At 41.8% G+C, this 144,179-nt stretch overlaps 1 protein-coding gene across 1 annotated transcript; it reads right to left on the reverse strand.

Moving 5' to 3' along the window:
• Nucleotides 1-5,608: 5,608 nt before the first annotated feature.
• Nucleotides 5,609-81,255, reverse strand: LOC106604189 (protocadherin Fat 2). Its single transcript, XM_014198621.2, has 27 exons — nt 81,054-81,255; nt 68,341-71,649; nt 67,403-67,714; nt 60,535-60,593; nt 60,175-60,285; nt 56,280-56,489; nt 55,757-55,964; nt 47,407-47,546; nt 47,041-47,316; nt 46,617-46,827; nt 46,165-46,351; nt 42,527-46,010; nt 41,981-42,365; nt 40,328-40,524; nt 38,635-38,788; nt 36,271-36,504; nt 33,886-34,275; nt 27,492-27,703; nt 26,938-27,075; nt 26,609-26,752; nt 17,631-17,828; nt 16,617-17,457; nt 15,726-15,880; nt 7,840-8,338; nt 7,111-7,263; nt 6,563-6,662; nt 5,609-5,799 (listed from the first exon to the last, which is right to left on the reverse strand). The coding sequence occupies exons 2-25, from the start codon at nt 71,630-71,632 to the stop codon at nt 7,127-7,129; spliced, it is 12,174 nt and encodes a 4,057-aa protein (XP_014054096.2). The 5' UTR covers nt 71,633-71,649; nt 81,054-81,255; the 3' UTR covers nt 5,609-5,799; nt 6,563-6,662; nt 7,111-7,126.
• Between the last annotated feature and the right edge of the window lie 62,924 nt (nt 81,256-144,179).

The following is a 144,179-nucleotide window of genomic DNA, read 5'->3' on the forward strand; positions in this document are numbered from 1 at the left end:
CTCTCGCTGTAATCACTATGGACAGACTGGACAGTAGATATACCTCTCGCTGTAATCACTATGGACAGACTGGACAGTAGAGATACCTCTCGCTGTAATCACTATGGACAGACTGGACAGTAGAGATACCTCTCGCTGTAATCACTATGGACAGACTGGACAGTAGAGATACCTCTCGCTGTAATCACTATGGACAGACTGGACAGTAGAGAGACCTCTCGCTGTAATCACTATGGACAGACTGGACAGTAGATAGACCTCTCGCTGTAATCACTATGGACAGACTGGACAGTAGATAGACCTCTCGCTGTAATCACTATGGACAGACTGGACAGTAGAGAGACCTCTCGCTGTAATCACTATGGACAGACTGGACAGTAGAGAGACCTCTCGCTGTAATCACTATGGACAGACTGGACAGTAGAGAGACCTCTCGCTGTAATCACTATGGACAGACTGGACAGTAGATAGACCTCTCGCTGTAATCACTATGGACAGACTGGACAGTAGATAGACCTCTCGCTGTAATCACTATGGACAGACTGGACAGTAGATAGACCTCTCGCTGTAATCACTATGGACAGACTGGACAGTAGATAGACCTCTCGCTGTAATCACTATGGACAGACTGGACAGTAGATAGACCTCTCGCTGTAATCACTATGGACAGACTGGACAGTAGATAGACCTCTCGCTGTAATCACTATGGACAGACTGGACAGTAGATAGACCTCTCGCTGTAATCACTATGGACAGACTGGACAGTAGATAGACCTCTCGCTGTAATCACTATGGACAGACTGGACAGTAGATAGACCTCTCGCTGTAATCACTATGGACAGACTGGACAGTAGATAGACCTCTCGCTGTAATCACTATGGACAGACTGGACAGTAGATAGACCTCTCGCTGTAATCACTATGGACAGACTGGACAGTAGATAGACCTCTCGCTGTAATCACTATGGACAGACTGGACAGTAGATAGACCTCTCGCTGTAATCACTATGGACAGACTGGACAGTAGATAGACCTCTCGCTGTAATCACTATGGACAGACTGGACAGTAGATAGACCTCTCGCTGTAATCACTATGGACAGACTGGACAGTAGATAGACCTCTCGCTGTAATCACTATGGACAGACTGGACAGTAGATAGACCTCTCGCTGTAATCACTATGGACAGACTGGACAGTAGATAGACCTCTCGCTGTAATCACTATGGACAGACTGGACAGTAGATAGACCTCTCGCTGTAATCACTATGGACAGACTGGACAGTAGATAGACCTCTCGCTGTAATCACTATGGACAGACTGGACAGTAGAGATACCTCTCGCTGTAATCACTATGGACAGACTGGACAGTAGAGAGACCTCTCGCTGTAATCACTATGGACAGACTGGACAGTAGATAGACCTCTCGCTGTAATCACTATGGACAGACTGGACAGTAGATAGACCTCTCGCTGTAATCACTATGGACAGACTGGACAGTAGGTAATAAGGATTATTCAGACTTACATGTGTGTGTGAGAATGAGGGCCGGGGGTTATTTATTTCTGTATGCGCATCCTAGACTCAGGGGTAGACTTAACATAGTAAATGTCAAACCTGGACACTCCATTTTTGTTTTAACTAGGCAAGTCAGTTAAGAACAAATTCTTATTTACAATGACAGCCTAGGAACAGTGGGTTAACTGCCTTGTTCAGGGGCAGAACAACAGATTTTTACCTTGTCAGCTCGGGGATTCGCTCTAGCAACCTTTCGGTTACTGGCCCAACGCTCTAACCACTAGGCTACCTGCCGCCCAGATTTAATATGATATGTTTCATATGGTATGTTTTCATTTGTGGATGTCCATCATCCATTTCGTATGATATGTTACTAATTACAATTTGTACGATATGTTACGAATTTGCTAAACATATTATATGTTATGAATTCCAATTTGTTGTAGCTAACATTAGCTAGGGTTAGGGTTAGGAGTTTAGGTTAAAGGGTTAAGGGAATGGTTAGCTAACATGCTAAGTAGTAAGTAGTTGCAAAATGGATAATTAGCTAACATGCTCAAGTTGTCCGTGATAAGATTCAAACACGTAACCTTTGGGTTGCTAGACATTTACGTTATATATGCCCACCCCTTTCCAACCACCCTACTTTCATTTTTTTACCTTAAGTAACCTGTTTTGATGTAACCATACCAAATGTGACATATCATACTCATTTGGTTGTTACTTTACTATGTTACGTCTAGTTCTTGAGACCAGGCTGGTATGCGTTGTTTTATTCTGTAATGCCTAATGAACATGCCGTCTGAAACACAGGCTACGCAGCCTCAGTGTTTCAGTCAGAGTTTCAGCTGCAGTAGAGACAAGGTGAAGTGGAGTGATGTCTTGGTTCTGAATGACCTAGCCTTAATCATGGGGACACCCTTGTCTGTGCATGCTCACTTAAGGAAATCCTACAGCCCTTAGGTAGGAAATGAATACTCCTCATCAGAGTGCCATAAGAGCATTCATCTGACAGGTTGGTGCAACTGACAAGGCTGGAGATGAGATGGATCTTCTGCTGCTTCAGTTGTAGCTGACTCACAACTCATTCACTGCCCGGGTAGTACACATCTCCCTCTCTCTGCCCCCCGCGCCGCCTCCTCACCTCTGCCTCCTGACCCTTTTCCTCGTTATGTACATCCATTAGTTTAATAGCCAGGATCCACAGACTTATGAGGCCCCCGTCCCTTGTACAGAACATGGAGACGTCTCAATCCTCAGTCAACTATCTAAATGATGTCATGCATTTTCCTAGAGAGTGACATTACCATGGAGCTGTTACTCTGAGTAGGCTTAATGTTGGTAAACCTCTGCTCTTCACAAAGGGAAATAGTTTTGTAAATTTATACATGTGTGAATGAGAAGGGAGTTTTATTCTACGAATATGATAATTGTAGAATTTTACGTTGGTAATAAGGGAAGTTGATGAAACATCACATTGTGTCTCCTTGTGGTCACTGCTGGTATTGCATGTACATGTTATAGCCATTTATATATGTCAATCCAACAGCATCAGCACATACAAGTGTTCAAATAAATACTGACAACATACTTTTAATAATAGATCATATTTTATTCATGGCATCTTTACAGTGTTGAAAACAAATTGCCAATACTACGACTTAAAATCTCTCACAGAGAAACAACTTCAAAACATGGGGTTCATACAGCCCACATTGATACAAAAATAATACACACAAAAACACATTCATGTGAACTCATGGGACTAGCACACACATACACAGCACATATAAACACTTTGGGATATCATGATAACTTTGAATTCAGTAATTTTCCCATAATTCCCTGGTTTTCCAGATTAGATACCACATTGACGTGTTCGGACTCAAAATACTTATTACAAAAGAATTACAACTCCGATATTTTTTTTTGGGGGGGGGTATCAAACTCAAAGAATACTTTCACACTATGCACTATTTACACAATTGGCAATATCAGTGATAAAACTTATATTGAAAAGACAATCTGTTTTATGACAAACACGTAATATTTATGATCCATTTATTCATGAATTATGGATTTCTTCTTGCTGTTAGGATCCAGTCCCCTTCATTATTTTGTCACTTATGACTACGTCTCAAATCGTACCCTATTCCCTATGTAGTGCCCTCCTTTTGACCAGGGCCTATAGGGAACAGGGTGCCATTTGAGACGCAATCCATATGACTACAAACATACTGTACTGAATGGTGAGGTCATACATATTACTGTATGCAATATCTTTTTGGTTATATGGTTATTATTGTATGAAATGTAGCTATTTTCTGCATGACACGTAGACATATTCATTCTTTCTAGGAATTGGGTTTTATACAAAGCCAGTCTCTCTCCCTCAGAGAGTGGTCTAGATGAGTGGGCGTTTGATATTGCTGCAGCGTTTTAGTACAGCACATCTTTGTTTGCGAGACCTTGTTGTAATAGTTTCAGATAAACATCCTGTAATAATGCTTAACCCTGAGGAAGAAAATGTGAGGGACTCTTTCATTTACTCTACCGAATGTCAAGCCCACTTAGAATCACATTCTATGGAGACATTCTAAGAATTGACTGGAGAGAATGTAATTAATTCACATCATAGAATGTTCAAGACTCAAATCTTTCATAGAACATTGCAGTCTCTCCCTTAGAGAACTCTGTTAGGGAGCACTGTATCTGCAACTCTCAGTTTCACTGGGTTCTAGACTAGAACACTAAAACATTCTAGAACATGACCTCCTCACAGCTTCCATAGTCGCTCCCCACCATGTCAGAGCCGTTGTAGCAGCGAGAGTTCCGTCCTGCATGCCCAGCCTGTTGTGGTGCAGGGGGAGGAGGAGGAGAGTTACACTCAGCATAGGACGGCATGGCAACGCTGAGGCGCATGCTGAGGCGCCGGTAGCCTGGCGACACATTGTCCATGCTGTGTGCATGTTGCGTCGGATAGTAACTGATGGCAGTGTACTCGTTGGGGCACTGAGAGCTGGGTAAGGGAAGACCGTCAGGCCCCAGGAAGTCATCCAGGTTCTGGTTACTGTAACAGGGGGGTAAGGGAGCGCGGCGGTCACAACGCTCCAGGGGAAACGGGAATCCGCTGAAGCGAGAGTTTCTACGTGAGTCTATTGATGCGGTCACAGAGCCGTAGGTATCCTCCACAATGTCGAACTGGGGAAACTCCTGGACCTGGGGGTACTCTTGGACCGAAGGGTTGGGTCGACCGTAATAGTCAGGATCAGCAGGGTAGACTGAACGGCAGGGAGAAGAGAGTAATACATTATCATTCACTATAGTCCTTCAGTATAAACGCCATTGTTTTCAGATGGATTTTCACACCAATGTTAAAAGTGTCCTTTCGTTATAAAAGTCCTTAACCTCGTTAAACAGTAGGTAAAGTATTCTAACCTCTGAGTGATGGAAAAACCTATTCAAAATCGACACCTTAGTAACTTATCCTCTGCAGGAATTGCCTGCCTGACCAGACTATCGCTCACAGCCACACGCTCTGTATGTATCACAACTGATAATGATTACATTCATGTATGGATGAGTAACCTGCATTGTTTTGATCTAAAGGACAAAGTGAGAAGGAGTATAATATGAATAATGTTTTGTTATATCCTCCAGATCATTCCCCTTCAGACACTTGTCCTTTTAGGTGTCTCATCTGTCAAGTCAATTAAATGCTGTCACTTATTTTTGGATAAAGTGAAGACCGCCACGGCATGTCGGGTAAACTACTACCACAGTCATCAATAAATGTAAAAACTCAGACAGCTATCATCTACTCCAATTATTCAATGAACTCACCTTCATAGTCCTGATCCCAGTGGTGTTTCCTGATGGACTCATTGTCAGAGATGGATGAAGGTGTAGGAGGGAGGTTGGGGGCCACACTGCACACCACAGGCCCCTGTGGCTTCTGCTTCCCGGCCCTTAGGCTTACCTGGGACCCCAGCCCCAGGTCCATCTGGCTGCGAGGCTTCAGAGATCTGAAGGGACTGTTATCCAGGTCATTACCAGAACCCATCAGCGTGCTCATCTCCATTGGGCTGACCTCTGGAGTGTTGGCCATCATGGATTTGGCCAGACTGGGTTGGAAGTAACCGTTGGAGTTCTGAACACAGACAGGCTTCTTCTTCTGTTGGACATAGCGTTTGCGGACGCAGACGAAAACACCGACCAGGAAGAAAACCCCTGTCAAGCTGGCGCAGATCTCCACGATCTCGATGTAGCCCAGCCCGGCGGACAGCTGTATTGATGGAAAGATGGGACACCATTTGGTTAGATTTAGTTAAGGCCGGGCCAGCCCGATATCTGAGTGACTAACAAAATCAATTGGGCCCCCCTGGAGGTCAGGGCCACTGGGCACGTGCCCTGTTGGTATTATGACTACAAGTAACTGGCTAGACTAACTTACCAATCTAAAAATTGTTAGCTGACATGGCTAGTTGAGACTGTCAGTGATTGACATAACAAGAGAAAAACTGCTGATGCACAACCAAATTTGTGTCGTACTATTCTAACTCTCAACAAAAAGTTTGAGACCCGACTTTATATATGTGTTGTAGGCCCCCTAATGACCCTGGGGCCCTAAGCGTCCACTTCCGTTGTTTATGCCTGGAGCCGGCCCTGGCTTTACTAAAACACTCCAGGGCTGAAGTTTCCTCTAGGTACAGATCTAGGATCAGCTCCCGCTCCCCGGATTCTAACCTTACCATTACTGGTAAAATGCCGAACTGACCCAAAATCAGCGTCTAGGGCTCAGGTGTCAAACTCATTCCATGGAAGGGCCCGAGTGTCTGTGTTTTTGCTCCTCCCTTGCACTTGGTTGATGAATTAAGGTCACTAATTAGTAAGGAACTCCCTGCACCTGGTTAGCTTAGTCTTAATTGAAAGGAAAAACCTGCAGAGTTTGACACCCCTGTTCTACGGGCAACTTCACCCTACACCTACTAAAACCAGATATGTTACACAGAGAATTATGGGTACTGTAGTTTAGCATGGTACAATACCTGGGGCAGAGCGTTGCAGTGGATGGAGCCCCCAGAGAAGGTACAGTCATACCCTCCTTGACACGGGTTGGGAGAGCATCTGTCAATTAGGCTCTGACACCTAAAGAAGATGAATACTTTATTGTCCATTATCTTGCAGAGAACGAAAATTAGGCATTTCACTTTTAGTTCCATTTCCAAGGAAGGAAAGAGGACAAACAGAATTCGGCTTAATCATCCCCTGAGCCAATAAGACTAGGAGCATACCGTGGGTAACATTTTCCATGACTAATCAAAAAGAACCAGAACAACTGTACTACTTGGTAGGTGGAGAGGTCTTAAAGATGAGAGAAACGTGAACACTATTTGTCATTTAATAAAAATGTGGTATTAGAAGCATAATAGTGTACGGGTCTTTTTGTCCTAGACATGTGAACACTAATTCCATTGTAAATGAAGTTGATTTCTTGACGTCATCGGAGCAAAGTGTGGGGGGAAAACTAACAATGTGTTTATACCGAGGCTGCCGGGATGGGAGGGAGGGACAGCTATGTGAGAGATAGACATACCTGCTTCCAGCCATATTCAGTTGGCAGTTGCAGATGTAACCTTGACTCTTTGGCACACACACCCCACCGTGGGCACAGGGCTGGGAGGCACAGGGATTGCTGTCCAGCTCACAGCGGGGGCCATGGAAGGACTCTGGACAGCTGCAGGGAACCCTGGAGGGTAAACCAACATATAAACAGGAAGAGAGATCAGCCTATGTTCTAGAACACCATGACAGTTCTCTTACTCTCTCAGTAACAGCAGAGGGATGGTAATGAAGGATAGGATACAAACTATTTCAAAAAGTGGAATATAGGGTAGAGAGTTTTGTAAAGACAGTTTGGTTCCATCCAGTTTTTCTGAGGTCTGGTTATTCAGTTTGCACCTCACTACACTAGTTTCAACTTCCTTGTAGAACAATTATGATAATATTTTATAGACTAGATGACTCCTCCAATCTGTTTCAACACTAGTTTGTTCAACATTCTATTTTCATATTGGTTATTGAATGTCCACCCTCGTAGATGGAAAAATCAGATGTTGTTGAAGGGATACTAGACAATATGCCATAAGTATAGTTACATCTCTGAACTTATATCCATAAACAGCAGTGAGGTTTTCTCTAAACCTGTAGGCTTTGTTGCTACCTTGAATGTTGTGGGTAGAGGCTTACAGTATGCTATTTGTGTTGTTTGTAGAGGTTGACACTATTGGGGAGTGATACAGTATGCCAAGGTTAAGAAACTGACCTCCATTTGATTCCTGCTCACAGATTCCTCCATTCAGACAGGGGTTACTGTCACAGCTGTTCGTCCTGATCTGGTTGACACAGCACTGGTAGACCCCAAACACCCTCCTCCTCCCAGGCCCATTCCACTCCTTATTCTCTTCTGTCCTGATGGGCTCCCCATTCAGCTCCATAGCCTCCAGGCAGCCCACCAAGCCATGTGCCTGGGTCTGGGCCCTGGTCTGGGTCTCTGTAGAGGTGGTGGTGGTGGGAGAAGAACCAGGACCAGGGGGGCCAGCGAGAATCAGAGCCCCATGGGGCTGCATCAGATGGCAGGGTTTAGAGAGGACGAGCTGAGCTGAGTGACTGTGGTCCAGGGTGAGTCTGAGGATGGTACCGTTGACCTCCAGAAGAACGTGGTGCCACCGCCCGTCTGATACTACTGGGGCTGCGTGGACATGCAGGGAACCCGGGAGTGTGTTGCCACAGAGGTACATGAACCTCAACTCTCCACCCATCAGCTGTGGAAGACAACAGAAGAGAAAACATAAGCACAAACGTACAGAACACTGCTCATCCTAACACTGTGGACACACCTAAGACAGTATATATTTTACATGAACATCAACTTTTGTGTGAACCCCAGCAAGAGTTGCTGCTGCTTTTGGAACAGCGAATGAAGATCCTTATAAAATACAAAATATCAAAATTCCTGCCCATCAGCTGTGGAAGATTGTAGAACTCTGCTTATATACACACTGATAAAACTGTCCATCAGCTGTGAAAGATAATATAACAGTGTTCATTGTTGGTAAACTTTTATTCCTCAGAGTCCCCACCAGTCTGAAATAGAGACAGTGGTAGAGAACAAAACACATCAATCAAATCAAACCAAATCAATTTATATTCGTCACATACACGTGTTTAGCAGATGTTAATGCAAGTGTAGCGAAATGCTTGTGCTTCTAGTTCCGAGTAATATCTAACAAGTAATCTAACAATTTCACAACAACTACCTTATACACACAAGTGTAAAGGAATGAATAAGAATATGTACATATAAATATATGGATGAGCGATGGCCGTGTGGCATAGGTAAGATGCAGTAGATGATATAGAGTACAGTATATATACACTGCTCAAAAAAATAAAGGGAAGACTAAAATAACACATCCTAGATCTGAATGAATGAAATAATCTTAAATACTTTTTTCTTTACATAGTTGAATGTGCTGACAAAATCACACACAAAAAAAATCAATGGAAATCCAATTTATCAACCCATGGAGGTCTGGATTTGGAGTCACACTCAAAATTAAAGTGGAAAACCACACTACAGGCTGATCCAACTTTGATGTAATGTCCTTAAAACAAGTCAAAATGAGGCTCAGTATGTGTGTGTGTGTGGCCTCCACGTGCCTATATGACCTCCCTACAACGTCTGGGCATGCTCCTGATGAGGTGGCGGATGGTCTCCTGAGGGATCTCCTCCCAGACCTGGACTAAAGCATCCGCCAACTCCTGGACAGTCTGTGGTGCAACGTGGCGTTGGTGGATGGAGCGAGACATGATGTCCCAGATGTGCTCAATTGGATTCAGGTCTGGGGAACGGGCGGGCCAGTCCATAGCATCAATGCTTTCCTCTTGCAGGAACTGCTGACACACTCCAGCCACATGAGGTCTAGCATTGTCTTGCATTAGGAGGAACCCAGGGCCAACCGCACCAGCATATGGTCTCACAAGGGGTCTGAGGATCTCATCTCGGTACCTAATGGCAGTCAGGCTACCTCTGGCGAGCACATGGAGGGCTGTGCGGCTCACCAAAGAAATGCCACCCCACACCATGACTGACCCATCGCCAAACCGGTCATGCTGGAGGATGTTGCAGGCAGCAGAACGTTCTCCACGGCGTCTCCAGACTCTGTCACGTGCTCAGTGTGAACCTGCTTTCATCTGTGAAGAGCACAGGGCGCCAGTGGCGAATTTGCCAATCTTGGTGTTCTCTGGCAAATGCCAAACGTCCTGCACGGTTGGGCTGTAAGCACAACCCCCACCTGTGGACGTCGGGCCTCATACCACCCTCATGGACTCTGTTTCTGACCGTTTGAGCAGACACATGCACATTTGTGGCCTGCTGGAGATCATTTTGCAGGGCTCTGGCAGTGATCCTCCTGCTCCTCTTTGCACAAAGGCGGAGGTAGCGGTCCTGCTGCTGGGTTGTTGCCCTCCTACGGCCTCCTCCACGTCTCCTGATGTACTGGCCTGTCTCCTGGTAGCGCCTCCATGCTCTGGACACTACGCTGACAGACACAGCAAACCTTCTTGCCACAGCTCGCATTGATGTGCCATCCTGGATGAGCTGCACTACCTGAGCCACTTGTGTGGGTTGTAGACTCCGTCTCATGCTACCACTAGAGTGAAAGCACCGCCAGCATTCAAAAGTGACCAAAACATCAGCCAGGAAGCATAGGAACTGAGAAGTGGTCTGTGGTCACCACCTGCAGAACCACTCCTTTATTGGGGGTGTCTTGCTAATTGCCTATAATTTCCACCTGTTGTCTATTCCATTTGCACAACAGCATGTGAAATGTATTGTCAATCAGTGTTGCTTCCTAAGTGAACAGTTTGATTTCACAGAAGTGTGATTGACTTGGAGTTACATTGTGTTGTTTAAGTGTTCCCTTTATATTTTTTTGAGCAATATATATATATATATGAGAAATGTAGGGTATGTAAACATTATAAAATGGCATTGCATAAAGTGACTAGTGATACATTTATTACATCCAATTTTTAATTGTAGTTTGATACATTTGGCAGATCATTAGTATAAACTGGCAATAGAGGACCAAGACTCGATCCCTGTGGAACACCACATTTGATTTTAGTGGTTGCATTTTTTATTGACCTGTAGTTTAAGACAGGCAGCTCGTTAGGTCATTTCAAACATCAAGACCATCCACGGCATCATCCAACCCGACATTATCCCCATCTCAGCCGTTCCAACCCGACATTATCACCATCTCAGCTTATTCCAACATGACATTATCACCATCTCAGCTGTTCCAACCCAACATTATCTCCAACAGTTCCGGTTGCATGCATTGTCATTTTTTAAATCAATATATAACATTATCTCCAAGAGTTCTGGTGGCAAGCATTGTCAAAAAAACATTGTCAATATATATCACATTAAGGTGTGGGAAGATCACTGTATTACAAGGAACAATAGCAGGTCTATTTCACTCCAGAGAAGTAGCTCATTGTTCCCTCGTTGGCACAGATGCTAGCCTAGCTTCTAGCTAGCTATCAAGCTAGCCAGGTTTCCTTAGCAACTTCTACACAGCCCAGAGCCCTTGAGGCTAGTACCACAGATTGTCTCTTGAGTGTGACTTTGAATCCCTGCTGTTTGTTGCTGTTTCTGTCTGGCCTGCGACCTGCCCTGTCTGGAACTGCGAGGAGTAACAGCATAGCCTACGTTGCTACCATAACAAAGACGGTGGGAATACCATTGAGGACAGTGGTGTTCTATCACAGATAAAGGATCTTTCAAACTAACAAAAAGAGTTCTACAAACAGTTGTTACAACAAGAAAATAGCTTCAAGTGTTGTGTCCAAATACTGGTGGATTCAACTAATAAATGGACAGTCTGACCAGAGAGGTCCAGGACCTGAAGAACAGTTCGCAGTTCTCCCAGGGTCAGCTCGATGAGTTTAAACAGGAGAACAGCAAGATGAGAGCAATCTGTAAGTCATTGAGAGAGGACATCAGTTCTGTAAGATAGCTGTTCTGGAAAGAGACAAGAATTTGAGAGGAACGTACATCTTAGTTAAAGAGGACTATCCTGAAGCTGTGCGCCAGAAGAGGAAAGAACTTATCCCAGCTGTCACGTGTGTCGTTGGGTAGAGATGACCAAAACGCAGCAGGAATGTGGATGCTCATCTTGAATATTTATTAAACACAGAGAGCATGGAAAAAAATAACAAAACGAAGAACGACAAAGGACAGTTTAACAGGCTATGCTCACAACAGCAGTGCTAAAGACAACTACCCACAAAATCGGCAGGTGAAAACAAGCATCTAATATATGACTCCCAATCAGGAACAACGACGTACAGCTGTTCCTGATCGGGAGCAACACAAACCACACAGAAATAGACAGACTAGAAAACCATAGAAAACCAACACTAGAACATATACTCAAACCCCAGACTACATAAACCAAACACCCCTTTAATAATACACACAACCCCAACCATATGAAACAAATACCCCTCTGCCACGTCCTGACCAAATATATAATACAAATACTCCCTCTACTGGTCAGGACGTGACACCAGCAATGAAATGTCCTCTACTTGAGCAAGTGGATTGTACGGTAGTGTCAAACACCATCAAATGTCACACCCCGCTGATGCTGCTACAGTATTGAGTGACTCACCACGCTAATGTAACCCTGTACCAAGCAGGCCTGTCCTGAGTCAAATACATAAGCTATGTCAAACAGTTATACTGTACCTATATTAGAGAGTATTTGAGAAGTGCTTGATTTAGCTCAGAGTTAGCTTTGCTTTTGTGACTTTTCCATTGGTTCAGTTGTTGGCCTACCGGGGAAAAAAAATCGCAGCAAAGTATTTGAAAGTCATTTCACATATGTATTTTACCCAACTCTGGTACCAACCCAAAGCCACACAGGACAGATCTTAATGTGAAATATACCTCTCACTATCTGGTCTAAGAATGTGTTCTTAACTGACTTGCTTAGTTAAATAAAGATTAAATAATATATATATTTAAATAAACACACTACAGTTTACGCTAAACGATACAAATTAAACTACTTGTTTACCATGATGTAAATCTACACGGCATGAAAGTTAAACATCGTACCTGCCGTTAGTGAATAAATTGATTCAGCTGATGCTTCAGTATGGAGCTAACGTGGGAATAAAAGGATCCACTTCCCTCTGTTTTGTTTTGGTGAGAGGAGGTACGATACTTCCAACAGCTCAGACTGCCTGACGTACAGACTCTACCAGACGGACCTGACGTACAGACTCTCCCAGACGGACCTGACGTACAGACTCTACCAGACGGACCTGACGTACAGACTCTACCAGACGGACCTGACGTGAATCAACTCCAGTTAATGAAAAATCGAATTACTGTGTTCAGTGTGTATACCACCTGCGTCCCAAATGGAACCCTATTTCCTATTTAGTGCACTACTTTTTACCAGGACCCTATGGGGTAGTACACTACCTTTTACCAGGGCCCTATGGGGTAGTGCACTACTTTTGACCGGAGCCCTATGGGGTAGTACACTACCTTTTACCAGGTCCCTATGGGGTAGTGCACTACTTTTTACCAGGGCCCTATGGGGTAGTGCACTACTTTTTACCAGGGCCCTATGGGGTAGTGCACTACTTTTTACCAGGGCCCTATGGGGTAGTGCACTACTTTTTACCGGAGCCCTATGGGCCCTGGAGGTGGGCTAGCTCCCCGCGGGAGATGTTTATGATCAGAAGGTGTCCTGTACAGCCACTGTGACTAGTAGGATTAAAGACTATCTGCTTCTTTACAGTGTCTTTCTAGCATGCTTCTCCTTGATAATAATAGAGCTAAGCTGTTAAAGGCTACAGTGGTTTTAACCGACAAGTCACCTTTTCTTCTTTCTCCACAGGCTTGTCACGGAGCGCTTTTGTTCAAATGGGCTAAATCATTTCTACTTCAAAAGGTCATTTAGTTAAAAGATGAGGAATACATGAAAAACATTTAGCTGGTGATCAGTGAGTAGGTCCTAAACTGAATTTCCATTCCAGAAGTTTCTAAAGGATGGATGTGACTGCTTCTCCCGTTTTTCTTTTGGGTCAGAATACTGATGAGATTTGGGAATTGATAAGAATTTGTTGCGGCGAAGCCTAACTCTCAAAGGAAACACATCAATGGTGTAATATCTTCTGACGAAGCCGCTGTGAAGTAAAGGGGGAGGAGAGAAACTAAAAAGAAAAGTCAACTCTTGGATGTTTTCAATTCCATTTGAAGCAATTTTCTTACAATAAAAGGGACTCATGTGCCGAATTTAAAACCCAGAGGTAGGACTAAGAATGGAAAAAGTGAATACTACTTTTTATGTTTCAAGCGTGAACAAATTGAATATTCAATCTATTACGTGTATTCAATGTCACACAAATGGAGAGAAATCCATTGGGAGATGTGTTGCATGCGTGTATTTCCAGTGCAGGTCAAGAAGTTTCATCTGAGGACTCTTTATCTATCTCATCAAAATATACAATCATTTAATATTCCCTTTAAACTTTATGTGGTTAACCTACGTCAGCACTAAGCCCAATCTAGCTCAACATTCCAAACCCAGCAACAATTATCCTACGTACCAAATCTGTTTTTGGGATTTCTTGTCAACTCATAAACCAAGGATCCGCCCCTTTAAAAAATGTTTTGTCTAAAATGACATACCTAAATCTAACTGCCTGTAGCTCAGGACCTGAAGCAGGAAACACTGTGGAGTTTGTGGAAATTTGAAACGAATGTGGGAGAATATAACACATGTCACGTCCTGACCATAGTAAGATGTTATTTTCTATGGTAGAGTAGGTCAGGGTGTGACAGGGGGTGTTTTTCTATGTTTTCTATTTCTATGTTCATGTTCTAGTTTTGTATTTCTATGTTGGTTTTGTTTGGGATGATCTCCCAAAATCAGTGTATGTTTGAGTCAGTGTATGTTTCACCTCTGCGTCACAGTTTGTTGTTTTTGTCATTCAGTTTATTTATGTATTGCATAGTTTCACAGTGCAAATAAAATGTGGAACGACAGACACGCTGCACTTTGGTCCGCTTCTCCATTCGACAACCGTGACAACACATTAGATCAGGTAAAAGATAATACAAAGAAAAAATTGTGTTTTTTGGTATATTTTTTTGTACCATCATCTTTGAAATGCAAGAGAAAGGCCATAGTGTATTAGTCTAGCCCAGGCGCAATTTAGATTTTGTCCACTAGATGGCAGCAGTGTATGTGCAATGTTTTAGACTGATCCAATGAACGATTTTGGTTCAAAATTTTGTATCGAGACAGCCCAAATATGCCTAATTGGTTTATTAATACATTTTCAAGTTCATAACTGTGCACTCTTCTCAAACAATAGCATGGTGTTCTTTCACTGTAATAGCTACTGTAAATTGGACAGTGCGGTTAGATTAACAAGAATTTAAGCTTTCTGACAATATCAGATATGTCTGTCCTGGGAAATGTTCTTGTTACTTCCAACCTCATGCTAATCGCATTAGCCTACATTAGCTCAACTGTCCCGCGGGTGAAGGGGACACAGATCCCGTAGAGGTTAAGTCTTGAACTACATTTCAATTCCACAAGTGTCTGGTCCTTTTTTTATTTAAACGCAGGGTATTGAGTTTGTCAAGGCAGCACACAGATCTGGGACCAGGCTATGAAAGAACTGATGGAAACGGGGACATGAAGATGGAGACAGTCCTCACCACAACGTGGTTGAATCAGTTAAAAGTCCCATTGATCAACCGACACAGACAAAGCCAGCAGAGGGAATAATATGATAAGAGACTACTATGATTGAGCCTGGAATCCACACTGAAATGTTCTCTTCCGTATAAACACAGCCCTCTGATATGCAATCAGGCATTTAGAATGTCTGCTACAGTACAGGGGGGACTGCCAAGGGAAAGGAATGTGTTGATTTTATGATCTCTGATAATAATGTAGTGCAATACATGATACCGTAAAGCACTGATGTACAATGGGCTGTAAATCAAAGTGAACTGATTGAATGAGCTACGAGAGACTGCAAAAGCAAATAAGGACGTGTGTTTTTTTCATCTCTGATAGTACTGAATGCATGTGAGCTTTACAATACCTTCAAACTCCCCCAGTTAGTTGCATTGGTATCCATGATAACGCCTTGTTGCTGGAAGGTCTTGATGCGAAGAGAGAGGCAGAAGTTCTGATTCTCCTCCTCCTCCAGATACAGGTATTTCAGATAGCCCTTCCCGTCAAAACTCACAGCAGACTCTGAAGTTGGAAAAACAGTGGGAAATGTTAAATGCAATTTGTATGAGTTCATCAAGAACACGTCTAATTAACATGTAGGACTAATATTTAAAAACACACATTTTGGATGACTATCTGTCCGTCAAATTAGGAATAGTCACTCAAATGTGTTCTCATAATGAAATATGCTTGATCAAACAGACTTTCATGTAGGAATCGTTCAAAGTTCATACAAATAAAAATACAAATATTTGTTTAAATCCCCTCATGTATTTTGTTTCAGCCTCAGATCTTCCACATCGCTTTCCTAGCGATATTTGGTTTGTTGAGGCTTTGGGTTTAGCCAAAACAGGCTAACTAAAGAGGTGATAACCTCAACGGAATACCTCCACTAAATATGTCTGCCAGGCGGACAACAGTAACTAAGAAGACCCACAACAAGCAGATAATCACTATCCTGAAGGCCCCTAGCTCTCAGCTGCACCCAGCTAATCCCCATAGGAATGTGAAGTGAGTTAGATCATGAAGGGGGTGACTTCAGGCTCCTACTGTGATCATAGAGAGGTAGGAGACTATTTGACTGATAGGGTTCAATCCCAGGTCTACTGTGTGCTCAAAGTACGCGTTAGCCAAGTAATCCAAAGCCTAGGCATTGACTTAGCGAGCTAATTCTGCAATTCTTCACGTCTCAGGCACGTCTCATACAAGCTTGATAAGTAACCTTGTCTAGCTACCAAACCACCTCAGTTACACCTACCGTTGCAGGGGCAGACACTTTCCCAGGTGTGTTGTGGGGTGATGAAGCCGGCCCTGGCTGTGGCGTAATGGCTCAGCCTCTCCCCTCTCATCTGGACTGAGTTCCTGCATCCTCTAGGAGGGCATTCAGCCCCTACACACCCATTATGATGCACCTTGAGAACACTCAGTCCCAATGAGTCTTCTATGTCAGCGATGATCCCTGCCAGCCGGTTGGTTGGTAACGGTTCTACAGTTCCACCATGCGGCCTCCATAGCAGCAGAACCTCCAGGACCAGGGAGTTGGGTTGCTGCTGTAGGCTCACCAGGTGGAGGTCTTGCCTGGTTATATCCAGGGCTGTGCTGAGGCTCCTCTGGAGGCCTCTCCAGTGGTCCCCCAGGAACTCCTCCGGGGAAAGCCCAGCCAGCTGCAGAGTGAGCCCAGCGTCCAGTGCCTGCTGGGTGGGTTTCCACACATGGACCTTCACCCCAGCCCACACGCTGAACTTCCCATCGGAGACGCTGACATTGAGGGAGTAGAGACCAGGTTTCAGGTCTTCATCGGCCCAGATCTTCCCATCCACCAGATCCACAGAGAACCTGGAGAGGCCTCCAGAGGGGCCTGAGCTCGGCCCTGGGTCTCCCCCATCAGGAGACTCCGAGACCAGCTTGTAGTTTAGGATGTCGTGCAGGTCCTGGTCGGAGGCATGGAGCTTGCCTATGACTCGGTTGGAGAAAGTGTCTCCTGTGGTGGTGATGAAGACTTCCAGGGGCATCACAGAAGGAGGGTACTTGCTCTGCTCAGTGACGTTGATCTTCACCACGCAGATGGAGGAGAGAGGAGGGTGTCCACTGTCTGTCACCTGAGGTAAGGGCATGAATCAGTATCTGCTAGTACTATGTAGGTATAAAGTTATACTCCATTTCCACATCCCAAATAACCAGTGGGCACGTATAGACGTCAGACAAACAGATTACAACCAGGTAAATATGTTTTGCATGCAGGGATCCGTTTTATTACAGGAAGATTCGTTACCTGTATTTTCAGTAGGTGCTGTGGCTTGATCTTCTTCTTCAGAGGGGCAGAGATGGACAACAGACCTCCCTGGTCCACGTGGAAGTGGCGGTCCTCGTTCCCAGACACGATGTGGAAAGTGAAGGGAGGTCCATTCTGAGGGGTGTCTCTGTCTGTGACCACCAGCTGGAGGATGCTGCTACCGATGGGCTCGCCCTCCTGACAAGGAAAATACGGTACCATCGTTAGTTGTGTAGTCATGCTATCATACAAACTAGGTCAAGCCGTCCATGACGCCTCGTTCCACAAAGGGCCTAAAACAAGACAGCCCCTAATGATTTTACTACATTGCAAAAACTTGCTGATCGTGATCTTATCTTGAAAAATGTCAAAAGTTTCCAGTGAGTGCAGGAAGTTTCCACCTGGAATGAATGCTACAGTGCTTGACTGAGTGCTGGTATGAGCTCGTCTACACCTGTTGTATTCGGCACATGAACGCAGATGAGCTCACATCAATGTGTTACAATTTGGTAATGTGTTACAATTTGGCAGAACAAGCACAGGTTTCAGGAAGCCTAGCCTTCTAGGTAGCCTAGGGGTTAGAGCGTTGGGCCAGTAACCAAAAGATTGCTGGATCGAATCCCCAAGCTGACAAGGTAAAAATCGGTCGTTCTGCCCCTGAGCAAGGCAGTTAACCCACTGGGCACCGAAGACGTGGATGTTGATTATGGCAGCCCCCCCACACCTGTCTGATTCAGAGGGGTTGGGTTAAATGCGGAAGACATATTTCAGTTGAATGTATTCAGTTATGCAACTGACTAGGTATCCCCCTTTCTCCTCAGGTCATTCCATTTCAGCTGGGACTGCTGGAACAGGTCACTGACACAGAGAGCCCTGTTGGCAGAGATAGGTGACGTGTTGATTCAATATGGCATTGTCTGGATGGATGGATGTACATTTCCATCTCACTCCGTTGCAGTCTCTGGGATGAGATGTTCCCACGGAAGTCCTGGGGTCACTGACAACATTAAATGTGAATTCAATTGTCGTATTTTGAATTGTTTCAAGAGTTCATAAATAGCTATGAATTTTGATATGTTTCATTGTACTGTAAGTGCTATGGATTTATTATTACAGAGAAACGGTGTTATTCTGTTCGTCGGACGGCGGGTAGTTCGAAGAGGAGCGACACAGAGGTGGGCTTCTCTTATTTAAATTGAGTTGATTAGAATCTGGATGTGTTCTTCCTGTCTGTTGTTTTTACTAGCAAAGTGCTACGGAATGTTAATTCAGGTTGGGGGTGACTTCCTGCTTGAATTTGGTTAAAAGGACAGTGAATTTGCTCATATTTTGAGAAGTTGTTAGCGGGTTCCTGTGTGTATCAGATGATGTGTAACCACGTTAAGTCTTATTTAGTCGAGAGTCATTTACTCAGTGTATTCTGTAATGTGTCATGTGTTTCATGTCATTGTTTGAGTGTTTCATTCTTTCATAACGAATAAATCCTATTAGTTTAATTGGGTAAATGCATTCCTCGTTTCACACAGTAAGTCTTTGAATGACTATAGGCTCATAATTTAGCAGGTCTATTGGTAGTTGTTTTATACACTATACACACTGCATATGTCTGGGTTCCACCTTGACATCCCTTTTCTACTTGCCTCAATACATTAATGCTAGAACATTGGCCGCCAGGGTTAGCTATTTGTATCTCAACTCAAATGTTATCTGTCACATGTGCCGAATACAACAGGTTTACACTTGCCCGTGAAATGCTTAGTTACGAGCCCTTTAATCAACAATGCAGAGTTAAAAAGTAAGAACAATCGAGTCCCTTAATAATTGGTACAAGATAGACCCATGTTCATTATAGCCACACTACTAAGTGGTGATGGAAGGAAGGCCTTGACTAGAGTCTCTAGATCCACAGGGCCTGTTGCGTTTAGTCACATAATAATGGAGTCAGATTGATGAATGTAGTTTATTATATTCAGCATCATTTTTACACAATAGTACATAGTAGTTTATGTGTCGGGGGGCTAGGATCAGTCTGTTATATCTGGAGTATTTCTCCTGTCTCAGCCTCCAGTATTTATGGTGCAGTAGTTTATGTGTCGGGGGGCTAGGATCAGTCTGTTATATCTGGAGTATTTCTCCTGTCTTATCCGGTGTCCTGTGTGAATTTAAGTATGCTCTCTCTGATTATCTCTCTCTCTCTCTCTCTCTCTCTCTCTCTCTCTCTCTCTCTCTCTCTCTCTCTCTCTCTCTCTCTCTCTCTCTCTCTCTCTCTCAGAGGAACTGAGCCCTAGGACCATGCCTCAGGACTACCTGGCCTGATGACTCCTTGCTGTCCCCAGTCCACCTGGTCGTGCTGCTGCTCCAGTTTCAACTGTTCTGCCTGCGGCTATGGAACCCTGACCTGTTCACCAGACGTGCTGCCTGTCCCAGACCTGCTGTTTTCAACTCTCTAGCGACAGCAGGAGCGGTAGAGATACTCTGAATGATCGGCTATGAAAAGCCAACTGACATTTACTCCTGAGGTGCTGACCTGTTGCACCCTCTACAACCACTGTGATTATTATTATTTGACCCTGCTGGTCATCTATGAACATTTGAACATCTTGGCCATGTTCTGTTATAATCTCCACCCGGCACAGAGGACTGGCCACCCCTCATAGCCTGGTTCCTCTCTAGGTTTCTTCCTAGGTTCTGGCCTTTCAAGGAAGTTTTTCCTAGCCACCGTGCTTCTACATCTGCATTGCTTGCTGTTTGGGGTTTTAGACTGGGTTTCTGTACAGCACTTTGTGACATCGGGTGATGTAAGAAGGGCTTTATAAATACATTTGATTGGTTGTGAATTTTCACCAAATAAAAGTTCAAATACTATTAAAAATCTTAAATACATTGAACTTTGCTCTAGTCTGTCTGAAGTGCCAGATGGGTGGGGTTTCCAGTTTAGTCCAGTAAACCAGGTAAACTCAATCAAGCCCATATGAAATATTAGAAATTATGCTGAATAGTATTTGAACCCTGGTCTGAAAGAGGATGGACACAAAGAGTGGAGGTAAATGGTGTGTAAAAAACAAAATGTCAGCCGACTTGGACCTTTAATTCGATTTGGGATAAGTCAGGCTGATAGCTACAGGGGTGTACACACACACACACACACACACACACACACACACACACACACACACACACACACACACACACACACACACACACACACACACACACACACACACACACACAGTTTGAGGTGAGGTGCCTGGGAAACAGACATCCCCTAAAGTACCACATTCCAATATTTACAGTTCTGTTATTGACAGCGCCCTACTTACAGTAGCTATGGTTACAAGCCATCACAAGACCAATAAACTGCTCTCCCTTTCTCCTTTTACGACTCTGAATGGCCCTGAGAAGTTCAGGAGTAGGGTTGAATGGCCCTGAGAAGTTCAGGAGTAGGGTTGAATGGCCCTGAGAAGGTCAGGAGTAGGGTTGAATGGCCCTGAGAAGTTCAGGAGTAGGGTTGAATGGCCCTGAGAAGGTCAGGAGTAGGGTTGAATGGCCCTGAGAAGGTCAGGAGTAAGTTTGAATATCCCTGAGAAGGTCAGGAGTAGGGTTGAATGGTCCTGAGAAGGTCAGGCTTCAGGTTGAATGGCCCTGAGAAGGTCAGGAGTAGGGTTGAATGGCCCTGAGAAGGTCAGGAGTAAGGTTGAATGGTCCTGAGAAGGTCAGGAGTAAGGTTGAATGGCCCTGAGAAGGTCAGCAGTATGGTTGAATGGTACTGAGAAGGTCAGGCTTCAGGTTGAATGGCCCTGAGAAGGTCAGGAGTAAGGTTGAATGGTCCTGAGAAGGTCAGGAGTAGGGTTGAATATCCCTGAGAAGGTCAGGAGTAGGGTTGAATGGCCCTGAGAAGGTCAGGAGTAAGGTTGAATGGTCCTGAGAAGGTCAGGAGTAAGGTTGAATGGCCCTGAGAAGGTCAGCAGTATGGTTGAATGGTACTGAGAAGGTCAGGCTTCAGGTTGAATGGCCCTGAGAAGGTCAGGAGTAAGGTTGAATGGTCCTGAGAAAGTCAGGAGTAGGGTTGAATATCCCTGAGAAGGTCAGGAGTAGGGTTGAATGGCCCTGAGAAGGTCTGGAGTAAGGTTGAATGGTCCTGAGAAGGTCAGGAGTAAGGTTGAATAGCCCTGAGAAGGTCAGGACTAAGGTTGAATAGCCCTTAGAAGGTCAGGACTAAGGTTGAATAGCCCTTAGAAGGTCAGCAGTAGGGGTGAATGGCCCTGAGAAGGTCAGGACTAAGGTTGAATAGCCCTGAGAAGGTCAAGAGTAAGGTTGAATAGCCCTTAGAAGGTCAGGACTAGGCTTGAATGGCGGGGACCCAGATACCAAGATTTACCGGGATTTACTGCCCAAAACCACTCCCTTTTCCCGGTGATAAATAGCTGTGAGAAACCGGTAAATTATGATAAAAGATTTATATAAACAGCATGAAATGGAACTGTTAAATTATAGGCTGTCTAAATCTGGCTTCTCTACGGCCTCTGCATGATGAATCAACGCTCAGGGTGGAGACAGACAGCCCATCTCAGGGTGGGGACAGACAGCCCATCTCAGGGTGGGGACAGACAGCCCATCTCAGGGTGGGGACAGACAGCCCATCTCAGGGTGGGGACAGACAGCCCATCTCAGGGTGGGGACAGACAGCCCATCTCAGGGTGGGGACAGACAGCCCATCTCAGGGCTGGGGACAGACCGCCCATGGGGACAGACCGCCCATCTCAGGGTGGGGACAGACAGCCCATCTCAGGGTGGGGACAGACAGCCCATCTCAGGGTGGGGACAGACCACCCTCCCGTGGGGACAGACCACCCTCCCGTGGGGACAGACCGCCCATCTCAGGGTGGGGACAGACAGCCCATCTCAGGGTGGGGACAGACAGCCCATCACAGGGTGGGGACAGACCGCCCATCTCAGGGTGGGGACAGACCTGCCCATCTCAGGGTGGGGACAGACCGCCCATCTCAGGGTGGGGACAGACAGCCCATCTCAGGCTGGGGACAGACTGCCCATCTCAGGGTGGGGACAGACAGCCCATCTCAGGGTGGGGACAGACCGCCCATCTCAGGGTGGGGACAGACAGCCCATCTCAGGGTGGGGACAGACAGCCCATCTCAGGGTGGGGACAGACAGCCCATCTCAGGATGGGGACAGACAGCCCATCTCAGGATGGGGACAGACAGCCCATCTCAGGGTGGGGACAGACAGCCCATCTCAGGGTGGGGACTCCCCGCCCATCTCAGGGTGGGGACAGACAGCCCATCTCAGGGTGGGGACAGACAGCCCATCTCAGGGTGGGGACAGACCGCCCATCTCAGGGTGGGGACAGACCGCCCATCTTAGGGTGGGGACAGACAGCTCATCTCAGGGTGGGGACTCCCCGCCCATCTCAGGGTGGGGACAGCCCGCCCATCTCAGGGTGGGGACAGCCCGCCCATCTCAGGGTGGGGACAGCCCGCCCATCTCAGGGTGGGGACTCCCCGCCCATCTCAGGGTGGGGACAGACAGCCCATCTCAGGATGGGGACAGACAGCCCATCTCAGGGTGGGGACAGACAGCCCATCTCGGTATGGAGCAGCACTTCACAATGCATGTAGATGAATTATCTCATCATGGTAACTTGTGACAGGTAGGCCTACACTTGCTGCAGCATAGTCTATGCTACAGTAATATAAAGACTGAATGTGCATCTAATTTACCCATCTCAATCTGGCTTTCAGGGGTCACCTTGTTTTTTTAATTGTAACGATTATATAATTTTTTTATCCAGCTGCAGAGTTTTAAAACAGCCTGTCACTCGAATATCGTTCCTTTAAATCAGTGCACAAGTGAGCACTCTCTCTCTGTCTCGCTCAGTCTCGCTCAGTCTCGCTCAGTCTCTCTCTGTCTCTCTCTGTCTCTCTCTCTCAGTCTCTCTCTCTCTCTCTCTCTCTCTCTCTCTCTCTGTCTCGCTCAGTCTCGCTCAGTCTCTCTCAGTCTCGCTCAGTCTCGCTCAGTCTCTCTCAGTCTCGCTCAGTCTCGCTCAGTCTCTCTCTCTCTCTCTCTCTGTCTCGCTCAGTCTCTCTCTGTCTCTCTGTCTCTCTCTGTCTCTCTCTGTCTCTCTCTCAGTTTCTCTGTCTCTCAGTCTCTCTGTCTCTCTGTCTCTCAGTCTCTCTGTCTCTCAGTCTCTCTGTCAGTCTTTCTCTCAGTCTCTCTGTCAGTCTCTCTGTCAGTCTCTCTGTCAGTCTCTCTCTCTCAGTCTCTCTCTCTCAGTCTCTCTCTGTCAGTCTCTCTCTCAGTCTCTCTCTCAGTCTCTCTCGCAGTCTCTCTCGCAGTCTCTCTCTCTGTCTCTCTCTCTGTCTCTCTCTGTCTCTCTCTGTCTCTCTCTGTCTTTCTCTGTCTTTCTCTCTCCATCAACTCCATTCAAATTGCATCCCAAAAAGATAATCCTGTTCTAGATTGATATACAGTACAGACCATATATAGATGTCCTAGCCTACCTTTTACAGGGAATCAATTCAATGCAGTATTAGCCTTATATTTAGCTAATTAATATAGGGTTATGCATAATAAGCCCCAAACTCATAGCCTCTGTCTCTTGCGCGATACATAAGCGCCTGTGCTCCGCTGGCCTCTTCAAAAAAAACGCCCCTTAGCTCTTGGAGCCGTGCGGGAAAAGCTGGACGTTTATTTATTTTTATTTATTTTTGTAGCATTTCTTATACCAATAAACTATTCGAAGAGGTAGGCAAGCACTTTCTTGCTGAATGTTAAATACACCAGCCCAATAGAAGTCATGGGAATGGACAGACTTCTGCGTCTAATTCTAGTCCTATATCGTTCAAGAATGTCATCAGAATGATGAAGATGAGGACAACAAAATGTATTTCATTTAACGGTTGAAAGCGATGGAAGAAATGAAGCAACAATAGAGAGAGAAAGAAAGAGGAGGTAGGCTAATAACGTTACAGGAAATATTATGAAAGGTATATATGCGTCAGCCTACTAATTATACACAAATAGGCCCTATTATATTTCAATATTAAAATCCAATTCACTAGCCTATATATTTAACTTTATAATCCGCATGTGCTGCACCAGAATCACATGTTCTCTTCTGCTTTATCATGGTTTAAACGATGTAATATAATACAGCATTATACAATACAGTACAGTAATACAGTTCACACTCAAAAAGATTTGCTTACTGGAGCTTCATTTATTTACCCAATATAGCATACAGCTAGCCACATCTATGGGTTTTTATGTTTTTCTGTCGTGCGTAATGTGCAGTTGCCTATATCATCTAGTATGTATTGTATTTGGTCTTTTTGGGGCTTGGGCTGTAGTTAATATATGGCTAATCAGGCTTAGGTAGCATCAGGTTGGAATTTTCATGCTGATCAAAGCTCTAATCAAATCAAATCCAGACATATTTATATGCTTTATAATGTTTTATAATGTTTTTTTTAATGATGACACTTCCGGTCATCAGGAGAAAAGGGATTTATTCTCGTGATGGACATTTGTAAAACACCGGGAAAATATTTCAACCTTAGTCAGGAGACGCCTTCGGCAAGTCAGCAGACTGTCTTATGATCTGCATGTGTTACTGGGGAAACAACCAGCCAAGCTTTTGAGAAACAACAGATTTCTATTTCAAGGGAGAAGAGTCAGGAATTCTACTCTTTGTGACAAAGGAAAGCAGTGCAAGAACATTTAAACACATTTTCCTAACAATATATCAAACTGAAAGACTCATGACAAGTTGATATAACTTGAAACATGAGACAGACAGACAGACAGACAGACCAGACAGACCAGACAGACCAGACAGACCAGACAGACCAGACAGACAGACAGACAGACAGACAGACAGACAGACAGACAGACAGACAGACAGACAGACAGACAGACAGACAGACAGACAGACAGACAGACAGACAGACAGACAGACAGACAGAGCGAGAGGGGGGTAGGAGGGAGTATGAGAGAGAGAGACAAAGAGAGAGAGCAGGAGGGAGAGAGTCCTTCGACCGTGAAGTACTCCTATCCACTGCCCTGAGATAACTGATAGACTAGCCCATTGTCTATTCCTGGTTGGTGAAGCTCTCTATAGTTTCACGGTTGTGAAAGCCTATGTGGATGATGTAGCCCTCTCATATTTTCTCTTTCAATTGATGAGACCATCTCATCCTCAAAGGTCTTGAGAACATAATATTGGACTTGCCTGAGTTGAGTATGGAAGTTAATTTATATTGACCTGTGGAGTCTCAATAACTGTATTGTATCTGCTAATGACCTCATTATTTAGTCTACTGAATAAAACCTTGAATTCATTATTTATGGCATTGAGTTCATTGGGTTCTTGAAGTTCCAGAACTTGATGAGGTTCCAGAACTTGACGAGGTTCCAGAACTTGACAACGTTTCAGAATGAAAACATAGTAAATTGACTGCTGATTAAGACTATTGTTGATATAGAATGAATGGAATAACAGTTCATGTTAACTCCTGATAGAGTTCATTCAAGGGTCTGTCTATGTCAAAACCCTTAATGGTGCCCCTATTAGATTCATTTGGATAGGATAACCAAATCAAATAAATTAGATACATTCATTATTCAAGTAATTCATCAGTAAATGATCTTGAATATGAATTAGCCAAAAGTCACAGCACACGCCTGATTGGTTCTTCAGCTCTCGATCATTCCACTCATGGAGTGTAGAGGCAGCTGAGGACAGCCAGCTGTTAGGATGCTGGTCATGTAGAGGGAGAGAGGGAAACAGTGTGTGTGTGTGTGTGTGTGTGTGTGTGTGTGTGTGTGTGTGTGTGTGTGTGTGTGTGTGTGTGTGTGCGTGCGTGCGTGCGTGCGTGCGTGCGTGCGTGCGTGCGTGCGTGCGTGCGTGCGTGTGTGTGTGCGTGTGTGTGTGTGTAAGGGGAAGTGGCCTGTGCTGGTACCTGAAGGACCAGGTTGTGTTTAATCTGGGAGAAGACAGGTGGGTTGTCGTTGACATCGGACACGGTCAAGGTCACTTGGACCGCGGTAGACAGAGGAGGGTCTCCCTCATCAGCTGCTTGGACCGTCAGAGCGTAGTGAGTGATCTGGGACAGGGAGAGAGACCAGTTAGATACAGGATATCAGGGTTCTCCTACTTCCTTCTCTTAGCTCCTAGCAGAGCAAAGGGCTTCAACAGTGCATCTCCAGGGAACCCTGTTCTGAGCAGTTTTTCAACTTTATTCCAGGTGTTTCCTTCCCCATATAAAAGCCCAAACTAAACCCCCCTCACCTCCTCTCTGTCCAGTGTAGCCATGACTATGACCTCTCCACTGCGAGGGTCGATGCTGAACTGCCCCTGAGGGTCTCCACTGGAGATGGAGTACTGGACAAGGTTGTTCAATGGCCCATCCAGGTCGATGGCTGTCACCTTGGAGTGGGGGAAGGAGGGGAAAGGGGAAGAAGCAGGAGAAGCGGGAGAGAGATAAGAGAGAAGAGATGAGGGAAGAGATAAGTGGGGAGAGAAGAGATAAGGGGGAGAGAAGAGGAAAGAGACAAGAGGGAAGAGATAAGGGGGGAGAGAAGAGGGGGTTGAGAGGAGAAAGAGAGGAGGAAACAGTAAGCCTCATTGAACTGAGCTGCTTGGATGAATATCAGTCTGATTATTATTAGCTCAACCAAACTGCCATTTTCTCTAAGTACTTAGATGTGTGTCTGTCCAAATGCCAAATGCAAAACAACTTGATTAGTCCCCTCAGGGAAATGACTTGTCATTGAACACATTGAATGGTGTATTACAATAACTGGTTTCTAAAGTGACAGTTGACAGTTGAGAGTGACAGCTACCTGCATCACCACATGGCCAGGCGACAGGTCCTCTGAGATGTCAGCTCTGTAGTCTCCCTGTCCGAACACGGGCGTGTTGTCATTGACATCTGTGATGTTGATAATCACCATGGTGATGTCGCTCAGAGTCGACTTGCCTCTCGTCCCCTCCAATGACAGGTAGTATTCACGACACAGCTCAAAGTCTAAAGAGCCATTCACAGCCAGAACACCTGAAAAACACACAACACAAACTGGATTCATTTCACTGACGGCTGTGTTAACTTGGTCTTGTACACACTAACACAGCCCTGGGTTGACAGCTGTGTTAATTTGGTGTTTTACACACTAACACAGCCCTGGGTTGACAGCTGTGTTAACTTGGTCTTGTACACACTAACACAGCCCTGGGTTGACAGCTGTGTTAATTTGGTGTTTTACACACTAACACATTCCTGGGTTGACAGCTGTGTTAACTTGGTCTTTTACACACTAACACAGCCCTGGGTTGACAGCTGTGTTAACTTGGTATTTTACACTAACACAGTCCTGGGTTGACAGCTGTGTTAACTTGGTCTTTTACACACTAACACAGCCCTGGGTTGACAGCTGTGTTAACTTGGTATTTTACACTAACACAGTCCTCGGTTGACAGCTGTGTTAACTTGGTCTTTTACACTAACACAGTCCTGGGTTGACAGCTGTGTTAACTTGGTATTTTACACTAACACAGTCCTGGGTTGACAGCTGTGTGAACTTGGTGTTTTACACTAACACAGCCCTGGGTTGACAGCTGTGTTAACTTGGTCTTCTTGTACACACTAACACAGTCCTGGGTTGACAGCTGTGTTAACTTGGTCTTTTACACACTAACACAGTCTTGGGTTGACAGCTGTGTTAACTTGGTGTTTTACACACTAACACAGTCCTGGGTTGACAGCTGTGTTAACTTGGTCTTGTACACACTAACACAGTCCTGGGTTGACAGCTGTGTTAACTTGGTCTTTTACACACTAACACAGTCCTGGGTTGACAGCTGTGTTAACTTGGTCTTGTACACACTAACACAGTCCTGGGTTGACAGCTGTGTTAACTTGGTCTTGTACACACTAACACAGTCCTGGGTTGACAGCTGTGTTAACTTGGTCTTGTACACACTAACACAGTCCTGGGTTGACAGCTGTGTTAACTTGGTCTTTTACACACTAACACAGTCCTGGGTTGACAGCTGTGTTAACTTGGTCTTTTACACACTAACACAGTCCTGGGTTGACAGCTGTGTTAACTTGGTCTTGTACACACTAACACAGTCCTGGGTTGACAGCTGTGTTAACTTGGTCTTGTACACACTAACACAGTCCTGGGTTGACAGCTGTGTTAACTTGGTCTTGTACACACTAACACAGTCCTGGGTTGACAGCTGTGTTAACTTGGTCTTGTACACACTAACACAGTCCTGGGTTGACAGCTGTGTTAACTTGGTCTTGTACACACTAACACAGTCCTGGGTTGACAGCTGTGTTAACTTGGTGTTTTACACACTAACACAGCCCTGGGTTGACAGCTGTGTTAACTTGGTCTTGTACACACTAACACAGTCCTGGGTTGACAGCTGTGTTAACTTGGTCTTGTACACACTAACACAGTCCTGGGTTGACAGCTGTGTTAACTTGGTCTTGTACACACTAACACAGTCCTGGGTTGACAGCTGTGTTAACTTGGTCTTGTACACACTAACACATTCCTGGGTTGACAGCTGTGTTAACTTGGTGTTTTACACACTAACACAGCCCTGGGTTGACAGCTGTGTTAACTTGGTCTTGTACACACTAACACAGTCCTGGGTTGACAGCTGTGTTAACTTGGTATTTTACACACTAACACAGTCCTGGGTTGACAGCTGTGTTAACTTGGTATTTTACACACTAACACAGTCCTGGGTTGACAGCTGTGTTAATTTGGTGTTTTACACACTAACACAGCCCTGGGTTGACAGCTGTGTTAATTTGGTGTTTTACACACTAACACAGCCCTGGGTTGACAGATGTGGGTTTTGAGTATATGTTCTCAGCCTTCATAAAAATTAAAACTACAGCATTTTCCTAAGATGACCACAGTAAAACATGTTCAGCTCCATCTTGCGGTGCTCTTTTATTAAAAACAAAACTCTGATATGTTTTTGTCAGCGCTATCTGATTGTCTTTCTTCTGTTTCCCAAAAACAAACATGTAGTCAAACAGGTGTTGGGTTCTACCTGCTAATAGTACCAGGATGTAGAGAAATGAGGACTGTAAAATATACATCTGTTCCAGCCTAAGATAACTACAGTACCAGGATGTAGAAATAAGGACTGATATGAAAATTACTGATATGAAACAGACTTGAAAACAAACACCAGAGAATTTTCTGCCGTTAATAATTGAATAATTGTTATCTCTGTCAAACTCCCTCCTACCCCTCCTCTCTCTCTCTCTCTCTCTCTCTCTCTCTCTCTCTCTCTTGTTCTCTAACTCTTTCTCTCTCTCATACTCCCTCCCACCCCCTCTCACTCTCTCACTCTCTCACTATTTCTCTCTCTCTCACCCCCCCTCTCTCTCTCTCTCTCTCTCTCTCTGTCTCCCGCCTCTCCTTCTTATCCCCCTCTCTTTGTCTCTCACTTCCTCCATCTCTCTATCTCTCAGCTGCAGAAACAGACACCTGTAAATGGGGGAGAGAGAGCGTTCCTGGATTCCTGGGTCATCTGCCAGTCTGGTTTACACACTTCATTAACATAAGACAAGATAACAACATATCAACAGTCATAACCGCCACCTGCATTCCTTTAAAATACCCACCAGGTTTCAACATGTGCAATAATATCACACAGGTACAATTCTCTGTTTGTAGAGGTAGATGAAGACTTCTAGACCCTCACCTTGTCTGTTTGTTGAGGTAGTTAAGGTTAGGAAAAGGGTTAAGGGTTAACTAACATGCAACAAAAATTGACTTTGACATCAATTTGACAAAATGGCCTATTTATTGCCTTACCTCCCCCAGCTGACAAGGTACAAATCTGTCGCTCTGTCCCTGAACAAGGCAGTTAACCCACTGTTCCTAGGCCGTCATAAGAATGAGTTCTTAACTGACTTGCCCAGTTAAATAAAGGTAAAATAAAAAAATACAAATTTACACACACTGTATATAGAATTTTTCTACTGTATTATTGACTGTATGTTTTGTTTATTCCATGTGTAACTCTGTGTTGTTGTTTGTGTCGAACTGCTTTGTTTTATCTTGGCCAGGTCGCAATTGTAATTGAGAACTTGTTCTCAACTAGCCTACCTGGTTAAATAAAAAAAATACAAAATAAAAAGCTGGAACCCATCTAGACATGACCATCTGCAAGGGTTTGGGTCAATTCGAATCAAAGTCAGTTATTTCAGCAAGTGATTTGAATTTAATATCCAAAAATAGCTTCCCTTTTACAGTTTATTGAGAAGTCATTGAGAATAATTGAATTGGAATTTCAGTTTACTTCCTGAATTGTTTGATTTCAACCCTGAACTCATGTTGGAACTGAGCTAGTACATTTTTGTAACCGATGTGAAATGGCTAGTTAGTTAGCGGTGGTGCGCGCTAATAGCGTTTCAATCGGTGACGTCACTCGCGCTGAGACTTGAAGTAGGGTTTCCCCTTGCGTTGCAAGGGCCGTGGCTTTTGTGGCACGATGGGTAACGATGCTTCGTGGGGTGTCAGTTGTTGATGTGTGCAAGGGTCCCTGGTTCGAGCCCAGGTTGGGGCGAAGAGAGGGACGGAACCTACACTGTTACATATGCAATTGGAAGTGCCACCTGATTTTCGCTGATGTTCCAATGAGAAAAGAGAAAAATAACTGAAGTTAGACTAGCTAAAGAAAACAACCCAATGTACTGCGTTATACTGCAGGGCTCTGCTCCATTGATAAAACATATAATACATAACATTAAGCTTCCACATCTGTCTCCATTGATAAAACATATAATACATAACATTAAGCTTCCACGTCTGTCTCCGTTGATAAAACATATAATACATAACATTAAGCTTCCACGTCTGTCTCCATTGATAAAACATATAATACATAACATTAAGCTTCCACGTCTGTCTCCATTGATAAAACATATAATACATAACATTAAGCTTCCACGTCTGTCTCCATTGATAAAACATATAATACATAACATTAAACTTCCAAGTCTGTCTCCATTGATAAAACATATAATACATAACATTAAGCTTCCACCTCTGTCTCCATTGATAAAACATATAATACATAACATTAAGCTTCCAAGTCTGTCTCCATTGATAAAACATATAATACATAACATTAAGCTTCCACGTCTGTCTCCATTGATAAAACATATAATACATAACATTAAGCTTCCACGTCTGTCTCCATTGATAAAACATATAATACATAACATTAAACTTCCAAGTCTGTCTCCATTGATAAAACATATAATACATAACATTAAGCTTCCACCTCTGTCTCCATTGATAAAACATATAATACATAACATTAAGCTTCCAAGTCTGTCTCCATTGATAAAACATATAATACATAACATTAAGCTTCCACGTCTGTCTCCATTGATAAAACCTATAATACATAACATTAAGCTTCCAAGTCTGTCTCCGTTGATAAAACATATAATACATAACAAAAAAAAACGACTTCCTTACTTTGACACAATGGTAACTAAACAGCTGTGTGGTGGGATGATTACTCCTGGGATGGAACTACACACAAGTGGATTAAGTTGCTGACAAGCCCGGCTATTGAATGGTTTGACAACTGATACAGACATTGGTTAGGCTCAGTCCAACCAACCTCTATTAGACTCCTGCCCTGCTACAGTATATCAAAGAAAGGAGGATTTGTAATGAAGGGACATCAACAGAAATCAGGGAGAAAAGAAACTCTCTGCGTTTGTGGTGGTGTCACGAGGTACAGTATATAAGACTAGGTGGTATAATACAGTACTGACTAATTTATACTTATCCAGAGTGGCTGATTGCTGTACAGCTTACACTACCAGTCAAACTTTTTAAAACACCTACTCATTCTAGGGTTTTTCTTTATTTTTACTATTTTCTCACAAAGACACGGCGGTTGAAACCAAAAATCTACAATTTGGACTCCAGACCAAAGGACAGATTTCCCCAGGTTTAATGTCCATTGCTTGTGTTTCTTGGCCCAAGCAAGTCTTCTTATTATTGGTGTGCTTTAGTAGTGGTTTCTTTGAAGCAATTCTACCATGAAGCCCTGATTCACACAGTCTCTTCTGAACAGTTGATGTTGATGTGTCTGTTACTTGAACTCTGTGAAGCATTTATTTGGGCTGCAATTTCTGAGGCTGGTAACTCTAATGAACTTATCCTCTGCAGCAGAGGTAACTCTGGGTCTTCCTTTCCTGTGGCGGTCCTCATGAGAGCCAGTTTCATCATAGTGCTTGATGGTTTGTGCGACTGCACTTGAAGACACATTCAAAGTTCTTGAAATGTTCCATATTGACTGACCTTCATGTCTTAAAGTAACGATGGACTGTTGTTTCTCTTTGCTTAATTGAGCTGTTCTTGCCATAATATGGACTTGGTCTTTTACCAAATAGGGCTATCTTCTGTATACCCCCCTACCTTGTCACAACACAATTGATTGGCTCAAACGCATTAAGAAGGAAAGAAATTCCACAAATGAACTGTTAAGAAGGCACACCTGTGAATTGAAATGCATTCCAGGTGACTACCTCATGAAGCTGGTTGAGAGAATGCCAAGAGTGTGCAAGGTTGACATCAAGGCAAAGGATGGCTAGTTTGAAGAATCTCAAAATATAAAATATATTTGGATTTGTTTAACACTTTTTTTGGTTACTACATGATTCCATTTGTGTTATTTCATAGTTGTGATGTCTTCACTATAGTAAAAATAAAGAAAACCCCTGGAATGACTAGGTGTTATAAAACTTTTGACCGGTAGTGTATATCAACAGGACCTTTACAAAGTCTATCAAAAGTGCACCAGCAGTGACAATGTACTTTCAATCATTTCTCTGCCTCACTGTGCAATACTGCTCCGATGTCTTACTTCTGAGTATCAAATAGAAAGCAGACTTTCTAACTCTGCCAAAACTGGCACTATAATGCAGTCAGCAACATAACCAGGTGAACAGGTATTTGCTGTACCCTTTAGCTTTCCATCAACCTTATAAGTGGGCTTCTCTGCCTTCTGTCAGATTTTTCTTACTGATGTGGGGTTCAAAATGATTGTGCTTCATAAATATATTCATTTGCCCAAATAAACTCAAATAAACTTTATGGAACATTATGGAATCTTATGGAATCTCACAGAACCTTACTAACCCATGGAACTCCTGGAAGTGACGGAACAGAACCTTACCAGTTGCCGGGTGCAGGTAGAACCTTCCCTCCTCGTTGCCGGAGACGATGGAGTAGACGATGGATTCCGTCTCGGTCCCGTCTCTAGTGAGGGCAGAGACGCTGATGACCTCTGACCCTACCAGGGTGCATTCTGGGATGTGGGCGGAGTACTCCTGGCTTAAGAATACCGGCTTGTAGTCGCTCAGGTCAACAACATGCACCGTAACTGTGGCAATGGAGTACAGTTGTTGGGGAATTCCCCTGTCGGTGGCTTTGACCTTGAGTTCAAAGGTCGACCGAGTGTTTTCTGCCAGCGACCTCTCCAGGCGCAGGATACCAGAGAACTCTTCTAATGAGAAGTGGCCGCTGTTGTCCTCGAGTAGAGAATACTTCACCTCAGAGTTTATACCTGTAGAAGGAGAGGAGAGAATAGGAGTCAGCCTGGTTGGTTTAGCACCACGAGTTTAGGTTTCTTCCAAAGTATGCTAATCCCAACCGTAGGTAGTAACTTAATATACAGCTAGGAGTTAATGGCCTTATCAAAGCTGTATCAAAACAATATGCAAGGTGCAATTATGAAGAAAACTCAACTAATAAACAGTCATAACAAAAACACCAAACAGCCAGAATAAACAGCCTCAGGATAATGCATGATTAGATATGAGTTTCTGCACCTACAGGAGTTCACCTACAGGAATTCCTCAGTAATATTCTCTCCCTCTCTCTCTCTCTCTCTCTCTCTCTCTCTCTCTCTCTCTCTCTCTCTCTCTCTCTCTCTCTCTCTCTCTCTCTCTCTCTCTCTCTCTCTCTCTCTCTCTCTCTCTCTCGTAGGAAGGGTTCTCCAGGTTCACCCATCCCTGATTTCAGGTCTGGTAACTTAAACGTCTGAAGGTGAACAATGAGGTAAGGTATGGTGGAAGTTTATGCAAGAGGGCTTTTTAGACAAAAAAAGAGCGCAATGCATTGCTCTACGAGACTTCAGAGAGGGCCAGTTTCTGATACAGAATGCATGTCCTGAGCCTGATACCCATAACCAATCCTAGTGCACTGTGTGGTAAACTACATCCAATGACTTCAGTGTATTGGCTGCTGCATTCATATAGACATTCATATTGCCATAGTCTAAAGCCATCAGAAATGTTGACTGAATGATTTGTTTTCTGCTATTTAACAAAAGACAGGACCTGTTCTTATAGAATAAGACTATTTGAATTCTTAGTTTCTTAATCAACTTGTCAACATGTTTTTTGAAAGATAGCTTTTCGTCAATCCAGATGCCTAGATCTTTATTTGGCACCATCCAAATGAAATATGCATAAATTAGTAATGCGCTTGTTGACTCATAACCTGCAGTCCCGTTGGTTTTATCCACAGAGAGGGCGAGGTTTAGGGTCATTAAATATTTTGTGGAGGTGGGTGGCAGTCAGGAAGTATATAGGAGAATAGTCTCTCTGTTATCACCTGGGGATAGGAGAATAGTCTCTCTGTTATCACCTGGGAATAGGAGAATAGTCTCTCTGTTATCACCTGGGGAATAGGAGAATAGTCTCTCTGTTATCACCTGGGAATAGGAGAAGAGTCTCTCAGTTATCACCTGGGGAATAGGAGAATAGTCTCCATGTTATCACCTGGGAATAGGAGAATAGTCTCCATGTTATCACCTGGGAATAGGAGAATAGTCTCCATGTTATCACCTGGGAATAGGAGAATAGTCTCTCTGTTATCACCTGGGAATAGGAGAATAGTCTCTCTGTTATCACCTGGGGAATAGGAGAACAGTCTCTATGTTATGACCTGGGAATAGGAGAACAGTCTCTATGTTATCACCTGGGAATAGGAGAATAGTCTCTATGTTATCACCTGGGAATAGGAGAACAGTCTCTATGTTATGACCTGGGAATAGGAGAACAGTCTCTATGTTATCACCTGGGAATAGGAGAATAGTCTCTATGTTATGACCTGGGAACAGGAGAATAGTCTCTATGTTATGACCTGGGAATAGGAGAACAGTCTCTCTGTTATCACCTGGGGAATAGGAGAACAGTCTCTATGTTATGACCTGGGAACAGGAGAACAGTCTCTATGTTATGACCTGGGAATAGGAGAACAGTCTCTATGTTATGACCTGGGAATAGGAGAACAGTCTCTATGTTATGACCTGGGGACATATATAGGAGTAGAGCCTCTGCTACATGAAGGGGATATTTAGATTCTACCATAGAAATAGAATTACTAGATCAGACACAGACCCTCAAACCATACCTCAGAACGCAAATGTCCATTCTAGTCATTCTGATTCTATAGATTTTAGCATATGAAATATAATAACTAGATCAGCAAAGCCCCTTCAGACTCTCCCTCAGAATGTTTACTCTTTTCATTTTATATCAATAATATAACTTACCAGTGTCAGGGTCTTTGGCGTAGATGACAGCGATGGGAGTCCTGACGGTGGTGTTGTCGAACACGGTGACTTCATAGTGGTTGTTGGAGAACTTGGGAGGGTTGTCATTCATGTCCTGGATCATGAGTAAGATGTCTGCCTGGCAGGAGCGACCTCCGCCGTCCGTGGCTTTAACTACCAGATCATACTCCGTCACCTTCTCCCGGTCCAACTGGGCCAGGGTGAACAACTCCCCTGTCACAGATAAGAAGAACAGATAATTAGATAAATGTATTAGAGATAACTTATTCCTTCTATGTCCATCTCCTAGTGGAGCAGAGGGTCTCACATACAGTAAGTATATAGATGGATAGATTTAGTCTAAGTATAGATGAAAACTGACTGTTGGTGATGGTAAAAAATCACTGAGATGTACAGTACCAATCAAAAGTTAGGACACACATACTTATACTCAAGGGTTTTTCTTTATTTATAATATGTTCTACATTGTACAATAATAGTGAAGACATCAAAACTATGAAATAACACATATGGAATCATGTAGTAACCAAAAAAGTGTTAAACAAATCAAAATATATTTTCTATTGAAGATTCTTCAAAGTTCATTAGAGTTAATTGCACCTCTGATTGCAGCACAAATAAATGCTTCACAGAGTTCCAGTAACAGACATATGTCAACATCAACTGTTCAGAGGAGACTCTGTGAATCAGGCCTTCATGGTCGAATTGCTGCAATGAAACCACTACCAAGAAACACGAGCAATGGACATTAGACCGGGGGAAATCTGTCCTTAAGTCTGATGAGTCCAAATGTTAGATTTTTGGTTCAAACTGCCTTGTCTGTGTGAGACGCAGAGTAGGTGAACGGATGATCTCCGCATGTGTGAATCCCACCATGAAGCATGGAGGAGGAGGTGTGATGGTGTGGGGGTGCTTTGCTGGTGACACTGTCAGTGATTTATTTGGAATTCAAGGCACACTTAACCAGCATGGCTACCACAGCATTCTGCAGCAATACGCCAGCCCGTCTGGTTTGTGCTTAGTGGGACTATCATTTGTTTTTCAACAGGACAATGACCCAACACACCTCCAGGCTGTGTAAGGGATATTTTACCAAGAAGGAGAGTGATGGTATGCTGCATCAGATGACCTGGCCTCCACAATCACCTGACCTCACGCCAATTGAGATGGTTTGGGATGAGTCGGACCTCAGAGTGAACGAAAAGCAGTTAACAAGGGCTCAGCATATGTGGGAACCCCTTCAAGAAAAGCATTCCAGGTGAAGTTGGATGAGAGAATGCCAAGAGTGTGCAAAGCTGTCATCAAGGCAAAGGGTGGCTACTTTGAAGAATCTAAAATATAAAATAGATTTTGATTTGTTTAACACTTTTTTGGTTACTGCATGATGTGATGTGTACATGATGTGTTTTTTCATAGTTTTGATGTCTTCACTATTATTATACAATGTAGAAAACAGTAAAATAAAGAAAAACCCTTGAATGAGTAGGTGTATCCAAACTTTTGATTGGTACTCTATATCACAATGGTGGGAAAAAACCCTGAGATGTACATGTATATCAAAATGGTGGGGGAAAACACTTGCCACCATGGCCTATTTATTGCCTTACCTCTCTTATCCTACCTAATTTGCACATGCTGTATATAGATTTTTCTACTGTATTATTGATTGTATGTTTGCTTATTCCATGTGTAACTCTGTGTTGTTGTATGTGTCGAACTGCTTTGCTTCATCTTGGCCAGGTCGCAGTTATAAACGAGAACTTGTTCTCAACTAGCCTATCTGGTTAAATAAAGATGAAATAAAAAAAATTAAAAACCCTGAGATGTATATCAAAATGGTGGGGAAAAGGACCAGACAGTAGGCCTATACATTCTTTAAAAACATTTGACAAAATATTTACTGAAATCTATCAAGAACGAAACCGTGAGAAGTACATATAAATCACAAAATGTTTACATTTCTGGTAGTCATTCACCGTGTTACCAGTGTCATAACATTACTTTGGATTGAAGGCCATATCAAAGCGTCTCCTAGCATATATGTAATGTGATAGCACACATTCTTAAGATTATGAGCTCTGTTTGACATACAATAATGAAGAGAGATTGGTGATAGGCTAGTGCTATGACAAACAGGGAGTATGGTTGATGAGAAGCCAAAGCACCAAATATAGAAAAAACACCAAACCTTTGTGTTGGTCTGACGGTACACCATCTTGTCTTCTTGAAGACCTCAGATTAAGTATTTTGTAAGAAACGAGATGCTATCTCTCAACTCAAACAAAAACAGATTTCAATTAGGGCCTCTTTTTGCTTAGACCCCAAATAAAAGATGTCTCTAACCTGTCTTTTGATCAAGATGGAACTTGTCTGCGTTGGGGCCATGGAGGGTGTAGGACACTTGTCCGTTGGTGCCGATGTCTGGGTCGGACGCTGAAACCTTCACGATGAACATGCGTGACGGGGAATTCTCCATGACAACCTCTGTGTACAGCAACTGAAACATTGATAGTTAGCAACATCTTAGGTCAAATTGCAGTTGTTGACACAGGCATTTAATTCATGCTTAGGTAGACTACCGCTGATGGATGTGTTATGTAGAGTGCCTATGGAAAGTATTCAGACCCCTTGACTTTTTCCGCATTTAGTTTTGTTAAAGCCTTTTTCTAAAATTGATTACATTGATTTTTCCCCTCATCAATCAACACACAATACCCCATAATGTCAAAGCAAAAACAGGTTTTTAGACATTTTTGCAAATGTATTTAAAAAATAATAATAATGGAAATATCACAAATATCAATATCACATACATAAGTATTCAGACCCTTTACTCAGTACTTTGTTAAAGCACCTTTGGCAGGGATTACAGCCTCAAGTCTTCTTGGGTATGACGCTACAAGCTTGGCACACCTGTATTTGGGGAGTTTCTCCCATTCTTTGGTTTTCATCAAGAATCTCTCTGTACTTTGCTCCGTTCATCTTTGCCTCGATACTGACTAGTCTCCCAGTTCCTGCCGCTGAAAAATAACCCCACAGCATGATGCTGCCACCACCATGCTTCACCGTAGGGATGGTCTCAGGTTTCCTCCAGACATGAAGCTTGGCATTCAGGCCAAAGAGTTCAATCTTTTGGCAAACTCCAAGTGGGCTGTCATGTGCCTTTTAATGAGGAGTGGCCATAAAAGCCTGATTGGTGGAGTGCTGCAGAGATGGTTGTCCTTCTGGAAGGTTCTCCCATCTCCACAGATGAACTCTGGAGCTCTGTCAGAGTGACCATCGGGTTCTTGGTCACGTCCCTGACCAAGGCCCTTCTCCACCGATTGCTCAATTTGGCCGGGCGGCCCGCTCTAGGAAGAGTCTTGGTGGTTCCAAACTTCTTCTATTTAAGAATGATGGAGGCCACTGTGTTCTTAGGGACCTTCAATGCTGTATAATTATTTTTGGTACCCTTCCCCAGATCTGTGCCTCGACACAATCCTGCCTCGGAGCTCTACGGACAATTCCTTCCATTTCATGGCTTGGTTTTCGCTCTGACATGCACTGTCAACTGTTGGACCTTTTATAGACAATTGTGTGCCTTTACAAATCATGTCAATCAATTGGATTTACCAGAGTTGGACTCCAATCAAGTTGAAGAAACATTTCAAGGATGATCAATGGAAACAGGATGCACCTGAGCTCAATTTCGAGTCTCATACCAAAGGGTTTGAATACTTATGTAAATAAGGTATTTATTTATTTATTATACATTTTCAAAAATTTCCCTAAACTTTTCACTTAATCATTATGGGGTATTGTGTGTAGATTGCTGAATATATATATATATTTTTTAATCCATTTTAGAATAAAGATGTAACGTAACATAATTTGGAAAAAGTAGAAGGGTCTGAAAACTCTCTGAAGGAACTGTATGTACGAACTGTTATAAAGTCCTTATGTCGGTACAACATGTTTAAGATGTTGCATAAGACGTGTAGTATATCATCTATTGGAATCTAAATATATACTGTCGTGTCATGGCTGAGTGACGTACCTGCACACACAGAGGACTGTTATCGTTGATGTCTAGGACATGGACCTCTACAGTGGCAGGGGCCTCGAATCTCCCGTCTGTAGCTGTTATCTTCAGGGAGTACTTATCTTTAGCTTCACGGTCAAGAAACTCTTTGAGGACCAGCCCCCATTCCTCTCCCTCTTGCGCAATGGAGAACTGGCCCAATGGGTCTCCGTCTAAGGAAAAACATTTGAATGTAATACATGAATTTCAATGCTACCCGGAGGCCTACATGAGTTTGTTCATCACCACCACATTTCTTCCTGTCAATGTAGTCACTTTTACACTAAGAATGAACCATTACAGTAGATATATTTCTCTAATATAATAAGCCATTATAGAAGATATGTTGCTTTGTTATAATGAGCCATTATTATAGTAGATATATATTGCTCTGTTATAATAAGCCATTATAGAAGACATATTGCTCTGTTATAATAAGCCATTATAGTAGATATATTGCTCTGTTATAATAAGCCATTATAGTAGATATATTGCTCTGTTATAATAAGCCAGTATAGAAGATATATTGCTCTGTTATAATAAGCCAGTATAGAATATATATTGCTCTGTTATAATAAGCCAGTATAGAAGATATATTGCTCTGTTATAATAAGCCAGTATAGAAGATATATTGCTCTGTTATAATAAGCCAGTATAGTAGATATATTGCTCTGTTATAATAAGCCAGTATAGAAGATATATTGCTCTGTTATAATAAGCCAGTATAGAAGATATATTGCTCTGTTATAATAAGCCAGTATAGAAGATATATTGCTCTGTTATAATAAGCCAGTATAGAAGATATATTGCTCTGTTATAATAACCCATGACTATAGTATATATATATTGCTCTGTTATAATAAGCCAGTATAGTATATATATTGCTCTGTTATAATAAGCCAGTATAGAAGATATATTGCTCTGTTATAATAACCCATGACTATAGTATATATTTATTGCTCTGTTATAATAAGCCATTATTGTCATGTTCGTCGTATGGAGTGGACCAAAACGCAGCGGGAATGTAAGTGCTCATCTTCTTCTTTATTTATAAAGAAACGTGATACAAAACACTTAAACAAAACAACGACGAAAAAACTATCTCGTAAGGACAAAATGACTATACAGAGAAACAACTACCCACAAAACCCATGACAAAAACACCTCTATTAAATAGGACCTTCAATTAGAGGCAACGAGGAACAGCTGCCTCCAATTGAAAGTCAACCCAATAAACTACGCATAGAAATAGAACAAATAGAACGAACATAGACATACACTAACAAGAACATAAACCAAAACACCCCGAAACACCCTAAACAAACACCCCCTGCCACGCCCTGACCAAACTATAATAACAAACAACCCCTTTTACTGGTCAGGACGTGACAATTATAGAAGATATATTGCTCTGTTATAATGAGCCATTATAGTAGATATATTGCTCTGTTATAATGAGCCATTATTTTAGTAGATATATTGCTCTGGAGAAGTACTGTGCCCATCTGTTTCTTATTTAAATATTGTTCATAATGCTGATAGGGCTGAGAAAACGACTAATCAACTACTTCAAAAAAAGTGTGTGATCAATCATTCAATCAATCAAATGAATCAATCAACAAGACTCACCTGTGATGTAACACGTGATCTGCCTGTTCTCTTTAGTCACATCCATATCAACGGTCGTCAGGCTCATGATAACCTCCCCAGGCCTAGCGTTCTCCATGACAGACCCATGGTACACGTCCTCCGTGAACCGAGCAGGGTTGTCGTTCTCGTCAGTCACCGTCACCTCCACTAGAACTGAGGACGAGAGCTTAACCTCCCCCCCGTGGTCAGTAGCCACCACTGTGAAGCTGTAGTGCTGAGTCATCTCACAGTCCGTTTCTCTCAGAGTAGTTATCCAACCGCTCTCACTGTCGATGGAGAAGACATCAGCGACGTCATCGGGTTCGGCTTCCAAGGTGTAGGTCACCTGTCCATTGGTGTCCTGGTCAGGGTCGTTGGCAGTCACCTGGATGGATGAATGGATGAATTGATAAATGAATTAAAACTAAACTGCCCCAAAAGGGAATTTGATTTGCACATCTTGAACACAGAAATCATAAAGAATTGCATACAACATTCAAGTACAAAAATATAATATCAATGAAAAAAAGATCTGAAAAAACATACCTGGATGACGGTGGTTCCTGGTGGCATGTTCTCAGCCACGAAGGCCTTGTAAGGGTTGGCCTCGAACACCGGCACATTGTCATTCACATCCTGGACCTGGATGCTGACCGACACCAGCGAGGCTACGTCGGTCCCGTTGTGGTTGCCTTGAGCAATAACATCTATCTGATACCACTTGGTCTTCTCGTGGTCAATGCTCTTCTGGACGAGTAGAGTACCACTCTCTTTATCCAGAGCAAACACTCTGTCTCTGTTACTCTCCACAGTGTTGCCGTTGACCAGTCTGTAGATGACTGGCATGTCAGAGTCAGCCTTGATCGTCCCGATCTCTGTTCCGATGGAGATGTCCTCGGCTGCGGAGAAGGTGTACAGTGGCTCGGAGAACTTCGGAAGAGGGACCTCAGGTGGTACTACTTTCACCTGCACCGGAACCGTGGAGTTGTAGAACGGTAATCCGCCGTCCCGAGCCTTGACTTTGAAGTTTAATATCTTGTTCTCTTGACCTATCAGGCTCTCTTTGACGCTGACTATGCCAGTGAAGGGGTTGATCTCGATGATGTCCTGGGTCACTTCCTCTGCTTCGTCCACGGTGTAGGTGACGTCAGCATTTTTACCGTCGTCTGCATCGTATGCCATTATCTGAATCACGGGAGAACCTTTGTTTACAGTAGACTGGATTGAGACCTGATACTCTGATGCTTTGAACTGAGGGGCATTATCATTTTCATCTGTCAGGATAATCTTCACAGTGCAGAACGCTACTTTCCCTCCTCCATCTTTAGCCATCACCTTGATGGCGATCACTCTTTGAGATGGGTTCTCTCGATCTAAAGGTTGAGATGTTACGATCTGTCCATTCTTGTCTATGGAGAATTTGTCATCTGCCAGTTTGTTGATGATGGTGTAGTCCACACTGCCGTAAGGTCCATCGTCAGGATCTATGGCGGCCAGGCGAATCACGCGTGTTCCAGCCTCAGCGTTCTCAGCTAGTTCCGCCTCGTAAATGTTTTTGTTAAAATAGGGACTGTGTTTATTAGTGTTCATCATATCAATGTTCACAGGGGCTGTGTTCTGGAAAACTCCATCTGACACAGCCACGGTGAGGTTGTAGAATGGGTCCACATTTCTCTTGCAGACGTTAGAAAAGGAGATCATCCCGGAGGATTCGTTGATGGCGAAGTATCGTCCCTCATTACCTGAGAGGATCTTATACTGTAGATTGTTCAAGTCTCTGGTGTCGGGGTCCGAAGCTTGGATTTTTATGACGATGTGGCCACATTTGGCCAATTCATCCAGTGTTGCCTGATAGTGGGTCTTGGAGAAGTTTGGAGGGTTATCGTTGACATCGGTTACGTTAACAATGACATAGGCATCGCTGCTCAACGGGTTCGTGCCATTATCTATGGCTTTGATCTTTAACTGGAAGTGTTTTGTCTTCTCATAGTCCAACACCTGTCTTGTAACAATTAGACCACTCTGTGGGTCTATTTTAAAGAAGTCTGTTTCATTTTCCCCCGTCCCCAAAATATGGAAGGTTAAGTCTTTATTTCTGCCTGAGTCTCTATCTGTGGCTGATATCTGTAATACAGACGTTCCTATGGGTAATCCTTCAGGTATATCCACTGTGTCAGTCAGCTTGGAGAAGACTGGAGCGTTATCGTTAACATCTTCAACTTCTATTTCGACAACGGCCTCTGAAAAGGAGCCTGTCACAGAGTCAGTGGCTCGTACCGTCAATAGATGCATTGTCTGGCTCTCATAGTCCAATGAATCAGTGACACTCAACACTCCTGTTTTAAATTCTATGTGAAAGTTTTTTGAGGCATTCTTCTCTTCCAGATTGTAAATAAGCCGGTATCCCTCAGGGTTTCTTGCTTGTACATGCAAGATGGTGGTGAAGGGAGATATGTTTTCAGGGACTTTCAGAAGATAGAGCAAAGTCTGAAAAATGGGGTTGGTGTGATTTCTCACCGTGATACTCAGCTCTGCTGAAGTGGTCCAACTGGGCGAGCCCTCATCTGTGGCCAGGACAGTCAGGGCATATTTATTGGTAGCTTCAAAGTCTATAGGCCGCTGAAGAGACACGTCACCAACATAAGGGTCTATCCTAAAGAGATCAAAATCCTCCTCCAACAAGTACATAATAGAGCCATTTTCTCCAAGATCACTGTCGGACGCCATGACTTGAAAGATTACATCTCCTGGGTCCGTGTCTTCAGAGATCATCATGGAGTGAGGCAGGTTCAAGAACCTTGGTGGATTGTCATTGATGTCAACTATGTAAACGTTGACGTGGGTTATTGCCCAATGAGGGGGACTCCTCATGTCTCTCACCTCCACCACTATGTCATAGACATCCTGCTCCTCTCTGTCGAAGGGGACGCCGGTGGTCTCAAGCACCCCTGATGTTGGGACTATAGCAAACCGTCCCATTGGGTTCAACACAGAGTAAATCAGAGGCTCGTTCAAGTAACTACCTGAAGCTCTCAACACAGCTAACATTTTGACCGTCATCGAGTTCTCCTCAATGGTGGCTGCATACAATTCCTGCTCAAATTTAAGATGTCCGCCTGCTGTTATGTTGGTGACGTTTATCTTAACTGTGGCAAGGTCTTTGTACAGGCCGTCAGAGGCTTTGACCAGCAGCTGGTAAAATGATTTAAACTCTGAAACATTGTTTACAGAGATAGTACCAGTGGAAGGATGAATGAGAAAAGCATCTTGAAGGTTGCCCTCTGTGATGCTGTACGAGACAACTGAATCTGCATCTTGTGCCGTGACCCGTACAACTTCCATCTCTCTGACTGGAGGGAAGACGATGGACGACTCGTATACCGGCCTAGCAAATTTGGGGGAACAGTCATTTAAATCCAGGACACGGATTGTGACTCTGGCTGGCTCTGCTGCGTACAGCGACGGTTCCCCTGAGTCCCGTACCTGAATGCTGAAGCTAAACTCAGGTGTTTCTTCAAAGTCCACCTCCGATATCACAGAGAGTGTACCCATGTTTGGATCTATCTTGAAGACTTTCATCGCTTCTGGTTCCAGGATTTGGAAGACTAGGAGAGAGTTAGAGTCCCTGTCAGCATCAGAGGCTCGTATTACCAGAGGTGTGTTGCTCTCCCCCATCACCATGCTGTTTATGTGAGCAGACTCACTAATCTGGCCATGGAATTTCTCCTGGAGGAACACCGGTGGGTTATCATTCTCATCTATCACATAGACGTAAACAACCGTATCTGACCAGGCTCCTGCCGAGGTGCTGGCACGCACTTTGAGTCTGTATGAGAAACACTCCTCGAAGTTGAGGCTCATTTGGACAGAGAGAACTCCGGACTCTGCATTGATGTGGAACGTTCCGTTAGGGTCTCCATCTTTGATGCTGTAGTGGACTGCGGATGGGCTGGCTGCAGAGACAGTGATCACGGGAGTTCCCAGAGGACTGTCTTCACTGACTTCCGAGAAGTACTCATCAGAGGGGAACCTGGGAGAGAGAAGAGAGAATGTTTTTTATTAGCAATTAGGAAAGCAGTACATAATATCAATAGTAGCTGACGTTGAATTATTTGACACAATTTACAAATGAAAACATTTAAGAATGATCAAACAACATAATGCTACGTTATATACATATTAACCTGGGAGGGGTTCTGTCTGAGAGCAGGACAGTGATGTAGACAGAACACAGGTCGCTGTGCTGGGGGAAACCCTGGTCTGTGGCCTTCACTGTCAGATGGAACTGCTCCTGGGGTAGGCTGTCCAGAGATTTGGTGATAATGATACTCCCCAGCTCGCCATCAATGTCAAACGTGTTGTCGACATTCCCTGGAAAGATGGACAATGACCAAATAAAAATGAACTAATTATTTTACAAACATATTTTTGGTGTATATAATGTTTTAAATTGTCAACGCATTTGTCTATATGTGAGAGTAAAGTACAAATCTATCTCAAATAATGATTTTAGAATAGAATATACTTCTATAGCACTCTTTTAAAGAAAGCTGAAAACAGATTATCATGCTTGAAGAACATTCACAATTCAAATCCATCGTAATCTACCCCCCATAATCTCTGATCTGGGTAGTACCTGAGTGAAGGGAGTAGATAATCTGAGCGTTGCTCCCCATGTCCTTATCCAGAGCCTTGACACGATGCACCTCTGTCCCAGCCGCAGCCAGATCGGTGATAGTGCCCTCATAGCCAGCTGCCATGAAGGCAGGAGAGTGGTCGTTGCAGTCCTCCACATAAACCACTGCCTTCACAAAGTTTCTTTTCACTGGGATCTTCTGATCTCGAACCTACGGAGTAAAAGGAGATGGTGAGAGCAGGACAGTGGGGGAAGTTAACTTAATCCAAATTCAAACTTCTAGATAACCAGAAATGATTGCTATAATCTGACAGAGAGTACTTTATAAAACGGTTATGATAGATACGCTGTACTTTAGATCCTCCATGTTTTCAAATGGTAAGGGAGATGAAGGAGACATCACTAAAAACATCAACAACATTACCATCACAATGAGCGTGTGCACAGAAAGCTTCTCACGGTCCAGCTGCTCAGTCATGACCAGAACACCACTCTTAGGGTCCAGATGGAAGTTCTTCAGGCTGTCTGGATGGACGCTGCTGTGGAGCGAGTAGATGAGTTTGCTGTTGCTGTCTCGGTCCTGAGCAGAGATGTGGAGGATGTCCTTCCGTGGAGAGGTGTCTTCCGGTACTCTGACCTCGTAGATGGACTTCGTGAACATGGGTCGATGCTTGTTCATGTCCAGCACATGGATATATGCCTAGGAAACAAACAGACAGACAGGAAGAGCAACTTAATCAAAAGTTTTACCATAACTACTAATTTACTATGTATTTCATATGTGTATCACCTGTGTGGTTGTGACCTGATGCCCGTCTGTAACCTGTACAGTCAGATTATAGTTGGACTTCCTCCCTGCATCCAGAGGCCTGGCGATCACCATGCTGCCTGTGTTCCTCTCAATGTCAAAGTCCCGCTCCTCATCGCCCCCTGGGAACAACACAACAGATAGGAGATGGTATAAATAAATCAATATCATTAAATCTCCTCATGCAAGGACAGTTTGAAGTTTGACAGTTCTACATTTTGACCGTTGAAAGGCCTCAATGGAAGCCTGCCCAGAACCCCTCGGGATGTTTGGCTTTGTATGTGTCTGTCACTGAGACTGGTCCCAATGGCCTTATGGGAGGAGTGAGTGAGAGCCCATACGGCAGTTGTGACACACAGGTGTGTCATCCAGAACCATAATGACTTGGCTGTGATTGGAGGATCATTCTTTCTACAGATGGACGTGTGGGCAGCTGTTTGGAGCGTCCACTGGAAATGGAGTTTGCCCAGTCAGGACAGTTGGAAAGACAAGAACACCAACAAAACATCCCAAAACTACTATTTCACCACTTTGAATGATGGCCATCGCCCCCGAATGAGTGCGTGTGAATACGGAAGATGAGCTAAGAGGCCCTCCCCTCATTGAACATAGGCCACAAACACACGTACTGTATTGCACCCTCAACAGTTAAGAAGCATTACTCCCTGTGCATACTACGCCTCCTTTTACTGAGAGCAAAAAGCAAACAATCTGCCAGTATGGGTCCAAGGAACCACCGTCATCCTCGCATGTTCAGCCATGTATGTATTAATGACAGAAAACAAGGTTGCAGAAAAGGGTCCCCCCCCCCGTGTCCAAGTGTACCAGAATAAGTATAACACAATTGTTTAAGGGGAAGCATTTGGCAGAGACACACTTTGAACAGACGCCGGGAACAGTAGGGGTAAAGCTCATGCTTGTTCAGCCAGATGGTGTTTATTAAGAAATATCTGCACCTTTTCAAGGCTCACATGACTCCATTTTAAACAAGCTTTGCCTTTTAATTTCCCTTGGTGGGGCTACATGAAAATAGGGCATTTTAAAAATGTCACTTCTCCCACAAAATGTTGAGCATTATTGAATAATGAATCATATGTTTAGATATCTAGTTGGTGCTTTTGCAACATTTGAAAAAAACAACTCAGGTTGATGTTTATTGGCATGAATCTTCCCACTGGGCACAGACGTCAATTCAACGTCTATTCCACATTGGTTCAACGTAATTTCATTGAAATGACGTGGAAACGATGTTGTTTCAACCAGTGTGTGCCCAGTGGGTTGTTTGCTTTTTGTCTTAATTTAAGGTTAGGGTTAGGCATTAGGGTTAGCAGTGTGGTTAAGGTTAAGGTTAGGGTTAGGCATTAGGGTTAGCAGTGTGGTTAAGGTTAAGGTTAAGGTTAGGGTTAGGCATTAGGGTTAGCAGTGTTAAGGTTAAGGTCAGGGTCAGGTTTAAAATCAGATTTTCTGACTTTGCGGCTGTGCCAGCTAGTGACCACTCTGCAGAGCTGCCTCCAGAACAACATTCATGATGAAAAACACTAACCTGCGGAAAAATCAAACATCCAAATTATCCAATGCCCAGATAAAAAAATATTGCCAGACGGTTTGAAAGAGAAGTCATAGATTGCTTAAATAGATAATAGGTTGAAAAGCAGCTGTCAGTCAAAGATCAAGTCAAATGAAAAGCTGAAAAGCTGAGGTCAACACATTAGAATTGCATTGGATGACGCATTTAGCCAGCAAGTTCTTTTCAAGACGCTATCTGAAGTGCCATGGTTCGGTTAATGTAATAATAAAAATCACTGAGATGTACAGTACCAGTCAAAACTTTGGGCACACCGACTCATTCAAGGGTTTTTCTTTATTTTTTACTATTTTATACATTGTAGAATAATAGTGAAGACATCAAAACTATAAAATAACACATATGGAATCATGTAGTAACCAAAAAAGTGTTAAACAAAATATATTTTCTATTTGAGATTCTTCAAAGTTCGTCCGATTGCAGCAGAAAAAAATGCTTCAGAGAGTTCCAGTAACAGACATATCAACATCAACTGTTCAGAGGAGACTCTGTGAATCAGGCCTTCATGGTCGAATTTCTGCAATGAAACCACTACTAAAGGACACCAATAATAAGAAGAGACTTGCTTGGGCCAAGAAACACGAGCAATGGACATAAGACAATAGACTGGTGGAAATCTGTCCTTAAGTCTGATGAGTCCAAATTTGAGATTTTTGGTTTCAACCACCATGTCTTTGTGAGATGCAGAGTAGGTGAACGGATGATCTCCACATGTGTGAATCCCACCATGAAGCATGGAGGAGGAGGTGTGATGGTGTGGGGGTGCTTTGCTGGTGACACTGTCAGTGCTTTATATATTTTAGATTCTTCAAAGTAGCCACCCTTTGCCTTGATGACAGCTTTGCACACTCTTGGCATTCTCTCAACCAGCTTCACCTGGAATGCTTTTCCAACAGTCTTGAAGGAATTCCCACATATGCTGACCACTTGTTGGCTGCTTTTTGTTCACTCTGCGGTCCAACTCATCCCAAACCATCACAATTGCGTTGAGGTCGGGTGAATGTGGAGGCCAGTTCATCTGATGCAGCACCCCATCCCTCTCCTTCTTGGTCAAATAGCCCTTACACAGCCTGGAGGTGTGTTGGGTAATTGTCCTGTTGAAAAACTATTTATTTTTGCACTAAGCTCAAACCAGATGGGATGGCGTATTGCTGCAGAATGCTGTGGTAGCCATGTTGGTTAAGTGTGCCTTGAATTCTAAATAAATCACTGACAGTGTCACCAGCAAAGCACCTCCACACCATCACACCTCCTCCTCCATGCTTCACGGTGGGAACTACACAGGCGGAGATCATCGGTTCACCTACTCTGCATCTCACAAAGACACAGCGGTTGGAACCAAATATCTCACATTTTAACTGATCTAATGTCCATTGCTCATGTTTCTTGGCTAAAGCAAGTCTTTTCATCTAATTGGTGTCCGTTAGTAGTGGTTTCTTTGCAGCAATTTGACAATGAATTCCTGATTCACGCAGTCTCCTCTGAACAGTTGATGTTGAGATGTGTCTGTTACTTGAACTCTGTGAAGCATTTATTTGGGCTGCAGTTAACTCTAATGAACTTATCCTCTGCAGCAGAGGTAACTCTGGGTCTTCCTTTCCTGTGGCGGTCCTCATGAGAGCCAGTTTCATCATAGCGCTTGATGGTTTTTGCGACTGCACTTGAAGAAACTTCCGGATGTACTGATCTTCACGTCTTAAAGTAATGACGGACTGCCATTTCTCTTTGCTTATTTGAGCTGTTCTTGTCATAATATGGACTTGGTCTTTTACCAAATAAGTATATATTCTGTATACCACCCTTACCTTGTCACAACACAACTGAATGGCTCATTAAGAAGGAAAGAAATTCCACAAATGACCTTTCAACAAGGCAGACCTGTTAATTGAAATGCATTCCAGGTGACTACCTCATGAAGCTGGTTGAGAGAATGCCAAGAGTGTGCAAAGCTGTCATCAAGGCAAAGGGAGGCTACTTTGAAGAATCTCAAATATAAAATATATTTTGATTTGTTTAACACTTTTTTGCTTACTACATGATTCCATATGTGTTATTTCATCGTTTTGATGTCTTCACTATTACAGGGAGGGAAAAAAGTATTTGATCCCCTGCTGATTTTGTACATTTGCCCACTGACAAAGAAATGATCAGTCTATAATTTTAATGGTAGGTTTATTTGAACAGTGAGAGACAGAATAACAACAACAAAAATCCAGAAACATGCATGTCAAAAATGTTATAAATTGATTTACATTTTAATGAGGGAAATAAGTATTTGACCCCCTCTCAATCAGAAAGATTTCTGGCTCCCAGGTGTCTTTTATACAGGTAACGAGCTGAGATTAGGAGCACACTCTTAAAGGGAGTGCTCCTAATCTCAGTTTGTTAACTGTATAAAAGACACCTGTCCACAGAAGCAATCAATCAATCAATCAGATTCCAAACTCTCCACCATGGCCAAGACCAAAGAGCTCTCCAAGGATGTCAGGGACAAGATTGTAGACCTACACAAGGCTGGAATGGGCTACAAGACCATCACCAAGCAGCTTGGTAAGAAGGTGACAACAGTTGGTGCGATTATTCGCAAATGGAAGAAACACAAAAGAACTGTCAATCTCCCTCGGCCTGGGGCTCCATGCAAGATCTCACCTCATAGAGTTGCAATGATCATGAGAAGGGTGAGTAATCAGCCCAGAACTACACGGGAGGATCTTGTCAATGATCTCAAGGCAGCTGGGACCATAGTCACCAAGAAAACAATTGGTAACACACTACACCGTGAAGGACTGAAATCCTGCAGCGCCCGCAAGGTCCCCCTGCTCAAGAAAGCACATATACATGCCCGTCTGAAGTTTTCCAATGATCATCTGAATGATTCAGAGGACAACTGGGTGAAAGTGTTGTGGTCAGATGAGACCAAAATGGAGCTCTTTGGCATCAACTCAACTTGTTTGGAGGAGGAGGAATGCTGCCTATGACCCCAAGAACACCATCCCCACCGTCAAACATGGAGGTGGAAACATTATGCTTTGGGGGTGTTTTTCTGCTAAGGGGACAGAAACAACTTCACCGCATCAAAGGGACGATGGACGGGGCCATGTAACGTCAAATCTTGGGTGAGAACCTCCTTCCCTCAGCCAAGGCATTGAAAATGGGTCGTGGATGTGTATTCCAGCATGACAATGACCCAAAACACACGGCCAAGGCAACAAAGGAGTGGCTCAAGAAGAAGCACGTTAAGGTCCTGGAGTGGCCTAGCCAGTCTCCAGACCTTAATCCCATAGAAAATCTGTGGAGGGAGCTGAAGGTTTGAGTTGCCAAACGTCAGCCTCGAAACCATAATGACTTGGAGAAGATCTGCAAAGAGGAGTGGGACAAAATCCCTCCTGAGATGTGTGCAAACCTGGTGGCCAACTACAAAAAACGTCTGACCTCTGTGATTGCCAACAAGGGTTTTGCCACCAAGTACTAAGTCATGTTTTGCAGAGGGGTCAAATACTTATTTCCCTCATTAAAATGCAAATCAATTTATAACATTTTTGACATGCGTTTTCAGGATTTTTTTGTTGTTATTCTGTCTCTCACTGTTCAAATAAACCTACCATTAAAATTACAGACTGATCATTTCTTTGTCAGTGGGCAAACGTACAAAATCAGCAGGGGATCAAATCTTTTTTCCCTCACTGTATTCTACAATGTGGAAAATAGTAAAAGTAATGAAAAACCCTGGAATGAGTAGCCGTGTCCAAACTTTTGACTGGTACTCTATGTCCCACAACAAAGCCTTGCTTTCATGGGAATATTTTCACAAACATATCTATGCAGCAGAAATGTTAATACCATAGTCTTATTTTAATGTGCTACCATAATTGGTGTTTGGGATCAAACCTTCTTTTTTCCAAGTTAATCCAAGTTAATTTCATTGTCAAAGAGCTAGATGAATACTTTAGCAAAGTGTCAACAACATGTTCTGCCACGTGGCCACGTGAGGCAGATCATCCATCAGAGTTAGGCTCTACCTATCCTGTCGTGTCCTGGCCCTTCATCTGAGGAAATATGGCTTTGTTCCCCTCGTGCTGGGGTGTAGGGCACACACACACACACACACACACACACACACACACACTGGGCCCCTGCCCCTCGCTGAGGTCTTATCTGCCACACCGAGACCAGGCCTGCTGCTCTGTTCAACAGCAGAGTGTCATGAACTCAATCTACTATTATAGTTTACATGGTGCACAGCAAAACACACAGCGCACAGCAAAACACACAGCGCACAGCAAAACACACAGCGCACAGCAAAACACACAGAGCACAGCAAAACACAGAGCACAGCAAAACACACAGCTCACAGCAAAACACACAGCGCACAGCAAAACACACAGCGCACAGCAAAACTCACAGAGCACAGCAAAACTCACAGAGCACAGAAAAACACACAGCGCACAGCAAAACACACAGCGCACAGCAAAACACACAGCGCACAGCAAAACTCACAGAGCACAGCAAAACACACAGCGCACAGCAAAACACAGCGCACAGCAAAACACACAGAGCACAGCAAAACACACAGCGCACAGCAAAACACACAGAGCACAGCAAAACACACAGCTCACAGCAAAACACACAGCGCACAGCAAAACACAACTCCATGCCAGATTCTCATCATCTGTCACGCCCTGACCTGAGAGAGCCTTTTTTATGTCTCTATTTAGGTTGGTCAGGGTGTGATTTGGGTGGGCATTCTATGTCCTTTTTTCTATGCTTTGTATTTCTTTGTTTTGGCCTGGTATGGCTCTCAATCAGGGACAGCTGTACATCGTTGTCGCTGATTGGGAGTCATACTTAGGCAGCCTGTTTTCCTTTGGGGTTTGTGGGTACCGTAAATTCCGGACTATAAGCAGCAACTTTTTTCCCAGGCTTTGAACCTCGCGGCTTAAACAATGACGCGGCTAATATATGGATTTTTCCCGCTTTCAATTTTCTTTTCTCCAAAAAAACACATTCTGGTGACGTGCTCAGTTTTTTGGCGGCATGAAGCTTTCATTAGACCAATGAAATTGACAAACGGGTTAAGGTCAAACAACTTTTTTGTTTACTGTTTAGATTAAATCGAGCGCTCTCAAACTTCCCATCATTCTGATTACGGTAGTCATTTTGTCACCCTCCTCATGGCAAAGACACGGAGAAATGCATATGATGCAGCTTTCAAGTTGAAGGCGATTGATCTGGCTGTTGGAAAAGGAAATGGAGCTGCTGTACGGGAGCTTGGTCTTAATGAGTCGATGATAAGACGTTGGAAACAGCAGCGTGAGGAATTGACTCAGTGCAAAAAGACAACTAAAGCTTACTGCTAATTTTTAATTTTTTTGTTACAAGCCGTGTTTCGTTAAAGCCTATTTATTTTTGTTACAAGCCGTGTTTCGTTAAAGCCTGTGTAAAGTTCATTTGTTTCAATGTACCGGTAGGCACCTGCGGCTTATAGACATGTGCGGCTTATTTATGTTCAAAATAAAAAAAACATTTTAAATTCAGTGGGTGCGGCTTATATTCAGGTGCGCTTAATAGTCCGGAAATGACGGTAGTTAATGTCTGTTTAGTGTGTGAGGATTCCTGACAGGACTGTTTGGCTGTCGTTTGGTTTTTCTTTGTGAAGTGCCTTTTTCATCCAAAATAAAAGATGAACAAATTCCACGCTGCACCTTGGTCCTCTTCTTCCAAAGACAGCTGTTACATCATCAATAATAATTTATTTTCCTTCACAATCCATTCGCAATCTTCAATGGGTCGCGTTTTGACTTGCCTTTAAGTACATTCCAAAAATGTGTGAAATGTTGATAGATCATTTTGACTCATTCCGTTTGGTCAGTTTAATAAAACAACTACGTTTACGGTAACTTTACTCTAAGCTTTTATTGTGTCAAGTAATATAACTTCTGCAATAAAAACATGAAATTATACACATCTGATCATATTTTCCTGGATGTTAGTTTCTATAAAATAGGCTGTAATTCTACACACAAAAAAAAAACACTTAGCTGTACTTATGCATGGTCCATATCATCAACATACTGCACATCTCCACACATCACTTTAAACACATCTAGTCACTTTAAACAATGCCACTTTATATAATGTTTACATACCCTACATTACTCATCTCATATGTATATACTGTACTCTATACCATCTACTGCATCTTGATGTAATGTATCACTAGCCACTTTAAACAATGCCACTTCATATAATGTTTACATACCCTACATTACTCATCTCATATGTATATACTGTACGCTATACCATCTACTGCATCTTGCCATCTTGATGTAATGTATCACTAGCCACGTTAAACAATGTCACTTCATATAATGTTTTCATACCCTACATTACTCATCTCATATGTATGTACTGTACTCTATACCATCTACTGCATCTTGCCTATGCCGCTCGGCCAACACTCATCCATATATTTATATGTACATATTCTTATTCATTCCTTTACACTTGTGTGTATAAGGTAGTTGTTGTGAAATTGTTAGATTACTTGTTAGATATTGCTGCACGGTCGGAACTAGAAGCACAAGCATTTCGCTACACTCGCATTAACATCTGCTAACCATGTGTATGTGACCAATTTGTTTTGATTTGATTTGAGACTTAACCAGGTTAGAATCAAGTCACTTCCCTGTGTGACCAATAAATAATTTGCTTTGATTTGACGTCAGAGTTAGCGATGTAAGTCCTCACCTGTGATGTCGTACCACAGTAGCCTCTGTGTCTCCGTGGCGATGATCCCCACCATGTGAGTGACAGGATCCGTCTCCATGACAGTGAAGGTCAAGTGTGGCTCGTCAAACGTCAGCGGATCGGAGGTGGGCGTCGGCTTGGGGATCCACTCTACGTCGAGGCGGACTGTCGACGATCTCACCGGGCTCCCATGGTCCTCTGCTTTGATCTGACAGAGGGAATGGATGGGATGGAGAGGACAATGCTAATGTTATTGCGCTGGGGTGTGGATCTTTGTGTTACTCATCACACTACATGAGAACATGACAGGGTTGGTGTTCATCACAATGGTGTTCACGTGCATCTTCACATGCAAGTTTACACTCTGCATGTGAACGAGAGTCATGAAAGAAGATGTGATTGTTTTTGTTTTGGGACAGCAGGTGTCCTAAAGAGTGCTCCACCATTGCGTGTGGTTGTGAAAAGCAGAAGAATCTGTGGAACATGTTAACTATGTGGTTATATTATGATCCTGCCCACGTACCGTGAGGATGCTGTAGTTGCCTGCTGTAAAGTCCCCGCGTGCCATCACCACCCCAGTGTCTGGATGGATCTCAAACCTCTTGTCCTGGTTGTCCTGGAGACTGAAGGTGACCTCAGCATTAGGCCCTTCATCGTCGTCCTGGGCAACCATCCGACACACCTCCGCCTGTGGTTCCGCCCCCTGACCCCTGTGTTGCTCAGGTAGTTTGACCTGGAACCAATCAATGAATTAAACAGTCACATTTATTTATAAAAGCCCATTATTACATTAGCAGTTGACACAAAGAGCTTTAATAGTAAGTAGGGCTTAATGGCATCCTATTCCCTAATTAGTGCACTAATTTTAACCAGATATGGTCAAGTCAAAAGTAGTGCACAATGGCTGCGTTTAAACAGCCAGTCCAACTCAGATATACAGTGAGGGAAAAAAGTATTTGATCCCCTGCTGATTTTGTATGTTTGCCCACTGACAAAGAAATGATCAGTCTATAATTTTAATGGTAGGTTTATTTGAACAGTGAGAGACAGAATAACAACAAAAAAATCCAGAAAAACACATGTCAAAAATGTTATAAAATTATTTGCATTTTAATGAGGGAAATAAGTATTTGACCCCCTCTCAATCAGAAAGATTTCTGGCTCCCAGGTGTCTTTTATACAGGTAACGAGCTGAGATTAGGAGCACACTCTTAAAGGGAGTGCTCCTAATCTCAGCTTGTTACCTGTAAAAAAGACACCTGTCCACAGAAGCAATCAATCAATCAGATTCCAAACTCTCCACCATGGCCAAGACCAAAGAGCTCTCCAAGGATGTCAGGGACAAGATTGTAGACCTACACAAGGCTGGAATGGGCTACAAGACTATCGCCAAGCAGCTTGGTAAGAAGGTGACAACATTTGGTGTGATTATTCGCAAATGGAAGAAACACAAAAGAACTGTCAATATCCCTCGGCCTGGGGCTCCATGCATGATCTTGACACCTACTCATCCCAGGGTTTTTATTTATTTTTACTATTTCTACATTGTAGAATAATAGTGAAGACATCAAAACGATGAAATAACAGAAATGGAATAATGTAGTAACCAAAAAAAGTGTTAAATCAAAATATATTTTATATTTGAGATTCTTCAAAGTAGCCACCCTTTTGGGGTCCCGAGTGGCGCTGTGGTCTAAGGGACTGCATCTCAGTGCAAGAGGTGTCACTGCAGTCCCTGGTTTGAATCCAGGCTGCATCACATCCGGCCAGCTGTGATTGGGAGTCCCATAGGGCGGGGCACAATTTGCCCAGCGTCGTCTGGGTTTGACCGGGGTAGGCCGTCATTGTAAATAAGAATTTGTTCTTAACTGACTTGCCTAGTTGAATAAAGGTTAAATAAAAATTGATATTAAATAATGTGCCTTGATGACAGCTTTGCACACTGTTGGCGTTCTCTCAACCAGCTTCATGCGTAGTCACCTGGAATGAAATTCAATTAACAAGTGTGCCTTGTTAAAAGTTAATTTGTGGAATTTCTTTCCTTCTTAATGCATTTGAGCCAATCAGTTGTGTTGTGACAAGGTAGGGTTATTATACAGAATTACTTTAAGACATGAAGTTCAGGCAATGCAGAAAATTTCAAGAACTTTGAAAGTTTCTTCAAGTGCAGTCATAAAAACCATCAAGCACTATGATGAAACTGGCTCTCATGAGGACCGCCACAGGAAAGGAAGACCCAGAGTTACCTCTGCTGCAGAGGATAAGTTCAATAGAGTTACAAGCCTCAGAAATGGCTGCCCAAATAAATGCTTCACAGAGTTCAAGTAGCAGACACATCTCAACATCAACTGTTCAGAGGAGACTGCGTGAATCAGGCCTTCATGGTCAATTTGCTGCAAAGAAACTACTACTAAAGGACACCAATAATAAGAAAAGACTTGCTTGGGCCAAGAAACACAAGCAATGGATATTAGACCGGGGGAAATCTGTCCTTTGGTCTGATGAGTCCAAATTTGAGATTTCCAACCGCCATCTTTTTGTGAGACGCAGGGTAGGTGAACGGATGATCTCCGCATGTGTGGTTCCCACCGTGAAGCATGGAGGAGGAGGTGTGATGGTGTGGGGGTGCTTTGCTGGTGACACTGTCAGGGATTTATTTAGAATTCAAGGCACACTTGAATGCGCTTAGTGCGACTATCATTTGTTTTTCAACAGGACAACTATCCAAAACACACCTCCAGGCTGTGTAAGGGCTATTTGAACAAGGAGAGTGATGGAGTGCTGCATCAGATGACCTGGCCTCCACAATCAACTGACCTCAACCCAACTGAGATGGTTTGGGATGAGTTGGATCACAGAGTGAAGGAAAAGCAGCCAACAAGTGCTCAGCATATGTGGGAACTCCTTCAAGACTGTTGGAAAAGCATTCCTTATGAAGCTTGTTGAGAGATGTCATCAAAGCAAAGGGTGGCTACTTTGAAGAATCTAAAATCTAAAATATATTTAGATTTGTTTAATTAACACTTTTTTTGGTTTCTACATGATTCCATATGTGTTATTTCATAGTTTTGATGTCTTCACTATTTTTCTACAATGTAGAACATAGTACAAATAAAGAAAAACTCTTTAATGAGTAGGTGTGTCCAAACTTTTGACTGGTACTGTGTATGTTTTTTAACTTTCACTCAGTGGGATTTAGGTGACATGGGCAGCCGCCCCACAAAAAAAAAATCGGAATGGTGACATTTGTGCGATCGTTTTTCTTTCGTTCATTTACACGTCACGTCAATGATAGCATGTCACCGTGTGGGACTGTGGGTCAATTAACCTTGTTGGAGTGGGCGCCCTGATTCTAGTTGGTGAGCTAGGCAGGCTACTGCCTGGGAAGGGCTCCCACTCAGAAGTACGAGATGGGGAGGGGGGCGGGGGTAGGTTGACCTCAGGTCTCCCCACTGGAAGCCCGAGGTAGGGGGAGCAGGATAATCTATCAAATAGTGCACCTCTAACTTTGTACAGTACTAATGCAATTAGTCAAATCAGTCACACTACGAAATGCTACCAAATAAACCACAATTCATTCACAACACTGTAAATATATACAGTAGTTTCACAAACATACTGTTGCATTTTTTTCTGGTTTGGGCAAAATCGTTAAGAATAATATAAATAATATAAACCAGTCAGCACACCACCAAGGTGAATTGGTTTAGTCTTGACTCTTGGTTGACAGTGTTGGGGGATGGGTAATGTAGTCTTGAATCTTGGTTGACAGAGTTGGATGATGGGTAATGTAGTCTTGACTCTTGGTTGACAGTGTTGGGTGATGGGTAATGTAGTCTTGACTCTTGATTGACAGTGTTGGGTGATGGGTAATGTAGTCTTGACTCTTGGTTGACAGAGTTGGGTGATGGGTAATGTAGTCTTGACTCTTGGTTGACAGTGTGGGGTGATGGGTGATGTATTGATGCTCGAGTGCTAAATCAACACAAATTTGTTTCTATTTGTCTTTGTTACTTCTTTTTTTATATTTGTGAGTCTTATTTTTGTATATATTTTTATAATTATATAGTTTTAAATGTTATAATTATTTATTTGTGTTGTTCCAAACGTCTGAATAAAAATTACAGTTAGTGCAGAATGGTGCTTTTTTTGTGGGGGCGAGGGGCGCTGAAGGGGGGATTCGCCCTGGAAGCCATACAAGCTAGAACCGCCACTGCTTTCACTAATTGGTATTTTGACCAATTAGATCAGCTCTGAAAAAAATATCTGATGTTAAAAGATCTGATGTTATTGGACAAAAGACAAAGGAGTGGAAAAAATATCAGATTTGGGCTGCCTGTATAAACACAGCCTATGTAGGAAATAGGGTTCCATTTTGGACGCTGACCCGAAACCACAAAGAGCCAATAGAAGCAGACCTGGAAGAGCTTGTGGTTGAACTGGGGTCTGTTGTCGTTCTCATCCAGCACCTGGATGATCACTGTAGAGGTGGAGCGGAGAGCAGGGGTTCCGTTGTCTGACACTATCACCTGAGAGGAGAAGAGGGTGAAGACGAGTTAGTCTAACAGTAGGATATGGAGGTTTGATTGAGAATTAAAAGAAGAAAAAAAAATATGTATCATAAATCACATATATTTTGTGAGAAATGTTCTTTATCAAGACCACACACGTTATGGATAATTTATAGACTAGTTTAAGCTCTCATTTCAGGCCTTTTTAACGATCTCATAAAAAATGCACATGTTGTTTAATGACAAGCAGGTGTCTCAGTCTCTCACCTCGATACTGTGCTCAGACTTCTGTTCCCGGTCCAGAGAGGTCAGAGTGGTGATGACGCCTAAGAAAACAGAGAGAGAGAAGGAAACAGAGACAGAAAGAAACAGAGAGAGAGAAGGAAACATAGAGAAGGAAACCGAGGGAAGGAAACAGAGAGAGAAGGAAACAGAGAGAGACGGAAACAGAGGGAGAAGGTAACAGAGACAGAAAGAAACAGAGAGAGAGAAGGAAACAGAGAAAAGGAAACAGAGAGAGAGGGAAACAGGGAGAGACGGAAACAGAGAGAGAGAAGGAAACAGAGGGAGAAGGAAACAGAGGGAGAAGGTAACAGAGGGAGAAGGTAACAGAGGGAGAAGGTAACAGAGGGAGAAGGTAACAGAGGGAGAAGGAAACAGGGAGAAGGAAACAGAGGGAGAAGGTAACAGAGGGAGAAGGAAACAGGGAGAAGGAAACAGGGAGAAGGAAACAGGGAGAAGGAAACAGAGGGAGAAGGAAACAGAGGGAGAAGGTAACAGAGGGAGAAGGAAACAGGGAGAAGGAAACAGAGGGAGAAGGAAACAGAGGGAGAAGGAAACAGGGAGAAGGAAACAGGGAGAAGGAAACAGAGGGAGAAGGAAACAGAGGGAGAAGGTAACAGAGGGAGAAGGAAACAGAGGGAGAAGGAAACAGAGGGAGAAGGAAACAGAGGGAGAAGGAAACAGAGGGAGAAGGAAACAGAGAGAGAAGGAAACAGAGGGAGAAGGAAACAGGGGGAGAAGGTAACAGAGGGAGAAGGTAACAGAGGGAGAAGGAAACAGAGGGAGAAGGAAACAGGGAGAAGGTAACAGAGGGAGAGAAGGAAACAGAGGGAGAAGGAAACAGGGAGAGAAGGAAGATGGGAGGGAAGGAGGATGTAGGAACAGGGTAATCAATATGAAGTCTTTCCCACATGGACAGCAGTAGCTGGGTCGTTCCACGAAATGAGTGGTATTTTTTATTATTTTTGGTATTTTTTATTGAATTTGAATTTGAAAAGCCTGTTATATTAAATGAAGTGCCATTTCATAAAGACCACATGGAGAGTTCAATAAATCTGATTTTTATATGAATAAAGGCTTGCTAAATTGATAACATTTAATCGAAATATTTCTCGAAGTTTCCCCATCATAGTGAAGCCCTAGTTATTTTTTTACTTTGACAAAGTCATTTCTGGAGATCATTATTTATTTAATGTGATAAGTGATTCATTTATGTCCTTCGCTCCTTTTGAGGTCAACCCTGATAGGGTGGCAGGTAGCCTAGTGGTTAAGAGCATTAGGCCAATAACCAGAAGGTTGCTGGTTTACATCGCAGAGCTGATTTGGTGAAAAATCGGATGTGCCCTTGAGCAAGCCACTTAACCCTAATTGCTCTGGATAAAAGTGTCTGCTAAATGACAAAAATGTGAACTGAACTGCTGTTTAAATGGATTGAAACTCTTCCTATTCAAATTCATAGAGTAAAAGCAGGTGAACTGGTTCTTCTCTTTTTGTCCATTTTCTGATGTTTTGTGGTGGAAAAGTGAGCGGGTGGAGCATAACACATCAACCTTGTTCAATTCAATTCAATTCAATTCAAGGGGCTTTATTGGCACGGGAAACATATGTTAACATTGCCAAATCAAGTGAAGTAGATAAAATACAAAAGTGAAATAAACAATAAAAATGAACAGAAGTTCCCTATAAATAGACAGGTTAAAAATGTTTTAACAAAAAAAAACGAATATTGTGAAGCTTGCGTTCAATTGCCACTCCCTGTTGCACACAACAAGCTTCCATTCCCCCTGTCACAAAGGGATTTATGGATGATTTAAGAATGTTAAAATCAGCTGAAATCAAATGTGTTTTTTTTACACTTCTCAAAAGGCACCAAATTAGTGGAATGACCCAGCACACCTGTCACTGTCTGAGCCCCATGCAGCTGGTTAACTCATCTGTCTTCCCACAACACCGACTGTTTTACTAACAGTGCTCATGTGGCTTTACGGTCTAAACAAACAAACCTCTGAGAACTTTCTAGAACCTGTTATTTTTATAAAATACTCAACATTTTAGGACTGTGGATATTTTAATACTCTAATGTGTGTTGCAGGACTTAGCCAATACAATCCAGCAGGTTAACATTTTTCATCATAAATGTTGTTCTGGAGGCAGCTATGCAGAGTGGTCACGAGCTGGCACGGCCACAAAGTTATAAAATCAGATTTTAACCTTAATGCCTAACCATAACCTTAACCTTAACCACACCACTAACCCTAATGCCTAACCATAACCTTAACCACACCACTAACCCTAATGCCTAACCATAACCTTAACCACACCACTAACCCTAATACCTAATGATAACCTTAAATTAAGACCAAAAAGTAAATGTTTGTTTTCATGAATTTTGACTTTACAGCTGGCCTAAGGGGAAATCGCTCAGCCTCCAGGACAAGTCTTATGACAATAAACGTCAACCTGCTATAATCTGACTAGGTATCCCCTTTTCCCTTTCCCCTTTTCCAATCTATCCACTGATACACTATCCACTACTGTATTGTCATTTGGTAAAGATTTCCCACGCTGCTTCTGTTCCTTTAACAGACCAATTCTCCTGCCACGCTGCTTCTGTTCCTCTAACAGACCAATTCTCCTGCCACGCTGCTTCTGTTCCTCTAACAGACCAATTCTCCTGCCACGCTGCTTCTGTTCCTCTAACAGACCAATTCTCCTGCCACGCTGCTTCTGTTCCTCTAACAGACCAATTCTCCTGCCACGCTGCTTCTGTTCCTCTAACAGACCAATTCTCCTGCCACGCTGCTTCTGTTCCTCTAACAGACCAATTCTCCTGCCACGCTGCTTCTGTTCCTCTAACAGACCAATTCTCCTGCCACGCTGCTTCTGTTCCTCTAACAGACCAATTATCCTGCCACGCTGCTTCTGTTCCTTTAACAGACCAATTCTCCTGCCACGCTGCTTCTGTTCCTTTAACAGACCAATTCTCCTGCCACGCTGCTTCTGTTCCTCTAACAGACCAATTATAATGACAAATTAAAGGGTCTATGAGATCAGAAAACCTGACAAAACAGGTTACATGACTGGTTTGGCCTTTTTCAGCGGTGTTGAAATCTGGGTGAGGTTGTCTGTGTCACAGCCTGAGTTGATATCAGAGTAGTGGCCTACAGACTAAACATGCCTTAGAAACGTTAGTTTAGTTCACCACTTGACTGCCCCAAGTGACACCACAGGGACTGACTACCATGCAAGGGTGTGTGTGTGTGTGTGTGTGTGTGTGTGTGTGTGTGTGTGTGTGTGTGTGTGTGTGTGTGTGTGTGTGTGTGTGTGTGTGTGTGTGTGTGTGTGTGTGTGTGTGTGTGTGTGTGTGTGTGTGTGCGTGCGGGGGGGGGGTTGAAGTGAGTGGAGATGATCATTTAAGGTGCATTTAGCTTTTACGACGCTCAAAACAAATCCTGCTGGGTCTTTAGTGGAGACATATTATTTAGACAGGTGAGACACGTTAGAAAGTGTGCTGCTGCTTTTATCATTTAGCTCAGACTTGTTAGTTTACATCCTGTGTCTGTGTTTTTGTAATGAAGTTGCCCTTCTCTCCTAGGCCTCTTGACCTCCATATGTTTTCTTCTGGGGTGGCAGCTAGCCTTGAGGTTAGAGCGTTAGACCAGCAACCTTGTTTGTGTCCCAGTGCAGACAAGGTGAAAAGCTTTCTCTGTGCCCTTGAGTAAGGCACTTAACCCAATTGCTCTTGGGGTACTTGACGATGTGACCCCACCCCCTGGGGGCGTTGGGATATGCAGAAAACACAATAACAGGACAAATAAAAGCACCTCCAAATTATTAGTATTTTCTAGTTTAGGTTTTTCTGTGTCTTCCAGCTGGTAATACAGCTAATACTGCTTGTATTCAAATGTATTACTGGTTCTTATCTGACTTCCTACTGGGACATCTCTACAGATACTGTACCTTGTGTACTTAGCTGCTACACTCCTGAATTAAGATCTTAGTCAGACTTCTCTGAGTCATGTGTATCCTGTTCAGACATGAGGAGCACAGCTCATATCCTCTCAAGGCAGCCATAAATCTACCATGCTGTTGTGTGATAGAAGCTGAGGTTTCACTTCATTGATAGTGTATTATTCACCTACAGTTTATTCAGAAAGTATTCAGACTCCTTGACTTTTTCAAAATGTTGTTATGTTACAGTAACAAAATTATCATCAATCTACACACAATACTGTACACAATAATAATGACAAAGTAAAAAAAATGGTTTTTAGAATTTTTTGCAAATGTATAAAAATGTATTTACATAATTACTCAGACCCTTTGCAATGAGACTCGAAATTAAGCTCAGGGACATCCTGTTTCCATTGGTCATCCTTGAGATGTTTCTAAAACTTGACTGGAGTCCACCTGTGGAAAATGCAATTGATTGGACATGATTTGGAAAGGCGCACACCTGTCTATATAAGGTCCCACTGTTGACAGTGCATGTCAGAGCAAAAACCAAGCCATGAGGTCGAAGGAATTGTCCGTAGCGCTCCGAGATAGGATTGTGTCTTGGCACAGACCTAGGGAAGGGTACCAAAACATTTCTGCAGCATTGAAGGTCCCCAAAAACACAGTGGCCTCCCATCATTCTTAAATGGAAGAAGTTTGGAACCACCAAGACTCTTCCTAGAGCTGGCCGCCCGGGCAAACTGAGCAATCGGCGGAGGTAACCAAGTCATGGAGGTAACCAAGGACCTGATGGTCACTCTCACAGAGCTCCAGAGTTCCTCTGTGGAGATGGGAGAACCTTCCAGAAGGACAACCATCTCTGCAGCACTCCACCAATCAGGCCTTTGTGGTAGAGTGGCCAGACGGAAGCCACTCCTCAGTAAAAGGCACATGACAGCCCGCTTGGAGTTTGCCAAAAGACACCTAAAGACTCTCAGACCATGAGAAACAAGATTCTCTGGTCTGATGAAACCAAGATTGAACTCTTTAGCCTGAATGCTAAGTGTCACGTCTGGAGGAAACCTGTCACCATCCCTACGGTGAAGCATGGTGGTGGCAGCATCATGCTGTGGGGATGTTTTTCAGCGACAGGGACAGAGACTAGTCAGGATCGAGGGATAGATGAACAGAGCAAAAAAATCTAAAAAAAATGTTTTTTGCTTTGTCATTATGGGTTATTGTGTGTAGATTGAAGAGGGGGAAAAAAAGATTTAATCAATTTTAGAATAAGGCGGTAACGTAACAACATTTGGAAAAATTCAAGGGATCTGAATACCCAGTGCAGTCAAAACCCTGATTTCCCTGTGTTTTATATACACTGAGTGTACATCTTCCTAATATTGAATTGCACCCCCTTTTGCCCTAAGAACAGCCTCAATTCGTCAGGGCATGGAGTCTACAAGGTGTCGAAAGCGTTCCACAGGAATGTTGGCCCATGTAGACTCCAATGCTTCCCACAGTTGTGTCAAGTTGGCTGGATGTCCTTTGGGTGGTGGACCATTCTTGATACACATGGGAAACTATTGAGCATGAAAAACCCAGCAGCATTGTAGTTCTTGACACACTCAAACCAGTGTGCCTGGCACCTACTGCCATACCCCGTTCAAAGGCACTTAAATATTTTAACAAGTGACATCAATAAGGGATCATAGATTTCACCTGGATTCACCTGGTCGGTCTATGTCAAGGAAAGAGCAGGTGTTCCTAATGTTTGTACACTCAGTGTATATTTACACACTATGAGGTTGTAATAATACTGTGAAATTGTAAAAATGATGATAATACCCTTTTAGTGTTAGAGCTGTTTGAAAAGACTGCCTGAAATTTCTGCATGTTTTAGTGGGAGGAGTTAGTAAATTAGTTAATAGACTAATAAGAAAGAGAGCTGTAAACCTCTCTGCCAATAACAGCTAGTTTTCCCCTCCCCACTCAGACCACTCCCAGGCAGTCTTAGCGAAACTAACCTGTCTCTTGACTACACTGGGTGTTTCTATAAAACATCTAATCTATTGTACGTCTTCCAAGGCATTAATGGAGTGTCTTTTCAGCTTTAATCCTTTGGCGTTAGCCTGGGGGTAAGGAGACAAACACACACACACACACACACACACACACACACACACACACACACACACACACACACACACACACACACACACACACACACACACACACACACACACACACACACACACACACACACACACACACACACACACAGCCCAGCAGAGATTACAAGTCGAGGACGGACAGACTTGTAGGAGCTTGCACGTAGAGCTAATCTGGTTGCAATTTGCCCTGTTTTCAAAGGCCCATGCTGTGTTGCTGTGTGACAGACACTCAGCTGCAGGATGAATCTGTCAGAGATGTGGGGTTTAACTTTCTGGTTCGGCAGTTGATCTTTTACAGTCACTGCCCTCCCAGCCCAGACATGACTGGATCATTTGTACAAAAAAAATGTTTTTAAATTGTACATTTACAGGTAGAAAATAAGTGTAGTTTAACCTTGCTCTGGCTTCACGTGATGTGGCACACCCTGTGTGATGCATGTGCACATTACTGCTGACACATGTTATAATCTACCATTTTCTATTCAACTTGAGAAACCACAAGCCGCCATGTTTTACAGCTAGTTAAACGTTATATTGAGATGTATATTTGATACACATGAACAAGAAAAATAGCAAAAATGAGATGTACATTTGACGAAACTGAATGGATGTTGTAGGTAGTCAGATATGATATGGACACAATAGAGCAGCCTGCATTTCCTCAAAGGCGTTAGACTAATGATGCAGAAATAAAAACACTTTATAATCACATCGATCCGTGTTTCCTTGTGAAATGTGTCAGTTACCTGTCTTGGGGTTGATGGTGAAATACGTCTGTGGTGACTCCGACAGCTGGAAGGTGAGTTTCCCCACAGAGGAGCTGTCCACGTCAGTAGCAGTGACCTGAAACACTGACTTGTCTTTAGGCATGTTTTCCAGGACGGAGCCAAAGTAGACTGGCTGGGACACCTGGGGAGGGTTATCATTGATATCCAGGACTTCCACAAATATGTCTGTCCAGGTCACTAGAGGGATGGTGCCAAGGTCTTTGGCATAGACCGACAGCCAGTAATGTGGGACGGCCTCACGGTCCAACGTCTCAGCCGTGCGGATTACTCCTGCAAAACAGAAGGAGAAATCGTTTATAATGTCATCCATCTGTATTTGTATTATTTTTTTTTGCTGACAGGTGTGGTGATGAATAACTTGGATAGTTAAATCATCTAGGTTTACACCCAAAAAAGTTGTTATTTGGTTAAAACTGGAGGATACGCTATCAAAATCTAAAAGATTATAAGTAGGAGTAAGATTCTGAAAGGGAGGTCATGTGTATCAGTGCAGGTATTCAGCACTACAATGACACAGCATTGTCTATTTCTATTTCTCTATCTAATTGTCCAACAGGAGGGAGCCATGCTAATGAGATGTGATACTATGTGAGGTCACAGGCTATCCTCTGTAAAGTAGCCAATATGTAGGAACAGGTCCCAAGCAGCCTCAGGTTATTTTAACATTGCACATCCATTTTCCTTTTTTTCTTTTTACCAAAGTCTTTATCAACTGTCATCCCACTTCTCATCTACTGTAACAGCAACACATTCATGCTAAAGAAAATTATATCAAAAAGGGGGAATTTTTACTGTTATCACACACAAACACAAACACACACACACACACAAACACAAAAACACACACAAAAACACACACAAACACACACACACACAAAACACAGACACACATTTACCTGTTTCCTCATCGATCGTGAAAACTCCCAGGCCAGATCCATCGTGAATGTGATACCTGACGACTCCGTCTTTCCCCAGGTCCCTATCTGCTGCTGTCAGCGTGAACACTGAGGTTCCCACAGGAGCGTCCTCCATCACTGAGGCCTCATAGACAAACATGGAGAAGACCGGCTTATTCAGGTTCTCATTCACATCCAGGACCTCCACCTCGATGAAACAGGAGGAGGAGAGTGACCAAGGAAGACCATGGTCAATTGCTTGAACCGTCAGGTTGTAAGACTGTCTCCTCTCGAAGTCCAGTTCTTTCTCAAGGGTTAGAGATCCCGTCGACGCGTCCAGAAAAAAGGCCCCGTTCTCACTGTTCTTCAGGTTGTAGCTGATCTGTCCAGCGCTGCGCAGGTCTAAGTCGTAGCTCTCGACCCACAGTAGCACTGTCCCCAAGGGAAAGTCCTCAGGGACTTTGATGTTGTAGATCTTGGGGACGAACTTGGGAGGATTGTCGTTGATGTCCTCCAACACAACCACCAGATCGGTCAAAGAGAAGAGCTGTGGGTCTTTTTTAGACTGATCTCTAGCCTCTACCTTCAGGTCATGTCTGGGAAAGGCTTCTCTGTCTAAACGACCAGACACCTTCACTTTTCCAGTGAGTTCATTGATCTCGAACAGATTGGTTAGCGTTAGCATCGAATATAGGATGTTTCCATTGCCCTCAGAGTCTAAATCTGTTGCGTGCACTTGGAATATCGTTGTGTCAACCTCTGTGTTCTCTGGGATGTGCACGACATACCTGGATTGGTTGAATACTGGTCGGTTGTCGTTAACATCCAATAGATTCACAGCAAGAAATTTCCATGCAGAGGTTTGTGGGCTTCCTAAATCATAGACAGTTATGTTCAAAATGTAGAACTCTTTGGTTTCTCGGTCTAAAGGACACACAAGCTGAAGCTCCCCAGACCAAATACCAATGGAGAAACACCCGTCTTCATTTCCACTTGAGATGGCGTACACAAGCTTGCTGTTGAATCCGGTGTCATTATCTGAAGCCTTGAAGTGAAGGATAGTAGAATTTAAAGGGAAGTCCTCTCTGATGTCAATAGTACTCGGGATGCCAGAGTTAAACTGAGGAGAGTGGCGGTTGATGATATGAACGTCCGAGAAGGATTCCTCATTCTGGATAGTCAACACTGGCTTTATGGATTCTATCAGTTTGTCTGTGAGCCGTTTGAAAATCCCAGTCTCCTGACAACTGACTGTGGCTTCAATGCTCTGGTTGAAAACAGTAACAGTAACAACAGAGGGATCGGAGTTATGTTTACCGTCGGTTGCTGTGATTCTGAGTCTGAACGAAGGTAATTCACTCTCTATCGAAACTGTGGGTATCTGTCTGATCAGTGTAATGACTCCTGATACAGCGTGGATGTCAAACAGTTGTTGGTCATTCCCTGACTCGATCACATATCTGAGCTGTTGTAGTTCATCCAGGTCAACAGCAGACAGCTCTGCGATTGGCTCTCCCACTGCTAAATCTACAGGTATGGTGGCATTGCATCCCACCTGCTCAAACAGAGGGGTGTTGTCGTTGACGTTGCTCATGGTGATCGTCACAGCGCATTCAGAAACATGACTGAAGGGACTGCCGCTGTCCGAAGCCCACACTCTGAGATGATACCACCTCTTCATCAACTCATAGTCCAGATCCTCAGATGTAGAGATCACTCCACTGATTGGGTCTATTGTGAATGGGGAAGGAGCTGAGTTGGCTATGGCATAGGTCACGAAGCCATTTCGACCCCTGTCCACGTCTATTGCAGAGACTGTTAGAACGCTGCTGCCTATAGGTACGTTCTCTGGTAGTGTGGCTTGGTATGAGGGCTTGGTGAACATGGGGGGGTTGTCATTTTCGTCAGTTATCTCAACGACTATATGAGTCTTGGCTTCACCGTGATTCGCTATCACATCGAATTCATAACGAGACTTTTTCTCAAATTCAAAGGACTCAGAGGTAACAAGTATGCCTGTTTTGGGGTTAATCTTAAATTTGGAGCTATCAGAGTTACTTTTAATGTGGTATGTAACATTCAAATGTGCTGGACTCACACTAACTCTGATCACATGTGTTTTTGGTGGTGAAAACTCACTTAGTGTGAGAATGTAAATGTCTTCCAGAAAGCGAAACAGGCTTTGTTTATACGGAGGGATATGGATTTCTGAAACTGGAGAAACTAAAGGTGGACTGCTCTTGTCTTTAGCTTGGAGGGAGAGGTTAAATCCAAATGGGCTCTGAGACCAGTTCACCCACTTGGTGGAGACCACTTGGAATCCATTGCGTTGCAGGCTGGATGGAATAATCTCAAAATACCTCTGTGGATCCCCACCAACAATACTAACGGACTCAACTGGCTTTACACCCGACTCTATACGGACATCAATAGTTATCTTCTCATCTTCGTCCTTCTGAGCTAGGACAACTGAGAGAGGTTTGATGATGTGGGAGGTTGAAGAGACCTTTTCTATGGTCACTGTAACCCTGGCCACATTGCCAAACTTATGAACCCCAGATATCTTCTTGGTCCTGTCCTCGGCTAATACAGTGAGATCGTATGTTTCTGCTCGGCTGTGGTTCAGTCTCTTGACGAGGCTGATGGCGCCTGAGAAAGGATCAACGGCGAACGGATGGGCTCTACTCGTAAAGGAGTAATAGAACTCAGCGTTGCAGCCAATATCCGCGTCCGTCGCACTGACCCTGACCACGCTGGACTTCAACGGAGCGTCTTCCCTGATGACTACGTTGTACGAGGCTGGGTAGAAGAGCGGTTTCAGATCATTGGTATCAAGCACCTGAACCAATACCTTGGTCCTGGCCTGGATGCCGTAAGTGATTTCAGTGGCTTCAATGGTGAGAGTATAGCTGTCTCTTACTTCCCTGTTTAGTGATGCAGAAATACTGCTTCGCGTTTTGATTCGCAGGATGCAGAAATCCCCTACTCTGACCTCCTCCGCTTTGAATAGGCCGTCGTCGTCTCCAGAGACGAGTTTGAACTTGATGTCCCAGAAAGGATCGGTCACTACGATGCCCATCTTGATGGGACTCTCCACAGCAGTCCTGGGGGCTGAGTTCTCATTAATGGTGGCATTGTAGAGATGATAGGTGAACCTCATGGGAGAGCTGTCCTTTCCAAGCTCCTTTCCCAAGCGCCAATTGTGGTACTCGTTACTTGCTACTAGGTTTAGAAAGACTGCTACCACTAAGAGTAGTGTACTTGTGTCTGTTGTAACCATCTTCACTGTCATCAGCAGGATCCTCAGCGCTGAGAGAGAGAGAGAGAGAGAGAGAGAGAGAGAGAGAGAGAGAAAAAGAGGGACAGTTTTAGTTCATATGCCAGGAACAAATATACATATTTTTTATTTATTTTTATTTTATCAATGCAGTATATAGTTCAATAACTCATGTATAAGTACATACATAATACAGCTCTTTGACCAGATTGTGAACATATCAGTCATTTCCCTAGTACCTGTTCCTGTCTGAACAATACAATGTGAGCGTTAAACACCCAATGACACAGCACCACACTGAAAGCCTTCTGTGAGGAATTTGTCTCCTGTTCTAACATGCCTTGACCAAAGCAAAGCAATACATTGTTCGAAGACAAGAAACAGCCTCAGAGCAGCATTAGACAGGTGGTGCCTTTCTCCCCCATGTCAATATTCTTTTCTCTTGAGTGCAACAACTGATAATTAAATCATCATAATAAAGCATTTGTCAACATGTGTTAATAAAACAGGATTTGTTGCATGATGACAGGTATAAAACAGGATTTGTTATGTGATGACAGGTATAAAACAGGATTTTTTACGTGACGACAGGTATAAAACAGGGTTTGTTGCATGATGACAGGTATAAAACAGGATTTGTTACGTGGTGACAGGCATAAAACAGGATTTGTTACGTGATGACAGGCATAAAACAGGATTTGTTACGTGATGACAGGCATAAAACAGGATTTGTTACGTGATGACAGGCATAAAACAGGATTTGTTATGTGGTGACAGGTATAAAACAGGATTTGTTATGTGGTGACAGGCCTAAAACAGGATTTGTTATGTGGTGACAGGTATAAAACAGGATTTGTTATGTGGTGACAGGTATAAAAACAGGATTTGTTACGTGATGACAGGCATAAAACAGGATTTGTTACGTGATGACAAGCATAAAACAGGATTTGTTATGTGGTGACAGGTATAAAACAGGATTTGTTATGTGGTGACAGGCATAAAACAGGATTTGTTATGTGGTGACAGGTATAAAACAGGATTTGTTATGTGGTGACAGGCATAAAACAGGATTTGTTATGTGGTGACAGGTATAAAACAGGATTTGTTATGTGGTGACAGGTATAAAATAGGATTTGTTATGTGGTGACAGGTATAAAACAGGATTTGTTATGTGGTGACAGGTATAAAACAGGATTTGTTACGTGATGACAGGCATAAAACAGGATTTGTTACGTGATGACAGGCGTAAAACAGGATTTGTTATGTGGTGACAGGTATAAAACAGGATTTGTTATGTGGTGACAGGTATAAAACAGGATTTGTTATGTGGTGACAGGCATAAAACAGGATTTGTTATGTGGTGACAGGTATAAAACAGGATTTGTTATGTGGTGACAGGTATAAAATAGGATTTGTTATGTGGTGACAGGTATAAAACAGGATTTGTTATGTGGTGACAGGTATAAAACAGGATTTGTTATGTGGTGACAGGTATAAAATAGGATTTGTTATGTGGTGACAGGTATAAAACAGGATTTGTTATGTGGTGACAGGTATAAAACAGGATTTGTTATGTGGTGACAGGTATAAAACAGGATTTGTTATGTGGTGACAGGCATAAAACAGGATTTGTTATGTGGTGACAGGTATAAAACAGGATTTGTTATGTGGTGACAGGCATAAAACAGGAATTGTTATGTGGTGACAGGTATAAAACAGGATTTGTTATGTGGTTACAGGTATAAAACAGGATTTGTTATGTGGTGACAGGTATAAAACAGGGTTTGTTATGTGGTGACAGGTATAAAACAGGATTTGTTATGTGGTGACAGGTATAAAACAGGATTTGTTGCATGGTGACAGGTATAAAACAGGATTTGTTATGTGGTGACAGGTTTTAAACAGGATTTCTACGTGGTGACAGGTATAAAATAGGATTTGTTATGTGGTGACAGGTATAAAACAGGATTTGTTATGTGGTGACAGGTATAAAACAGGATTTGTTACGTGATGACAGGTATTAAACAGGATTTGGTGGGTTGTCACCACTTTTATCTAAATGTAAATATTGTGACTGTTCGTCTCTGTTCTGAGCTGTCTTCTGCTCAGCGTAGGCTGTTCAGACGTTAACCTTTTACTCCTAAATGTAAACAACTTTAAAGTTCAAAAATTCATAAGACTGATAGTGGAATATATACAGTACGGACACTTTTCTCTACTGGATAACAATAAGTTATACATTTGCCAATAAAAACGAAGACTTCAAATATTCAAATTAGTAGGATTATATCCACAACTCTAAATAAATCAAAGGTTAAGTTCTTAAGGTTAAATGTTCTCGTTCTTAATGCTGTATCTGGCTACAATAAAGACTCCAGTATTCCTGCATGGTGATTTTACCTTCTCTCGGCACTTTGAATGACCAGAGTTGACGTTTATCAGCTCCATGACTGTTACCTTTTCATTTCTCTAACATCTGAAGATTACCGGAGATGTCAGAGAGATCTGGAGTGAGAGGAACGCTTAAGCTGTTCCTTGAAAACTTACATACCTCTCACTCTTTTACTGTAGCTATGAACAAATGATTGTTTATATAACTAACCTTTCACTTCATAGAGTGTCAACCAGTGGAGGCTCCTCAGAGGAGGAAGGAGAGGACCATCCTCCTTAGTGAATGTCATAAAAATAGTGAAACATTTAAAACATGTTTAGATAAAATCTATACTAAATATATACACGTCACCAAATAACAGAATAAAACACCGTTTTGCAATGAAGGTCTGCAGTAGCACTCTGTAGGGTAGCACCATGGTGTAGCCTGAGGACATCTAGTTTCTGTCCTCCTCTGGTAACACTGACTTCAATACAAAAGCTAAGAGACTCATAGTTCTCACCCCCTTCCATATACATATACTGTAATTATGACAACTTCCGGAGGACATCCTCCAATGTATCAGAGCTCTTGCAGCATGAACTGACATGTTGTCCACCTAATCAAAGGATCAGGGCCTGGTTGCATAAAACACCGTAAGTACATTTTCCCCTTATCTTTTCCCTTAATGTTTCCTTAACTTTAATTCAGTTGCACAAAACATTTGAAGGTGAATTTCCCCCTTAAATGAAGTGAACAAGTTCAGGGTGCCCATGAGGTCCCTTAAGTGCTTCAGTTTGGATATCAATGTAAACAACATTTGTAAAGGTGAATGTTGCTTTCTTCTATGCTGGTTTTAAAAGTAAAACATCCACCAGCAAGCTAGCTAAACAATGGAAGGTGCACAGTCCGTGGCTACAAAGCTAGCTAGCTGTCTACTCTGTAAGTTAGCTTGACGTGCTAGAAAGTAATCGAAACTAGTTGAGAAAAAAGTAACTAAAATAAACATGTTTTAATATCTTCTGAATCAATTTGTTTCTTCTGTCTAGAATGTAGAAGTTATATTTTTCTATCTCTAAATAAATGTGATCTCTGACAAGAAGTTCATTCAGTGAACCAGGTTGTCTCTATGGTAACCAGAGACTCTTTCTGCTTATATGCTTTCAAACTACCCTAAAACATGACCTACATAAGAAAATGTGTGAGGGGCTCTGTGCAACACCCTTAAAACATTCCCTTAGGTAACGGGACATTTTTCCTTATTATAAACTGGGTGGTTTGAGCCCTGAATGCTGATTGGCTGACAGCCGTGGTATATCAGATCGTATACCACGGGTAGGAGAAAAACATTTATTTTTACTGCTCTAATTACGTTTATAATCACTGACTGCCTGATTATAAATGTAGATACTTTTATCTCTTATTCTTATCCGTATTTTTTTTAACTGCACTGTCGGTTAGGGGCTCGTAAGTAAGTATTTCACTGTGGTCAAAAGTAGTGCGCTATGTAGGGAACAGGAGTTTAACCATTTAATTTCCAGATGTTGTGGTTAAAAGGAAATGTTTGTCTTATAAACAGCTGGCTGGCAGTGCTGTGCTGCTCGGAGGGTAAGATCCTCAGGCAGTCAGATAACTGAGGTCTGTCTGATGTTAGCTGTGGGATGTTCACCTGTTCATGTTCCTGTGTGTTCCTGCCTGTCTTCCTCCTGTGTGTGTGTGTTCCTGTCTGTCCTCCTCCTCCTCATTCAACCCCCGCAGTCATGAGCTGTAGGTACACGCTCAGCCATGCTGCTCAGAACAGCTCACATTTCACAGATCACATTTCAACATCACTTGTAAAGGTATTTATTTGGGGCAAAGTTGGCAGCATTTTTTAGCGATGATTTATACCTGCTCATTGATCTCTCCCTCTCTCTTTTTCCCTCTCTCTTACTCTCTCTCTCGCACCCTCCCTCTATCTCTCTCTCTCCTCTCTCCCTCTCTCTTTTTCCCTCTCTCTTTCTCTCTCACCCCCTCCATCTCTCTCGCTCTCTCTCTCGCCCCCTCCCTCTAACTCTCTCTCTCGCCTCTCTTTCCCCTCTCTCTCTCTCTCTCTCTCTCTCTCTCTCTCTCTCGCTCTGTCTCTCTCTCTCTCCCTCTGTTTTACTATTTTTCTCTGTGAAATGTTATATTGCCTTAGGGCTCTATTCAATCCGTATTGTGGCTGTTCAGCGCTAAAGCGAAAATTAAAATGTGAAGGCAGTGTTCACATGTTGTCGGAGACTGCACTCACAGTAAACGCTGCATATGTCGGCTCAATCAGAAATGACCTTTGAATTTCTATTGTGCAATCTGTAACGCTTCAGCCATACAGATTGAAAAGAGCCCTAAATTAAGTGTGCAAAGCACAGGATAAAACTAATCTGTGAGGTCTAATCTGTGAGGTCTAATCTGTGAGGTCTAATCTGTGAGATCTAATCTGTGAGGTCTAATCTGTGAGATCTAAACTGTGAGATCCAATCTGTGAGGTCTAATCTGTGAGATCTAAACTGTGAGATCCAATCTGTGAGGTCTAATCTGTGGGATCTAAACTGTGAGATCCAATCTGTGAGGTCTAATCTGTGGGATCTATTCGGTGAGCCCTTGATTTTTTTTCACACTAAAATTACTGGTGTAAACATTTACATTTACATTTAAGTCATTTAGCAGACGCTCTTATCCAGAGCGACTTACAAAATGGTGCATTCACCTTATGATATCCAGTGGAACAACCACTTTACAATAGTGCATCTAAATCTTTTAAGGGGGGGGGTTAGAAGGATTACTTTATCCTATCCTAGGTATTCCTTAAAGAGGTGGGGTTTCAGGTGTCTCCGGAAGGTGGTGATTGACTCCGCTGTCCTGGCGTCGTGAGGGAGCTTGTTCCACCATTGGGGTGCCAGAGCAGCGAACAGTTTTGACTGGGCTGAGCGGGAACTGTGCTTCCTCAGAGGTAGGGGGGCCAGCAGGCCAGTGGTGGATGAACGCAGTGGCCTTGTTTGGGTGTAGGGCCTGATCAGAGCCTGAAGGTATGGAGGTGCCGTTCCCTTCACAGCTCCGTAGGCAATCACCATGGTCTTGTAGCGGATGCGAGCTTCAACTGGAAGCCAGTGGAGAGAGCGGAGGAGCGGGGTGATTTATTTTGATAATTTGTCTACCAATCCTTGAGGGTTCCTTATTCCCCATTTACATAGTAGAGTTGATGTGAATCTCTCCCCACGATCATCACCAGGCCTTCTACAATCATCTTCATCATCAGGCCTTCTACAATCATCATCATCATCATCATCATCATCATCATCAGGCCTTCTACAATCATCATCATCATCAGGCCTTCTACAATCATCATCATCATCATCATCAGGCCTTCTACAATCATCATCATCATCACCAGGCCTTCTACAATCATCACCAGGCCTTCTACAATCCTCATCATCACCAGGCCTTCTACAATCATCATCATCATCATCATCATCATCATCATCATCATCACCAGGCCTTCTACAATCCTCATCATCACCAGGCCTTCTACAATCATCATCATCATCATCATCATCATCATCATCATCATCATCATCACCATCAGGCCTTCTATTATAAACATCAAGATGTGTGGTTAGAAACTAGCTATGAGTCAACATGTCTTCCCACCATCAGTCATGCAGGAAATAAATGAATACCTACATGCATGTTTCTGATGGAAATTCCACTGTGCATTTATGTACATACCTCTATTACAGCTTTGTACTGTGTCTGCCAGGCAACCAGGCTGCTTTGGAACTACATTCTGGCAATTATGAATTCCTTATCCTACTAAATCTTTTCTCAAGTATAACACTTAATGTGAAGTGTTGTTGATTATGGTTATTCTAGAACACAATAAGCACAGCTCACAGTATAATGTATTTCATTATTCAGTATATTGGCTCAACTTTATCAAATGGGGAAGTGGCCAAATGTTCAAACACAACCTATTTGTGGACTTAGAAAGTAGTTCAGCAGCAGTCAGCCTAAGTTATTCCATAGACCACTACTCTGAACAATGACCCTTTCTGGATCAGTGAGTTACCCCCACACCCAGTATCTCTGGACATCAGCCATTAGTTACATCTCCCACCCAGTATCTCTGGACTTCATCCATTAGTTACATCTCCCACCCAGTATCTCTGGACATCATCCGTTAGTTACATTTCCCACCCGGTATCTCTGGACATCATCCGTTAGTTACATCTCCCACCCAGTATCTCTGGACATCATCCGTTAGTTACATCTCCCACCCAGTATCTCTGGACATCATCCGTTAGTTACCTCTCCCACCCAGTATCTCTGGACATCATCCGTTAGTTACATCTCCCACCCAGTATCTCTGGACATCATCCGTTAGTTACATCTCCCACCCAGTATCTCTGGACATCATCCGTTAGTTACATCTCCCACCCGGTATCTCTGGACATCATCCGTTAGTTACATCTCCCACCCAGTATCTCTGGACATCATCCGTTAGTTACATCTCCCACCCAGTATCTCTGGACATCATCCGTTAGTTACCTCTCCCACCCAGTATCTCTGGACATCATCCGTTAGTTACATCTCCCACCCAGTATCTCTGGACATCATCCGTTAGTTACATCTCCCACCCGGTATCTCTGGATATCATCCGTTAGTTACATCTCCCACCCGGTATCTCTGGATATCATCCGTTAGTTACATCTCCCACCCAGTATCTCTGGACATCATCCGTTAGTTACATCTCCCACCCGGTATCTCTGGATATCATCCGTTAGTTACATCTCCCACCCGGTATCTCTGGACATCATCCGTTAGTTACATCTCCCACCCGGTATCTCTGGACATCATCCGTTAGTTACCTCTCCCACCCGGTATCTCTGGACATCATCCGTTAGTTACATCTCCCACCCGGTATCTCTGGATATCATCCGTTAGTTACCTCTCCCACCCAGTATCTCTGGACATCATCCGTTAGTTACATCTCCCACCCAGTATCTCTGGACATCATCCGTTAGTTACCTCTCCCACCCGGTATCTCTGGATATCATCCGTTAGTTACCTCTCCCACCCGGTATCTCTGGATATCATCCGTTAGTTACATCTCCCACCCAGTATCTCTGGACATCATCCGTTAGTTACCTCTCCCACCCGGTATCTCTGGATATCATCCGTTAGTTACCTCTCCCACCCGGTATCTCTGGATATCATCCGTTAGTTACATCTCCCACCCAGTATCTCTGGACATCATCCGTTAGTTACATCTCCCACCCAGTATCTCTGGACATCATCCGTTAGTTACATCTCCCACCCAGTATCTCTGGATATCATCCGTTAGTTACATCTCCCACCCAGTATCTCTGGACATCATCCGTTAGTTACCTCCCCACACCCTGTGCCACAGGCAGATCAATTAACTAAATGACTGGGAGTGGACCAGTCAAATCTCTTCAGTCTAATGTAGTGCGTCACACCTACACATACCTATCTATTGGTAAACCTCCCCTCGCTGTAACATCACTGTGAAGGTTATTCCAGGTTCAGGAATGTGATGTACAACAGGCACTCATCAACTCCTAGATCTTCAGAGCACCAAAAAAGCAGTCATTTGTTCAGGCATGCAGGAATATGAACGGGAGGTAAAATGGGAAGACAGGGAAGTCTCCGTAATGGAAATGGATGTGAGGGCTTCCAGGAGGTTATCTGATGGGCCATCCGTCTGTCATAGCTACTTAAATTAAAAAGTTCAGACCGTCAACTTCTCACAGATTATCACAGGTGGTACGGTGGTAGAGCGTGGTGTTTGCAATGCCAGGGTTGTGGGTTGGCTTCTCACAAGGGAACCAGTACGCATGTATTTCAAATCAAATCAAATCCAATTTTATTTGTCACATACACGTGGTTAGCAGATGTTAATGTGAGTGTAGCGAAATGCTTGTGCTTCTAGTTCCGACCGTGCAGTAATATCTAACAAGTAATTTCACAACAACTACCTTATACACACAAGTGTAAAGGAATGAATAAGAATATGTACATAAAAATATATGGATGAGTGTTGGCCGAGCGGCATAGGCAAGATGGTATAGAGTACAGTATATATTTATTTATTATGCACTCACGTTGCTCTGGATAAGAGTGACTGCTGAATGAGCGTCTGTTTAAATGTAAAGTACTAGAGTCAACACATCTCAGTGACAGAAACCAATTGATCCTACTGGGGACAAATTAAGCCACTCTTGGAAAGTTTTTTTCTTCAGTAAACAGGGGTCAACTAGGGTAGACAGAACGAGAAACAACTCAGCGACAACTTATGAACAAAGCAACTTTATATCGAGAGTACTTGAATAATGATTAATTTTTTTAATGAAATACTAGGGATTTCCTCCACGAGCAAGTTTAGCTCAATTCCATGCATATTTCACAGCAATTACGTATCTCCTGCACAATGTATACATACAAAACTACAGAAAACTGCTTATAGTGAAATGAAATAGTCCCAAATAGTGCACTAAATGCAAACTGTTACCACATTGTGACATACCCTAAGCCATGCCCAGACATGACGCCACTCAGGATCAACAGTACGTTCACAGTAAGTCACTTGGTAACACTTTGATGAATAATCCTTATTAACTGCATATACATGTTTAGAATAACTTTAGAATGCATTAAAAATCAATAAAACATGTTAGAAATTCTTATGATTTGTAAGACTTTAAGATTTGTAAGGCTGCTTAGAAATGTCAAAAACCTCAGTAGCTAAAGTTAAGCTAGCATCAGTCAACACTGACATGACAGAACAGAAACTTAACCAAGGTCCTCTGAGTTGACCCCTTCTAAAACAACCTGTAACTAGGCAAGTCAGTTAAGAACAACTTGTTATTTACAATGACGGCCTAGGAACAGTGGGTTAACTGCCTTGTTCAGGGGGAGAATGACAGATTTGTACCTTGTCAACTCTGGGATTCGATCTAGCAACCTTTGGGTTACTAATCCAACTCTCTAACCACTAGGCTACCTGCCGTTGTAGTGTTAACTTACCCAAGGTCCTCTGAGTTAAGCCCTTCTTTTTCTTTTCCTCTTATGCTTTAGGGATTTTACAGATCCAGCAAAACGAGAGTGACACGCACTGTTCTTCTTCCATCTCATGGGAATCCCAAAAACCACACATGCAATATTGTAAACTCCATCCGTGTCAGTAGCTAGCTAGTGTTACTCACTCCGTTCCACTCAGGAGCTTTGCAGTAGAGTACAAAGACACTCCTAGTACCCTGAGGAACTCCATGGTCCCCTCCCACTTCTCCCACCTACTCCTCCCTCACACACACACACACACATACACCACACACACACACACACACACACTTACACACCACACACACACACACCCACGGGTGCCTGTGCACAGATTGTGGGCTGTATTTTTTTCATGTTGGCCTGCTGGGCTGGGGCCAGAGAACAGCTCAGTACTCTCAGGGTGTGTATTGAAACACTTGTTGTTGGTGTGCCTGTCCTGTTTGGATAGTCTAACTCGCAGGTTTGGGAAATCAAATCCTGTCTTACTCTGGTCAGCTAATAGCCTAACCACCATCAAGCAACATTATGGACTAAATGTTAAAATGTTCAAATCCTGTTGCTGGTCAAAATAAGATCCCAATGAATTAAGTGTCATCAATAGTATTATATTTGATTCATTTAACCTTTACTTAACTAGGCAGTAGACGTGAATCTATCAAACACTGAGTGACATTTAGCAGGATCATTTATGACAGTATGGCAAAACATTAGCTCTCTGTGGGCTGTTGGGCTGTAGTGTTGTAGTGCTGCTGTAATGCTGTAGTGCTGTAGGGCTGTAGTGCTGTAGGGCTGTAGGGCTGTAGTGCTGTAGCGCTGTAGTGATGTAGCGCTGTAGCGCTGTAGCGATGTAGCGCTGTAGTGCTGTAGCGATGTAGTGCTGTAGTACTGTAGTGGTGTAGTGATGTAGTGATGTAGCGCTGTAGTGATGTAGCGCTGTAGTGCTACTGTAGTGCTGTAATACTGTAGTGCTGCTGTAGTGCTGTAATACTGTAGTGCTACTGTAGTGCTGTAGTGCTGTAATACTGTAGTGCTACTGTAGTGCTGTAATACTGTAGTGCTGTAATACTGTAGTGCTACTGTAGTGATGTAATACTGTAGTGCTGTAATACTGTAGTGCTACTGTAGTGCTGTAATACTGTAGTGCTGTAGTGCTGTAATGCTGTAGTGCTGTAATACTGTAGTACTGCTGTAGTGCTGTAATACTGTAGTGCTGTAGTGCTGTAATACTGTAGTGCTACTGTAGTGCTGTAATACTGTAGTGCTACTGTAGTGCTGTAATACTGCAGTAGTGCTGCTGTAGTGCTGTAGTGCTGCTGTAGTGCTGTAATACTGTAGTGCTACTGTAGTGCTGTAATACTGTAGTGCTGTAATACTGTAGTGCTACTGTAGTGCTGTAGTGCTGTATGTATTCACTACTGTAAGTCGCTCTGGATAAGAGCGACTGCTAAATGACTAAAATGTAGTGCTGCTGTTCTGCTGTAGTGTCACGGTTGTCGTAAGAACGGGACCAAGGTGCAGCGTGTGTAGAGTTCCACATCTTTGTTCCAAAGTGAAACTTCAAGCAAAATCAACTAAATGTGACTACGTGGTGCACAAAACAATATCCCACAAACACAGGTGGGAAAAATAGCTACTTAAATATGATCCTCAATTAGAAATGATTACCAGCTGCCTCTAATTGGGAATCATACAAAACACCAACATAGAAAATATAAACTAGAACACAACATAGAAATATAAACTAGACTACCCCCTAGTCACGCCCTGACCTACTACACCATAGAGAAACAATGGCTCTCTATGGTCAGGGTGTAGTGCTGTGCTGTAGTTCTGCTGATTACACCCGCAGGTTAACAACCTTTATCTTTTTGTTTTGTGAACAGTGGCTTACTGCTCATGCTCAGTACAACTCTCAGCAAGTTAACCGAGGGCGTTGAATGAGGTGAACGAGCCAGAGTTAAAGGAGATATTTGATTCTCTCAGGAAGTGAAGCATCTGTCCTCAGTCTTCACCATGGGGTTTAGTGGTACTGTTAGGCGTCAACGTGGTTCAGGACAGAGTAGGGGGGGAAAAACTGTCGATATTCACTGTACATCTCTTTCAAACCCAGGTGCAGGAAGAGTGGTGCACACTGAAGATGAAAAAGACAACTCTAGGTAGTAAGACAATTGAAGTGTGCTTTCAAAAGTCTATAATTTATTGTTAGAACCGTTCAGGACAGAAGCATCAGAGTGAGGAAGTCAGAACAGAACAGCCTCCTTGGTTCCTCCTCAATTCCTCCAGGCATTGAGATTCATGTAAGCAGGCCACAAGGACCGTGCCAGAACGTGACCTTTCCAGGGGCACAGTTAACACATGGACGTCAGGGGGAAGAGAGGGAGTCTGTTGGGTATGGCCTACAAAGACAACAGAAGGTGGGTACTGGGCCAGCAGCAGCAGGGGCACCTGTCAGATGAAGAATACTTTCAGATGACGATCAAGAGCAGACACAGCCTTAATGCTGGTGAAGAAACGCTTGGCATTGCATAGATGTCGGTTTTGCAATGTTTTTAATTTGAATAGCATTTAATTGTGTATTCAGGATTTAGTTTTACAGTCATCCAAAGCAGTAAGAAGCAGGACCGGTTTTTAAAATCATGATTCATGAACTGTATGGCCAGACTGGATAATCTGCAGGGTGGGAAATTCTCTCAATCCTGCAGAAACTATTTATATACAGTACCAGTCAAAAGTTTTAGAACACCAACTCATTCCAGGGTTTTTCTTTATTTTTACTATTTTGTACATTGAAGAATAATAGTGAAGACATCAAAACTATGAAATAACAGATATGGAATCATGTAGTAACTAAAAAAGTGTTAAACAAATCAAAATATATTTTATATTTGAAATTCTTCAAATAGCCACCCTTTGCCTTGACGACAGATTTGCACACTCTTGGCATTCTCTCAACCAGCTTCATGAGGTAGTCACCTGGAATGCATTTCAATTAACAGGTGTGCCTTGTTAAAAGTTCATTGGTGGAATTTAATTAATTCTTAATGTGTTTGAGTCAATCAGTTGTGTTGTGACAAGGTAGGGGTGGTATACAGAAGATAGCCCTGTTTGGTAAAAGACCAAGTCCATATTATGGCAAGAACAGCTCAAATAAGCAAAGATAAATGACAGTCCATCATTACTTAAGACATGAAGGCCAGTCAATGCGGAAACTTGACTGGCCTTCATGTCTTTGAAACTTTGAAAGTTTCTTCAAGTGCAGTCGCAGAAACCATCAAGCGTTATGATGAAACTGGCTCTCATGAGGACAGCCACAGGAAAGGAAGACGCAGAGTTACCTCTGCTGCAGAGGATAAGTTCATTAAAGTTACCAGCCTCAGAAATTGCAGCCCAAATAAATGCTTCACAGAGGTCAAGTAACAGACACATCAACATCAACTGTTCAGAGGGTTAGGGTTAGGGTTAGGGTTAGGGTTAGGGTTAGGGTTAGGGTTGGGTTAGGGTTAGGGTTAGGGTTAGGGTTGTGTAAGGGATGTTTGACAAAGAAGGAGAGTGATGGTGTGCTGCATCAGATGACCTGGCCTCCACAATCACCCGACCTCAACCCAATTGAGATGGTTTGGGATGAGTTGGACCGCAGAGTGAAGGAAAAGCAGCCAACAAGTGGTCAGCATATGTGGGAACTCCAAGACTGTTGAAAAAGCATTCCTCATGAAGCTGGTTGAGAGAATGCCAAAAGTCTCCAAAGCTGTCATTAAGGAAAAGGGTGACTACTTTGAAGAATCTCAAATGTAAAATATATTTAAAGAAATGTAGGTTACTACTATATGTATTATTTCATAGTTTTGATGTCTTCACTATTATTCTACAATGTAGAAAATAGTAAAAATAAAGATTTTTTGACCGGTAGTGTATATATATATATATATATTGTATATAAAAAGAAAATGAATCCAAAAAGATACTTAACACACTTTTATTGAAGTATATACAGACAGTATGGTAATTATTGAATAATGTTCCCATAGGTTGTTCTATCTATCTGTCTCTCAAGACAATAAAATAGGTAGGAAACAAGTCAATACAACCCATACAGATGTTATCCGGTAGGTCAGGTCCCATATCTGACATGTTGGGAACCACTTTCCTCTCTAACCTCTAGACAGACTGCCAGGTAATGGGCAGTGAGGCAGTGAAAGGCATTTTGTCAACAGTCAGATAGTAGAATCTATTGACCATACTCTTAAACACGTGAATGATGGATGGATGAAGGTCTCTCTGTTTAACCCCAGTCAGTCATACAACATAAATACTACTTTAACTTTTGTTTAGTGTGTCTGTCAGTATGTTCACTTATTTGCACCCCCTTCCTTTTCCCCAGGGTAAATAGGGTCATGTAACACAAGGGCTGGGGGGCAGAATGATGTAGCACATTCTAGAATATTCAGAAAGAGGAGAACATTTAAAGTTAAAATGGAACTAATTTCAAAAGCTAAATTCTAAATTTCACATTGTAAACTCTAAATTCTAAATTCTAAATTTCACATTGTAAACTCTAAATTCTAAATTTCACATTGTAAACTCTAAATTCTAAATTCTAAATTTCACATTGTAAACTCTAAATTCTAAATTCTAGTAAAAAACACTGCAGTGTGTATTAATTTGTTGATAACTTGATTTAGATTTGTGTGACTGTAATATTTTGGAGACATCAACTAACATTACAGTAATTACCCCAAATTACTTTGGGGCCAAACAGACTGAAATGTAACATTCTCACTCGCCCCTCCTAACAGATAAGGATCCATCCTGCAGGTAAATACAGGAGTAAGCCTTGTTTTTCTGTCGCTGAGTGAATAGAAAGCACCTCTCCTCATCCCACAAAGATACAAGATAGAAGATCTTTCTTAAGTCTGTTGGGCTGGGCTGTCAGAGTGGCCAAGGAACACACACACACACACACACACACACACACACACACACACACACACACACACACACACACACACACACACACACACACACACACACACACTCTGGGCTTTCAGGTGTCTTCAACAAGTAAACACCAGCCTCCAACCACTGACCACCTGAACAGCAGACACACAACACACACACACACACACACTCAGTAATATACACACTGTCTCTGTCTGTGTGGAGTATTTACTTGGTGGTGGCAGTCAGTCAAAGAACAGTGCTTTTAGGAAGACTGTTAGAGCTGTTAGCTTGTTAGGGAGGTTGAACACAGTTTCAGATTACACCATTATTACAGATGTAGGGTCTTAATTTGATAACCCTGTTGTTGCAGGATATTTCAACCTGCACTGCAGGAAATGCAAACTTCTACTATATTCAAGGTTTAAAAAGGCTTCTGAAGTTTGTAATTTAATTAAAACAAAACAGTTAACAACCCTTACAAAAATGCCCATTAACTATAATCCACACAATAATTCACATTTCCTCTTGGTACAGGATTATTTTCATGCTGTGAGAAACTGGTCAAATTAGGATTCTACATCTGTAGCTTCTCAACTAATGGGTGGAAATGGGAATTCATCGACGATCAAAGAATAACGGTTGTCTTTAGTGTTGTCTTTGACTGCAGTGGAACAGTGGATGTATTCAGCATTGACTGAAAGGTCAGAACCAGCCAAGAGGGTCTGTTAACTCAGCATTCTTTTGGGAATGACTTGACAGAAGGCAAAATAACCATTTAAGATTTTCAAAAATATGTTTTAAGTAAATTCAAAGATTAGTTGTGTTTATATTCCAGTGGATATGTGAAGATCTAATGACAACCTGGGAAAATACTTGAGGCCTCTGTTTCACAGCTTGGGACGATCAAAGTTCTGAGACATTCCAAAATCCGCCCAAAAGACCAAAGTGCTACTTTATTGCTCAAATCTAATCAAATCAAATGTTATTTGTCAAATGTGCCGAATACAACAGGTGTAGACCTTACCGTGAAATGCTGAATACAACAGGTGTAGACCTTACCGTGAAATGCTTACTTAATAGCCCTATACCAACAACGCAGTTTTAAGAAAATATAGTTAAGAAAATATTTACTAAATAAACTAAAGTAACAAAAAAAAACATACAAAAAAAGTAACAATAACATAACAATAACGAGGCTATATACAGGGGGTACCGGTACCGAGCCAATGTGCGGGGGTACAGGTTAGTCAAGGTAATTTGTACATATAGGTAGAGGTAAAGTGACTATGTATAGATAATAAACAGCGAGTAGCAGCAGTGTAAAAACAAAGGGGAGGGGGGGTGTCAATGCAAATAGTCCGGTGGCCATTTGATATTGTTCAGGAGTCTTATGGCTTGGGGATAGAAGCTGTTAAGGAGCCTTTTGGACCTAGACTTGGGGCTCTGGTACCTCTGGTACGCCGTGCGGTAGCAGAGACAACAGTCTATGACTTGCGTGACTGGAGTCTTTGACCATTTTTTGGGCCTTCCTCTGACATCGCCTAGTATGTAGGTCATAGATGGCAGGAAGCTTGGCCCCAGTGATGTAGTGGGCCATACGCAGTGCCCTCTGTTGAGCCTTATGGTGAGATGCCAAGCAGTTGCCATACCAGGAGGTGATGTAACTGGTCAGGATGCTCTCAATGGTGCAGCTGTAGAACTTTTTGAGGATCTGGGGACCCAGCCAGAATCTTTTCAGTCTCCTCATGGGGAAAAGGTGTTATCCACTACAGCCCGTCGATGTGAATGGGGGCGTGCTCGGTCCTCCTTTTCCTGTAGTCCACTAACATCTCCTTGGTCTTGCTCATGTTGAGGGAGAGGTTGTTGTCCTGGCACCACACTGACAGGTCTCTGACCTCCTCCCTATAGGCTGTCTCATCATTGTCAGTGACTAAACCTACCACTGTTGTGTCGTCAGCAAACTTAATGATGGTGTTGGAGTCGTGCTTGGCCACGCAGTTGTGGGTGAACAGGGAGCACAGGAGGGGACTAAGTACATACCCCTGAGGGGTTCCAGTGTTAAGGATCAGAGTGGCAAACGTGTTGTTGCCTACTCTTACCACCTGGGGGCGGCCCGTCAAGAAGTCCAGGATCCAGTTGCAGAGGGAGGTGTTTAGTCCCGGGGTCCTTAGCTTAGTGATGAGCTTTGTGAACACTATGGTGTTGAACGCTGAGCTGTAGTCAATGAACAGCATTCTCACATAGGTGTTCCATTTGTCCAGGTGGGAAAGGGCAGTGTGGAGTGCGATTGAGATTGCATTATCTGTGGATTTGTTGGTGCGGTATGCAAATTGAGTGGGTCTAGGTTTTCCGGGATGATGGTGTTGATGTGAGTCATGACCAGCCTTTCAAAGCACTTCATGGCTACCGACGTGAGTGCTATGGGGCGGTAGTCATTTAGAAGATTGCGTGACTTGCAAATGTGTTTTTATTCAATGCCTGTATGGGCCCTAATTTGTGGTTACAAGGAAATGATGGTATTTAAACACAGTATGATCTCATGAAAGGCAGCATGATAAGAGGTTTATGAGGAGTTGATTGATTTGTTTCTCAGAACTTCTTCACACGGGAAAAAATATGCACGAAAACCAAAACATTGCTATACCATGGAGATCTCTAGAGGGCTGGTGCTGTCTCACTAGGAACCATGCATTGTTTAGAGATCTCTAGAGGGGTGGTGCTGTCTCACTAGGAACCATGCATTGTTTAGAGATCTCTAGAGGGCTGGTGCTGTCTCACTAGGAACCATGCATTGTTTAGAGATCTCTAGAGGGCTGGTGCTGTCTCACTAGGAACCATGCATTGTTTAGAGATCTCTAGAGGGCTGGTGCTGTCTCACTAGGAACCATGCATTGTTTAGAGATCTCTAGAGGGGTGGTGCTGTCTCACTAGGAACCATGCATTGTGTAGAGATCTCTAGAGGGGTGGTGCTGTCTCACTAGGAACCATGCATTGTTTAGAGATCTCTAGAGGGGTGGTGCTGTCTCACTAGGAACCATGCATTGTGTAGAGATCTCTAGAGGGGTGGTGCTGTCTCACTAGGAACCATGCATTGTTTAGAGATCTCTAGAGGGGTGGTGCTGTCTCACTAGGAACCATGCATTGTGTAGAGATCTCTAGAGGGGTGGTGCTGTCTCACTAGGAACCATGCATTGTGTAGAGATCTATAGAGGGGTGGTGCTGTCTCACTAGGAACCATGCATTGTGTAGAGATCTATAGAGGGGTGGTGCTGTCTCACTAGGAACCATGCATTGTGTAGAGATCTATAGAGGGGTGGTGCTGTCTCACTAGGAACCATGCATTGTGTAGAGATCTCTAGAGGGGTGGTGCTGTCTCACTAGGAACCATGCATTGTTTAGAGATCTCTAGAGGGCTGGTGCTGTCTCACTAGGAACCATGCATTGTTTAGAGATCTCTAGAGGGGTGGTGCTGTCTCACTAGGAACCATGCATTGTTTAGAGATCTCTAGAGGGCTGGTGCTGTCTCACTAGGAACCATACATTGTTTAGAGATCTCTAGAGGGGTGGTGCTGTCTCACTAGGAACCATGCATTGTTTAGAGATCTCTAGAGGGGTGGTGCTGTCTCACTAGGAACCATGCATTGTTTAGAGATCTCTAGAGGGGTGGTGCTGTCTCACTAGTAACCATGCATTGTGTAGAGATCTCTAGAGGGGTGGTGCTGTCTCACTAGGAACCATGCATTGTTTAGAGATCTCTAGAGGGGTGGTGCTGTCTCACTAGGAACCATGCATTGTGTAGAGATCTCTAGAGGGGTGGTGCTGTCTCACTAGGAACCATGCATTGTTTAGAGATCTCTAGAGGGGTGGTGCTGTCTCACTAGGAACCATGCATTGTGTAGAGATCTATAGAGGGGTGGTGCTGTCTCACTAGGAACCATGCATTGTGTAGAGATCTCTAGAGGGGTGGTGCTGTCTCACTAGGAACCATGCATTGTGTAGAGATCTCTAGAGGGGTGGTGCTGTCTCACTAGAAACCATGCATTGTTTAGAGATCTCTAGAGGGGTGGTGCTGTCTCACTAGTAACCATGCATTGTTTAGAGATCTCTAGAGGGGTGGTGCTGTCTCACTAGGAACCATGCATTGTGTAGAGATCTATAGAGGGGTGGTGCTGTCTCACTAGGAACCATGCATTGTTTAGAGATCTCTAGAGGGGTGGTGCTGTCTCACTAGGAACCATGCATTGTTTAGAGATCTCTAGAGGGGTGGTGCTGTCTCACTAGGAACCATGCATTGTGTAGAGATCTCTAGAGGGGTGGTGCTGTCTCACTAGTAACCATGCATTGTGTAGAGATCTCTAGAGGGGTGGTGCTGTCTCATTAGGAACCATGCATTGTGTAGAGATCTCTAGAGGGGTGGTGCTGTCTCACTAGGAACCATGCATTGTTTAGAGATCTCTAGAGGGGTGGTGCTGTCTCACTAGGAACCATGCATTGTGTAGAGATCTATAGAGGGGTGGTGCTGTCTCACTAGGAACCATGCATTGTGTAGAGATCTCTAGAGGGGTGGTGCTGTCTCACTAGGAACCATGCATTGTGTAGAGATCTCTAGAGGGGTGGTGCTGTCTCACTAGAAACCATGCATTGTTTAGAGATCTCTAGAGGGGTGGTGCTGTCTCACTAGGAACCATGCATTGTGTAGAGATCAATAGAGGGGTGGTGCTGTCTCACTAGGAACCATGCATTGTTTAGAGATCTCTAGAGGGGTGGTGCTGTCTCACTAGGAACCATGCATTGTTTAGAGATCTATAGAGGGGTGGTGCTGTCTCACTAGGAACCATGCATTGTTTAGAGATCTATAGAGGGGTGGTGCTGTCTCACTAGGAACCATGCATTGTGTAGAGATCTCTAGAGGGGTGGTGCTGTCTCACTAGTAACCATGCATTGTGTAGAGATCAATAGAGGGGTGGTGCTGTCTCACTAGTAACCATGCATTGTTTAGAGATCTATAGAGGGGTGGTGCTGTCTCACTAGGAACCATGCATTGTTTAGAGATCTCTAGAGGGGTGGTGCTGTCTCACTAGGAACCATGCATTCTTTGAAGATGTTAAAATATTCAACAATAATGTGGGTGACACAAGAAAAAGTAGAATGTATACAAACGTACCATCTTACTTTTACCCATTTCTAACAGGAAATTTATCCTGCAGCAACATGTGAATTATTATGTGGATTTTAATTAATAGGGATGATAGGTTTTTAATTAGGGCAAATCAAGTCTGATATTTTAAAGTGGAAAAGCATTTTAAACCTTGAATAGCTTACATCTTACATTTCCTTACGTACATGCATTTGAATAATTTATGTAATCTGAAAAGATCAAGCTGGCTCGCAAGGCTATGGATTTACAGTGCATTCAGAAAGTATTCAGACCCCTTGACCTTTTTCACATTTTGTTACATTACAGCCTTATTCTAAAATTATTATTTTTCTAAATTCCCTTATCAATCTACACACAATACCCCATTATAACAAATCAAAAAAAATGTTTTGTTTATGTGCAAATGTATAAATAAAAATTAACTGAAATATCACATTTACATAAGTATTCAGACCCTTTACTCAGTACTTTGTTGATTGCGGCCTCGAGTCTTCTTGGGTGTGACACTACAAGCTTGGCAGACCTGTATTTGGGGGAGTTTCCCCCATTCTTCTCTGCAGATCCTCTCAAGCTCTGTCAGGTTGGATCGGGGTACGTCGCTGCACAGCTGTTTTCAGTTCTCTCTAGAGATGTTAGATCGTGTTCAAGTCTGGGCTCTGGCTGGGCCACTCAACGACATTCAGAAACTTGTCCCGAAGCCACTCCTGCATTGTCTTCACTGTGTGCTTAGGGTCATTGTCCTGTTGGAAGGTGAACCTTTGCCCCAGTCTGCGATAGGCGGCCATCTCTATGAAAACTCTTGGTGTTTCCAAACTTCTTCTATTTAAGAATGATGGAGGCCACTGTCTACTTGGGGACCTTCAATGATGCAGAAATGTTTTGGTATCCTTCAATAAATCTGTGCCTCGACACAATCCTTTTTTTGAGCTTTACAGAAAATTCCTTCGACCTCATGGCTTGGTTTTTGCTCTGACATGCACTGTCAATGGCTGGACCTTACATAGACAGGTGTGTGCCTTTCCAAATCATGTCCAATCATTGAATTTACCACAGGTGGACTCCAAGTTGTAGAAACATGAGCTCAATTTTGAGTCTCATATCAAAGGAACTGAATACTTTTATACATTTGCAAACATTTCTAAAAACCTGTTTTCGCTTCGTCAATATAGGATATTGTGTGCAGATTGATGAGGAAAATAATGTAATCCATTTTAGAATAAGGCTGTAACGTAACAAAATGTGGACAAAGTCTGAATACTTTCCAAATGCACTGTACATTCATTGGCCTACATGTCTCTCGAATGGTTGAAAGAATTGGTAAAGTTTTCAATAACCATATCTATTTCTTGCTTGAATGCATCTTGATGAATGTAAATTAGACTGTGGCAGACCTGGAGATAATGTAATTGTCAGACTGTTGTTGTTACAGCTGTTTATTGTTAAACTTCACCTGAAAGAAACCAGTCTGCTGTCCTGATGAGAATCACACACTGTGTCCTAATGACAGGGATATCCAACCAGTCTGCTGTCCTAATGACAGGGATATCCAACCAGGCTGCTGTCCTAATGACAGGGATATCCAACCTGTCTGCTGTCCTAATGACAGGGATATCCAACCAGGCTGCTGTCCTAATGACAGGGATATCCAACCTGTCTGCTGTCCTAATGACAGGGATATCCAACCTGTCTGCTGTCCTAATGACAGGGATATCCAACCAGTCTGCTGTCCTAATGACAGGGATATCCAACCAGTCTGCTGTCCTAATGACAGGGATATCCAACCTGTCTGCTGTCATAATGACAGGGATATCCAACCAGTCTGCTGTCCTAATGACAGGGATATCCAACCTGTCTGCTGTCCTAATGACAGGGATATCCAACCAGGCTACTGTCCTAATGACAGGGCTATCCAACCAGTCTGCTGTCCTAATGACAGGGATATCCAACCTGTCTGCTGTCCTAATGACAGGGATATCCAACCAGTCTGCTGTCCTAATGACAGGGATATCCAACCAGTCTGCTGTCCTAATGACAGGGATATCCAACCAGCCTGCTGTCCTAATGACAGGGATATCCAACCTGTCTGCTGTCCTAATGACAGGGATATCCAACCAGTCTGCTGTCCTAATGACAGGGATATCCAACCTGTCTGCTGTCCTAATGACAGGGATATCCAACCTGTCTGCTGTCCTAATGACAGGGATATCCAACCAGTCTGCTGTCCTAATGACAGGGATATCCAACCAGCCTGCTGTCCTAATGACAGGGATATCCAACCTGTCTGCTGTCATAATGACAGGGATATCCAACCAGTCTGCTGTCCTAATGACAGGGATATCCAACCAGTCTGCTGTCCTGATGACAGGGATATCCAACCTGTCTGCTGTCCTAATGACAGGGATACCCAACCAGTCTGCTGTCCTAATGACAGGGATATCCAACCTGTCTGCTGTCCTAATGACAGGGATATCCAACCAGTCTTCTGTCCTAATGACAGGGATATCCAACCAGTCTGCTGTCCTAATGACAGGGATATCCAACCAGTCTGCTGTCCTAATGACAGGGATATCCAACCAGTCTGCTGTCCTAATGACAGGGATATCCAACCAGTCTGCTGTCCTAATGACAGGGCTATCCAACCTGTCTTCTGTCCTAATGACAGGGATATCCAACCTGTCTGCTGTCCTAATGACAGGGATATCCAACCAGTCTGCTGTCCTAATGACAGGGATATCCAACCTGTCTGCTGTCCTAATGACAGGGATATCCAACCTGTCTTCTGTCCTAATGACAGGGATATCCAACCAGTCTGCTGTCCTAATGACAGGGATATCCAACCTGTCTGCTGTCCTAATGACAGGGATATCCAACCAGTCTGCTGTCCTAATGACAGGGCTATCCAACTACGGACCAGTTAAGTGATGTTGGAATCATACTGCTTCTGTATTGTAGTTATGATTTTACTCTAACAAATACTTTTAAAACAAACTGCTACTCTCTGTTTATCATATATGCATAGTCACTTTAACTATACATTCATGTACATACTACCTCAATTTGCCCGACCAACAAGTGCTCCCGCACATTGGCTACCCGGGCTATCTGCATTGTGTCCCGCCACCCACCAACCCCTCTTTTACGCTACTGCTACTCTCTGTTCATCACATAGGCTTAGTCACTTTAACCATATCTACATGTACATACTACCTCAATCAGCCTGACTAACCGGTGTCTGAATGTAGCCTCGCTACTTTTATAGCCTCGCTAGTGTATATAGCCTGTCTTTTTACTGTTGTTTTATTTCTTTACCTACCTATTGTTCACCTAATACCTTTTTTGCACTATTGGTTAGAGCCTGTAAGTAAGCATTTCACTGTAAGGTCTACAGCTGTTGTATTCGGCGCACGTGACAAATAAACTTTGATTTGATTTGACCTCTTACAACTCTTTTATTTCTAAAAATATTTCTGGAAAATGTCTGAAATATTGTGGACGTGATATTCCATGCTTGCATCATCAAAATATTAACCTATAGATGCTAATCAGACGTCCTTTTAAGTCTGATATGAATATCCAGTTTTCCTACAGTGTTCATGTCAAGCCTCCTGTCTCTGCCCGTATGTGGCCTGTTGAGAGAAATGGGGGTTTGGGTTTTTTTGAAGACAGAAAGAAATCGTGCTAAAATGTACCATACAGGTTTGAACAAAACCCATCATGCCCTGCTGCACTGCGCTGTCAAAATATCTGAAGACTGTATAGTCTTGAAGACTGTGAGTCCCCAATGACACCCTATTCCCTATATAGTGTACTATGGGCCCTGGTCTAATGGAGGGCACAAATATAGGACGCAGATCAATTTAACACGGTAGAATCAGCTCGTTTTAAATCTAAACACCGTTTGCATTAGAGGCTTTACCAAGGAACAATGGATCTCATTTTCATCCTGGGATGAATGTACTTTGATAAGATAGAATTAGTGACGCTTCGCTGTGATCCAGAATCGCAGGGTTCTCATTAAGTATGAACCCTGGAACTGTAAGTGTTTAAGCTACATGTGATCCTCCTCTCATTCAACCAGTCCAAACCTGTTTACTTGTCTTCCCAAACATGCTTTTGGCTCTTGGTATTTTGTATTTGGTAAGCACAGCAAACCCAGGAAAACCTCAGCTTATAAGCTTAATGCTGACACACATCCATTAATGCTCATCAGAGTTACATCAGAGAGGAATATAGTTGGTTATACAGTGGTGTGTGTATTGTTATTGTATTGCTAGATATTACTGCGCTGTTGGAGCTAAAAACATAAGCATTTCGCTGCACCTGCAAAAACATCTGCAAATCTGTTTACGTGACCGACAAAACTTCGATTTGATTTAGATTTCGAGTGATTCTGCCCATAGAAAAACTATGAGTGAACACCATGAAAGACAGAAACACATTTGGTCTTAACAGAGCCATACTCAATCTCAACCACTGTGCTTTCTGAAAGGGAATAATGAGCTTCAGAGAAAAACGTCATAGAGACAGGGTGCTGCGTTTGTGACTCTCTCTACAAACCCAGAGAACCCATTGTATCTCACAAGCAAGCAGCATTTAGACAGACAGACAGACAGTCAGTCCGGCAGTCCGGCAGGCGGGCAGGCTTCCGTTCCCCTGCGGTGGGACAGATCCTGGGGACGTGGGGAACACTGTCAGCAGCACTCAATATCCCACAGCACACCAACATAGACTGGGGCTGGGATAGGTAAATAGTCATAAAATCTCTAGAATGTGCGTGCCCATTCAAGCCAATGTTCCGGCAGCCATATTGAGTCTATCCAGAGACTTTTCCTTTCTAGTAATTCAGTTTCTATGGTTATTTCTACCACCACCATAACATCATAATCTAAGTCACCTATTATTAGAGGGGTTGGGTTAAATGCGTAAGACACATTTCAGTTGAATACATTCAGTTGGACAACTGACTAGGTATCCCCCTTTCCCTTTTCCCATTCCCTTTCCCTATTCCCACCTGTTCCTTGGCCTAGCTGTAGTCACAGTGTGGCGTGGGGAAGGGAAGGGGGTGGAAGCTGGATGGACGCTGAAGGGGGCTGGTGGAGGCTGGGTAGAGGTATAAGGCGGCTGGATGAGGGGCCAGATGGAGCAGTGTAAGGGGGAGTGGGACAGGGTTGGACCGTGTCCTCAGCACACCCAGGAAAACTCTGAACCCGCCTGCCTGACCAGACTGCCTGCCCTGACCTCGAGCCTGCCTGCCACTCTATACCTCCTGGACTCTGACCTTGTTGATGATCTCTTGCCTGTCCACAACCATTCTCTTGCCTGCCCCTTGGATTATAATAAATATCAGAGACTCCAACCATCTGCCTCCTGTGTCTGCATCTGGGTCTCGCCCTGTGTCCTTATAATATGTGTCTCTAATATGGTCATACATTGGGCAGGAGGTTAAGAAGTGCAGCCCTTTTTCCACCTCATTTTGTGGGCAGTGTTCACATAGCCTGTTTTCTCTTGAGAGCCAGGTATGCCTACGGCAGCCTCTCTCAATAGCAAGGCCATGCTCACTGAGTCTGTACAAAGTTAATTTTGGGTCAGTCACAGTGGTCAGGTATTCCATGCATACTCTCTGTTTAGGGCCAAGTAGCGTTCCAGTTTCCAGTGAATTCTTTCCAAAGTGTCAAGTAATTATATTTTTGTTTTCTCATGATTTGGTTAGGTCTAATTGTGTTTCTGTCCTGGGGCTGTGTTCACAAATACAAACAGACTCCACAGAGCCCCAGGACCAGCTTGCTTAGGAGACTCTTCTCCAGGTTAATCTCTCTGTAGGTGATGGCTATGTTAAGGAAGGTTTGGGAATCGCTTTCTTTTAGGTGGTTGTAGAATTTAACTTCTCTTTTTTGGATTTTGATAATTAGCGGGTATCGTCCTAATTCTACTCTGCATTATCTGGTGTTTTACGTTGAACACGGAGGATGTTTTTGCAGAATTCTGCTTGCAGAGTCTTAATTTGGTGTTTGTCCCATTTTGTGAATTCTTGGTTGGTGAGCGGACCCCAGACCTCACAACCATAAAGGTCAATGGTTGATTTATGTATTTCTAGCCAGATCCTAATTGGGATGTCAATTTTATGTTCAGCAGGTCTGTTATTCCCTTCAACTCCAGCTGTCCTATTGGTTCAGCAGGTCTGTTAGTCCCTTCAACTCCAGCTGTCCTATTGGTTCAGCAGGTCTGTTAGTCCCTTCAACTCCAGCTGTCCTATTGGTTCAGCAGGTCTGTTAGTCCCTTCAACTCCAGCTGTCCTATTGGTTCAGCAGGTCTGTTAGTCCCTTCAACTCCAGCTGTCCTATTGGTTCAGCAGGTCTGTTAGTCCCTTCAACTCCAGCTGTCCTATTGGTTCAGCAGGTCTGTTAGTCCCTTCAACTCCAGCTGTCCTATTGGTTCAGCAGGTCTGTTAGTCTCTTCAACTCCAGCTGTCCTATTGGTTCAGCAGGTCTGTTAGTCTCTTTAACTCCAGCTGTCCTATTGGTTCAGCAGGTCTGTTAGTCCCTTGAACTCCAGCTGTCCTATTGGTTCAGCAGGTCTGTTATTCCGTTCAACTCCAGCTGTCCTATTGGTTCAGCAGGTCTGTTAGTCCCTTCAACTCCAGCTGTCCTATTGGTTCAGCAGGTCTGTTAGTCTCTTCAACTCCAGCTGTCCTATTGGTTCAGCTGGTCTGTTAGTCCCTTCAACTCCAGCTGTCCTATTGGTTAATTGCTATCTTGGATCAGTTACAATGATTGACATTATTGAATAAATAATGACGTGGCACAAACAAAAATAAGTTGAACTGCAAAACACTGAAAATAATTCTACTTTGTCCCATTGATAATGATTAGCAAATAATACAGAGTACAGTCTGTCTGGCTGAGAGGTGGTGGTGTAACTGGTAATATAGAGAAGTCTGTCTGTCTGAGAGGTGATGGTGTAACTGGTAATATAGAGAAGAGTCTGTCTGTCTGAGAGGTGGTGGTGTAACACTGGTAATATAGAGAAGAGTCTGTCTGTCTGAGAGGTGGTGGTGTAACACTGGTAATATAGAGAAGAGTCTGTCTGGCTGAGAGGTGGTGGTGTAACACTGGTAATATAGAGAAGAGTCTGTCTGAGAGGTGATGGTGTAACACTGGTAATATAGAGAAGAGTCTGTCTGTCTGAGAGGTGGTGGTGTAACACTGGTAATATAGAGAAGAGTCTGTCTGGCTGAGAGGTGATGGAGTAACACTGGTAATATAGAGAAGAGTCTGTCTGAGAGGTGATGGTGTAACACTGGTAATATAGAGAAGAGTCTGTCTGAGAGGTGATGGTGTAACACTGGTAATATAGAGAAGAGTCTGTCTGGCTGAGAGGTGGTGGTGTAACACTGGTAATATAGAGAAGAGTCTGTCTGGCTGAGAGGTGGGTGGTGTAACACTGGTAATATAGAGAAGAGTCTGTCTGGCTGAGAGGTGGGTGGTGTAACACTGGTAATATAGAGAAAAGTCTGTCTGGCTGAGAGGTGATGGTGTAACTGGTAATATAGAGAAGAGTCTGTCTGGCTGAGAGGTGGTGGTGTAACACTGGTAATATAGAGAAGAGTCTGTCTGAGAGGTGGTGGTGTAACACTGGTAATATAGAGAAGAGTCTGTCTGAGAGGTGATGGTGTAACACTGGTAATATAGAGAAGAGTCTGTCTGAGAGGTGATGGTGTAACACTGGTAATATAGAGAAGAGTCTGTCTGAGAGGTGATGGTGTAACACTGGTAATATAGAGAAGAGTCTGTCTGGCTGAGAGGTGGTGGTGTAACACTGGTAATATAGAGAAGAGTCTGTCTGGCTGAGAGGTGGTGGTGTAACACTGGTAATATAGAGAAGAGTCTGTCTGAGAGGTGATGGTGTAACACTGGTAATATAGAGAAAAGTCTGTCTGGCTGAGAGGTGATGGTGTAACTGGTAATATAGAGAAGAGTCTGTCTGGCTGAGAGGTGGTGGTGTAACACTGGTAATATAGAGAAGAGTCTGTCTGAGAGGTGGGTGGTGTAACACTGGTAATATAGAGAAGAGTCTGTCTGAGAGGTGGTGGTGTAACACTGGTAATATAGAGAAGAGTCTGTCTGGCTGAGAGGTGATGGTGTAACACTGGTAATATAGAGAAGAGTCTGTCTGGCTGAGAGGTGGTGGTGTAACACTGGTAATATAGAGAATAGTCTGTCTGGCTGAGAGGTGATGGTGTAACACTGGTAATATAGAGAAGAGTCTGTCTTAGAGGTGATGGTGTAACACTGGTAATATAGAGAAGAGTCTGTCTGAGAGGTGATGGTGTAACACTGGTAATATAGAGAAGAGTCTGTCTGAGAGGTGATGGTGTAACACTGGTAATATAGAGAAGAGTCTGTCTGGCTGAGAGGTGGTGGTGTAACACTGGTAATATAGAGAAAAGTCTGTCTGGCTGAGAGGTGATGGTGTAACACTGGTAATATAGAGAAGAGTCTGTCTGGCTGAGAGGTGGTGGTGTAACACTGGTAATATAGAGAAAAGTCTGTCTGGCTGAGAGGTGATGGTGTAACTGGTAATATAGAGAAGAGTCTGTCTGGCTGAGAGGTGATGGTGTAACACTGGTAATATAGAGAAGAGTCTGTCTGACTGAGAGGTGGTGGTGTAACACTGGTAATATAGAGAAAAGTCTGTCTGGCTGAGAGGTGATGGTGTAACTGGTAATATAGAGAAGAGTCTGTCTGGCTGAGAGATGATGGTGTAACACTGGTAATATAGAGAAGAGTCTGTCTGAGAGGTGGTGGTGTAACACTGGTAATATAGAGAAGAGTCTGTCTGGCTGAGAGGTGATGGTGTAACACTGGTAATATAGAGAAGAGTCTGTCTGGCTGAGAGGTGGTGGTGTAACTGGTAATATAGAGAAGAGTCTGTCTGACTGAGAGGTGATGGTGTAACTGGTAATATAGAGAAGAGTCTGTCTGGCTGAGAGGTGATGGTGTAACACTGGTAATATAGAGAAGGGTCTGTCTGGCTGAGAGGTGGTGGTGTAACACTGGTAATATAGAGAAGAGTCTGTCTGGCTGAGAGGTGATGGTGTAACACTGGTAATATAGAGAAGAGTCTGTCTGGCTGAGAGGTGGTGGTGTAACACTGGTAATATAGAGAAGAGTCTGTCTGGCTGAGAGGTGATGGTGTAACACTGGTAATATAGAGAAGGGTCTGTCTGGCTGAGAGGTGATGGTGTAACACTGGTAATATAGAGAAGAGTCTGTCTGTCTGAGAGGTGGTGGTGTAACACTGGTAATATAGAGAAGAGTCTGTCTGTCTGAGAGGTGATGGTGTAACACTGGTAATATAGAGAAGAGTCTGTCTGGCTGAGAGGTGGTGGTGTAACACTGGTAATATAGAGAAGGGTCTGTCTGAGAGGTGATGGTGTAACACTGGTAATATAGAGAAGAGTCTGTCTGAGAGGTGATGGTGTAACTGGTAATATAGAGAAGAGTCTGTCTGGCTGAGAGGTGGTGGTGTAACACTGGTAATATAGAGAAGAGTCTGTCTGGCTGAGAGGTGATGGTGTAACACTGGTAATATAGAGAAGAGTCTGTGGCTGAGAGGTGGTGGTGTAACACTGGTAATATAGAGAAGAGTCTGTCTGGCTGAGAGGTGATGGTGTAACTGGTAATATAGAGAAGAGTCTGTCTGGCTGAGAGGTGGTGGTGTAACACTGGTAATATAGAGAAGAGTCTGTCTGAGAGGTGATGGTGTAACACTGGTAATATAGAGAAGAGTCTGTCTGGCTGAGAGGTGGTGGTGTAACTGGTAATATAGAGAAGAGTCTGTCTGGCTGAGAGGTGATGGTGTAACACTGGTAATATAGAGAAGAGTCTGTCTGGTTGAGAGGTGATGGTGTAACACTGGTAATATAGAGAAGAGTCTGTCTGAGAGGTGATGGTGTAAGACTGGTAATATAGAGAAGAGTCTGTCTGGCTGAGAGGTGGTGGTGTAACACTGGTAATATAGAGAAGCGTCTGTCTGAGAGGTGATGGTGTAACACTGGTAATATAGAGAAGAGTCTGTCTGGCTGAGAGGTGGTGGTGTAACTGGTAATATAGAGAAGGGTCTGTCTGAGAGGTGATGGTGTAACACTGGTAATATAGAGAAGAGTCTGTCTGGCTGAGAGGTGGTGGTGTAACTGGTAATATAGAGAAGGCTGTCTGACTGAGAGGTGATGGTGTAACACTGGTAATATAGAGAAGCGTCTGTCTGAGAGGTGATGGTGTAACACTGGTAATATAGAGAAGAGTCTGTCTGGCTGAGAGGTGATGGTGTAACACTGGTAATATAGAGAAGAGTCTGTCTGTCTGAGAGGTGGTGGTGTAACACTGGTAATATAGAGAAGGGTCTGTCTGGCTGAGAGGTGATGGTGTAACACTGGTAATATAGAGAAGAGTCTGTCTGGCTGAGAGGTGATGGTGTAACACTGGTAATATAGAGAAGAGTCTGTCTGGCTGAGAGGTGGGTGGTGTAACTGGTAATATAGAGAAGAGTCTGTCTGAGAGGTGATGGTGTAACTGGTAATATAGAGAAGAGTCTGTCTGAGAGGTGATGGTGTAACACTGGTAATATAGAGAATAATCTGTCTGAGAGGTGGTGGTGTAACTGGTAATATAGAGAAGAGTCTGTCTGGCTGAGAGGTGATGGTGTAACACTGGTAATATAGAGAAGGGTCTGTTTGGCTGAGAGGTGGTGGTGTAACACTGGTAATATAGAGAAGAGTCTGTCTGGCTGAGAGGTGATGGTGTAACACTGGTAATATAGAGAAGAGTCTGTCTGGCTGAGAGGTGGTGGTGTAACACTGGTAATATAGAGAAGAGTCTGTCTGGCTGAGAGGTGATGGTGTAACACTGGTAATATAGAGAAGGGTCTGTCTGGCTGAGAGGTGGTGGTGTAACACTGGTAATATAGAGAAGAGTCTGTCTGGCTGAGAGGTGGTGGTGTAACACTGGTAATATAGAGAAGAGTCTGTCTGTCTGAGAGGTGATGGTGTAACACTGGTAATATAGAGAAGAGTCTGTCTGGCTGAGAGGTGGTGGTGTAACACTGGTAATATAGAGAAGGGTCTGTCTGAGAGGTGATGGTGTAACACTGGTAATATAGAGAAGAGTCTGTCTGAGAGGTGATGGTGTAAACTGGTAATATAGAGAAGAGTCTGTCTGGCTGAGAGGTGGTGGTGTAACACTGGTAATATAGAGAAGAGTCTGTCTGGCTGAGAGGTGGTGGTGTAACACTGGTAATATAGAGAAGAGTCTGTCTGAGAGGTGATGGTGTAACACTGGTAATATAGAGAAGGGTCTGTCTGGCTGAGAGGTGATGGTGTAACTGGTAATATAGAGAAGAGTCTGTCTGGCTGAGAGGTGATGGTGTAACACTGGTAATATAGAGAAGGGTCTGTCTGAGAGGTGATGGTGTAACACTGGTAATATAGAGAAGAGTCTGTCTGGCTCAGAGGTGGTGGTGTAAACTGGTAATATAGAGAAGGGTCTGTCTGAGAGGTGATGGTGTAACACTGGTAATATAGAGAAGAGTCTGTCTGAGAGGTGATGGTGTAACACTGGTAATATAGAGAAGAGTCTGGCTGAGAGGTGATGGTGTAACACTGGTAATATAGAGAAGAGTCTGTCTGTCTGAGAGGTGGTGGTGTAACACTGGTAATATAGAGAAGGGTCTGTCTGGCTGAGAGGTGATGGTGTAACACTGGTAATATAGAGAAGAGTCTGTCTGGCTGAGAGGTGATGGTGTAACACTGGTAATATAGAGAAGAGTCTGTCTGGCTGAGAGGTGGGTGGTGTAACACTGGTAATATAGAGAAAAGTCTGTCTGAGAGGTGATGGTGTAACTGGTAATATAGAGAAGAGTCTGTCTGAGAGGTGATGGTGTAACACTGGTAATATAGAGAATAATCTGTCTGAGAGGTGGTGGTGTAACTGGTAATATAGAGAAGAGTCTGTCTGGCTGAGAGGTGATGGTGTAACACTGGTAATATAGAGAAGAGTCTGTCTGTCTGAGAGGTGATGGTGTAACACTGGTAATATAGAGAAGAGTCTGTCTGAGAGGTGATGGTGTAACACTGGTAATATAGAGAAGAGTCTGTCTGGCTGAGAGGTGATGGTGTAACACTGGTAATATAGAGAAGAGTCTGTCTGAGAGGTGGTGGTGTAACACTGGTAATATAGAGAAGAGTCTGTCTGGCTGAGAGGTGATGGTGTAACTGGTAATATAGAGAAGAGTCTGTCTGACTGAGAGGTGATGGTGTAACTGGTAATATAGAGAAGAGTCTGTCTGACTGAGAGGTGATGGTGTAACTGGTAATATAGAGAAGAGTCTGTCTGGCTGAGAGGTGATGGTGTAACACTGGTAATATAGAGAAGGGTCTGTCTGGCTGAGAGGTGGTGGTGTAACACTGGTAATATAGAGAAGAGCCTGTCTGGCTGAGAGGTGATGGTGTAACACTGGTAATATAGAGAAGAGTCTGTCTGGCTGAGAGGTGGTGGTGTAACACTGGTAATATAGAGAAGAGTCTGTCTGGCTGAGAGGTGATGGTGTAACACTGGTAATATAGAGAAGGGTCTGTCTGGCTGAGAGGTGATGGTGTAACACTGGTAATATAGAGAAGAGTCTGTCTCTCTGAGAGGTGGTGGTGTAACACTGGTAATATAGAGAAGAGTCTGTCTGTCTGAGAGGTGATGGTGTAACACTGGTAATATAGAGAAGAGTCTGTCTGGCTGAGAGGTGGTGGTGTAACACTGGTAATATAGAGAAGGGTCTGTCTGAGAGGTGATGGTGTAACACTGGTAATATAGAGAAGAGTCTGTCTGAGAGGTGATGGTGTAACTGGTAATATAGAGAAGAGTCTGTCTGGCTGAGAGGTGGTGGTGTAACACTGGTAATATAGAGAAGAGTCTGTCTGGCTGAGAGGTGGTGGTGTAACACTGGTAATATAGAGAAGAGTCTGTCTGAGAGGTGGTGGTGTAACACTGGTAATATAGAGAAGGGTCTGTCTGGCTGAGAGGTGATGGTGTAACTGGTAATATAGAGAAGAGTCTGTCTGGCTGAGAGGTGATGGTGTAACACTGGTAATATAGAGAAGGGTCTGTCTGAGAGGTGATGGTGTAACACTGGTAATATAGAGAAGAGTCTGTCTGGCTGAGAGGTGGTGGTGTAACTGGTAATATAGAGAAGGGTCTGTCTGAGAGGTGATGGTGTAACACTGGTAATATAGAGAAGAGTCTGTCTGAGAGGTGATGGTGTAACACTGGTAATATAGAGAAGAGTCTGGCTGAGAGGTGATGGTGTAACACTGGTAATATAGAGAAGAGTCTGTCTGTCTGAGAGGTGGTGGTGTAACACTGGTAATATAGAGAAGGGTCTGTCTGGCTGAGAGGTGATGGTGTAACACTGGTAATATAGAGAAGAGTCTGTCTGGCTGAGAGGTGATGGTGTAACACTGGTAATATAGAGAAGAGTCTGTCTGGCTGAGAGGTGGGTGGTGTAACACTGGTAATATAGAGAAAAGTCTGTCTGAGAGGTGATGGTGTAACTGGTAATATAGAGAAGAGTCTGTCTGAGAGGTGATGGTGTAACACTGGTAATATAGAGAAGAGTCTGTCTGAGAGGTGGTGGTGTAACTGGTAATATAGAGAAGAGTCTGTCTGGCTGAGAGGTGGTGGTGTAACACTGGTAATATAGAGAAGAGTCTGTCTGTCTGAGAGGTGATGGTGTAACACTGGTAATATAGAGAAGAGTCTGTCTGAGAGGTGATGGTGTAACACTGGTAATATAGAGAAGAGTCTGTCTGGCTGAGAGGTGATGGTGTAACACTGGTAATATAGAGAAGAGTCTGTCTGAGAGGTGGTGGTGTAACACTGGTAATATAGAGAAGAGTCTGTCTGGCTGAGAGGTGATGGTGTAACTGGTAATATAGAGAAGAGTCTGTCTGACTGAGAGGTGATGGTGTACACTGGTAATATAGAGAAGAGTCTGTCTGACTGAGAGGTGATGGTGTAACTGGTAATATAGAGAAGAGTCTGTCTGGCTGAGAGGTGATGGTGTAACACTGGTAATATAGAGAAGGGTCTGTTTGGCTGAGAGGTGGTGGTGTAACACTGGTAATATAGAGAAGAGCCTGTCTGGCTGAGAGGTGATGGTGTAACACTGGTAATATAGAGAAGAGTCTGTCTGGCTGAGAGGTGGTGGTGTAACACTGGTAATATAGAGAAGAGTCTGTCTGGCTGAGAGGTGGTGGTGTAACACTGGTAATATAGAGAAGGGTCTGTCTGGCTGAGAGGTGATGGTGTAACACTGGTAATATAGAGAAGAGTCTGTCTGTCTGAGAGGTGGTGGTGTAACACTGGTAATATAGAGAAGAGTCTGTCTGTCTGAGAGGTGATGGTGTAACACTGGTAATATAGAGAAGAGTCTGTCTGGCTGAGAGGTGGTGGTGTAACACTGGTAATATAGAGAAGGGTCTGTCTGAGAGGTGGTGGTGTAACACTGGTAATATAGAGAAGAGTCTGTCTGAGAGGTGATGGTGTAACTGGTAATATAGAGAAGAGTCTGTCTGGCTGAGAGGTGGTGGTGTAACACTGGTAATATAGAGAAGAGTCTGTCTGGCTGAGAGGTGATGGTGTAACACAGGTAATATAGAGAAGAGTCTGTCTGAGAGGTGATGGTGTAACACTGGTAATATAGAGAAGGGTCTGTCTGGCTGAGAGGTGATGGTGTAACTGGTAATATAGAGAAGAGTCTGTCTGGCTGAGAGGTGATGGTGTAACACTGGTAATATAGAGAAGAGTCTGTCTGAGAGGTGATGGTGTAACACTGGTAATATAGAGAAGAGTCTGTCTGGCTGAGAGGTGGTGGTGTAACACTGGTAATATAGAGAAGAGTCTGTCTGTCTGAGAGGTGGTGGTGTAACACTGGTAATATAGAGAAGAGTCTGTCTGTTTGAGAGGTGATGGTGTAACACTGGTAATATAGAGAAGAGTCTGTCCTGAGAGGTGGTGGTGTAAGACTGGTAATATAGAGAAGAGTCTGTCTGGCTGAGAGGTGGTGGTGTAACACTGGTAATATAGAGAAGCGTCTGTCTGAGAGGTGATGGTGTAACACTGGTAATATAGAGAAGAGTCTGTCTGGCTGAGAGGTGGTGGTGTAACTGGTAATATAGAGAAGGGTCTGTCTGAGAGGTGATGGTGTAACACTGGTAATATAGAGAAGAGTCTGTCTGGCTGAGAGGTGGTGGTGTAACTGGTAATATAGAGAAGGGTCTGACTGAGAGGTGATGGTGTAACACTGGTAATATAGAGAAGAGTCTGTCTGAGAGGTGATGGTGTAACACTGGTAATATAGAGAAGAGTCTGGCTGAGAGGTGATGGTGTAACACTGGTAATATAGAGAAGAGTCTGTCTGTCTGAGAGGTGGTGGTGTAACACTGGTAATATAGAGAAGGGTCTGTCTGGCTGAGAGGTGATGGTGTAACACTGGTAATATAGAGAAGAGTCTGTCTGGCTGAGAGGTGATGGTGTAACACTGGTAATATAGAGAAGAGTCTGTCTGGCTGAGAGGTGGGTGGTGTAACACTGGTAATATAGAGAAAAGTCTGTCTGAGAGGTGATGGTGTAACTGGTAATATAGAGAAGAGTCTGTCTGAGAGGTGATGGTGTAACACTGGTAATATAGAGAAGAGTCTGTCTGAGAGGTGATGGTGTAACTGGTAATATAGAGAAGAGTCTGTCTGAGAGGTGGTGGTGTAACACTGGTAATATAGAGAAGAGTCTGTCTGGCTGAGAGGTGATGGTGTAACACTGGTAATATAGAGAAGAGTCTGTCTGGCTGAGAGGTGATGGTGTAACACTGGTAATATAGAGAAGAGTCTGTCTGAGAGGTGATGGTGTAACACTGGTAATATAGAGAAGAGTCTGTCTGGCTGAGAGGTGGTGGTGTAACACTGGTAATATAGAGAAGAGTCTGTCTGGCTGAGAGGTGGTGGTGTAACACTGGTAATATAGAGAAGAGTCTGTCTGGCTGAGAGGTGGTGGTGTAACTGGTAATATAGAGAAGAGTCTGTCTGGCTGAGAGGTGGTGGTGTAACACTGGTAATATAGAGAAGAGTCTGTCTGAGAGGTGATGGTGTAACTGGTAATATAGAGAAGAGTCTGTCTGAGAGGTGGTGGTGTAACACTGGTAATATAGAGAAGAGTCTGTCTGGCTGAGAGGTGATGGTGTAACACTGGTAATATAGAGAAGGGTCTGTCTGTCTGAGAGGTGGTGGTGTAACACTGGTAATATAGAGAAGAGTCTGTCTGAGAGGTGATGGTGTAACACTGGTAATATAGAGAAGAGTCTGTCTGAGAGGTGATGGTGTAACACTGGTAATATAGAGAAGAGTCTGTCTGGCTGAGAGGTGGTGGTGTAACACTGGTAATATAGAGAAGAGTCTGTCTGGCTGAGAGGTGATGGTGTAACACTGGTAATATAGAGAAGAGTCTGTCTGGCTGAGAGGTGGTGGTGTAACACCGGTAATATAGAGAAGAGTCTGTCTGAGAGGTGGGTGGTGTAACACTGGTAATATAGAGAAAAGTCTGTCTGGCTGAGAGGTGATGGTGTAACTGGTAATATAGAGAAGAGTCTGTCTGGCTGAGAGGTGGTGGTGTAACACTGGTAATATAGAGAAGAGTCTGTCTGAGAGGTGATGGTGTAACACTGGTAATATAGAGAAGAGTCTGTCTGGCTGAGAGGTGGTGGTGTAACTGGTAATATAGAGAAGAGTCTGTCTGGCTGAGAGGTGGTGGTGTAACACTGGTAATATAGAGAAGAGTCTGTCTGGCTGAGAGGTGATGGTGTAACACTGGTAATATAGAGAAGAGTCTGTCTGTCTGAGAGGTGATGGTGTAACACTGGTAATATAGAGAAGAGTCTGTCTGAGAGGTGATGGTGTAACACTGGTAATATAGAGAAGAGTCTGTCTGGCTGAGAGGTGGTGGTGTAACACTGGTAATATAGAGAAGAGTCTGTCTGAGAGGTGGGTGGTGTAACACTGGTAATATAGAGAAGAGTCTGTCTGAGAGGTGATGGTGTAACACTGGTAATATAGAGAAGAGTCTGTCTGAGAGGTGATGGTGTAACACTGGTAATATAGAGAAGAGTCTGTCTGAGAGGTGGTGGTGTAACACTGGTAATATAGAGAAGGGTCTGTCTGGCTGAGAGGTGATGGTGTAACACTGGTAATATAGAGAAGAGTCTGTCTGGCTGAGAGGTGGGTGGTGTAACACTGGTAATATAGAGAAGAGTCTGTCTGAGAGGTGGGTGGTGTAACACTGGTAATATAGAGAAGAGTCTGTCTGAGAGGTGATGGTGTAACACTGGTAATATAGAGAAGAGTCTGTCTGAGAGGTGATGGTGTAACACTGGTAATATAGAGAAGAGTCTGTCTGAGAGGTGATGGTGTAAGACTGGTAATATAGAGAAGAGTCTGTCTGGCTGAGAGGTGGTGGTGTAACACTGGTAATATAGAGAAGCGTCTGTCTGAGAGGTGATGGTGTAACACTGGTAATATAGAGAAGAGTCTGTCTGGCTGAGAGGTGGTGGTGTAACACTGGTAATATAGAGAAGGGTCTGTCTGAGAGGTGATGGTGTAACACTGGTAATATAGAGAAGAGTCTGTCTGGCTGAGAGGTGGTGGTGTAACTGGTAATATAGAGAAGGGTCTGACTGAGAGGTGATGGTGTAACACTGGTAATATAGAGAAGAGTCTGGCTGAGAGGTGATGGTGTAACACTGGTAATATAGAGAAGAGTCTGTCTGGCTGAGAGGTGATGGTGTAACACTGGTAATATAGAGAAGAGTCTGTCTGGCTGAGAGGTGGTGGTGTAAACTGGTAATATAGAGAAGAGTCTGTCTGGCTGAGAGGTGGTGGTGTAACACTGGTAATATAGAGAAGAGTCTGGCTGAGAGGTGGTGGTGTAACACTGGTAATATAGAGAAGAGTCTGTCTGTCTGAGAGGTGATGGTGTAACACTGGTAATATAGAGAAGGGTCTGTCTGGCTGAGAGGTGATGGTGTAACACTGGTAATATAGAGAAGAGTCTGTCTGGCTGAGAGGTGATGGTGTAACACTGGTAATATAGAGAAGAGTCTGTCTGGCTGAGAGGTGGGTGGTGTAACACTGGTAATATAGAGAAGAGTCTGCTCTGAGAGGTGATGGTGTAACTGGTAATATAGAGAAGAGTCTGTCTGAGAGGTGATGGTGTAACACTGGTAATATAGAGAAGAGTCTGTCTGAGAGGTGATGGTGTAACTGGTAATATAGAGAAGAGTCTGTCTGAGAGGTGGTGGTGTAACACTGGTAATATAGAGAAGAGTCTGTCTGGCTGAGAGGTGATGGTGTAACACTGGTAATATAGAGAAGGGTCTGTCTGTCTGAGAGGTGGTGGTGTAACACTGGTAATATAGAGAAGAGTCTGTCTGAGAGGTGATGGTGTAACACTGGTAATATAGAGAAGAGTCTGTCTGAGAGGTGATGGTGTAACACTGGTAATATAGAGAAGAGTCTGTCTGGCTGAGAGGTGATGGTGTAACTGGTAATATAGAGAAGAGTCTGTCTGGCTGAGAGGTGATGGTGTAACACTGGTAATATAGAGAAGAGTCTGTCTGTCTGAGAGGTGGTGGTGTAACACTGGTAATATAGAGAAGAGTCTGTCTGAGAGGTGGTGGTGTAACACTGGTAATATAGAGAAAAGTCTGTCTGGCTGAGAGGTGATGGTGTAACTGGTAATATAGAGAAGAGTCTGTCTGGCTGAGAGGTGGTGGTGTAACACTGGTAATATAGAGAAGAGTCTGTCTGAGAGGTGATGGTGTAACACTGGTAATATAGAGAAGAGTCTGTCTGGCTGAGAGGTGGTGGTGTAACTGGTAATATAGAGAAGAGTCTGTCTGGCTGAGAGGTGGTGGTGTAACACTGGTAATATAGAGAAACGTCTGTCTGGCTGAGAGGTGATGGTGTAACTGGTAATATAGAGAAGAGTCTGTCTGTCTGAGAGGTGATGGTGTAACACTGGTAATATAGAGAAGAGTCTGTCTGAGAGGTGATGGTGTAACTGGTAATATAGAGAAGAGTCTGTCTGGCTGAGAGGTGGTGGTGTAACACTGGTAATATAGAGAAGAGTCTGTCTGAGAGGTGGGTGGTGTAACACTGGTAATATAGAGAAGAGTCTGTCTGAGAGGTGATGGTGTAACACTGGTAATATAGAGAAGAGTCTGTCTGCTGAGAGGTGATGGTGTAACACTGGTAATATAGAGAAGAGTCTGTCTGAGAGGTGGTGGTGTAACACTGGTAATATAGAGAAGGGTCTGTCTGGCTGAGAGGTGATGGTGTAACACTGGTAATATAGAGAAGAGTCTGTCTGGCTGAGAGGTGGGTGGTGTAACACTGGTAATATAGAGAAGAGTCTGTCTGAGAGGTGGGTGGTGTAACACTGGTAATATAGAGAAGAGTCTGTCTGAGAGGTGATGGTGTAACACTGGTAATATAGAGAAGAGTCTGTCTGAGAGGTGATGGTGTAACACTGGTAATATAGAGAAGAGTCTGTCTGAGAGGTGATGGTGTAAGACTGGTAATATAGAGAAGAGTCTGTCTGGCTGAGAGGTGGTGGTGTAACACTGGTAATATAGAGAAGCGTCTGTCTGAGAGGTGATGGTGTAACACTGGTAATATAGAGAAGAGTCTGTCTGGCTGAGAGGTGGTGGTGTAACTGGTAATATAGAGAAGGGTCTGTCTGAGAGGTGATGGTGTAACACTGGTAATATAGAGAAGAGTCTGTCTGGCTGAGAGGTGGTGGTGTAACTGGTAATATAGAGAAGGGTCTGACTGAGAGGTGATGGTGTAACACTGGTAATATAGAGAAGAGTCTGTCTGAGAGGTGATGGTGTAACACTGGTAATATAGAGAAGAGTCTGTCTGTCTGAGAGGTGGTGGTGTAACACTGGTAATATAGAGAAGGGTCTGTCTGGCTGAGAGGTGATGGTGTAACACTGGTAATATAGAGAAGAGTCTGTCTGGCTGAGAGGTGATGGTGTAACACTGGTAATATAGAGAAGAGTCTGTCTGGCTGAGAGGTGGGTGGTGTAACACTGGTAATATAGAGAAGAGTCTGTCTGAGAGGTGATGGTGTAACACTGGTAATATAGAGAAGAGTCTGTCTGAGAGGTGATGGTGTAACACTGGTAATATAGAGAAGAGTCTGTCTGGCTGAGAGGTGGTGGTGTAACTGGTAATATAGAGAAGAGTCTGTCTGGCTGAGAGGTGATGGTGTAACACTGGTAATATAGAGAAGAGTCTGTCTGTCTGAGAGGTGATGGTGTAACACTGGTAATATAGAGAAGAGTCTGTCTGAGAGGTGGTGGTGTAACACTGGTAATATAGAGAAGAGTCTGTCTGGCTGAGAGGTGATGGTGTAACACTGGTAATATAGAGAAGAGTCTGTCTGAGAGGTGGTGGTGTAACACTGGTAATATAGAGAAGAGTCTGTCTGGCTGAGAGGTGATGGTGTAACTGGTAATATAGAGAAGAGTCTGTCTGGCTGAGAGGTGATGGTGTAACACTGGTAATATAGAGAAGAGTCTGTCTGGCTGAGAGGTGATGGTGTAACTGGTAATATAGAGAAGAGTCTGTCTGGCTGAGAGGTGGTGGTGTAACACTGGTAATATAGAGAAGGGTCTGTTTGGCTGAGAGGTGGTGGTGTAACACTGGTAATATAGAGAAGAGCCTGTCTGGCTGAGAGTTGGTGGTGTAACACTGGTAATATAGAGAAGAGTCTGTCTGGCTGAGAGGTGGTGGTGTAACACTGGTAATATAGAGAAGAGTCTGTCTGGCTGAGAGGTGGTGGTGTAACACTGGTAATATAGAGAAGAGTCTGTCTGTCTGAGAGGTGGTGGTGTAACACTGGTAATATAGAGAAGAGTCTGTCTGTCTGAGAGGTGATGGTGTAACACTGGTAATATAGAGAAGAGTCTGTCTGGCTGAGAGGTGGTGGTGTAACACTGGTAATATAGAGAAGGGTCTGTCTGAGAGGTGGTGGTGTAACACTGGTAATATAGAGAAGAGTCTGTCTGAGAGGTGATGGTGTAACTGGTAATATAGAGAAGAGTCTGTCTGGCTGAGAGGTGGTGGTGTAACACTGGTAATATAGAGAAGAGTCTGTCTGGCTGAGAGGTGATGGTGTAACACTGGTAATATAGAGAAGAGTCTGTCTGAGAGGTGATGGTGTAACACTGGTAATATAGAGAAGGGTCTGTCTGGCTGAGAGGTGATGGTGTAACTGGTAATATAGAGAAGAGTCTGTCTGGCTGAGAGGTGATGGTGTAACACTGGTAATATAGAGAAGAGTCTGTCTGAGAGGTGATGGTGTAACACTGGTAATATAGAGAAGAGTCTGTCTGGCTGAGAGGTGGTGGTGTAACTGGTAATATAGAGAAGAGTCTGTCTGGCTGAGAGGTGATGGTGTAACACTGGTAATATAGAGAAGAGTCTGTCTGTTTGAGAGGTGATGGTGTAACACTGGTAATATAGAGAAGAGTCTGTCTGAGAGGTGATGGTGTAAGACTGGTAATATAGAGAAGAGTCTGTCTGGCTGAGAGGTGGTGGTGTAACACTGGTAATATAGAGAAGCGTCTGTCTGAGAGGTGATGGTGTAACACTGGTAATATAGAGAAGAGTCTGTCTGGCTGAGAGGTGGTGGTGTAACACTGGTAATATAGAGAAGGGTCTGTCTGAGAGGTGATGGTGTAACACTGGTAATATAGAGAAGAGTCTGTCTGGCTGAGAGGTGGTGGTGTAACTGGTAATATAGAGAAGGGTCTGACTGAGAGGTGATGGTGTAACACTGGTAATATAGAGAAGAGTCTGTCTGAGAGGTGATGGTGTAACACTGGTAATATAGAGAAGAGTCTGGCTGAGAGGTGATGGTGTAACACTGGTAATATAGAGAAGAGTCTGTCTGTCTGAGAGGTGGTGGTGTAACACTGGTAATATAGAGAAGGGTCTGTCTGGCTGAGAGGTGATGGTGTAACACTGGTAATATAGAGAAGAGTCTGTCTGGCTGAGAGGTGATGGTGTAACACTGGTAATATAGAGAAGAGTCTGTCTGGCTGAGAGGTGGGTGGTGTAACACTGGTAATATAGAGAAAAGTCTGTCTGAGAGGTGATGGTGTAACTGGTAATATAGAGAAGAGTCTGTCTGAGAGGTGATGGTGTAACACTGGTAATATAGAGAAGAGTCTGTCTGTCTGAGAGGTGATGGTGTAACACTGGTAATATAGAGAAGAGTCTGTCTGAGAGGTGATGGTGTAACACTGGTAATATAGAGAAGAGTCTGTCTGGCTGAGAGGTGGTGGTGTAACACTGGTAATATAGAGAAGAGTCTGTCTGGCTGAGAGGTGGTGGTGTAACACTGGTAATATAGAGAAGAGTCTGTCTGGCTGAGAGGTGGTGGTGTAACTGGTAATATAGAGAAGAGTCTGTCTGGCTGAGAGGTGATGGTGTAACACTGGTAATATAGAGAAGAGTCTGTCTGAGAGGTGATGGTGTAACACTGGTAATATAGAGAAGAGTCTGTCTGTCTGAGAGGTGATGGTGTAACACTGGTAATATAGAGAAGGGTCTGTCTGGCTGAGAGGTGATGGTGTAACACTGGTAATATAGAGAAGAGTCTGTCTGGCTGAGAGGTGATGGTGTAACACTGGTAATATAGAGAAGAGTCTGTCTGGCTGAGAGGTGGGTGGTGTAACACTGGTAATATAGAGAAAAGTCTGTCTGAGAGGTGATGGTGTAACACTGGTAATATAGAGAAGAGTCTGTCTGAGAGGTGATGGTGTAACACTGGTAATATAGAGAAGAGTCTGTCTGAGAGGTGATGGTGTAACACTGGTAATATAGAGAAGAGTCTGTCTGAGAGGTGGTGGTGTAACACTGGTAATATAGAGAAGAGTCTGTCTGGCTGAGAGGTGATGGTGTAACACTGGTAATATAGAGAAGTGTCTGTCTGTCTGAGAGGTGGTGGTGTAACACTGGTAATATAGAGAAGAGTCTGTCTGAGAGGTGATGGTGTAACACTGGTAATATAGAGAAGAGTCTGTCTGAGAGGTGATGGTGTAACACTGGTAATATAGAGAAGAGTCTGTCTGGCTGAGAGGTGGTGGTGTAACTGGTAATATAGAGAAGATGTCTGGCTGAGAGGTGATGGTGTAACACTGGTAATATAGAGAAGAGTCTGTCTGGCTGAGAGGTGGTGGTGTAACACTGGTAATATAGAGAAGAGTCTGTCTGAGAGGTGGTGGTGTAACACTGGTAATATAGAGAAAAGTCTGTCTGGCTGAGAGGTGATGGTGTAACTGGTAATATAGAGAAGAGTCTGTCTGGCTGAGAGGTGGTGGTGTAACACTGGTAATATAGAGAAGAGTCTGTCTGAGAGGTGATGGTGTAACACTGGTAATATAGAGAAGAGTCTGTCTGGCTGAGAGGTGGTGGTGTAACACTGGTAATATAGAGAATAGTCTGTCTGTCTGAGAGGTGGTGGTGTAACACTGGTAATATAGAGAAGAGTCTGTCTGGCTGAGAGGTGATGGTGTAACTGGTAATATAGAGAAGAGTCTGTCTGTCTGAGAGGTGGTGGTGTAACACTGGTAATATAGAGAAGAGTCTGTCTGAGAGGTGATGGTGTAAACTGGTAATATAGAGAAGAGTCTGTCTGGCTGAGAGGTGGTGGTGTAACACTGGTAATATAGAGAAGAGTCTGTCTGAGAGGTGGGTGGTGTAACACTGGTAATATAGAGAAGAGTCTGTCTGAGAGGTGATGGTGTAACACTGGTAATATAGAGAAGAGTCTGTCTGAGAGGTGGTGGTGTAACACTGGTAATATAGAGAAGAGTCTGTCTGAGAGGTGGTGGTGTAACACTGGTAATATAGAGAAGGGTCTGTCTGGCTGAGAGGTGATGGTGTAACACTGGTAATATAGAGAAGAGTCTGTCTGGCTGAGAGGTGGGTGGTGTAACACTGGTAATATAGAGAAGAGTCTGTCTGAGAGGTGGGTGGTGTAACACTGGTAATATAGAGAAGAGTCTGTCTGAGAGGTGATGGTGTAACACTGGTAATATAGAGAAGAGTCTGTCTGAGAGGTGATGGTGTAACACTGGTAATATAGAGAAGAGTCTGTCTGAGAGGTGGTGGTGTAACACTGGTAATATAGAGAAGAGTCTGTCTGGCTGAGAGGTGGTGGTGTAACACTGGTAATATAGAGAAGCGTCTGTCTGAGAGGTGATGGTGTAACACTGGTAATATAGAGAAGAGTCTGTCTGGCTGAGAGGTGGTGGTGTAACTGGTAATATAGAGAAGGGTCTGTCTGAGAGGTGATGGTGTAACACTGGTAATATAGAGAAGAGTCTGTCTGGCTGAGAGGTGGTGGTGTAAACTGGTAATATAGAGAAGGGTCTGACTGAGAGGTGATGGTGTAACACTGGTAATATAGAGAAGAGTCTGTCTGAGAGGTGATGGTGTAACACTGGTAATATAGAGAAGAGGTCTGGCTGAGAGGTGATGGTGTAACACTGGTAATATAGAGAAGAGTCTGTCTGTCTGAGAGGTGGTGGTGTAACACTGGTAATATAGAGAAGGGTCTGTCTGGCTGAGAGGTGATGGTGTAACACTGGTAATATAGAGAAGAGTCTGTCTGGCTGAGAGGTGGTGGTGTAACACTGGTAATATAGAGAAGAGTCTGTCTGGCTGAGAGGTGGGTGGTGTAACACTGGTAATATAGAGAAAAGTCTGTCTGAGAGGTGGTGGTGTAACACTGGTAATATAGAGAAGAGTCTGTCTGAGAGGTGATGGTGTAACACTGGTAATATAGAGAAGAGTCTGTCTGAGAGGTGATGGTGTAACACTGGTAATATAGAGAATAGTCTGTCTGAGAGGTGATGGTGTAAACTGGTAATATAGAGAAGAGTCTGTCTGGCTGAGAGGTGATGGTGTAACACTGGTAATATAGAGAAGAGTCTGTCTGTCTGAGAGGTGATGGTGTAACACTGGTAATATAGAGAAGAGTCTGTCTGAGAGGTGATGGTGTAACACTGGTAATATAGAGAAGAGTCTGTCTGGCTGAGAGGTGGTGGTGTAACACTGGTAATATAGAGAAGAGTCTGTCTGGCTGAGAGGTGGTGGTGTAACTGGTAATATAGAGAAGAGTCTGTCTGGCTGAGAGGTGGTGGTGTAACTGGTAATATAGAGAAGAGTCTGTCTGGCTGAGAGGTGATGGTGTAACACTGGTAATATAGAGAAGAGTCTGGCTGAGAGGTGATGGTGTAACACTGGTAATATAGAGAAGAGTCTGTCTGTCTGAGAGGTGATGGTGTAACACTGGTAATATAGAGAAGGGTCTGTCTGGCTGAGAGGTGATGGTGTAACACTGGTAATATAGAGAAGAGTCTGTCTGGCTGAGAGGTGATGGTGTAATACTGGTAATATAGAGAAGAGTCTGTCTGGCTGAGAGGTGGGTGGTGTAACACTGGTAATATAGAGAAAAGTCTGTCTGAGAGGTGATGGTGTAACTGGTAATATAGAGAAGAGTCTGTCTGAGAGGTGATGGTGTAACACTGGTAATATAGAGAAGAGTCTGTCTGAGAGGTGATGGTGTAACTGGTAATATAGAGAAGAGTCTGTCTGAGAGGTGGTGGTGTAACACTGGTAATATAGAGAAGAGTCTGTCTGGCTGAGAGGTGATGGTGTAACACTGGTAATATAGAGAAGGGTCTGTCTGTCTGAGAGGTGGTGGTGTAACACTGGTAATATAGAGAAGAGTCTGTCTGAGAGGTGATGGTGTAACACTGGTAATATAGAGAAGAGTCTGTCTGAGAGGTGATGGTGTAACACTGGTAATATAGAGAAGAGTCTGTCTGGCTGAGAGGTGATGGTGTAACTGGTAATATAGAGAAGAGTCTGGCTGAGAGGTGATGGTGTAACACTGGTAATATAGAGAAGAGTCTGTCTGTCTGAGAGGTGGTGGTGTAACACTGGTAATATAGAGAAGAGTCTGTCTGAGAGGTGGTGGTGTAACACTGGTAATATAGAGAAAAGTCTGTCTGGCTGAGAGGTGATGGTGTAACTGGTAATATAGAGAAGAGTCTGTCTGGCTGAGAGGTGGTGGTGTAACACTGGTAATATAGAGAAGAGTCTGTCTGAGAGGTGATGGTGTAACACTGGTAATATAGAGAAGAGTCTGTCTGGCTGAGAGGTGGTGGTGTAACTGGTAATATAGAGAAGAGTCTGTCTGGCTGAGAGGTGGTGGTGTAACACTGGTAATATAGAGAAACGTCTGTCTGGCTGAGAGGTGATGGTGTAACTGGTAATATAGAGAAGAGTCTGTCTGTCTGAGAGGTGATGGTGTAACACTGGTAATATAGAGAAGAGTCTGTCTGAGAGGTGGTGGTGTAACACTGGTAATATAGAGAAGAGTCTGTCTGGCTGAGAGGTGGTGGTGTAACACTGGTAATATAGAGAAGAGTCTGTCTGAGAGGTGGGTGGTGTAACACTGGTAATATAGAGAAGAGTCTGTCTGAGAGGTGATGGTGTAACACTGGTAATATAGAGAAGAGTCTGTCTGAGAGGTGATGGTGTAACACTGGTAATATAGAGAAGAGTCTGTCTGAGAGGTGGTGGTGTAACACTGGTAATATAGAGAAGGGTCTGTCTGGCTGAGAGGTGATGGTGTAACACTGGTAATATAGAGAAGAGTCTGTCTGGCTGAGAGGTGGGTGGTGTAACACTGGTAATATAGAGAAGAGTCTGTCTGAGAGGTGGGTGGTGTAACACTGGTAATATAGAGAAGAATCTGTCTGAGAGGTGATGGTGTAACACTGGTAATATAGAGAAGAGTCTGTCTGAGAGGTGATGGTGTAACACTGGTAATATAGAGAAGAGTCTGTCTGAGAGGTGGTGGTGTAACACTGGTAATATAGAGAAGAGTCTGTCTGGCTGAGAGGTGGTGGTGTAACACTGGTAATATAGAGAAGAGTCTGTCTGGCTGAGAGGTGATGGTGTAACACTGGTAATATAGAGAATAGTCTGTCTGGCTGAGAGGTGATGGTGTAACACTGGTAATATAGAGAACAGTCTGTCTGAGAGGTGATGGTGTAACACTGGTAATATAGAGAAGAGTCTGTCTGAGAGGTGGTGGTGTAACACTGGTAATATAGAGAAGAGTCTGGCTGAGAGGTGATGGTGTAACACTGGTAATATAGAGAAGAGTCTGTCTGTCTGAGAGGTGGTGGTGTAACACTGGTAATATAGAGAAGAGTCTGTCTGGCTGAGAGGTGGTGGTGTAACACTGGTAATATAGAGAAGAGTCTGTCTGGCTGAGAGGTGGTGGTGTAACACTGGTAATATAGAGAAGAGTCTGTCTGGCTGAGAGGTGGGTGGTGTAACACTGGTAATATAGAGAAGAGTCTGTCTGGCTGAGAGGTGGTGGTGTAACACTGGTAATATAGAGAAGAGTCTGTCTGTCTGAGAGGTGGTGGTGTAACTGGTAATATAGAGAAGAGTCTGTCTGAGAGGTGGTGGTGTAACACTGGTAATATAGAGAAGAGTCTGTCTGACTGAGAGGTGATGGTGTAACTGGTAATATAGAGAAGAGTCTGTCTGTCTGAGAGGTGATGGTGTAACACTGGTAATATAGAGAAGAGTCTGTCTGGCTGAGAGGTGGTGGTGTAACACTGGTAATATAGAGAAGAGTCTGTCTGGCTGAGAGGTGATGGTGTAACTGGTAATATAGAGAAGAGTCTGTTTGGCTGAGAAGTGATGGTGTAACACTGGTAATATAGAGAAGAGTCTGTCTGAGAGGTGATGGTGTAACACTGGTAATATAGAGAAGAGTCTGTCTGGCTGAGAGGTGGTGGTGTAACACTGGTAATATAGAGAAGAGTCTGTCTGGCTGAGAGGTGGTGGTGTAACTGGTAATATAGAGAAGAGTCTGTCTGGCTGAGAGGTGGTGGTGTAACACTGGTAATATAGAGAAGAGTCTGTCTGGCTGAGAGGTGATGGTGTAACACTGGTAATATAGAGAAGAGTCTGTCTGAGAGGTGATGGTGTAACACTGGTAATATAGAGAAGAGTCTGTCTGAGAGGTGGTGGTGTAACACTGGTAATATAGAGAAGAGTCTGTCTGGCTGAGAGGTGATGGTGTAACACTGGTAATATAGAGAAGATTCTGTCTGGCTGAGAGGTGGTGGTGTAACACTGGTAATATAGAGAAGAGTCTGTCTGGCTGAGAGGTGGTGGTGTAACTGGTAATATAGAGAAGAGTCTGTCTGAGAGGTGATGGTGTAACACTGGTAATATAGAGAAGAGTCTGTATGAGAGGTGATGGTGTAACACTGGTAATATAGAGGTTCAGCACACAACAGATAAGATAGAATGTAGAGAGGGACTGTAGTGTAGATAGACAGACATCCTCCCGAGGCCCCCGGTGGCCATGAACTACACACATATGCATGTACGCACACGTACTCACACACACGCACACACACACACACACACACAAACACATGCGCACACAAACACACACACACACAAACACACACACAAACACACACACACACTCTACACACCTTTGACTCATGAAGTCAATTATAATGAACATGAGATTTATTTACTTCTTTTTTTACTTATTCAAGGTTGGGTCAAGTAATATATTTGAACAGTAAAGATATTATCTGGTCAATATTTATACACTTTCACTTATCATGAGATGATAGCATAGGGCCATAAAACATGTCATAAGAGTTATAAAGTATATTACTCATCCTGACATATCTCATGGAATGTGGAAACAGAGAGGGAGGTAGAGAGCGATAGAGCGGGAGAGAGGGAGAGAGAGAGAGAGGGGGGGAGGCAACGGGTGGACAGGCATGCTTCCTTTTCGTTTTAATGTTTTATCAGGTCATGATTAGTGTCATAGAGTTACATTTTAAGCAAAACTGTATTCAACTCAAAGAAGAAAAGTAATCCAATAAGTCATTTGAAACTTTAGAATGCAATAATTGACTTGACCAAATCATTGAGTTTGACATTCATGTGAGTGCAGCATAGCAACATGCACGACTGCACAGTGAACACCGTATGAAATGAGAAAAATATTCATTTTAAACAAACATACACCAGCAAATGTGTAAAACTACAGTGCTGAAAATGTTGCTTCATAAACAGCACTAAAAGACAAGACAGCCTCTGGCAGGAAAAACAGCATTTTGGTCCTAACACATCTCTCCCTCCTATGGCTTTATCCATCTGGTTTCACAGCCCCTTCTCTTCACTGCACACCAGTCTAGTGGGCTAGATACGTCATATCAAATCAAGTTTATTTATATAGCCCTTCTTACATCAGCTGATATATCAAAGTGCTGTACAGGAACCCAGCCTAAAACCACAAACAGCAAGCAATGCAGGTGTAGAAGCATGGTGGCTAGGAAAAACTCCCTGGAAAGGTCAAAACCTAGGAAGAAACCTAGAGAGGAACCAGGCTATGAGTGGTGGCCAGTCCTCTTCTGGCTGTGTCGGGTGGAGACTATCTGAAAGATAGGTAGGAGTCATATCTCAGCTGTTGTACTTTACAGTGCATTTTCTAGTAAAAGTGGAGAGTCTTTCAGACTACACAAAACCAGAAATGTAAATCCTAAAATGATGTCATTGTCATCCCCACTCCTAATGTTTATGGCCTGACCTGTGCCCAGGGTCTAGCGGTAGGAGCTCCTGATGTTTATGGCCTGACCTGTGGCCAGGGTCTAGGGGTAGGAGCTCCTAATGTTTATGGCCTGACCTGTGCCCAGGGTCTAGGGGTAGGAGCTCCTAATGTTTATGGCCTGACCTGTGCCTCAGGACTAAATGCTGATCCAACCTGGGCTGTACTGTTCCATTTAACCTACAGTGAGCCATACTGGTCCAACCTGGGCTGTACTGGAACATTTAACCTGCAGAGAGCCATGCTGGTCCAACCTGGGCTGTACTGGTCCATTTAACCTGCAGAGAGCCATGCTGGTTCAACCTGGGCTGTACTGGTCCATTTAACCTGCAGAGAGCCATGCTGGTTCAACCTGGGCTGTACTGGAACATTTAACCTGCAGAGAGCCATGCTGGTCCAACCTGGGCTGTACTGGTCCATTTAACCTGCAGAGAGACATTCTGGTCCAACCTGGGCTGTACTGGTCCATTTAACCTACAGAGAGCCATACAAGTCATTATGACCTATCTGTACTCTTGTATTAGAGTGTATTGAATGGCAGACTGCACAATGATACAAGGTTGTACAGGTAGCAACATAGACCTACGTCATTGTTTATTTACCATGATGGCTTGGGGTGGAACTGTTGCCAAACACAATAGTGGTTCAATTTTAGTGCAGATAATAAAACCAAATTAAACATGATTAATTATATCAGACCATTCACACACACACAAACTCTCTCTCACACACGCACACTGACACTGTAACGGCTGTTGCAAGCAGTAGACCAAGGCGCAGCGTGGTGAGTGCTCATCATTAACTTTTAATAGAACACTTTCAACAAAACAAGACCACGAACGACAGTCAAACAGTTCTGTCAGGAACATCAACTAAACAGAAAGTAACCACCCACAAAACCCAAAGGAAAACAGGCTGCCTAAGTATGGCTCCCAATCAGAGACAACGATATACAGCTGTCCCTGATTGAGAACCATACCCGGCCAAAACAAAGAAATACAAAACATAGAAAAAGGACATAGAATGCCCACCCTAGTCACACTCTGGCCTAACCAAAATAGAGAACAAAACCCTCTCTATGGCCAGGGCGTGACACACACAAACAAACACACACATACAAACTCTCACACACAAACACACAAACTCACAAACACACACATACTTTTGCGAGGTCATGACATGGTGCATCACAGTCAGGGCTGCTCATGCATGCGGTCGCCAGTCAGTGACATTTTCTTAAAAATCTTTTCGAACATTTCAGCAAAGGTGAAGGTGAGGGAAATGCAATCAATATTGCTATTTAATTAACAAAAACTATCAATAAACCATATGAATAAATGAACAGTTATCGTCCTCACCAAGCCTTATTGTAATGCGTCTGTGTGTAGCTGGTGTAGAAGAGTCAGGCGCAGGACAGCAGATATGAGTAATGAAAGCAATTTTACTCAATAATATAACAATACACGTCGTATAAATACAAGGCCACAAATACGGACCGCAATACAATAAATAATTACTCACAAACAAACATGGGGGAACAGAGGATTAAATAATGAACAAGTAATTGGGGAATTGAAACCAGGTGTGTAAGACAAAGACAAAACAAATGGAAAATGAAAAGTGGATCGGCGATGGCTTGAAGGCTGGTGACGTTGACCGCCGACCCGAACAAGGAGAGGAACCGACTTTGGCGGATTTTATGCTTAGTCACACTGACATTACAGCTAATAAATTATCTCTATGACTCATCATGTGACATTACAGTTAATAAACTATCTGAGTCTGACTCATGATGTGACATTACAGTTAATAAACTATCTGAGTCTGACTCATCATGTGACATTACAGTTAATAAACTATCTGAGTCTGACTCATGATGTGACATTACAGTTAATAAACTATCTGTCTGACTCATGATGTGACATTACAGTTAATAAACTATGTCTGACTCATGATGTGACATTACAGTTAATAAACTATCTGAGTCTGACTCATGATGTGACATTACAGTTAATAAACTATCTGAGTCTGACTCATGATGTGACATTACAGTTAATAAACTATCTGTCTGACTCATGATGTGACATTACAGTTAATAAACTATCTGAGTCTGACTCATGATGTGACATTACAGTTAATAAACTGTCTGTCTGACTCATCATGTGACATTACAGTTAATAAACTATCTGAGTCTGACTTGTCATGTGACATTACAGTTAATAAACTATCTGAGTCTGACTCATGATGTGACATTACAGTTAATAAACTATCTGAGTCTGACTCATGATGTGACATTACAGTTAATAAACTATCTGAGTCTGACTTGTCATGTGACATTACAGTTAATAAACTATCTGAGTCTGACTCATGATGTGACATTACAGTTAATAAACTATCTATCTGACTCATGATGTGACATTACAGTTAATAAACTATCTGTCTGACTCATGATGTGACATTACAGTTAATAAACTATCTGAGTCTGACTTGTCATGTGACATTACAGTTAATAAACTATCTATCTGACTCATGATGTGACATTACAGTTAATAAACTATCTATCTGACTCATGATGTGACATTACAGTTAATAAACTATCTATCTGACTCATGATGTGACATTACAGTTAATAAAATATCTGAGTCTGACTCATGATGTGACATTACAGTTAATAAACTATCTATCTGACTCATGATGTGACATTACAGTTAATAAACTATCTGAGTCTGACTCATGATGTGACATTACAGTTAATAAACTATCTGAGTCTGACTCATGATGTGACATTACAGTTAATAAACTATCTGAGTCTGACTCATCATGTGACATTACAGTTAATAAACTATCTGAGTCTGACTTGTCATGTGACATTACAGTTAATAAACTATCTGAGTCTGACTCATGATGTGACATTACAGTTAATAAACTATCTGAGTCTGACTCATGATGTGACATTACAGTTAATAAACTATCTGAGTCTGACTTGTCATGTGACATTACAGTTAATAAACTATCTGAGTCTGACTTGTCATGTGACATTACAGTTAATAAACTATCTATCTGACTCATGATGTGACATTACAGTTAATAAACTATCTATCTGACTCATGATGTGACATTACAGTTAATAAACTATCTATCTGACTCATGATGTGACATTACAGTTAATAAACTATCTGAGTCTGACTCATGATGTGACATTACAGTTAATAAACTATCTGAGTCTGACTCATGATGTGACATTACAGTTAATAAACTATCTATCTGACTCATGATGTGACATTACAGTTAATAAACTTTCTATCTGACTCATGATGTGACATTACAGTTAATAAACTATCTGAGTCTGACTCATGATGTGACATTACAGTTAATAAACTATCTATCTGACTCATCATGTGACATTACAGTTAATAAACTATCTGAGTCTGACTTGTCATGTGACATTACAGTTAATAAATTATCTGTCTGACTCATGATGTGACATTACAGTTAATAAACTATCTGAGTCTGACTTGTCATGTGACATTACAGTTCATAAACTATCTATCTGACTCATGATGTGACATTACAGTTAATAAACTATCTGAGTCTGACTTGTCATGTGACATTACAGTTAATAAACTATCTGAGTCTGACTCATGATGTGACATTACAGTTAATAAACTATCTATCTGACTCATGATGTGACATTACAGTTAATAAACTATCTGTCTGACTCATGATGTGACATTACAGTTAATAAACTATCTGAGTCTGACTTGTCATGTGACATTACAGTTAATAAACTATCTATCTGACTCATGATGTGACATTACAGTTAATAAACTATCTATCTGACTCATGATGTGACATTACAGTTAATAAACTATCTATCTGACTCATGATGTGACATTACAGTTAATAAACTATCTGAGTCTGACTCATGATGTGACATTACAGTTAATAAACTATCTATCTGACTCATGATGTGACATTACAGTTAATAAACTATCTGAGTCTGACTCATGATGTGACATTACAGTTAATAAACTATCTGAGTCTGACTCATGATGTGACATTACAGTTAATAAACTATCTGAGTCTGACTCATCATGTGACATTACAGTTAATAAACTATCTGAGTCTGACTTGTCATATGACATTACAGTTAATAAACTATCTGAGTCTGACTCATGATGTGACATTACAGTTAATAAACTATCTGAGTCTGACTCATGATGTGACATTACAGTTAATAAACTATCTGAGTCTGACTTGTCATGTGACATTACAGTTAATAAACTATCTGAGTCTGACTTGTCATGTGACATTACAGTTAATAAACTATCTATCTGACTCATGATGTGACATTACAGTTAATAAACTATCTATCTGACTCATGATGTGACATTACAGTTAAAAAACTATCTGAGTCTGACTCATGATGTGACATTACAGTTAATAAACTATCTGAGTCTGACTCATGATGTGACATTACAGTTAATAAACTATCTGAGTCTGACTTGTCATGTGACATTACACTTAATAAACTATCTATCTGACTCATGATGTGACATTACAGTTAATAAACTATCTATCTGACTCATGATGTGACATTACAGTTAATAAACTATCTATCTGACTCATGATGTGACATTACAGTTAATAAACTATCTATCTGACTCATGATGTGACATTACAGTTAATAAACTATCTGAGTCTGACTCATGATGTGACATTACAGTTAATAAACTATCTATCTGACTCATGATGTGACATTACAGTTAATAAACTATCTATCTGACTCATGATGTGACATTACAGTTAATAAACTATCTGAGTCTGACTCATGATGTGACATTACAGTTAATAAACTATCTATCTGACTCATGATGTGACATTACAGTTAATAAACTATCTGAGTCTGACTCATGATGTGACATTACAGTTAATAAACTATCTGAGTCTGACTCATGATGTGACATTACAGTTAATAAACTATCTGAGTCTGACTCATGATGTGACATTACAGTTAATAAACTATCTGAGTCTGACTTGTCATGTGACATTACAGTTAATAAACTATCTGAGTCTGACTCATGATGTGACATTACAGTTAATAAACTATCTGAGTCTGACTCATGATGTGACATTACAGTTAATAAACTATCTGAGTCTGACTTGTCATGTGACATTACAGTTAATAAACTATCTGAGTCTGACTTGTCATGTGACATTACAGTTAATAAACTATCTATCTGACTCATGATGTGACATTACAGTTAATAAACTATCTATCTGACTCATGATGTGACATTACAGTTAATAAACTATCTGTCTGACTCATGATGTGACATTACGGTTAATAAACTGTCTGAGTCTGACTTGTCATGTGACATTACAGTTAATAAACTATCTGAGTCTGACTCATGATGTGACATTACAGTTAATAAACTATCTATCTGACTCATGATGTGACATTACAGTTAATAAACTATCTATCTGACTCATGATGTGACATTACAGTTAATAAACTATCTGAGTCTGACTCATGATGTGACATTACAGTTAATAAACTATCTGAGTCTGACTCATGATGTGACATTACAGTTAATAAACTATCTATCTGACTCATCATGTGACATTACAGTTAATAAACTATCTGAGTCTGACTTGTCATGTGACATTACAGTTAATAAATTATCTGTCTGACTCATGATGTGACATTACAGTTAATAAACTATCTGAGTCTGACTTGTCATGTGACATTACAGTTAATAAACTATCTATCTGACTCATGATGTGACATTACAGTTAATAAACTATCTGAGTCTGACTTGTCATGTGACATTACAGTTAATAAACTATCTGAGTCTGACTCATGATGTGACATTACAGTTAATAAACTATCTATCTGACTCATGATGTGACATTACAGTTAATAAACTATCTGTCTGACTCATGATGTGACATTACAGTTAATAAACTATCTGAGTCTGACTTGTCATGTGACATTACAGTTAATAAACTATCTATCTGACTCATGATGTGACATTACAGTTAATAAACTATCTATCTGACTCATGATGTGACATTACAGTTAATAAACTATCTATCTGACTCATGATGTGACATTACAGTTAATAAACTATCTGAGTCTGACTCATGATGTGACATTACAGTTAATAAACTATCTATCTGACTCATGATGTGACATTACAGTTAATAAACTATCTGAGTCTGACTCATGATGTGACATTACAGTTAATAAACTATCTGAGTCTGACTCATGATGTGACATTACAGTTAATAAACTATCTGAGTCTGACTCATCATGTGACATTACAGTTAATAAACTATCTGAGTCTGACTTGTCATGTGACATTACAGTTAATAAACTATCTGAGTCTGACTCATGATGTGACATTACAGTTAATAAACTATCTGAGTCTGACTCATGATGTGACATTACAGTTAATAAACTATCTGAGTCTGACTTGTCATGTGACATTACAGTTAATAAACTATCTGAGTCTGACTTGTCATGTGACATTACAGTTAATAAACTATCTGTCTGACTCATGATGTGACATTACAGTTAATAAACTATCTGAGTCTGACTCATGATGTGACATTACAGTTAATAAACTATCTATCTGACTCATGATGTGACATTACAGTTAATAAACTGTCTGAGTCTGACTTGTCATGTGACATTACAGTTAATAAACTATCTGAGTCTGACTCATGATGTGACATTACAGTTAATAAACTATCTATCTGACTCATGATGTGACATTACAGTTAATAAACTATCTGTCTGACTCATGATGTGACATTACAGTTAATAAACTATCTGAGTCTGACTTGTCATGTGACATTACAGTTAATAAACTATCTATCTGACTCATGATGTGACATTACAGTTAATAAACTATCTATCTGACTCATGATGTGACATTACAGTTAATAAACTATCTATCTGACTCATGATGTGACATTACAGTTAATAAACTATCTGAGTCTGACTCATGATGTGACATTACAGTTAATAAACTATCTATCTGACTCATGATGTGACATTACAGTTAATAAACTATCTGAGTCTGACTCATGATGTGACATTACAGTTAATAAACTATCTGAGTCTGACTCATGATGTGACATTACAGTTAATAAACTATCTGAGTCTGACTCATGATGTGACATTACAGTTAATAAACTATCTGAGTCTGACTTGTCATGTGACATTACAGTTAATAAACTATCTGAGTCTGACTCATGATGTGACATTACAGTTAATAAACTATCTGAGTCTGACTCATGATGTGACATTACAGTTAATAAACTATCTGAGTCTGACTTGTCATGTGACATTACAGTTAATAAACTATCTGAGTCTGACTTGTCATGTGACATTACAGTTAATAAACTATCTATCTGACTCATGATGTGACATTACAGTTAATAAACTATCTATCTGACTCATGATGTGACATTACAGTTAAAAAACTATCTGAGTCTGACTCATGATGTGACATTACAGTTAATAAACTATCTGAGTCTGACTCATGATGTGACATTACAGTTAATAAACTATCTGAGTCTGACTTGTCATGTGACATTACAGTTAATAAACTATCTATCTGACTCATGATGTGACATTACAGTTAATAAACTATCTATCTGACTCATGATGTGACATTACAGTTAATAAACTATCTATCTGACTCATGATGTGACATTACAGTTAATAAACTATCTGAGTCTGACTCATGATGTGACATTACAGTTAATAAACTATCTATCTGACTCATGATGTGACATTACAGTTAATAAACTATCTGAGTCTGACTCATGATGTGACATTACAGTTAATAAACTATCTGAGTCTGACTCATGATGTGACATTACAGTTAATAAACTATCTGAGTCTGACTCATCATGTGACATTACAGTTAATAAACTATCTGAGTCTGACTTGTCATGTGACATTACAGTTAATAAACTATCTGAGTCTGACTCATGATGTGACATTACAGTTAATAAACTATCTGAGTCTGACTCATGATGTGACATTACAGTTAATAAACTATCTGAGTCTGACTTGTCATGTGACATTACAGTTAATAAACTATCTGAGTCTGACTTGTCATGTGACATTACAGTTAATAAACTATCTATCTGACTCATGATGTGACATTACAGTTAATAAACTATCTATCTGACTCATGATGTGACATTACAGTTAAAAAACTATCTGAGTCTGACTCATGATGTGACATTACAGTTAATAAACTATCTGAGTCTGACTCATGATGTGACATTACAGTTAATAAACTATCTGAGTCTGACTTGCATGTGACATTACAGTTAATAAACTATCTAGTCTGACTCATGATGTGACATTACAGTTAATAAACTATCTATCTGACTCATGATGTGACATTACAGTTAATAAACTATCTATCTGACTCATGATGTGACATTACAGTTAATAAACTATCTATCTGACTCATGATGTGACATTACAGTTAATAAACTATCTGAGTCTGACTCATGATGTGACATTACAGTTAATAAACTATCTAGTCTGACTCATGATGTGACATTACAGTTAATAAACTATCTAGTCTGACTCATGATGTGACATTACAGTTAATAAACTATCTGAGTCTGACTCATGATGTGACATTACAGTTAATAAACTATCTAGTCTGACTCATGATGTGACATTACAGTTAATAAACTATCTGAGTCTGACTCATGATGTGACATTACAGTTAATAAACTATCTGAGTCTGACTCATGATGTGACATTACAGTTAATAAACTATCTGAGTCTGACTCATCATGTGACATTACAGTTAATAAACTATCTGAGTCTGACTTGTCATGTGACATTACAGTTAATAAACTATCTGAGTCTGACTCATGATGTGACATTACAGTTAATAAACTATCTGAGTCTGACTCATGATGTGACATTACAGTTAATAAACTATCTGAGTCTGACTTGTCATGTGACATTACAGTTAATAAACTATCTGAGTCTGACTTGTCATGTGACATTACAGTTAATAAACTATCTATCTGACTCATGATGTGACATTACAGTTAATAAACTATCTATCTGACTCATGATGTGACATTACAGTTAATAAACTATCTGTCTGACTCATGATGTGACATTACAGTTAATAAACTATCTGAGTCTGACTTGTCATGTGACATTACAGTTAATAAACTATCTATCTGACTCATGATGTGACATTACAGTTAATAAACTATCTATCTGACTCATGATGTGACATTACAGTTAATAAACTATCTATCTGACTCATGATGTGACATTACAGTTAATAAACTATCTGAGTCTGACTCATGATGTGACATTACAGTTAATAAACTATCTGAGTCTGACTCATGATGTGACATTACAGTTAATAAACTATCTATCTGACTCATCATGTGACATTACAGTTAATAAACTATCTGAGTCTGACTTGTCATGTGACATTACAGTTAATAAATTATCTGTCTGACTCATGATGTGACATTACAGTTAATAAACTATCTGAGTCTGACTCATGATGTGACATTACAGTTAATAAACTATCTGAGTCTGACTCATCATGTGACATTACACTTAATAAACTATCTATCTGACTCATGATGTGACATTACAGTTAATAAACTATCTATCTGACTCATGATGTGACATTACAGTTAATAAACTATCTATCTGACTCATGATGTGACATTACAGTTAATAAACTATCTATCTGACTCATGATGTGACATTACAGTTAATAAACTATCTATCTGACTCATGATGTGACATTACAGTTAATAAACTATCTGAGTCTGACTCATGATGTGACATTACAGTTAATAAACTATCTATCTGACTCATGATGTGACATTACAGTTAATAAACTATCTATCTGACTCATGATGTGACATTACAGTTAATAAACTATCTGAGTCTGACTCATGATGTGACATTACAGTTAATAAACTATCTATCTGACTCATGATGTGACATTACAGTTAATAAACTATCTGAGTCTGACTCATGATGTGACATTACAGTTAATAAACTATCTGAGTCTGACTCATGATGTGACATTACAGTTAATAAACTATCTGAGTCTGACTCATCATGTGACATTACAGTTAATAAACTATCTGAGTCTGACTTGTCATGTGACATTACAGTTAATAAACTATCTGAGTCTGACTCATGATGTGACATTACAGTTAATAAACTATCTGAGTCTGACTCATGATGTGACATTACAGTTAATAAACTATCTGAGTCTGACTTGTCATGTGACATTACAGTTAATAAACTATCTGAGTCTGACTTGTCATGTGACATTACAGTTAATAAACTATCTATCTGACTCATGATGTGACATTACAGTTAATAAACTATTTATCTGACTCATGATGTGACATTACAGTTAATAAACTATCTATCTGACTCATGATGTGACATTACAGTTAATAAACTATCTGAGTCTGACTTGTCATGTGACATTACAGTTAATAAACTATCTATCTGACTCATGATGTGACATTACAGTTAATAAACTATTTATCTGACTCATGATGTGACATTACAGTTAATAAACTATCTATCTGACTCATGATGTGACATTACAGTTAATAAACTATCTGAGTCTGACTCATGATGTGACATTACAGTTAATAAACTATCTGAGTCTGACTCATGATGTGACATTACAGTTAATAAACTATCTATCTGACTCATCATGTGACGTTACAGTTAATAAACTATCTGAGTCTGACTTGTCATGTGACATTACAGTTAATAAATTATCTGTCTGACTCATGATGTGACATTACAGTTAATAAACTATCTGAGTCTGACTCATGATGTGACATTACAGTTAATAAACTATCTGAGTCTGACTCATCATGTGACATTACAGTTAATAAACTATCTATCTGACTCATCATGTGACATTACAGTTAATAAACTATCTATCTGACTCATGATGTGACATTACAGTTAATAAACTATCTGAGTCTGACTAATCATGTGACATTACAGTTAATAAACTATCTATCTGACTCATGATGTGACATTACAGTTAATAAACTATCTGAGTCTGACTCATGATGTGACATTACAGTTAATAAACTATCTGTCTGACTCATGATGTGACATTACAGTTAATAAACTGTCTGAGTCTGACTTGTCATGTGACATTACAGTTAATAAACTATCTGAGTCTGACTTGTCATGTGACATTACAGTTAATAAACTGTCTATCTGACTTGTCATGTGACATTACAGTTAATAAACTATCTATCTGACTCATGATGTGACATTACAGTTAATAAATTATCTCTATGACTCATCATGTGACATTACAGTTAATAAACTATCTGAGTCTGACTCATGATGTGACATTACAGTTAATAAACTATCTGAGTCTGACTCATGATGTGACATTACAGTTAATAAACTATCTAGTCTGACTCATGATGTGACATTACAGTTAATAAACTATCTGAGTCTGACTATGCATGTGACATTACAGTTAATAAACTATCTGAGTCTGACTTGATGTGACATTACAGTTAATAAACTATCTGTCTGACTCATGATGTGACATTACAGTTAATAAACTATCTATCTGACTCATGATGTGACATTACAGTTAATAAACTATCTGAGTCTGACTCATCATGTGACATTACAGTTAATAAACTATCTGAGTCTGACTTGTCATGTGACATTACAGTTAATAAACTATCTGAGTCTGACTCATGATGTGACATTACAGTTAATAAACTATCTGAGTCTGACTCATGATGTGACATTACAGTTAATAAACTATCTGAGTCTGACTCGTGATGTGACATTACAGTTAATAAACTATCTGAGTCTGACTTGTCATGTGACATTACAGTTAATAAACTATCTATCTGACTCATGATGTGACATTACAGTTAATAAACTATCTATCTGACTCATGATGTGACATTACAGTTAATAAACTATCTATCTGACTCATGATGTGACATTACAGTTAATAAACTATCTGAGTCTGACTCATGATGTGACATTACAGTTAATAAACTATCTATCTGACTCATGATGTGACATTACAGTTAATAAACTATCTGAGTCTGACTCATGATGTGACATTACAGTTAATAAACTATCTGAGTCTGACTCATGATGTGACATTACAGTTAATAAACTATCTGAGTCTGACTCATCATGTGACATTACAGTTAATAAACTATCTGAGTCTGACTTGTCATGTGACATTACAGTTAATAAACTATCTGAGTCTGACTCATGATGTGACATTACAGTTAATAAACTATCTGAGTCTGACTCATGATGTGACATTACAGTTAATAAACTATCTGAGTCTGACTTGTCATGTGACATTACAGTTAATAAACTATCTGAGTCTGACTTGTCATGTGACATTACAGTTAATAAACTATCTATCTGACTCATGATGTGACATTACAGTTAATAAACTATCTATCTGACTCATGATGTGACATTACAGTTAATAAACTATCTGAGTCTGACTCATGATGTGACATTACAGTTAATAAACTATCTGAGTCTGACTCATGATGTGACATTACAGTTAATAAACTATCTGAGTCTGACTTGTCATGTGACATTACACTTAATAAACTATCTATCTGACTCATGATGTGACATTACAGTTAATAAACTATCTATCTGACTCATGATGTGACATTACAGTTAATAAACTATCTATCTGACTCATGATGTGACATTACAGTTAATAAACTATCTGAGTCTGACTCATGATGTGACATTACAGTTAATAAACTATCTATCTGACTCATGATGTGACATTACAGTTAATAAACTATCTGAGTCTGACTCATGATGTGACATTACAGTTAATAAACTATCTGAGTCTGACTCATGATGTGACATTACAGTTAATAAACTATCTGAGTCTGACTCATCATGTGACATTACAGTTAATAAACTATCTGAGTCTGACTTGTCATGTGACATTACAGTTAATAAACTATCTGAGTCTGACTCATGATGTGACATTACAGTTAATAAACTATCTGAGTCTGACTCATGATGTGACATTACAGTTAATAAACTATCTGAGTCTGACTTGTCATGTGACATTACAGTTAATAAACTATCTGAGTCTGACTTGTCATGTGACATTACAGTTAATAAACTATCTATCTGACTCATGATGTGACATTACAGTTAATAAACTATCTAGTCTGACTCATGATGTGACATTACAGTTAATAAACTATCTGAGTCTGACTCATGATGTGACATTACAGTTAATAAACTATCTGAGTCTGACTCATGATGTGACATTACAGTTAATAAACTATCTGAGTCTGACTTGTCATGTGACATTACAGTTAATAAACTATCTATCTGACTCATGATGTGACATTACAGTTAATAAACTATCTATCTGACTCATGATGTGACATTACAGTTAATAAACTATCTATCTGACTCATGATGTGACATTACAGTTAATAAACTATCTATCTGACTCATGATGTGACATTACAGTTAATAAACTATCTGAGTCTGACTCATGATGTGACATTACAGTTAATAAACTATCTATCTGACTCATGATGTGACATTACAGTTAATAAACTATCTAGTCTGACTCATGATGTGACATTACAGTTAATAAACTATCTGAGTCTGACTCATGATGTGACATTACAGTTAATAAACTATCTATCTGACTCATGATGTGACATTACAGTTAATAAACTATCTGAGTCTGACTCATGATGTGACATTACAGTTAATAAACTATCTGAGTCTGACTCATGATGTGACATTACAGTTAATAAACTATCTGAGTCTGACTCATCATGTGACATTACAGTTAATAAACTATCTGAGTCTGACTTGTCATGTGACATTACAGTTAATAAACTATCTGAGTCTGACTCATGATGTGACATTACAGTTAATAAACTATCTGAGTCTGACTCATGATGTGACATTACAGTTAATAAACTATCTGAGTCTGACTTGTCATGTGACATTACAGTTAATAAACTATCTGAGTCTGACTTGTCATGTGACATTACAGTTAATAAACTATCTATCTGACTCATGATGTGACATTACAGTTAATAAACTATCTATCTGACTCATGATGTGACATTACAGTTAATAAACTATCGTATCTGACTCATGATGTGACATTACAGTTAATAAACTATCTGAGTCTGACTTGTCATGTGACATTACAGTTAATAAACTATCTATCTGACTCATGATGTGACATTACAGTTAATAAACTATCTAGTCTGACTCATGAAGTGACATTACAGTTAATAAACTATCTATCTGACTCATGATGTGACATTACAGTTAATAAACTATCTGAGTCTGACTCATGATGTGACATTACAGTTAATAAACTATCTGAGTCTGACTCATGATGTGACATTACAGTTAATAAACTATCTAGTCTGACTCATCATGTGACATTACAGTTAATAAACTATCTGAGTCTGACTTGTCATGTGACATTACAGTTAATAAATTATCTGTCTGACTCATGATGTGACATTACAGTTAATAAACTATCTGAGTCTGACTCATGTATGTGACATTACAGTTAATAAACTATCTGAGTCTGACTCGTCATGTGACATTACAGTTAATAAACTATCTATCTGACTCATGATGTGACATTACAGTTAATAAACTATCTATCTGACTCATGATGTGACATTACAGTTAATAAACTATCTATCTGACTCATGATGTGACATTACAGTTAATAAACTATCTAGTCTGACTCATGATGTGACATTACAGTTAATAAACTATCTAGTCTGACTCATGATGTGACATTACAGTTAATAAACTATCTGAGTCTGACTCATGATGTGACATTACAGTTAATAAACTATCTATCTGACTCATGATGTGACATTACAGTTAATAAACTATCTATCTGACTCATGATGTGACATTACAGTTAATAAACTATCTGAGTCTGACTCATGATGTGACATTACAGTTAATAAACTATCTAGTCTGACTCATGATGTGACATTACAGTTAATAAACTATCTGAGTCTGACTCATGATGTGACATTACAGTTAATAAACTATCTGAGTCTGACTCATGATGTGACATTACAGTTAATAAACTATCTGAGTCTGACTCATCATGTGACATTACAGTTAATAAACTATCTGAGTCTGACTTGTCATGTGACATTACAGTTAATAAACTATCTGAGTCTGACTCATGATGTGACATTACAGTTAATAAACTATCTGAGTCTGACTCATGATGTGACATTACAGTTAATAAACTATCTGAGTCTGACTTGTCATGTGACATTACAGTTAATAAACTATCTGAGTCTGACTTGTCATGTGACATTACAGTTAATAAACTATCTATCTGACTCATGATGTGACATTACAGTTAATAAACTATTTATCTGACTCATGATGTGACATTACAGTTAATAAACTATCTATCTGACTCATGATGTGACATTACAGTTAATAAACTATCTGAGTCTGACTTGTCATGTGACATTACAGTTAATAAACTATCTATCTGACTCATGATGTGACATTACAGTTAATAAACTATTTATCTGACTCATGATGTGACATTACAGTTAATAAACTATCTATCTGACTCATGATGTGACATTACAGTTAATAAACTATCTGAGTCTGACTCATGATGTGACATTACAGTTAATAAACTATCTGAGTCTGACTCATGATGTGACATTACAGTTAATAAACTATCTATCTGACTCATCATGTGACATTACAGTTAATAAACTATCTGAGTCTGACTTGTCATGTGACATTACAGTTAATAAATTATCTGTCTGACTCATGATGTGACATTACAGTTAATAAACTATCTGAGTCTGACTCATGATGTGACATTACAGTTAATAAACTATCTGAGTCTGACTCGTCATGTGACATTACAGTTAATAAACTATCTATCTGACTCATCATGTGACATTACAGTTAATAAACTATCTATCTGACTCATGATGTGACATTACAGTTAATAAACTATCTGAGTCTGACTAATCATGTGACATTACAGTTAATAAACTATCTATCTGACTCATGATGTGACATTACAGTTAATAAACTATCTGAGTCTGACTCATGATGTGACATTACAGTTAATAAACTATCTGTCTGACTCATGATGTGACATTACAGTTAATAAACTGTCTGAGTCTGACTTGTCATGTGACATTACAGTTAATAAACTATCTGAGTCTGACTTGTCATGTGACATTACAGTTAATAAACTGTCTATCTGACTTGTCATGTGACATTACAGTTAATAAACTATCTATCTGACTCATGATGTGACATTACAGTTAATAAATTATCTCTATGACTCATCATGTGACATTACAGTTAATAAACTATCTGAGTCTGACTCATGATGTGACATTACAGTTAATAAACTATCTGAGTCTGACTCATGATGTGACATTACAGTTAATAAACTATCTGAGTCTGACTCATGATGTGACATTACAGTTAATAAACTATCTGGTCTGACTTGCATGTGACATTACAGTTAATAAACTATCTGAGTCTGACTTGTCATGTGACATTACAGTTAATAAACTATCTATCTGACTCATGATGTGACATTACAGTTAATAAACTATCTATCTGACTCATGATGTGACATTACAGTTAATAAACTATCTGAGTCTGACTCATCATGTGACATTACAGTTAATAAACTATCTGAGTCTGACTTGTCATGTGACATTACAGTTAATAAACTATCTGAGTCTGACTCATGATGTGACATTACAGTTAATAAACTATCTGAGTCTGACTCATGATGTGACATTACAGTTAATAAACTATCTGAGTCTGACTTGTCATGTGACATTACAGTTAATAAACTATCTGAGTCTGACTTGTCATGTGACATTACAGTTAACAAACTATCTATCTGACTCATGATGTGACATTACAGTTAATAAACTATCTATCTGACTCATGATGTGACATTACAGTTAAAAAACTATCTGAGTCTGACTCATGATGTGACATTACAGTTAATAAACTATCTGAGTCTGACTCATGATGTGACATTACAGTTAATAAACTATCTGAGTCTGACTTGTCATGTGACATTACACTTAATAAACTATCTATCTGACTCATGATGTGACATTACAGTTAATAAACTATCTATCTGACTCATGATGTGACATTACAGTTAATAAACTATCTATCTGACTCATGATGTGACATTACAGTTAATAAACTATCTGAGTCTGACTCATGATGTGACATTACAGTTAATAAACTATCTATCTGACTCATGATGTGACATTACAGTTAATAAACTATCTGAGTCTGACTCATGATGTGACATTACAGTTAATAAACTATCTGAGTCTGACTCATGATGTGACATTACAGTTAATAAACTATCTGAGTCTGACTCATCATGTGACATTACAGTTAATAAACTATCTGAGTCTGACTTGTCATGTGACATTACAGTTAATAAACTATCTGAGTCTGACTCATGATGTGACATTACAGTTAATAAACTATCTGAGTCTGACTCATGATGTGACATTACAGTTAATAAACTATCTGAGTCTGACTTGTCATGTGACATTACAGTTAATAAACTATCTGAGTCTGACTTGTCATGTGACATTACAGTTAATAAACTATCTATCTGACTCATGATGTGACATTACAGTTAATAAACTATTTATCTGACTCATGATGTGACATTACAGTTAATAAACTATCTATCTGACTCATGATGTGACATTACAGTTAATAAACTATCTGAGTCTGACTTGTCATGTGACATTACAGTTAATAAACTATCTATCTGACTCATGATGTGACATTACAGTTAATAAACTATTTATCTGACTCATGATGTGACATTACAGTTAATAAACTATCTATCTGACTCATGATGTGACATTACAGTTAATAAACTATCTGAGTCTGACTCATGATGTGACATTACAGTTAATAAACTATCTGAGTCTGACTCATGATGTGACATTACAGTTAATAAACTATCTATCTGACTCATCATGTGACATTACAGTTAATAAACTATCTGAGTCTGACTTGTCATGTGACATTACAGTTAATAAATTATCTGTCTGACTCATGATGTGACATTACAGTTAATAAACTATCTGAGTCTGACTCATGATGTGACATTACAGTTAATAAACTATCTGAGTCTGACTCATCATGTGACATTACAGTTAATAAACTATCTATCTGACTCATCATGTGACATTACAGTTAATAAACTATCTATCTGACTCATGATGTGACATTACAGTTAATAAACTATCTGAGTCTGACTAATCGTGTGACATTACAGTTAATAAACTATCTATCTGACTCATGATGTGACATTACAGTTAATAAACTATCTGAGTCTGACGCATGATGTGACATTACAGTTAATAAACTATCTGTCTGACTCATGATGTGACATTACAGTTAATAAACTGTCTGAGTCTGACTTGTCATGTGACATTACAGTTAATAAACTATCTGAGTCTGACTTGTCATGTGACATTACAGTTAATAAACTGTCTATCTGACTTGTCATGTGACATTACAGTTAATAAACTATCTATCTGACTCATGATGTGACATTACAGTTAATAAATTATCTCTATGACTCATCATGTGACATTACAGTTAATAAACTATCTGAGTCTGACTCATGATGTGACATTACAGTTAATAAACTATCTGAGTCTGACTCATGATGTGACATTACAGTTAATAAACTATCTGAGTCTGACTCATGATGTGACATTACAGTTAATAAACTATCTGTCTGACTCATGATGTGACATTACAGTTAATAAACTATCTGAGTCTGACTTGTCATGTGACATTACAGTTAATAAACTATCTATCTGACTCATGATGTGACATTACAGTTAATAAACTATCTATCTGACTCATGATGTGACATTACAGTTAATAAACTATCTATCTGACTCATGATGTGACATTACAGTTAATAAACTATCTGAGTCTGACTCATCATGTGACATTACAGTTAATAAACTATCTGAGTCTGACTTGTCATGTGACATTACATTTAATAAACTATCTGAGTCTGACTCATGTTGTGACATTACAGTTAATAAACTATCTATCTGACTCATGATGTGACATTACAGTTAATAAACTGTCTGAGTCTGACTTGTCATGTGACATTACAGTTAATAAACTATCTGAGTCTGACTTGTCATGTGACATTACAGTTAATAAACTGTCTATCTGACTTGTCATGTGACATTACAGTTAATAAACTATCTATCTGACTCATGATGTGACATTACAGTTAATAAACTATCTGAGTCTGACTCATCATGTGACATTACAGTTAATAAACTATCTGAGTCTGACTTGTCATGTGACATTACAGTTAATAAACTATCTGAGTCTGACTCGTCATGTGACATTACAGTTAATAAACTATCTGAGTCTGACTCATGATGTGACATTACAGTTAATAAACTATCTGAGTCTGACTCATGATGTGACATTACAGTTAATAAACTATCTGTCTGACTCATGATGTGACATTACAGTTAATAAACTATCTGAGTCTGACTTGTCATGTGACATTACAGTTAATAAACTATCTATCTGACTCATGATGTGACATTACAGTTAATAAACTATCTATCTGACTCATGATGTGACATTACAGTTAATAAACTATCTATCTGACTCATGATGTGACATTACAGTTAATAAACTATCTGAGTCTGACTCATCATGTGACATTACAGTTAATAAACTATCTGAGTCTGACTTGTCATGTGACATTACAGTTAATAAACTATCTGAGTCTGACTCATGATGTGACATTACAGTTAATAAACTATCTGAGTCTGACTCATGATGTGACATTACAGTTAATAAACTATCTGAGTCTGACTTGTCATGTGACATTACAGTTAATAAACTATCTGAGTCTGACTTGTCATGTGACATTACAGTTAATAAACTATCTATCTGACTCATGATGTGACATTACAGTTAATAAACTATCTATCTGACTCATGATGTGACATTACAGTTAATAAACTATCTGAGTCTGACTCATGATGTGACATTACAGTTAATAAACTATCTGAGTCTGACTCATGATGTGACATTACAGTTAATAAACTATCTATCTGACTCATCATGTGACATTACAGTTAATAAACTATCTGAGTCTGACTTGTCATGTGACATTACAGTTAATAAATTATCTGTCTGACTCATGATGTGACATTACAGTTAATAAACTATCTGAGTCTGACTCATGATGTGACATTACAGTTAATAAACTATCTGAGTCTGACTCATCATGTGACATTACAGTTAATAAACTATCTGAGTCTGACTCATGATGTGACATTACAGTTAATAAACTATCTGTCTGACTCATGATGTGACATTACAGTTAATAAACTGTCTGAGTCTGACTTGTCATGTGACATTACAGTTAATAAACTATCTGAGTCTGACTTGTCATGTGACATTACAGTTAATAAACTGTCTATCTGACTTGTCATGTGACATTACAGTTAATAAACTATCTATCTGACTCATGATGTGACATTACAGTTAATAAATTATCTCTATGACTCATCATGTGACATTACAGTTAATAAACTATCTGAGTCTGACTCATGATGTGACATTACAGTTAATAAACTATCTGAGTCTGACTCATGATGTGACATTACAGTTAATAAACTATCTGAGTCTGACTCATGATGTGACATTACAGTTAATAAACTATCTGTCTGACTCATGATGTGACATTACAGTTAATAAACTATCTGAGTCTGACTTGTCATGTGACATTACAGTTAATAAACTATCTATCTGACTCATGATGTGACATTACAGTTAATAAACTATCTATCTGACTAATGATGTGACATTACAGTTAATAAACTATCTATCTGACTCATGATGTGACATTACAGTTAATAAACTATCTGAGTCTGACTCATGATGTGACATTACAGTTAATAAACTATCTATCTGACTCATGATGTGACATTACAGTTAATAGACTATCTGAGTCTGACTCATGATGTGACATTACAGTTAATAAACTATCTGAGTCTGACTCATGATGTGACATTACAGTTAATAAACTATCTGAGTCTGACTCATCATGTGACATTACAGTTAATAAACTATCTGAGTCTGACTTGTCATGTGACATTACAGTTAATAAACTATCTGAGTCTGACTCATGATGTGACATTACAGTTAATAAACTATCTGAGTCTGACTCATGATGTGACATTACAGTTAATAAACTATCTGAGTCTGACTTGTCATGTGACATTACAGTTAATAAACTATCTGAGTCTGACTTGTCATGTGACATTACAGTTAATAAACTATCTATCTGACTCATGATGTGACATTACAGTTAATAAACTATCTATCTGACTCATGATGTGACATTACATTTAATAAACTATCTATCTGACTCATGATGTGACATTACAGTTAATAAACTATCTGAGTCTGACTCATGATGTGACATTACAGTTAATAAACTATCTATCTGACTCATGATGTGACATTACAGTTAATAAACTATCTATCTGACTCATGATGTGACATTACAGTTAATAAACTATCTGAGTCTGACTCATGATGTGACATTACAGTTAATAAACTATCTGAGTCTGACTCATGATGTGACATTAAAGTTAATAAACTATCTATCTGACTCATGATGTGACATTACAGTTAATAAACTATCTATCTGACTCATGATGTGACATTACAGTTAATAAACTATCTGAGTCTGACTCATGATGTGACATTACAGTTAATAAACTATCTGAGTCTGACTCATGATGTGACATTACAGTTAATAAACTATCTATCTGACTCATCATGTGACATTACAGTTAATAAACTATCTGAGTCTGACTTGTCATGTGACATTACAGTTAATAAATTATCTGTCTGACTCATGATGTGACATTACAGTTAATAAACTATCTGAGTCTGACTCATGATGTGACATTACAGTTAATAAACTATCTGAGTCTGACTCATCATGTGACATTACAGTTAATAAACTATCTATCTGACTCATCATGTGACATTACAGTTAATAAACTATCTATCTGACTCATGATGTGACATTACAGTTAATAAACTATCTGAGTCTGACTAATCATGTGACATTACAGTTAATAAACTATCTATCTGACTCATGATGTGACATTACAGTTAATAAACTATCTGAGTCTGACTCATGATGTGACATTACAGTTAATAAACTATCTGTCTGACTCATGATGTGACATTACATTTAATAAACTGTCTGAGTCTGACTTGTCATGTGACATTACAGTTAATAAACTATCTGAGTCTGACTTGTCATGTGACATTACAGTTAATAAACTGTCTATCTGACTTGTCATGTGACATTACAGTTAATAAACTATCTATCTGACTCATGATGTGACATTACAGTTAATAAATTATCTCTATGACTCATCATGTGACATTACAGTTAATAAACTATCTGAGTCTGACTCATGATGTGACATTACAGTTAATAAACTATCTGAGTCTGACTCATGATGTGACATTACAGTTAATAAACTATCTGAGTCTGACTCATGATGTGACATTACAGTTAATAAACTATCTGTCTGACTCATGATGTGACATTACAGTTAATAAACTATCTGAGTCTGACTTGTCATGTGACATTACAGTTAATAAACTATCTATCTGACTCATGATGTGACATTACAGTTAATAAACTATCTATCTGACTAATGATGTGACATTACAGTTAATAAACTATCTATCTGACTCATGATGTGACATTACAGTTAATAAACTATCTGAGTCTGACTCATGATGTGACATTACAGTTAATAAACTATCTATCTGACTCATGATGTGACATTACAGTTAATAAACTATCTGAGTCTGACTCATGATGTGACATTACAGTTAATAAACTATCTGAGTCTGACTCATGATGTGACATTACAGTTAATAAACTATCTGAGTCTGACTCATCATGTGAC

This window comes from Salmo salar, chromosome ssa05, assembly GCF_905237065.1.
Source record: "Salmo salar chromosome ssa05, Ssal_v3.1, whole genome shotgun sequence".
Taxonomy (NCBI): Eukaryota; Metazoa; Chordata; class Actinopteri; order Salmoniformes; family Salmonidae; genus Salmo; species Salmo salar.

Coding starts and splice junctions, on each gene's coding strand:
- LOC106604189 (XM_014198621.2), bottom strand. CDS start 71,632: ATGACAGTGAAGATGGTTACAACAGACACAAGTACACTACTCTTAGTG. Junction 67,715..68,340: donor CACGATCGATGAGGAAACAG/GTAAATGTGTGT, acceptor TCTGTTTTGCAG/GAGTAATCCGCACGGCTGAG. Junction 17,829..26,608: donor AACACAACCTGGTCCTTCAG/GTACCAGCACAG, acceptor TTTCCTTGTCAG/GAGGGCGAGCCCATCGGTAG.